Source organism: Eriocheir sinensis, unplaced genomic scaffold (assembly GCF_024679095.1).
Source record: "Eriocheir sinensis breed Jianghai 21 unplaced genomic scaffold, ASM2467909v1 Scaffold792, whole genome shotgun sequence".
Classification (NCBI taxonomy): domain Eukaryota; kingdom Metazoa; phylum Arthropoda; class Malacostraca; order Decapoda; family Varunidae; genus Eriocheir; species Eriocheir sinensis.
In genome coordinates, this window is record NW_026112156.1 from 77,501 (window position 1) to 204,602 (window position 127,102).

The 127,102-nt window shown below is 42.6% G+C and overlaps 1 protein-coding gene across 1 annotated transcript; it reads left to right on the plus strand.

The window, feature by feature from the left end:
• Window positions 1-16,256: 16,256 nt before the first annotated feature.
• On the plus strand, window positions 16,257-117,228 carry LOC126994432 (uncharacterized). Its single transcript, XM_050853752.1, has 9 exons — window positions 16,257-16,329; window positions 30,237-30,339; window positions 36,386-36,499; window positions 61,893-62,197; window positions 70,933-71,050; window positions 89,733-89,769; window positions 89,834-89,934; window positions 116,139-116,317; window positions 117,159-117,228. Exons 1-9 carry the CDS (start codon window positions 16,325-16,327, stop codon window positions 117,226-117,228), a joined length of 1,032 nt encoding a protein of 343 aa, XP_050709709.1. The 5' UTR covers window positions 16,257-16,324.
• The last annotated feature ends 9,874 nt before the right edge of the window (window positions 117,229-127,102 follow it).

Genomic DNA, 127,102 nt, shown 5'->3' on the forward strand with positions numbered 1-127,102 from the left:
TATTTTTTTGTGTGTGAATTGTTACTGATGTAAACTATAGATGTATTGATCGATATTTGGTTTATCTACTTCATGAATCTCTATGACACCAATTCCTCCTTTCTCAGGTACTGCCGCTGCAAGCAGTCATACCCCAGGTCCTTCGGGGTACAGGCCCGCACCTCGCCGACGTCCTGTGCAACCCGACAAGTACATGAGACTGCTGTTTTCTACGGACGGTAACGACAACGACATCTCTGACTCTGAATTTGTTCTGGACAGTGACAGTGACAGTGACAGTGACAGTGACAGTGACTTTGACAGTGACAGTGAAAGTGACAGGGACAATGAACTGCGTGAAGGTGAGGATGACCACCGGAACAGAGAAGTGCCGTTGCCTGAGACCCAGACTTCTCATTTGCTTGGTCAGAAGGGTCAGACTTCGTACCTGACCTGCACGAGTTTTGCTCTGACAGGAGTGGCGTGACGAGAGACTGGCCTTGCAACGACCAGTCAAATGAGAGTGACTTTCCGTGCCTACTTGGATGATGAGTTGATGTCATTTGTTGCCCATCATACCAACGACCATTTTCGTTTGGTGTGTGAGGGAATGAATGGTCTTCCACCCACTTCAGGGCACGGAAATGGGAAGATACAACGGCAAGGGAGTTGATTGTCTTTATCTCCCTGATCCTGCTGATGCCTCTGTGCAAGAAGCATTATGTGCAGGATTACTGGCGTAATGACACTCTTTGCCACCCTCTGTGCAGGAAGTATATGACTCGTGACAGATTTTTTGTTGTTGCTTGGTTTTCTGAACTTTAGTAACAGGGAAAATTCTAACGACAATGGCCTGCTTAGGAAAGTGAATGAAATAATTTCAATGATCGTTGCACGGTATCAAATATTTCCATCCCTTTCAAAAGCTGGTTATTGACGAGTCACTTGTCCTGCACAAGGGTCGCCTCTCCTTCAAGCAGTACATTCCGACAAAAAGACATCGCTTTGGCATTAAACTTTTTGTTCTTTGCGACTGTGATACAGGAATCGTGCTTGACGTGCTTGTGTATGCAGGCGCACAGACTGATATACCAACTGTCAGTAAGAAAGATCCTAGGGAAAGTCTGGTGCCGTCGTCTGTAAGATGATGGCACCATACTTCAAGGAGTCATATTCTTTACACAGACAATTGGTATACCAGCCCTGCTTTGTGTCAGTTCCTGCACGACAACAACACGGGATCTTGTGGAACCGTACGGCGGAACAGAAAGTTTATGCCAAAGTTCGACGTAGTTAAGACCATAGTTGACGACCCCAGCAAACCAGCCAATGATGACACGACTCGCACCCGAGGCAGGAAGAAGGACATGTACACTCAAAAAAAAAAGGCTGGCAAGTTACTGGCCTTGAGATGGAGCGACAAGCGTGACGTCCACCTTCTCTCTACCGTCCACACAGGAGCTATGGCATACACTGGCAAACGCCACTGGGGGACGAGGAAGGAGATTTGGAAGCCAGATGTAGTTCACGACTACACTATGAATATGAGGATGGTGGACAAGTGTGACGGCCAGATTACAGGCATTGAGTGTATGAGAAGGTCTACCAGATGGCAAGTCAAGTTGTTCTTCCATCTGATAGACATGACTATGCTCAATGCCTACAACATGTGGCTTGCCACACATGAGCCAACATCCACCAAGAAGATCATGTTGCGTCAGTTTGTCTATAACACAGCCATGCAGCTCCTCGAGAAGTACGGCGAGCTAACCTCGGCCACTATGGGTCGCCGTCCAGCTCAGCTGCTCTACCGACTGCAACCCTCAAACCGCCACACACCTGTATACACCGAGATAGTTAACGGGAGGAGGGTCAGCAAACAGTGCTATGTATGTAAGCACGACCAGGCGCCCAAAAACGCACAAGGATCACCATCATGTGCAAGGAATGCAACGTTCCCTTGTGCGTGGGAGATTGCTATGAGGCCTTCCACAACCTTGTAAACTTTTAGGATTTATCCTACAATGTGTGTGTGTGTGTGTGTGTGTGTGTGTGTGTGTGTGTGTGTGTGTGTGTGTGTGTGTGTGTGTGTGTGCTCCATATCATCTCTCTCTCTCTCTCTCTCTCTCTCTCTCTCTCTCTCTCTCTCTCTCTCTCTCTCTCTCTCTCTCTCTCTCTCTCTCTCTCTCTCTCTCTCTCTCTCTCTCTCTCTCTCTCTCTCTCTCTCTCTCTCTCTCTCTCTCTCTCTCTCTCTCTCTCTCTCTGTCTCTCTCTCTCTCTCTCTCTCTCTCTCTCTCTCTCTCTCTCTCTCTCTCTCTCTCTCTCTCTCTCTCTCTCTCTCTCTCTCTCTCTCTCTCTCTCTCTCAATCCATCCATCCAATCCATCCCCCTAATAACCTGTTTATTATTATTATTATTATTATTATTATTATTATTATTATTATTATTATTGTTGTTGTTGTTGTTGTTGTTGGTTTTATTATTATTATTACCATTATTATCATTATTATTATTATTATTATTATTATTATTATTATTATTATTATTATTATTATTATTATTATTATTATTATTATTATTATTATTATTATTATTATTATTATTATTATTATTATTATTATTATTATTATTATTATTATTATTATTATTATTATTATTATTATTATTATTATTATTATTATTATTATTATTATTATTATTATGTTATTATTATTATTATTATTATTATTATTATTATTATTATTATTATTATTATTATTATTATAATCGTTATTATTATTATCATTATTATTATTATTATTATGATTATTATTATTTTCATTATTATTATTATTATTATTATTATTATTATTATTATTATTATTATTATCATTATTATTATAATTATTATAATTATTATTATGATTATGATTATTATTATTACTATTATTGTCATTATGATTATGATCATTATTATTATTATTATTATCAGGATTATTATGATTATTATTATTATTATTATTCTTATTATTATTATTATTATCATTATTATTATTATTATCATTATTATTATTATTATTATTATCATTATTATTATTATTATTATTATTATTATTATTATTATTATTATTATTATTATTAATATTATTATTATTATTATCATCATTATTATTATTAATATTATTATTATCATTATTATTATTAATAATATTATTATTATCATTATTATCATTATTATTATTATTATTATTATTATTATTATTATTATTATTATTATTATTATTATTATCATTATTATTATTATTATTATTATTATTATTGTTGTTGTTGCTACGTGTATATGTATATATATATATATATATATATATATATATATATATATATATATATATATATATATATATATATATATATATATATATATATATATATATATATATATATATATATATATATATATATATATATATATATATATATATATATATATATATATATATATATATATATATATATATATATATATATTATACAAAACCACGCTGATCAAACGTGACAAAAGATAAATAAAAGTCAGTATCAAATGTTGTCATTTTATTTAGATACGCCCCTCACATCCTCACATCCCTGGGCTGGGCCTTCCTTGGCTTTCGGGGTTGAAGTGGAGTTGCTGGACAAGTCCGAAATGGTGTACCAAACAATGGAAAAGGTAATAATAAGTAAAATACAAATTTACTATATACTTTATTTTATTTACAACTCCGGAGAGTTTGCCCTATTCCTAGGGTACCAGTGTGGAGTCTGGGTCCCACGTCTCTTGTCTTGGAGTCCTGGGAGAAGCGGGAGTCAGGGTCCCCACGTCTCTTGTCTTGGATTCCTGGGAAGAAACGGGAAAGAAACAAATGAATTTACAAAATATGAGGGGAAACATACAGATAGGAAAAAGGGGTTGATAAATCACACATACACTGATATGGGAGAGAGAGAGAGAGAGAGAGAGAAGAGGGAGGAGGAAGGAGGAGGAGGAGGAGGGAGGGAGGAGGAGGAGGGAGGAGGAAGGAGAATCAGGGAAGGAGGGGAGGAGGGAAGGAGGGGAGGGTAGAGGAGAGAGAGAGAGAGAGAGAGAGAGAGAGAGAGAGAGGAGAGAGAGAGAGAGAGAGAGAGAGAGAGAGAGAGAGAGAGAGAGAGAGAGAGAGAGAGAGAGAGAGAGAGAGAGAGAGAGAGAGAGAGAGAGAGAGAAAGAGGGATAAGGATAGAGAGAGAGAGAGAGAGAGAGAGAGAGAGAGAGAGACAGACATGAATGTACGTGTATTGTGACATGAATTCACTCACGGTCTGGCTACTGCTGCTGGTTTTACCCAGTTATCAGCCAGACGTTAGAATGATGTCTTCTGTGTGTGTGTGTGTGTGTGTGTTTGTTTTGAATGATACTTTACTAAGACCACAAACAATCTTACCATAAAGCAAATGATCTTCGAAGGCGTGGGACATCCTCCGGTGCTGGTGGCTGAGGTGGAAGGGTGGAGTGGCAGCCCTCCTTGGTCGGGCAGCAGCTCTCCTCAGTGGGGCTCGTGGAGGAGGCATGAGCTCTCCGTCAGACTGATGAAATGAAATGAATTTAGCATAAAGATGTAAAATAGATTTGTAATCTTTCCTACAATATTTCGTGGATGACATGGATGAATGTTTGAGAGTATATACATAGTGTTGGCGCGCACGCACGCACCTGCACTTTTTGGTCTGTTTCCCCTCCATGGTTCCTTGAACTTCCTTCCGGGGTCAGTGGTTGTGAGCGACTAATTGCTGGTAAATGGTAATGCGTCATCTCGCAACAGGCGACAACTGGCAACAAAAAACGAGAGAGAGAGAGAGAGAACTTGCTAGGTGTCTGCGGAGGTTTAGGCTATCATACGGATGATAAGCGCTTGTTCAAATTTCCTTCCCCCAACACACACACACACACACACACACACACACACACACATGCGCAGAGAGAGAGAGTTTATTATATATTTCATTTTATTTTGGCCTTTGACAAGTTTTACTCGTCTCACCCCTGGGGGATCTTCGAAGTAGCTGTTTCAATGGAGAGGGGTTTAGTTTTACCAGGGGTGGGCCGCTTCCCTCTCCTCCTCAGCTATACTTCTACCCAGAAATGTACAAGTTAGAATCCTCCAGCTTCATAACTTGTACCTTCCTTCCCCTCAATTTTCTTCTTTCCTTGCGTCTTTTGATTTCTTTCCTCTTCTTTCTTCTTTTGTTTTGTCTTTTTAGGTACTGAGAAGTACTTCTTCTATCATGTTTTCTGCCATTTCCATGCCGACTGCTCCAAGGTGTTCATGGAGGTCCTTGTATATCAAAGTTGAATTTTGTAATTGCCTTTCCAACAAGATAGTTCATTCTTACACTGTGGAAGAATCTGGTCTTCAGTGCCATTGTCCATATGAGTGCATTTAGGCTTTCATTAGCATTTGCGTGAAGCCACTGCACCTTGACAGGAGTTCGTCTGTGATAAATCTTTGTACACCTGCAACAGCTCCTCCTTTATGTCTTCTCTTATGGGGTGGCCAACTTTCTGCTGATGAATACCAGCAGGTATATCTTTATTCATGAATAAGTCTGTTATAAAAGCACCAAGTATCCTCCTTCAGGGCACATGTGATGAGCAGGATTATTATCTGTGCTGGCGCAGTGTTCTAATGTTGCCAGTACTGCCTTCTCTCTCTCTCCATGAGGTACCTCCTTCACCCTCCTCCCATGTAGATATGAGGCATAGGCCTATACACACACACACACACAAACACACACACACCTTTCATGGAACAGGGTTTAATAATAAATCATAGTATATCATCAATATATAGTCACCTATAAACTTTATAATTCAGTGTTACATGAAATGCTTGCACATTCTCAATCAGTAGCCATATGAAAAATATAATTTACAATTTATATATATATATATATATATATATATATATATATATATATATATATATATATATATATATATATATATATATATATATATATATATATATATATATATATATATATATATATATATATATATATATATATATATATATATATATATATATATATATATATATATATATATATATATATATATATATATATATATATATATATATATATATATATATATATATATATATATATATATATATATATATATATATTGTACAGAGGAGGATATATATGTATATATATATATATATATATATATATATATATATATATATATATATTATAGAGAATATATATATATATATATATATATATATATATATATATATATATATATATATATATATATATATATATGATGAAGAGGATATATATATATATATATATATATATATATATATATATATATTTATATAAATATATATATATATATATATATATATATATATTTATATAAATATATATATATATATATATATATATATATATATATATATATATATATATATATATATTTACGTCGTAATATTATGCCGTTAAGTTTTTCACTGGTGGGGGGCCTGATACGTATTCTGTTCGTTGTGTATGCAGACAAGTGTTTATAGTGGCGCTATCTTGTTTGGCTCATACTGCCCCATGAGCCTTATATTTGAGCCCCTTTGGAGAGGGAATGTAGAGTCTCGGGTAGATAGGTGGTCTCAGCTCACATGTGGGTAGTCTCTACCCGTACCTGTCCCTCCTGATCTCTTGAACGGGTGCCGGTAATGCCAACCACTCACCACCGCCTCCTCTAATATCTATCTATCTATCTATCTGTCTATTTATATATATATATATATATATATATATATATATATATATATATATATATATATATATATATATATATATATATATATGTGATCACTGCGAGCCACCATCCCTCTGGGAGCTAATCTTCGAGCTCATTATTTGACCGGTCTATGGATGGAAGGAAGCAATACACACATTCACTCTCCGCTACGAGATCACAAATTCTCGATTTACATCCGGTATCAACTTATTGCCATGTGAAGTGGGTCTACACGAAAGGAAACATGCCCCAAGTTTTTCAGTCCAGCTGGGGAATCGAACCCGCCCTTACGTGTGTGTGTAAATCACCTCCCTCTTGGTTCGCCGGGTGGTCTCTCGAGACAGCCAGCCGTTCCCCACGGAAGAGCACAGCTCAGTGCGTGTGTGTGTGTGTGTGTGTGTGTGTGTGTGTGTGTGAGTTTACAACATAATATAGTATTTGTGTTTCCACTTTTCGGATTACCTAAACTCTGATAATATTATCGTGTTCAGAGAATTTATGTGTCAGCTGTTATTTTTACTTCTTCAACGCCGTGGTAATTTGCAAAAATAATCCAAATGAAGTAAAGTTATAAATATCACAATAACCGCTTTGACCTATTTTATACTAGCCTTATGTTATTTATATTTGTTAATTTGAAATTTATTCATTACAGTTCCAATGCACTACCATCCTAAGTTTATTGATGAAAGAAGAAGAAACTATTACGCGAGATAGGTGAACCAGATAATACTGGAAAACTTGAAGTGCGGAGTCCAGTGGATGGAATAAGAGAAGGGACGCCCAGTTATTCTTCCCAAGGCAAGTACAGAGAAGGTAAGGCACGTCATACAGGCGGGAGGAAATCACTGCTGGCAACTCCTATAGCCTTCTGACAGCATCCCCTGCCCCCATTCTGTTGTTGTCTCACACACCTCACTCACCCTGTTTTCTGATCCCACATCTTCCTGAAAATCAACTCTTGATGGTGGCTGTAATGCCTGGCTGCGTGACGGCTCATCTGCATCGGCTTTGCCACTGCTCAGGCCCGCCGCTCAATTCCCGCCGTGGCCTTTGGGCTGTGCGTGAGCGGCGAGTCTGACTTGAGTAAACAAATGCCAATGCGCATGAACGCTGTCACGGCCCGGCTTTTATGTTCAGGAGGCGATTTTGACCCTATGCATATTTCTTTTACCTCGACGTACCACATATCATCAGAAGCAGAAAAGCATGTAGATTTAGGATCTGTGCTTTAAAAAGATGATGCGACGAAACCAGCTGAGTACTAAGGAGTTGAAGGGAAATGAGTGCAAGAGAATGTTTTACTCCACAGTTCACTAACTCTGATTTTCGTATGTAATTTTACATTATGGTTACAATTTATGCTAGTGTGATGCAGAATTTTCTCAGGAAGATGATGGTGGTCTCAGTTTTCGCAAAAATTACACGTTAGGGCCAGGGAAACAGGGTGGGAGTGAGGTGTGAAGTCAATTTGTTTTGGCAGATAATGAAGATGGGCGGGGCTGAATGAGGCCTTCGAGGAAGGGGAGGAGCTTATCGAGACGCCAGCTAATCATCGTCCAGGATGAGATGCCGTGAACATTTCTATTTATATTTTTATTCACCAACACCGTTGTTTCCATAGGCATATAACAAAAAAATCCACATCTTATTTTATTTTATTGGTAGTAGTTGATAACATAAAACACATCCTAGAGGTCCTAATAAAAAAGCTCTATTTAAAAATTTGGTTCTTCGTTCTATGAGGAGTGATGATACCCCCTCCTTATACTTGCTTTGATCCTTCCACCTCGGAATAGATCAGCAACGTAGTGTGTTGCTGCATAAGAACATAAGATGAAATTGCCGTGCCAGAGCTAGGAGTTCTTGTCAAACACGACATATTGAAGATAGCACAACAAACACATCGACCCCTCAGTGTTGGAGCTATATAGTGAAACATGTCATTGGGATCTGTTATGCAACTTCCCACTAAATAGCTTTCACAAACTTTTCTGGGGTCAATGTGTTTTGCCAGTAGGTATGTAGCATTAAATGTTTGACAGAATAAGCTCATGACACGGCAATTCCATCTCTATGTACGACAACACGTTTGGTAATCTATTTCAAGTTGAAGGAACAACTTACATAGTGTCCCTCTTCTGCCTTCTTTCTTCCGCGAGGTGTCTTTGGGAGAAGTTTTTCAGCTGCGTACGAAGACAATGGATACGATATAAATAAATATATAAATATGTAAATAAATTATGCTGCCTAGTTTATTCTAATTGTTCTAGAATGATAAAATGTGCTTGTTTATAAGATCATCTGACTAAAGGACAAAAGTACATTCCTACTGGAGAGGTAATCTGGTAAATAATGTTATGCCGGACGTGTTACTTGGGTTCAGTGTCGCCGTCAGAGACTCCGTGGAGGGAGATATAAACACTTTGCACAGCTTCTCAGTAGTTTAATGTTCTTCCCAAGTAGTAGCTACACTTCACTCTGACTCCTTCACTTTCTACCACTAGCTTACTATGACTGGGCTGGACTCCTCTCGCCCTCTTCCTCTCCCTATGGCGCATATCCAGAACAATACAGGTCTAGAATGTTACAGTATATTTTAGATCATACCAAGATCATGTAGCAAAAGTATGCGAGCGCACTTGCCTGGGGCCTGGTAACACTTCCCGCTTCCGCTCGGTTACCATGGCCTGGCTATACTCGCGGGCGCGAACGAGGCTTTGCTCCCCGCCCCTGCTCGCTCTTCCCGGAGCCTTCTAGAGCCTTCATGGACGCCGTGGGGAAGCTTCCAGCACAACACTATCCCTCTTCTAATTGTAGGATCGTCCTGATCACACATAACTATATACAAACATAAGAGAATTAATCAAAACATAATAATTGTCGTATCGCTGTGGACGCCTGCGTTGTCTTCTGTCTTCTGCTCGGTGTCTCCTGCGCGTGCCCTATCTCCTGGTGCGCCTCGTTGTCGTCCGCTTCTTGGGGTGTCCCTGGAACATCTGCCGAAGCCGGAGGTTAGATCTCCCCGGCTGAAAGTGTCCAGGAAGGCCTATGTCGTCAAGTCGACTCCTCTCGGTCCTGGACGTCCCTTGCGTTTCTCGTCGGCTGCTGGTTGTCTGTAGTTGTTCCAGGTGTAGTTTCCTGACCGTGGTACCTCCATAGGCGGTTGATGTGGACAACTTTCGGCTTGGTCCTTTCCGTTCTCCGGGATTCGGTAAGTCACGTCGGAGAGGCGTTCTAGCACAGCAGGTTAGGCTATAAGGGCCTTCCCAGGGGCTCTGTGGTAACTTTGGAGACCGTCCTTCTTCCTCTGCGGGTTGTAAAGCCAGGACTTGGTCTCCCTTCCCTGGAAGTCAACGTGGCTTGCTCTCAGCATTGTAACCGCGCTTCATGGCCTCCCGGAGAACTTCCCCCTCAAGGCACCACGGACTTTGATGGTGCACCCTTCCAGCCGTTCCTCTAGTTGACGGGCAAACTGAGGCGTCCCTTGGAAGGCTTTCCCAGGAGGCCTTCCCTTGTTAGTAGGTCCACCGGCAATCGCAGCTCACTGGTCCAAACATCAGCTTTGCCGGTGAATACCCTGTAGTCTCGTGGGCGGCAGACCTTGTAGGCCATGAGGAAGCGCAGGCAGCTTCTGATCCCATGAAGACTTCGGATCATTGTTGCACTGTTTGGCCAACTCCTGGCCCAACGTCCAATTAAATCTCTCCACCATTCCATCTGACTGTGGGTGCAGAGGGGTGGTCCGGGGTCTTCTTGATACCCAGAAGCTTGCAGCACTCAGCAAGTGGCTGTTGACTCAAAATTCCTTCCCTGGTCGGAATGGAGCTCGTTAGGCGGCACACCGAAGCGACAGAAGAACCTCCACCAAAAACCTTTGGCGATGGTAGTGGCTTCCTGGTCAGGGATGGCGTAGGCTTCCGGCCACTTCTGGTGAAGTAATCCAGACGCAGATGTACGGCTATTTCCAGTTCGTCGTCAGAGGCAAGGGTCCTGCTATATCCACTGCCACACCGTTCCATGGGGGCTCCAACCTGGTATATAGGGGTTGCAGTAATGGGGCACGCCGTGACGCTTCTTGGGGCCCTTCTGCACAGGCACCACCACACGCGTGACAAGCATTCTTCCACGTCCTTCCTCATGCCAACCCAGTAGAACCTTTGGCGTAAAGCGACTCAGTGTCTTCTTTACCCCACAGGTGTCCGCTGGTGATGCTGTCGCATTTCTTTCAAGACACCTTTCCTGGGACTTCACAGGTAGCACCGTGGACCAGTAGTGGTTCAGATCATCGGCGAGAGACCCAGCGTCGCTGCAACACCTGTCGTCCATCCGAAGAGTGTCCCACTGAGTCCAGTAATTCTGGGTGGTAGGGCTTTCTCTCGAGATTACTTCCCACCCAGGTCGCGTTGACGACCGACTGCAGCCACCCATAATTGGCTTCAGATCTCGGTCCTCTCTGCTGCAGTTTTCCTGTCTTCCCATGGCACTCCGCTGCCTGTTCCACTTGCAGTGCGGCGGCACATATTCTGGACGGTTTCCCTCTGAGGCAATGTTACACCCTCAGGTAGGCAGGGGCGCCGTGGCTCTCGCCGTCCGCGTTACCGTGTGTCAGCTCAGATCGGTGCACAATAGTGTAGTGATGCTGCTCTACTTTTACCTATCCAACGAGCAAAGCTGGCCTTCAGGGTTTTTCAGTGACTTCAACCACCGCAATGCAGCGTGATCCAGTGCGGATGGTGAAAGTTGCACCGTAAGCAGGTAAGCATGGAAAAGTCAAGGCTCTGACTACTACGCCAGGAGTTCTTTCCGGGTCACGCAATAGTTTTTCTCGGCTGGGTGAGCTTCTTTGCTGAAGTAGGCCACAACCCGTTCCATGTCGGCACATGCCTGGGACAGCACTCCACCAATCCCCTCATCACTGGCATCACAATCCAGTGTAAAGGCTTAGAGGGGTCTGGGTAGGTGAGCACGGGCGAGCTGATGAGGGCCTCCTTGAGCTTCCTCAAAGGCAACCTGAGTTTCCGCTGTCCACTCAAACTTGCGCCCCTTTCTTCTGTCAGGAGGCAGGTGCAGTGGCAGCAATCGTAGCGAAGTTTTCACAAACCTGCAGGTAGTATGAGCACAACCTGAGGAAGCTCCGCAGCTTCTTCACGTTGGTGGGTGTCGGCCAGTCCCTTACTGCAGCCACCTTCTCAGGATCAGTGCGTACTCCAGCCTCGCTCACGATGTGTCCCCAAGTATTGGACCTCCTTTTGAAGAGGCAGCATTTCTTCTGGGCTGAGCTTTCTAAGGTGTGCAGCTCTAAACCGCGAAAACCTCTGATAGCCTTTCCATCTCCTGCTCAGTTGTCTGGGCCAAAGACAATCACGTCGTCGAGGTAGATGAGAGTGCGTCTTCCAGAAGTCCTCCAGCACCCTCTCTCCATCAGCCGCTCGAACGTGGCCGGCGCGTTGCATAGGGGCCAAAGTGGCATGACCTTAAACTGCCATAGGCCTTGACCGTAGGAGAAGGCTGTTTTCTTCTTTGTCCTGCTCCGCCATTTTTGACCCCTGGTGATACCCAGACTTCATATCCAGTGTGTTGAAAACCACTTGAGCTCCACCAAAGCATCGAGCGTCGTCGATCCGTGGGAGGCGGTATAATCCTGATGGTGAGATCGTTGAGGGCTCGGTAGTCCACGCAGCACCTGAGGGAATCTGTCCTTCCTGCCGAGCACTACAGCAGACGCCCACGGGCCAGTTGGACCAGCCGATTAACCCCTGCTGCCGGAGATCATCCATTACCTCATCCATCTCCTTGCGACGGCTGGTGCCATCCTCCGAGGAGCTTGGTTTCACTGGGCGGTGGCTACCTGTGTCGATGTGGTGCTCCACCAGGTCCGTACACCCCAAGTCCAGGTCTCCTGTGGAAAACACATCTGCATTCCTCACGAGAAGCCCTGAGCTGTTCCACTTGGGGCTCCTCTAGATACCTGGAGCCCTGTCAAACAGGGTCGCGCAGGTAGTCGGGCAGGCTCCTCCTGGGGCTTCTGTCAGGGTTCTCCTGCAGACACAGGTTCTCGGTTCCTGGCTCGATCTCTGCACAACCGCACCATGGTCCCTTGTTCTATTTTCTTTGGGCTGAAGGAGACATTGGCCACGACGACAGGCACTTCCTGCTGCAGTAGGGTCACAATCCAAAGTACTACCTACAATCATCCTGTTTTCTACCGGCATCGACTTCCCCACTCTCTACCACACACAGACTCAGCTGGGGGACACCCATAATTTGACGGGGCAACAGCATCTCTGACCTCCGGAGGAATAATGGTGGTGCGCTTGACTGTCACTCGGCAGGCCCTCCACTTGGCAGCCCGTCATGGTGGTTCTCCTGCACATTGATATCTTCAGGGCATGTACAGGACAGACTGGTCGTTGCCGTTGGAACCAGTTCTGCTTCTTCCTCGCCCGAGTGGTGGTCCTCGCTGAGGGCACATTTTCCGACACTCATTCTTCCAGTGCCCTTTCTCCACAGGTCCAGCACTTGGGTCCTTCCCGGCTTCTTCAGCGCCACCTTCATATTCCTTCTTCCTCTTATAGTACCTGTTCTCCTTTTTGTGCCCAACCTTTCCGCAGTACCAGCACGTTCCTTGGAACCTGTCTGTGTCAGCTGACAGCGCCCTTTCGTGCCCTAAAGCCAGAAGCGAAGTCGAGTCGTCCCTGAAGCTTTGGACCAACTAGACCTAACAAAGGACTCAAACCCATGGCACGTGCCAGAGCTTCCTGCATTGATGTTGGCTTAGCTTGCTTCACTTGTAATTCTTCAGCTGAGGGGCTGTTCAGGGCATCGATGAATTGATCACGCAGCAAACCGTCAGCAGGTCAGGGTGGCACCTGGGTATGCCTTGTGCGCCAAGTGCCTTCAAGGTCCTGAGCGAGTTCCTGAAGAGACTCGCCGCGCTCTTCCCTGTTGCGGGTTCTGAACTTAACCCCGAAGAGCCTGTTAATTCTGGGTGCTTATCCCATATCGTACGTTGCTCCAGCGCCTGCGCCAGCCCCCTGTATCTGCCTTTCTTTGTTGTTGCTGTGCTTCCTTTCTTGTTGTTTTTTGAGTTCTTGGAGGTTCTTCTTGTTAGTTGCTGTGCTCTTCTTTGTTGTTCTTGAGTTATTGGAGTGTTCCTTCTTGTTGTTGCTGTGCTCTTTCTTGTTGTTCTTTTGAGTTCTTGAAGGGTTCTTTCTTGTTGTTGCTGTGCTCTTTCTTGTTGTTGCTGTGCTCATTCTTGTTGTTCTTGAGTTCTTGGTGTGCCTTTTCTGTTTCTCCCCTGTAGTCTCAAGGCTTCCAAAAGTTCTAGTCAACACGTCGTCCCTCTGGGCAGCTTGGGAACGAGTCTCCATGGCGAAAAAACAAATGCCTACACTCCTGACGCCAATGTTATGCCGGACGTAAGTTACTTGGTTCGTGTCGCTGTCACAAGACTCCGTGGAGGGAGATATGTAAACACTTTGGCCACAGCTTCTGTAGTTTAATATTCTTCCAAAGTAGTACACTTCACTCTGACTCTTCACTCTCTACCACTAGCTTACTATGGACTGGGGCTGGACTCTCTCGCCCTCTTCTCCTATATATATCCAGAAATAGTACAGTCTAGGAATGTTACAGTATATTTTAGATCATACAAGAAACATGTAGCAAAAGTATAAAAGCGAGTTGGCAACAGTTCCTCCTGCCTGGCGCTCTGCTGCTGGTTTTCTGCACTGGGCGCGGACGAGGCTTTGCTCCCCTGCCCTCCCCTGCTCGCTCTTCCTTCCCGGAGCCTCTTCTAGGAGCCCCATGGACGCCGGAGGAAGCTTCCATACAACAATAATATAATATCCAATAGTGCCTAATGTCGCCTGCAGCAAATCAGACATCATCATAAGTAACTTTATGTATAGTTTATTCTTTTACAGACTATCTCATTACTAATAGCTGCTATTATAAGGTTTCTTGAATGATGAAGTTTCATTGTTGAGGATGGTTACCTATGAAAAAAATATACCGTAATAATTACTATAAATGCACAGTGATGGAACAAAATAAAGGGTGTGTGAAAAGCCCGGGTGCCTGTGGCTCCGGGTACTTATAAAGCAACCGCCATCACTATCCATAGGTCTTCACTTTGTTTTGAGGCTGTCGCTAACTTATGAAATTTTACCATCGGCCCCCCCTTAAAAATTGATTTTCTGGATCCGCCCCTGCTTGATGAGACTGTGAAATATCCATTGTGAGTCTGTAATAACAGTTAGAGCCCTGTGGAGAGATCACATCCAATACCTTGGCCATAAGGGCCACAGCTTCCCTCATATCAGCTTCGATGGCTGGACCTGATGCAAACGATTTGTTTCAATCCTTTTAGCCACAGCTTCTCTCACAATGATTTGACCTTCCATTGGTGGCAGTAAAAGGAGGTTAGTTATGACAGCAAGACACAATGGCAGTGGAGTGTGTGTTTTGCTGTCATAACATGTACTGATGAGTTTCCCTCCTAAGACGACTGGACTGTTAGCACACACCTCTGTCTGTCTTCTCAGCTGCCTTGCAGTTAAATTATACACTTTGTATCCCCTCTTGTAGATAAGTTGCTTCAGCCGAAGGCTAGGCAGGGCAAGGCATTGGTTACATTAAAAGCAGGTGACGAATCCGCTTCCAAAGTAGGTAAAATTATGTTTTATTACCTTCAGTTCAAAGTGGCGCGGTGAAAATCGAAGGGCCAAAAATAAGCCCAGCAGCCTTATACACAGGGGTCGCCTATGTCGGGACCCTGCTCTGATTCTCCTGGAATGACTCTAGAGTAGGCTATACGTGTGCACTGCCAGAAGTAAGTGAGGTTGTGAAGTAAAAGTGTAGAGAAGTGGGCCAAGGAGGACTCTAAGAATTCAAGCGATGGAAGAGCGGAACAGGTCAAAAGAAGAGAAAGAAGATGGAACAGTACGTGACATATAGGGCCATATTTGAAAAAACATTTCTGCGTGCCTGGAGAACACGTAATTTACTAGTCTTTCGTGGAGTTTAGGCATTTCCAGGGTACTTTTTATGACCCTGGTGGTAGTCTGAGCCTTCTTCTGTACCGAACCTAAAAGAACACTCATTAGAACTCTGATTAACCTCCTTCTGACCTTTTTGGAAATAGGGTGGGTGGAGGGGGTGGGGAGCATTTGACAATACCAACCATAGGCTCTTAGTTCCAACAACCACATACCCTTCAAAGAAAACTGCATTGACTGGGTGAATTGCTATTGACAAAGAAGAAGTGAAACGAGTCTCTGTATGAGTTCTGGAAGAAAAGGGAAAATTAAAGAAGCAGACATGCACAACCATCCAATAATAAATAGGAGGAAGATAATTAGGGGAGGCCGTTGCAAAAGCGCTATCTCCCCGACCTTCAACTGAACAGAACTTCAGAGCCCGCGAAACAGTGTGCCAAGCAATTGTCCCCAACACAAAACACACCCAGCGGCAACGGCGGTGGACAGCACGTGAAGGCTTTCAGCGGTAGTGTTGACCGAGCCGCCCCATCCTGGCACGATGAGGTACTCCTGCAAATCGTTGTCTTAGGTTGCATGAGCACCACACAGTATTATTAGGTATAAGGGCTAAGATTGGTTGGTAATTGTTTGTTCAGCTACCAGATGTAAACTTGGCTTTTGTTTACCTTTGGTGATTGCTTTACCTTAGTGATAGAAAAGACAGGGAGCTAACTACTCACAAGGGTGCCTTCCTTCTGTGCATCTCTCTCAAAGTTGCTGTCAAATTGACACAAACAACATCCTTACTGACTCAACACGGCTTTCGACCCAAACGCTCGTGTGAATCGCAACTCATTACTACATATCACGACATGACGAGGTTACTTGACCGATGTGACATTAAATGTTGACACTATTGTTTTATATTTTGCCAAAGTTTTCACAAAGCCCCACAAAGATCAAGACGAATTGAAATACCACGTATTTCAGGACCTATTCTACACTGGATCACTGCATTTCTTACTAACCGACTCATTGTGTTCTTCTTTGACGGATCTTCATCTGACACTGTCCCTGTTTCCTTCAGGTGTCCCACATGCACTGTTCTAGGCCCCTTCTTTTCCCTCCTCTGTACATTAATGAACTTCTACTCGATGCCTAACTCTTCTACTTGACTATTTGCCGGACGCTACTTTGTCGTTTAGAGCAGCAAAGACTACTGATGACTGTAGGTAGACTGCTGCTAAAAGACTTGATGCCTCCAGCGGTGGAGTGCACCTGGCAGATGCATTTCCCGCTTCCTGATAAGTGCAAACTGCTAAGACTACCAGAGCCTCAACCCCATCCATCACACCTACACTTCTCCATAATTCAGACCCAGAATCAGTCCACACACAGCATCTTGGTGTCCACCAATTAACCTAAACTTAACCCGGCTGTTAAAGCGGGATCATGTTTCACGGTCCTGAGAGAAAATAAGAAAAATCATCACCACACACAAAACCATTTCATAATATATATCATCAAAGCATTTGTGATCAGTTTATACCACTGCCTTTAGTTTTTAAATCACATGGCACAAATTTGGCCTGTCATCATACATGGTAGCTTTCACAAAGTTAAGATTCGCTTTTAGGTCCGTGCCAGTATCTCAGCAATCTACTTTATGAAACATCAGTATCTCTTTCATATCTTTCTCTACAAACCAACAGTCATGGAAACGCTTTGAAAATCCAATTCAAGGACTTCTTACTCTTGAAAAATAGGATAATATGAAAGCACGCCGCTTCCTTCTGGCTTATCGTGCAGCCTCCTCTGGCGACGGTGTAGCCGGTGTTAAGTGCAGAAATACCTCGCTGAAATAAATCACATATACATGTGGGGGGTGTCCGGGGCTGCTTCCGGTTAGAAGTAAATGGTGTAAGCAGCCCCCCGTTAGTAGGTCGTAGTTCGTTGAGTAGTTTAAATGTGCTCCCTGACCTCAAACACTCTGCGAAGCTATTTTACGTGCTGCGCAAGGTAAATTGTCGCCGGGCCGCCAGAGGAGGCGGTACGCTTTCATAAATGACATCCCTATTTCAAGAGTAAAAAAAGTCCTTGAATTGGATTTCAAAGCGTTTCCATGACTGAAGAAGGTTTGTGAAAGACATATATGAAGAGATACTGATGTTTCTGGATAAAGTAGATTACAGATACTAATGACCCATTAATGGACTCATCACAATTCTACCCGCCATCATACCGGTTAAACACTACATAGACCATATCAGTGCTACAGCCAACTGAACTCTGGGGTTCCTGAGGAGGAATTTATATAACTGCACACCCTGACATTGTAAACAGATAGTTTATGACACACTCTAGAGACCAACACTTGAATACTGCTCCACGGTGGATCCTTACACAATAAGTAGAAACATTGATAGGTTAGAACAACACCAGCGGCAAGGTTCATTACAAACAATTACACTGAAATCTCAACACGGTGCAAACAACAACAAACATGGAACCCTCTTTCACATGCAGATACACATACTACACTTATGTACAAGATCACAAACACTCACATTGACATTGACCCATTACTAACAAGTATTTTCCTCATAACGCAACAGTCAACGACGCAGGCACATCCATAAATACCAAACATATCACACTAACACTTTGATGGCCATACACCATACTTTCCACACACCATACGTGACTGGAACAGCCTCAAGAGATTTTAGACTGTGGTATAATAGACTCATTCAGAAACAAATACACACACTTATCACCACAACACACCAACACCAATACCAGCATCACTTGATCACTTCCCTCCTTGCACACTCCGGCCTCCCCCCGCCCCCCAACAGCCAAATACAACATAAGTACGTTATGCACCTGATAGGTGCCCTCTGTGCATTAAACCAGATCCGACCAGAAATGTGTTTTTAAAGGTGTTGACGCAAGGGTCAGTTGATTACACACTTTCGGCAGTTTATTACCCTTGGACTTAAGAAATTTCTTCTTTTGGGTTCTATCCCTGGGTTTTGAGTTTGTGACAATGACCTTTGTAGTGATAGTGTTGTTCCATGGAATCAAATCTGAAAGAATTGGGTGTAGTCAACATTTCCAGGCTATGTAAAATTTATAAGTCTGGATCATGTCTCCTTCTCGTCCTTCCTTTTTCTTAAAGGTACTAATGCTTCCAGCCTTTCCTCGTTGGTCCCTCTTTCTCTCTCTTTTCTTTTCCCGTCCCATGTCCTCTACTCATTAATGTCACTATTGCATATAACAAGTTTTCAGCCATAAACTCAACATAATCATCATGTACAGGTAACTCGATTTACGCGAGTTTGTTTCGTGTTTTTAAATAACGCGGTCCAAAATCCAAATAATTGTCACACACAGAAAGGGGAAATGGGAAGGGTGTGGGGAAGGAGGGCAGAAGGAGAGTCAGGCGCAAAAAAAGCCAGAGAAAGGAGAGGTGGAGGTCACAACAGATCTTTCCCCTCTCCCCAACGCACTCTTGCACCCGATAGGGGTGGGCAGGTAACTCCTCCATTTCGCTGGAGGTCGTCCTCTAGCACTGCTCAGTACTGGTACCAATACTAGCCAGGCGCTCATGCTGTCCCTCATTTCTTTCTCAGATAAGTGAGGCTGAGACTGAGTACCGGATTGGATATCTCGGTGATATGGATATTCTCTCTCTCTCTCTCTCTCTCTCTCCACTGAAGGTATAACACGCACCTTTTTCACATCAAAAATGCCTGAAAGTTTAGCCCTGCGCGTTATACGTTGAATGTACAAATTTTTAATGATTTTTTGCTTCTTTGGAGTGTTTTTAATGGTCTGTGTTTCGTCTTATCCAATAACAACTGCAAACTTACCTTTATTATTGTTAATGATCCTTCATAGTCCATAGCTGTCTTATAATATGTTACCATAGAATAAAGGGCGATCAAATAACTACTATACAAAAATTAAATCGGCCACACTTCTTCCCTTCACCCCTGTGACACATTATGATCTTGATCTTGATGTCACAGCTGGCTTACGATTGTATGACTAAGGAGCAGTACAAGCTACATAAAAGAATCATATTGGAAAAAATATCCATGTGTTCATTATTAATTATTAATATTAGTGAGAATAATGGGGTAAATATGATATCAGAAACTGTACATCATGAGTCTTGTACGAGGAGTTATTTCACGCCCATTTGCATTGTTTGCAAACCACACAACCACACCACACAACAAACAGCTGCATGCGCGTGTCACCAGAAAGCGTGAATTGTGTCTTGCCTAGTTGTCTGTCATAACCTATGAGTGATGGTGAGAATAATATGCTTATTATGATCTCAGAAGCTGTGCATCATCAGTATGTTCGAGGATGTGTTCTCACAACACCAGCCCTGCCATTTTCATTGCTTTACTCAAGGACACTTGTCAATTCAAGCAGTAAAGATTACAAAGTATATAAATTTTGAAACTGTACATTGTCAAACTTCATGCTCACACTTCTGCCATTCATGATTCGTCCCAAAGACCCTACCACCCTTCTTCCTTGCAATGCCCTTCTCTTATCTCTCCTCCATACCACCATGCTTACACATAACTGATAGCATTTTAAGAACTTTTTTTTCAAAATTGTTGTCTCACTTCTACTTCGCTCACAAACCATCACTTTACTTTTTTTGTTTATTTTTCAGAAACCTACCTCTTGTTTGATTGACATGACGCACCCTTGTCTTAAGCCACCTGTATTATATATGAAAACGTGCAGAATTAAATGGTGCACAAAGAAACTTACTATTTAATCACGAAACCGAGGTTCCACTGTATGCATATCCTGCATGACGAATCGGGACGGGAAAATTTGTGCACAACAGCGGCTTTGCTATTGAATATAACAAGTTTTCAGCCATAAACTCAAGATAATCATGTATTATATATGAAAACATGCAAAATTAAATGGTGCACATAAAGAAACAAGTTAATTGATAATTTTGAGATGTAAGCGTAAATATAGAGTCCTACAGACAGCCTTCTACCTCTTAAATTCCGCCATGTTGCGTCCTTGGATATGGTATGGGGCATGCAAGGGCACTGCATGCCTCTCCCCTCCCGTGGCCCGCTGCACGACTTTCTATATACGCCTCCTCATGTTGAAGGGGTTAACATGTTAACCACATATTGGGCCACCAGTATACCAAGCAGATGTTTCACTTGTTGTGTATTGGTAAATCTGTGTCCCGAATAGACCTTTCTATAAAATATTAAAAACATGAGAATATAAACAATTAGTGTGTAAATATGTATTTATTATGACTGCAGATGTGTTGCAATGGTACCAGGTAATAAGTTAAACATGATAAGGTAATAAGTACTATATACAGTAAACCCTCAGTTATCCAGGTGCATTGTATCCGACCTCTTATCCGGAGTTTTAAAAATATTTGATTTAAAAAAATAATAAAAATTGTCGCTGCATAAAGTCGCTCAAATTTCCGCGATGCCTCTAACCTCTGTCCGGGCGTGCCTCAACTTTCACATAATGATATTGACGCCCTGGTGCGAAGGTTTGCAGGAAAGCTGTGTGCCGAGTACAACTGGCACGTAACGTCCTTGCCGGCGCTGCATATATGAGAGCAACAGTTAGCAGGCTTTTTTTACATCATCTTTTGTTGCCCTTGAGTTGCTCTGCATTGCAGGCTTAAATGGCGGAGTGTCAAAGGACTGTTTAAATGAAACACACAGTGCGAACCCTACTGCCTAAATCCAGACTGGACTAGGTGAGCAGGGCTCCGTCCCGTGGCCAGTCACCCACGTTACACATCACACCCAGCCAGGAGTGAGGCGGAATAAGACACCACTACACCGCCATCACACTGTCACACCAAACCCAACCACCACACATCACACCATACACACACCCAGTCACTCCACACCCCAGGGCTCACACCCCAACCACATTATACCTCACTCCACATGGATGTTAACCCGTTCGTGGTCAACCACGTCACCTGATGTGTTAATGTTGTTACTCCCTCTGGTCAACCACGTCATATGACGGTTTTTTTTTTTTCCACCTGAATGAAATGCCTCTAGCGGTTTATAATTACGTTTATTGAAGCGTCAGGCATCTTTTCTCAAGTGATTACTTTATGCGCGGCAGATTTATTGGTTCAGAGCATGCTTGTACAGTATGGCACATAGATGTCGACTCGGCGCTCTCACTGATGAGCAAATTCAGCTTCATTTCAATGAAGAGGAGGGTGATACTGACAGTGAATCTACAATAGATGATAGTGATAAATATGAAGATTATGTTTTTCAAGAAAATGAAGAAAGCCAACCAGCAAGTGGATCTGAATATTATCCAGCAGACACAGCAGCATCTGACTACTCCTCAAACATATGCTCTGGACCATCACCTACTCAACTATCTTTTCCACCTCCATCCACCTCTAGGTGCTTATATCCACCATGTGGTCACATCACACCTTACACCACACCCACCCATACCACACCACACAAAGCAAGATGAAAGCAATGCGTCTCGTCCAAGAGTGACTCCCCCACCCGCCTGTGGTCTCACTCCAGTACTGTAGGTTACATGTTATGCCACATTTCCTTTTTATGTTTCCTGTTCAGAATTACTAGCCTATTTTGAGACATTGTGTTCTTATAGTCATACACTATCATAAGAATATAATGTTGTACAACAGGAAACAATTGTTATGCCACATTTCCTTTTTATGTTTCCCATTCATAATTACTATTTTGAGACTAATTGTGTTCTTATAGTGACACAGTATCATAAGAATGTAGTGTTGTGCAAAAGAAAAGCAATTGTTAGAGGAAGAGTTGAAAATAATATCTCATTGGTGTGTACTTAAACACAACCTGATTCTGAGCTCTGAGCAGCCTAGCACAGATTCAGTTCTGAGTGGACACGCACACAAGTAAATTACAGGAATCAGACTCGCCCGGAACAGCACGTGTTGTTGGGTACGTCTTATACAACATCGTGTAGCTCTATTAATTTATTTCATTAATTCGCAGATTAATAATATGCATTTCCATAAAAAAACAAATCCATATTACATGATTTTAAAAAAAAAATTCTCACAAGAGTCACACAAAAACTTGCCTCAAACAAATTTGTGGAAAAATTTCGTATATTGGCAACACTGTTCTAGTAGTGCAGCCAAGTACATTATACGAGAATTGATTATGTTAAAGAGTCGGAGTCAGAGATATTTTTACCAACTCCAACTCTGGCCAAAAGTAGCCGACCCCACCGAGTCCGACTCCGACTCCAACTCCACACCTCTGGTTCAATGCTGTGTCAGTTCAATGCCGGCAGGGCATTTAAGAAAAGGTAAGCAGGAAATTTCCATGTTATTTCCTTTATGTGGAGATATTTTTGGGTTCATTAGGCCAAAAATTTTTTTTCCATTTTTCGTGACCAGGGGGAGTACACACTTCTAGGATGGAGGCACCAGCTAGCTCTATACATGCCATTTACAGACTTCTCTTTAGAAACTGCCACATTTATTCAAATTTATCGCCATGCATCGGCTGACATTGGTAGAGTGTTTCTCTGATGTCTGTGTGATATGTTGGAACTGAAAATTACCCACCATACAGTAGTAAAGAAAAAATTGCATGTTAACATGTTACAAACTTCTTATTAAAAACACATTTATTCATTGTAATCACCATGCATCAGCTGATGAAACTGGATCAGAATCTATAAGCAGCTGAACGGCTGATATCTGTTACAAGGCCGGCATTGTCACTTTAACCTTTAGAGATGCCACTGCCTCCTCCATCCACTCCCTCATCAATCTTGAAAGCAAAGGAAGATCAACTTATCCTACAGATGGCGTAATAGATACAGTCAAACCTCGGTTTTGTATGCCCTAGATTTCCAATTCAGTTTTTCGAGTTTTGTCAAAATTTTTCCCAGTTTTTGTACATCCACTCGGTTTTCATTTTGTTGAAAATGGTCCATACCAAACTCATCCCTGCCCATGTGACTCGGCACTCATTTCCTGAATCGAGCGCCCACACAAAGCATCCCATGTTCGTGACTTACAGCCGTGCTCGTCTCCCAACATCATCTTCGAAGGAAAACTTAGCATTTCCAAGGTATCTCCATACCTCCCTTGAACCTTTTCCTTGGGACATACCGTATTTTGCGGCATATAATGTGCTCCGGCGTCTACCGTGCACCCTAAACGTTAAGACAACAATTTTGGAAAAAAATATTCAGTGCTTAAATATTGTCACATGGCAGTAGGCGGCGATAGTAGGGGCTCATTTACAAGGAGCAAGGAGAGAGGCAAGTCAAGCATGCATGCACATAACTTGGTAAGTTACTTGCCATTTGTAGACTTGCTGCTCTCCTATATACCTCCTTTCTTTCTTCTCCCTCTCCATCCCTATATTTTTCTCCTCATTTCTCTTTTCCTTTCACCTCCCTCCCAGTTTTTCTCTTAATCCCTTTTCCTCTTACTCACACCTTTTCTCTCTCCCTTTTTCCTCACCTTTACTTGACCCTCCCTTCCTCGGCAAACCTGTGTCGCCCTGGACGCGCCCGTCACACCATCCATCCGTTTCCTCCTTTCTCACCCACCCTTATTTATAGCCGTGTCTCTCACTCTAGCAGTCTCTTCCTCCCTTTCTCTTTTCCCATTAGATTATATGAAAACACACACACACCCACACAGATCACGCAAGTATCGTTATATATTTTCAAGAATATCATGCCCTGATGGAAGCCTTGACCTGACTCCCTTCTGCTCCTCCTTCCCCACACTCTTCTCCTTTCTCCTTGTTTTCATACTCTCTCTATCTCTCCCTGTTTCCTCCACTCCTTTTCCTTGTTCTCCCTTCTTACATCCTCTCTCTCCTCCTCCCTTTCCCCTTCCATGTATTTACCATGGTGTTATATAAAGGAATAGACAAAAGAAAGATAGAGTAATTAAGAAGAAAGAACTAAATTGAGGAGACAGAAGAAGATTGAAAGAAAGAAAGGAAGATAGGAAAAAAGTAAGAGAGAGAAAGTTGAAAGATATTAAGTAGAAGATTGAAAGGGAGAAGGAGAAAAGAAGAAAGAAGAAAGAAGGAGAAAAGAAAGAAAAAACAAAGAAACAAAGAAAGGTATTGAGAGAGTAATCACTTATAAGAGAAACAAGGAATACTTTCGTTTGATGATGACGTCATCGCCACGCACCATACCTATTATTTTAAGTAGTGAGACAAGAGAAAATGAGGTGATAGTAGGAAAAGTAGCTGGCGAGAGAGAGAGAGGTGGAGCATTATATGTCTGCCAGCCATTCAGGTCAGGTCATGACCAGGTCGCTGCTATTGGTTGAGCGGTCGGGAGAGAGGGGGGTGTCCGAAACGGCCTAACCTCCTTGCCAAACCTGGAGGTTACACTTTTATCGTATCCGACTGTACTAGTATATTCTTATTGGCATAAAATACGTGAATTTCAGTCCTCCTTGATCCGAATACGAGGAAAAAAATTACAGATACAAACACGTTTATAAGACTTTGGTGTTCAAGCGATAGGGAAATAACCCCAGATGGGGCCTTGATACATGAAGTACTTATGGAGGGGGATTCCCCATCCAAACAATAATCTCTCCTCCTCCCTCTCCCCTCCTCGCCGTCTTCCATACACCAACAAGATCATCATCATCATTTCATCGACGCCTGCTCCTAGGAGCTCCCACCAGGGGATGGCCACGGCAGTGGAGCTTCCAACTTTCTCTATCCAGACACTCCCTCCTTGCCTGCTCAAAGTTTTTCAAAGGTCGGGCGGGTAGGCTAATCGCAGCGTTGCCAAACCTAATCAATAAAACGCATAAAGTAATACCAGTAACTGTCTTCCCTCCCTCTATCTCACTCACATACACCCTTCTGGTCGTCTTACTCTCCTCCATTCGCTCCATGTGGCCAAACCACTTTAAGGTCTGTCGCTTCACTTCTTCCACCACTTATATATATCGCTAAATCTGAACAACGATAACAACTGTTTTGCAAAGATAAGCAAACGACGTGAGCTAAATCCAAAATGCTCGTACACTTTCATTACTCATTCCATCCATTCTACTCACACCATCCTCAAATAACTCATTTCCACTGCCTGCACTCTAGACCTCTGACTTTCATTCCAGGCCCATGTTTCACTTGCAAAAGTGAGGGTTGGTACTTTATTGTATTTCTCAAATCCCCCTTTAGACAACACATGACATTCATGATCGCATTCCAAGGTACTTAAACTCATTGACCTCCTCCATTTCTTCACCATTCAAAATTATTTTGCATTCTTTTTCACATTCAATTCCACTCTATATGGGCATACAAAATCTACAACCTATTTTACCGTGTTTTACATCACAACGTATTATAGATTACTTTCCTATTACAGACACCATCAAAAACACTGACCAAATTTTGTAGGTCACTTTCATTTTCTGCAATGAGCACCGTGTCATCAGCAAACAGTATCGAACTCAGTACCCACTTCCTTCCCTCATCGAACAGTCTTACTCCAGCTTCTCCAACTTTGCCCTTCATTTCTCTAATGACACCATACATATAAATATTTAATAACCATGGACATCACTTCCTTCAAATGCTCCCCTGAAACATTTCACTTTTATCTCAAAATGTTCACTTGTTTCTCCAGTAATTTTGACACATGCAGATGCATCCTCATAGAAAGACTTTATTGCACTAAGCAGTCTTCAATAAAGGTAAAAGGGATGTTAAATGTTCATTTATTCATTTCCTTAGTCATTAATATTTATGTCTCATTGTTTTCTGTATGTAAAACTATAGTTATTCTCTATTAAATGTATTTTTTGTTAATATTTTTGGGTGTCTGGAACGGATTAATTGGATTTACATTTTTTCTGATGGGAAATATCGCTTCAGTTTTCATACATTTGGTTTTCGTCAGACTTTCTTGAATGGAATGTTTTAAAATACTTAATGCAGCCCTATGCAACCTGTGGCCCCTATGCGGCCCTTGAGGGGTGGTGCAGTCTGGGTGTGGTGTGGCTAGGTGCAGTGTGAGGTGTGGTGTGGCTGGGTGTGATGCATGGTATAATGTGATGCATGATAAGGTGTGGCTGGGTGTGATGTGCGAGAAGGCGTCCTCGAGCTTCCTCGAGGTTGGGCGTTCTGTATTGTCTCCGCCAGTTCTTCTCCCCCGCACAGATGCTTTCCATATATAAGGGCCTTGTCCGCCTCATATAGGGGGCTCCAGTCACACAGCTCTCTTGGACAGAGTGGAGTCTAAGGCTCGTCTCATCAGCTCTCCTCCAAAAAGGAAAAATTCATATGTCTTCGTACTCTCTTTCTATCTTCTATTGATATTTTCATGCTGACTGCTCTTTGAACTTGCTATCACTCTCGTCACTATAAAACACTTGCCTGCGCCAAGACGGGTTGGGGCCCTCTAGCTCATCCCTATACTGTCCAAACCCCTTATGTAAGAGTTAACCAGCCTCTCCATTTTTCATCCCTTCACTGGTAAACTCTGGAACAGCCTTCCTTGTCTGTATTTCCTCCTGCCTATGACTTGACCTCTTTCAAGAAGAATGTATCAAGACACTTCTCCATCTGAAATTGACCTCTATTTTGGCCACTCTTTACTTATCACCTCCTTTTTAGAAAACGGGATTAGTGTCTGTGCTGTAAAAAACAAAACAAAAAAATCTAGGAAAATCTCTGCATTATAAGGCCTGTATTGGCGCTTTAAACATGAGAGGTGTCACTGCCTCACGCCAATTGTCGGAAAAATGAATATCGTTTGATACACCAACAAAATTGAACACACCCCATGATACATCACACCTATATTAGAGTCACACCATACCCAACTTCACAAAGCTCGCACGGTAATAACTACCAACTAATCGATGATGCCACAGGTTAGCACGCGATTAACAAAGCTTTAACACGCTCTGTGTCACACCCAGTCACACTACACTTCACACCTTACCCAGCCACACTACACCACATCACATCCAGCCATGCCTTCTATCACACCTTATCATACATCACATTACACCACACATCTTACCCAGCCACACCACACCTCACACTGCTCCCATCCACACCACACCACATATCACACACACACCACATCTCACCATACCCCAACATCACATCACACCTCAGACCCAGCTACATCACACCACACTCAGCAAAACCACACACCATATTACCTAGTCACAGCCACATCACATGTCACACTCATCCACACCAAACAACACACCACCCATCCACAGCATACAACATAACACCCATCACGCCATGCCATGCTGCACATTAGCTACACTCGGTCAGTTCACTCTACACTACAATTCATACTACGATCACAGATTCAGCCTGATCTTTTTGTTTAGCATGAATTGGACATCCAGACCTCATAATGAACATGCATAAGTGTGGGCGGTATGGCAACACCGGCCGGGGATTGCCTCAATGCTGTGTTTACATGTGGGTTGGCAGTCTCAGGCAAAGCTGGACAAATTGTGTTATTATTTCATACAGGGTTGTGGCTGGTTCACCTACTAGGTCAAAAGTTCTCATGCCCTATGGATTAAAGTTGTGTGTGTGTGTGTGTGTGTGATAGTTGTGCCTCTGTTACCAATAGTTGTGAGGGTTGGCTTGGAAGGGTTTTGTGAGGTGGATAAGGTGGGCAAAAGGGGCTAGCACTGGGATGGACTGAGCAGTAATGCACAGTGGCTGCCATGTGCAAGCTCTGGAGGAACCATCATACCAATCACCTCATTAACTCTTTAGGCAAGTTTTACATTGCTCGTGTTGATTGAATTAGAGTTCTTATTATTTCAGTTTAGAACAGTCATTGAAAGGAAGGTTTCAATGAGAAAAATGGTTGGTGAAAGTCTGCAGATATGGCAAGACAGTCTTAACTTTCCCTCGTTCCTTCTGTCCGTCCTTGGTTCCTGTCTGCCTCGATATATGTGCCACATTATTTTTAATTTGCTCTCTTCCTCCCACAATCTCCTCCTTATCTTCTTTTTCTTCCCCTTAAGCATGTTCTTATATAACAAGACATCGAACAGCAGAGTTACCTTGACGTTAATGTGCAGCAAGCACTAAATAATTAAGTTCTAGATTACGATTTAGTACAGTTTGCCTGAAAAGGAAGAAAATGGAAAAGAGAACGGTAGTTTTGAAACGCCAGCTGGAAGGGCTCCCATGATTGGCTGACGGTTTTGTGAACATGCTTGTGGTTAGCTGCCAGGCCAATGGACGTCATCAACCAATCAGCTGCCTCGCTGACTTAGTGCGCCTCTAACTACCATCTAAGGTTTGCTTCGTGAATCTGACGTTAATGTCGGTCGCTAAATCAATAGTGCATAGTTATGTTAGTTCATAATTAGTGAGTATGTTTGTGAATTCCACCCCAGGATCATATGCTAATAATTAAAGACATGGCAGATGCTCCCCTTAAGACCTTCCAGTGCGATCCTTCAAAACTAATTATCATTATGAAATTGACACTGACTCTTCAAAGTTCAGAACTAAATATCGTACAGTACATTTAAATGCCAGCCATCCCACTAGATTAGGTTTTCATTTGTTGTTTAAAGAAGGCAAAGATATGTCTATTAATTCAAGTATATTACATAGGAAATTCCATATTAGATACATATGTGAAAAATCAGGAGCATTTTGCTTTGAGAATCTTGTGCTAATTTGGTTGATAAAAGAGTGTTTATTTTTTGTATAATTTTGTATTATATATTACATTCACATATCCTGTGTTAACGCTTCTTATGCCACACAATGTTTTTCATATGTTCAAAATAAAGGACTAATTTTGCTGTTGTTTTTTACTATAGTGTCATTTAAACAACCCGACATGCGGCCCTCCATTACATACGATTCTTTAATAGTGGCCCTTCAAGTGAAAAGATGGCACACCCCTGACTTGCTGGCTTTATGAATTTGGACAAATCAGAATTGTTTATGACCGATGACATTTTGCGAATGAGGAATAATGGCACAAAACTTAAATGTATAGTACAAGTAAAGTCAGACTGCTCGAAATTTTTCTTCACCAACCTTGTTGTGTGAGAATGAAATAAGCTCTAACCTTCAGTGGTCCAGTGCAGCACGACTGATTTTTTTTTTCTACAGTAGAGGAAAGCAATGTCACTCATATAAGATTTTCATTTATAACTGCATGTCTTAGGCACCAGTGAGACATACTGACAACAACCTACAATAATTATGCAGTTAGCAGAAGCTTAATGATTAAAACAACTTGAATTTTTATGGTTAAATGTATACGGTAAGTTATTGGCTTGTTCAACAATACATGTAAGTCCTCAGAAAAGTACGAGTATCCTCTAAAAGCTAGCATCTCTAGGCTAGGCCATATAAATTTGTATGTAAATTATGATGCTCCTCTTCTTACAGCAGCAGTGATGGTGAACTTTTCAAGTTCGACTCTGTGGAACTGTTGTCCCTGTACACCACCACAGTCCTTCAGCAACTAGTCACAGTTGTCCAACCTATTGAGGTCAGTTATAGTTCAATATCAATGTCAGTTCTGCAGTCCAACACAATGTCATCCTAAGCACCTGAACCAAGCTATGCTGTCCATAATGGTTGTTTTTGTTTACTCAGCAACTCATCAGTTTACATTGTTTCATTCACATAATTTTGTTATATCATTGACAAAATATCTTAAACTAAAAATTTGTAAAGTGTACAACAATCACACAAATTTCCTATACCTAGTATTATTGTTGTTCTTGGCCTCGTCATAAGTGCAAGTGTTTGTAAGTCACATATGTCGTAACTCGAGATTTATCTGCAATAATATGAAATGGATAATAAAATGGCACAAAACTTAAATGTATAGTACAAGTAAAGTCAGACACAAAATTTTCTTCACCAACCTTGTAGTGTGATAAAAATAAATTGACTATGAGTGGTCCAGTGCAGCATGACTGATTTTTTTCTTTCTATTCTGATGCAACTTTGCCACTTTGCCACAGTAGACTATCCAGCAAGCTGGGATTCAGTGCTGCGGATAAGTGGAAATTCAGGACACCTGGGGTATATTCTGAAAGTTCTCCATGTAATTTCATTCAACCAAACAGTTTTTTTTCTTACATTTTTGTTTATGGTGCTTTTAGGCTTTATATGTCGGTCCCAGCCCGTTGGGGTGCAGGCAAGTGTTTATAGTGGCGCCATCTTGCATTGGCTCATGCCCCCAGCTCATCTTTGATCCTAGAATCTAGAGTCTGGGTTGACAGCTGGTCTTCAGGACCCCATGTGGGTAGCCTTAGGCAACTCGGCGGAGACTGAAAATTCCAGCTAATGGCACTGTGGGAGGAGAGGTGTCCTGATACCCTCCTCTTGAAAGAATTCAAGTCGTAGGCAGGAGGAACTCAGCCACCGCCTCCCCAAACACACTCAGATGCATCCCCTGCCTCCTTTGACCTCTGTTCAGGAGCAATGAGTAGTGGGCCTTTTTTTATTTTTTTATTTACGCCCTTCAACTGTCTCCTTAGCTGTAAAAAAAAAAAGTATGCACATATGTCCAGTCGCGATATGAAGTGATGTCGCTGCGTTTATTTTCATGCTGGTTAACTCGTCAATGTAAGATTTGGACAGTAACCATTATTTTCCTGTATCTTCATCATAACTTAACTAAATGTATTTTACAAGCTAGAAAAGAAATAGAAAAGAAATATTCAGTGATGTCTTACGAAGACTTGTCGAAATATTTTGACACAAAGTGTTTTCGTTCACCAAGGAAAGAGTCAAATGAAGTTCAAATATCGACATATTACTCAAACAGAAAGTAAAATTATCTTTTCATGATCATTGTTGACAACAATAAATCTAACATATGCACAATATATAGGATATGCATAATTGGTCGATATCCTAAACTAGGATGGCGTAATTTATTTAATTTAAAGTCGTGTGTGGCGAGGCCGCGGAGGGGGACAGCCCTTACTCACTCTTTGCCTTTCGTGGTCAACATAACGATAACAAAAGCTTTCCGTGGACTTCTAATGCATGATAGTGATCAAGGGAAGATGCCCACAGCCTATAACTACCGAGGGATAGTTGGAGATGGAAAAATAAGAATATATAGCTTCATAACAGTTGTGTTTTGTAACTCGCTCTTTGTCGTCGATCGCAAACATCATTGCCTTTCTTGGTCAATATAACGATGACAAAAGCTTCATGTAGACTTCTAATGCTTGGAGGTGATCAGTGGAACATGTGCACAGCTTATAAGTGCCGTAGAATAATCGAGGAGGGTGGGGAAATAAGAATATATGGCTTTGAAATGGAGGCGGTTTGTGTGAGCAGAGCCCCCACATGATATATTAGGCTATGGTCGAGTGTTCGTAGAGGCGTCCGGAATTTTGATAGTTCAGATATGGCAACCCTACCTATGAAGGCATTCTTCATTCATCATCGTTACTGAGCAATGTTACTATATATTCCAGTGCCCATGCTTATGATAAGAAGCCATCATAGTGAATAAAAGGTGTTTAATGTGAAACCTTATTATATGATCGTTTCTTAGTCAGAGACGATTCAAAACGCCCAACCTCGAGGCATTCCCTTCGTGTCATATGCGTGTGTATTAATAACTGCAGAAGACAGTTCATGGAATGACCCAGAAAAAAAAATATATATATATATATATATATATATATATATATATATATATATATATATATATATATATATATATATATATATATATATATATACAGTGTTGCCACGTTTTTAACCCCACGTTGATTGTCATTTCAAGGTTGTCTTCAGTACTGATTCTACATCGCGGGCTAGGAGACACGCGGCAAGGCTGCTACAAGGGACCCCTATGCTGAACCCCACAACTTTTAAAACAAATGAATGTATAATTGTAATTCAGGTACTACTGTGTTGGATCCTTGGAGTTCTGACGGTCTCGACTTACGACTTTTTTATCATTAAAAGGGAACATTATAACATAATAAATACTTCAACTTCCGACGTTTGCTTCATATATACGAACTTTTGCTGAACTAGTTTGAGAGCGGCGACATCACTTCATATCGCGACTGTACATACTGCAGCACTGAGCACTGAGGGGCTCTGGTAGAGCCAGACCACCACCTAAATGTCCACAAACAGTTGGAGCACGTGGGTTAACTAGGAAACCGATTGGGTACAGCACACTGCCTCCAATCAGCTGATTTGCTTATGCCCTGCCTCCATTCTCTCTCTCTCTCTCTCTCTACCATCATGACTTTCGCGCATTACACGCCACGACTTTCGCGTTGCTTTGACACGTCTGGGTCACGTCTACCTACCGTCAGCATCATGTGTGCTGCCTTAAAAGGCGGTGTCCAACGAGTGTCCGTGGATTTAAAAAAAATGGGGTCGTGGCGGCTGCAAACGGCGAGAAATGATCCCTCGGCTAGCTTGTGACAAAATATAAAGAAATAAGCAAAAATGACAGAGTTATGGCTGAATCCCCCCTCTTCTGCTCGGCTAACCCCGCAGCCGCCACCCGATCGGCCAGTGTCACGTGGAAATACTATAGTGGCGACCGCCGCCATTGGTGACCACCTTCCAGGCCCTCAAGAAGGTTTACTGGCACTAAACAAAGCTATATTCATACACAGGTGCATACGTCATCATGTTTTAGCATAGAAAATGGCTTAAAAGAATATTCATATGGCATCTTGAAGCAAACTAGCATCTGCAATGGCCTTAGAGGCAGCAGAGCTGGCATACATCAGTCACCCCGGAGAAGCCAGAGATAAGTGTTGCACGTCGGCTCGTGACCAGGATTTCCATGAAAAGGACACCATCAGACACACGAAGTCCTTCAAAACAAAGAAAAAACTGGAATTCAGTAAAGAATACCAACCGGGAAGGCATCTAGGTTTAAAGGCGATCTCTTTTAAGTCCACAGACTTTAACTCTCCTGTCCACCACGCAATGCGCCGTGGGAATACACAGTTTTTCTGCAATAATTTTGCTGCTATTTGACCAATTTTAATAAAAATACATCATTGGAAAGAGGAGCTGAAGCGCAAGGTTTTCATCCAGAGTGTTTGTTCAATTGGGGGACGGGTGACCACAGCGACAGCCCTTACTTTAGCAGGAAAATACCATCATATAACAAAAGCAAAATTGAGAACTTTGTCTGGATGAATCTTTTGGATTCTGCTTTAAGTTTCTTTGGTAATTTTTTCAGCAGCGTAGGTCATTAGATGACAGAGATATTGTTTTGAGAACATTGAGACTTTAACTTGGTCCATTTAACCCTTTTGTTACTAAGCGCTTGCAGCGGCGTTAGGTGTTGATGCTAAATATGTTATTAAATTACTGCTGCCTTGAAGGTGTAGTAAACGCTAACAATATTATCATATTTACGTATAAATGCTCATAATTTGCGTTTTTCAACTTGAAATATAACTTTGCAAGTAGAGGAAGCCCATTTCTTTATAAAATGATGAGATATACACACTTTGAGAGGCATATGATAAATGCTGGCTGAGAGCTCCACCCGCACTCAAATCTCCTGCGTGAAAGCGTTCCAACACTAAGACCTACCTCCTCATCCATTCAATCATCCATCCATCTCTACATTTGTCCCTCCGTGGGACCATGGACCTTTTCGGTGACAGCCCATGAGTTGGGCCAGCCCAGCACGACAAATCTACGGACGAGTAACTGTTGATCATCCCGCACGCACCGGCGTAAGTGTTAACATTGAAATAAGCTCTAACCTTCTGATATACAGAGGTTTAATCCCCCATTGGGCTGCCCGACTGCACCTGAGGGATAGTCGTGTCCGCAGCGTGCAAGGAAAGGGTTAAACCCACGCCAGACATTTAAAATTTTCTACGAGGAAACATTGCTCAGGATTATTTCTAGATGGTAGAAGAACATTTTAAGCAGTTTTGCAAAATGCTATATTTTGACCAAAACACCCCCAGGTGTGTGCTTAACCCTTTCACTCCATGGATGTATATTCATTCCTGGTCACCAGCTTTGGCCAACCGCCCCATCCAGTGTGTAGGTTATCTCATTTATCACATTTACTGACATACAAGGGTGCAGGTTATCTCATCACAACATACATCTCATCACATTTACCAACATACTTTTTCTACAGTAGAGGAAATAGTTCAAGGGCAAAAAAAAAAAGGAAACAATAAGGAAAAAAGCCTGCTAGTCACTGCTCCTACAAAAGAGTCAAGAGGAGTGGCGAAAGGTAGGTCAATTTTACTAACATACAAGGTGTAGGTTATCTCATACAGATGAAGGAAGATTGTTCCAGAGTTTACCAGCGTGAGGGATGAAAGAGTGAAATGACATACAAGGGGTGTAGGTTATCTCATTTATCACCTTTACTGACATACAAGGATGAGCTTGAGTAGCTGACATACAAGGGTGTAGGTTAACTCATTTATCACATTTACCGACATACAAGGGGTGTAGGTTATCTGGCATGCAGTTAGCAAGTTCAGAAGAGCAGCCAGCGTGAAAATATCGATAGAAGATGGAAAGAGAGGCAACATGGGGGCGGGATTTAAGAGGTAGAAGACTATCAGTAAGAGGAGGAGAGCTGATGAGACTTAGACTCCACTCTGTCCAACAAAGGACATACAAGGTGCAGGTTATCTCATGCATACTCCATATGAGGGCAGACAATGCCCTGTATATGGATAGCAACTGTGCAGGGAGAAGAACTACATTTACCAACATACAAGGGATGTAGGTTATCTCAAATTCCTTTAAAACAAGCTTGACCAACACTTCCTTCAACTTAATATTAACTAAAGTAGAAATGCAAAGTTTTGGAGCTATCTGATTGATGTAGAATCACTTAAGATTAAGGACAGACCACCTATAGTCTGGCTCAGCTAAATGTATGGTTGTGTCTGTGCCCTGAGAGGAACAAGCAGGAGTATATTGACATACAAAGGGTGTAGGTTATCTCATTTATCGTCTCTCTCTCTCTCTCTCTCGTGGCATTACTGCCACGAGGATTTGAATGTATTTTTTTCTTACTTATGTCATCTTTTTTAACGTACATTCCTTCACGATATAATCTAAATATAATTGTGAAACTACTTACACATCCCAAAACGAAAGGGAAACTCAATAATAAGTATAACATTTTTTAGCAACTGTAAAATATATGCCACGTTTCTTTATTTGCTTATAAATATCTTGTCCATAATAAGTTAACTGTTCTTTCATACATTATAATATTAAGATTAAATGTGTATGCATATTTGCTGATCATGTTTGCCATGGTTTTACTTATATTAGAACATTATTGACATACAAGGGTGTAGGTTATCTCATTTATCACATTTATTGACATACAAGGGTGTAGGTTATCTCGCACATTTAGCCAAGCCAGGCTTTAGTCTGGACCATGGGATCTGTGTGGTCTGAATTTCTCTCTCTCTCTCTCTCTCTCTCTCTCTCTCTCTCTCTCTCTCTCTCTCTCTCTCTCTCTCTCTCTCTCTCTCTCAAAAAAATATCTCCACCCCCACTGTAAGACATGCTATTGTACCTTACAGGATCGTCTTCTTCACCTCATCCAAGTTCTTGAGCATAACCTGAAAAATTTGAAGGTGGAGAGGAAGTGGTTTCTTGGCACACTGAGGGACCATGCACGCCTCTTCAACAAGGAGGTTTTTGCAGCTTGTGTTCTCATGGTTGACATCAAATTTGGACTTCCACTTCCCTCTGGTGGGGTTTAGTATTAAATCTCTACAGGTGCTTACAGGCATTTGTTAAGGCTTTCTCAATTGTTTTATATGTAAAGGAATTTTTATTATGCCTTTGGTGTAATTGATTGCATATTTGACCAGACTGTTTTCTTTGAGGTAGGACATTATCCATTAAACTGCAGCAGGGTTGTGGTGAGAGTACCCTGTGGTGTGGCAGTGTTGAAACTAAAGGACATACAAGGGTGTAGGTTATCTCATTTATCACATTTACTGACATACAAGTGGTTATGACGCGGTCCTCATAAATGATTAAATAATTCTTGTCATTTACTGACATACAAGGGTGTAGGTTATCTCATGTTGAGCGTGGCGGAAGAATACGTCGTCAAGCATTGCACTGAGGCTGGCGTTGTTTACATTCCTTCGTATGCCATTTTGTTTTGTCATTCTTTTGCTCTCTTTGGTTTATGTTCTTTTTTCACTGACTATTGGCCTTCATTATGTCTCCCAAGCATAAGGCAGGCTCTTCTGATGGCAGTGCTTCAAAGAAAAGAAATGAAATCACAATGGAAGTAAAATTAGACATTGTGAAGCGATTGGAAAAGGAGAAACGGTGAGAACATTGGTCATGTGCTCAACTTTTTTTGTTACTGTTTTTCATTTTATTATTTTATATATTTATGGCCAGTACCCTCTTGAGTTTCGCTATCCGAGTTTCGTGATCCTCGAGTTTAGTGCTTAGTCCTAAATTCTTAACAAGGGGTGTAGGTTATCTCATTTATCACATTTACCAACATTACAAGGGGTGTAGGTTATCTCATTTATCACATTTACCAACATTGGGGCTATGAGCAACGCGGTTGCCCGTATGCCAAACCAGGAGCGAGTTGTTGGTTGTCCTTATGAATGGAAAACGGTTGTGAGTACGGCGTGGGTATGTGGGTACTGAACGGCTGCATATAAACAAACAGACGACGGCAGTGACTGAGGAGTGAGGAAGGTGGCCCACCAAGAGACTCGTAAAATGGACTGGCAGAGCTGCATTGCTTACTACTTGATTAACAAGGTAAGAGAACACCCAGTGATGGGGAACCACAGTCCAAAAACCTTTTCTCAAGTCTATGAAAACTATAGATCTCCCAGTGTTGTTTTCCTTTTCTTCTTCTTCTTTTGACCTGTAATGCATGGCAGACGGTGAAAAGTAATAATGAAAAATTGCAAAAGGGCATAGAAAAGCAAAATCAGGGAAAGAAAAAGACAGAAAACACCTAAGTTCAGGGTGAAGTGTATAAGTGCAGACTGTTAAGTAACTAAGGCCGCTTTCACAGTCACTTTGTTTGTTTTGATCGTTACCAATGGTGGCGATCGCTGCTTAGTATTTCACGTGAAACTGGCCGTTATCACATTTACCAACATTACAAGGGTGTGAGGTTATCTCATTTATCACATTTACCAACGTACAAGGGGTGTAGGTTATCTCATTTATCACATTTACCAACGTACAAGGGGTGTAGGTTATCTCATTTATCACATTTACCAACATACAAGGGGTGCAGGTTACATCATTTATCATATATATGAGTGTATGGTAAGTGCGCTAGTTTCAAATTCAAAACATATCGTCAACATTTATAATGATCAAAGCAAACAAAATGACTGTGAAAGCGGCCCTAAGTGCATGTGAAGTATAAAAGTGTGGAGAAGGAGGACCTAGAAGCGATACAAAGCGCTACAGGTTAAAAGAAGAAAAAAGGTCCACTACACTGGCGGTGTTGCGAAATATCTCCCGATGAAATTAATCACTGGTGGGACATATCGCAATAGGCAGTCAACAAAGACACGGTACCATGTCGCAATTCATCCACCCTTTGTTTGTAAACAACTCCCGCGCAGGCGCAAATTGGATAGGATGTCTTAGGATACGATGGCTGATGACACCACACCGAGTAGGACACAGCATTAAAAGTATTAATTTGCCTGGTTTTGTTCTAGTCTGTCTGCTTGTGATCTTTGTGAGCTCTGAGGGAAATATGGAAACAGTAGACAAGTTGAACCTCTCTGCGAGCTATTTTGCGGCGGTGGCAGCAGCGGTTTCGTTCAATAGGCATTGAAAAGTCAATCATGATATTAGTGATTTCATGATTTTTAACAGAAGGAGTTAGCAGATTATTTCATAACACACACTACCAGAAAAATATAGGTTTGTCCAACTGTCCCAGTTCAGGTTCAATAAAGACATAGGCAAGAATTGGTTTACCAACAGTGATGGATCGACACCACCTGGTGTAAAATTGTGTTTTTGTCACTTTTCCTCTTAATACTCCTATCTCCTTTACCCTATCAACAATATATAATCATAAGTCCCCAGCTACTTGTACAATCAACATTCCCTGCACTTTTCACGTAAATTTGATTGATTTTCGATTTTTGCCATTAAAAAAAAAGAAAATTTAACTGGAACAGGCGTAGAAGTCATGTGGTGGCGCCAACACAAATTGCTGGTGGTGTGGGAGGGTATGGGGCCTTAGTTTGGTGCCGTGGTTTGGGCGGCATGTTGCGCTGTCTGAGACCTCCATTCTCACAACACAGGATTGCCAAGTGAGTGGGTTCTTCACTAAATTTGGTGGAAAATCATATTCCTCCTCCTCCTCTCTTGTTGCAGGGGCCGGAGCCCGGCGGGTGGGTGGGGGGTGTCAAGGGAAGGCAGAGCCTCCCCTGGTCAAGAAGAAGGTGAGGGGGTGCTTCTGCTTAGGTCTTGTTGGTTTCGAAAAGAACTGCTGCTGCCGCCATTAGAGGTGGTAACACTGCAACAGAAAATGCATAACTGACATTACTGGAGTGACACCACACTGTCATGGCGGTGGATGTTCTTGCCCAATATAGCATTTTGCATAGCTTCACCTATCACCTGACTGATTCTTTGACCAAATAGTTGTAACTATTGCAGTTGGCAATACTCCCTTGCCAGAATCTGAAGGAGAGATGTCCGCAGTTCCTCAATATGGCTAAATTAACGATCAATAATTATCCCTTAATTTTATAAATAAAAATGCTTATTAAAGTAACTATTTAGTAACGTGTATAAAAATAGTTGTTAGAAATCCAGTCACTTGTTGCCATGACAACGTTGACCACTTTCTTTTCTGTGATCAGTGATCGAAAGTTAGTTTGTGAAGTTCCGATTTCCACAGTCCGATTACCTTTTACAGAGATGATCCAATCTTTGCACTCCGATCGCCAATTGCTGTTCCGATCAGATCGGACGATTGGACTGATGATCGGAAGTGCCCAGCTCTGATATATATTCAACACTCCCTGAACGTGCATGCGTTTGCAGAGAGGCATGCATAACCGACTCCTATAGATCTGGACCTCCTCTTTCCAATGGTGGTTTTGGTTTTAGCTGTAATGAATAGTTTTATATATATATATATATATAACTCGATTCTGTGAGAGTTTGTTTTTACGTTTTTAAATAAGCAGGTCAAAATCCAAATAAATGTATAATTTACACGTTTTCTCACTTATACTGATATTTTATGGAGTAGCCACCAGATGTCTCACACTGGACTCACCACACAGCTGAGCTCAGTTCTTCCCGCATGCCACTTGAACAACAATAAGTGGTGTAGGTTATCTCATTTATCACATTTACTGACATACAAGGTGTAGGTTATCTAATTTATCACCATACAAGGGGTGTAGGTTATCTCATTTATCACATTTACCCAACATACTGTAGGTTATCTCATTCATCACATTTACTGACATACAAGGGTGTAGGTTACCTCATTTATCACATTTACTGACACACAAAGGGTGTAGATTATCTCATTTATCACATTTACTGACATACAAAGGGTGTAGATTATCTCATTTATCACATTTACTGACATACAAAGGGTGTAGATTATCTCATTTAACACATTTACTGACATACAAAGGGTGTAGATTATCTCATTTAACATTTACTGACATACAAAGGGTGTAGGTTATCTCATTTATCATTTACTGACATACAAGGGTTATCTCATTTATCACCTTTGATTGGATATCTCGGTGATATGGATATTCTCTCTCTCTCTATTTATCACCAAGGTATAACACGCACCTTTTCACTTAAAAAATGCCTGAAGGGGTGGGTTATCTCATTTATCACATTTACTGACATACAAGGGGTGTAGGTTATCTCATTTATCACATTTACTGACATACAAGGGGTAGGTTATCTCATTTATCACATTTAAAAGTTTAGCCCTGCGCGTTATCGCCATTTATCACATTTACTGACATACAAGGGTGTAGGTTATCTCATTTATCACATTTACTTGCTTCTTTGGAGTGTTTTAAAGGTCTGTGTTTCGTCTTATCCAATAACAACTGCAAACTTCCCTTTATTATTGTTAATGATTTATCGGAGGATCACCCATGCCTTTGTTGTTATCTCTTTTCGCTTTTCCTGTCGGGCGCCATTTGTATGATCTCGATCTTGATGTCAGCTGGCTTATGATTGTATGACTATGAGCAGTACAAGTTGCTACAAAAGAATCATATTGGAAAAAATATCCATGTTCATTATTAATTATTAATATTAGTGAGAATAATGGGGTAATATGATATCGAAACTGTACGCTGCGAGTCTGGTAATGAGGAGTTATTTCACGCCCAGCCGCCATTTGCATTGTTTACAAACTAATAACCATTAACTTCCACACAACAACAGCTGTATGCCGCGGTCACCAGAACCGCGTGAATTGTGTCTTTGCCTGTTATCTTCGTCATAATCCACGAGTGACTGTGAGAATATGTTAATTATGATCTCTAGCCGCTGCACCGTATGTACGGTAGGAGATATTTCGCAACACCAGCCTGGCCACCATTTGCAATACGTCGGTAAACCACACAACCACACTCCACAACAAACAGCTGCATGCTGCGTGGTCACCAGAACCGTAGAATTGTGTCTATTTCAGTTGTCTGTCATAACCTACGAAAGTGATGGTGGGAATAATATGTTGCATATGATATCGTTAAAAATACCAGGTTACGGGGATGGCTTTCACAACACCAGCCCGGCAAGCATTTTCATTGCTTTACTCAAGGACACATGTCAATTCAAGCAGTAAAGATTACACCAAAGTATATAAATTCAAACTGCCATTGTCAATGTTCTTAACCCGTATATATTTCTGAGCATTTTAAGAACTTTTTCTTTCAAAATTGCTGTCTTTAAAGTTTGGGGTGCGTGTTACACGCCAGTATCACGGCATTTATTTTTTTTGACAAACTCTACCTCTTGTTTGATTTACATTGTTTTGATTTACGCTGGCCTCTTTCAAGGAATTCCATATATATATATATATATATATATATATATATATATATATATATATATATATATATATATATATATATATATATATATATATATATATATATATATATATATATATATATATATATAGTACTACAAATGGAAGCAGCTGGTACTAAACAAAGAAACAACAAAAGCCTGCCAAGCACTTCTCCAACAAAAGAAAACAGAACAATAGGCCAAAAGAAAGGTTTATTTCAGGAGAAGAGGTGTCTGAAACTCTTTCTTGAAAGAGGTCAGGTCAAAGGCAGGAGGAAATACAGACAAAGGAAGGCTGTTCCAGAGTTTATCAGCAGAAGGAAATAAAAGAATGAAGATGCTCGTTAACTTATGCATAAGGGATATGGACAGTATAGGGGTGAAAGAGTAGAAAATTGAGTGCAGTGGGGAGGAGGAGATTGGGGCATATCGCTGATAAGTTATTGCTATACTTTATCGCTGATAACAAAATCGGTTATCGGCCATCCGCTACTTATTTAAATATATATAGGTATCTTCGTTACTTTTGTAACCAAACTAGTGATAATCGATACTTTTTTCCGCTTCTCAGAAAAAAAAAAACACCGTTGTCTCCTCCCTACTGCGCATGTGTGGCCCGGTGTTGTATGAACAACTCAGGTATGAAATATCTTCGTGAAGAGATGTCATACTTAGATCATCAATATTAAACACTAGGTTATTTTTATGTTAGATTAAAAAATCACTATATCAAAGAGAAAATCATTTAACTTTGCCCAAAATGATTTTTCACTGCCTCAAATTTGATATTCCATATTCATTTGTGAGCATGCCATATTGAGCACCTGCGTTGTGTTATTTGGTGTCCCATCATCAAAGCCATTACAACACTGGTTCATGAACTGCCTGTTCAGACCAGTAGCGAGCCCTGTAAGTTCACAAAGTTACAGTTGTTGAAGGCTGAATCAGACAAACGCCATCCTCGTTTCTAGAACGCAACCTGTACATATAAATACAACTCATACAGAATGTCGTTTCTAGAAACAGCGAGGATGGTACTGTATGTCTGATTCAGCCTTCCACCAACTTCTTAATTATGGTTAAAACCTTGTGAGACTGGTACAGGCTCACGCTATGGTCTGAGTACGCGCAGTTCACGAGATCCAGTGTTTGTAAACAAAAGAGCCAGTTTTTGACGGTGGGGATGCCAACAACACAACACCGTTCAGCGCTTCTAGTATTACTGTCCATAGGTACGTGTCAACGTGTGGTTTTCAGGTTTTGTAAGTTTTCTAAAATACAGATGATGAAAATTTGAATTCATCTATGTTTTTCATTTGAAATATCAATATAGTATCGCCTATCGGACTTATTGCTAGCTAGTATCGGAATTGTGGATTTATATCGGGTATCGGTTATCACCTATATTCGTGTCTCCAGTTAACGAAAATTGATTATCACCGATAAGGTTTTTCATTATCAGTTATCGGTTATCGGGAATAAGGTTTTCTGTTATCGTGCCCAGCTATGGGGAGGAGGCATGCAATTAACAAGTTCAGAAGAGCAGTCAGCATGAATAATTGGTAGAAGATATAAAGAATGCAACACTACTGTTGGAGTAGGTAGGAAGACACCTACAGGCGCAAGCCACTCCTGGTGAGGCATATATGGGAAGTGAGGAGGTGCCAGCCCTCCATAGACCCTTCCCAGTACTTCATTAACCATTTCCCTATTGTCTAATCTACACCAGAGAGTAGTTCAGCATGCTCTCTAAAGACAGATCCTCTCTCTATCCACACCACACTACATTCACACAACACTCACACCTTTTCCCGAATTTCAAAATTCAAAATGGCGTTCAACAACAGTGCCTCAGAGTCACTGCCTGGGGGTGACCAAATTCCCCAGGAGGACTTCCTTCTGGCTGCCGACCTGAGAGGTCTCTTGATAACTCCTCGAACCTTTTTCTTATCAATTTCAGCAACATTCGCGGTCTTCGTTCAAATTTTCCTTTTGTGGAACACCATCTCTCCTCTAAACCTCAACTATTCTTCCTCACCGATACACAGGTCTCGGGGGCTAGAGAGAGCACTCTCTACTCTGTTTCCTCTATTATCTCTATCCTAAATTTCATTCCAAAGCTGGATGTTGTGTGTACGTACGCAACGACATCACTTGCTCTCGTGCCCACGACCTTGACTCTTCTGAATTTTCCACCATCTGGCTGCGACTTCATTGTCACTCTATTACTAACACATCTGTTATTTATCTTCACCTAATTCTACTAACTATGTAAAATTCTTTTGACTACCTGAACTCTAAAGTGGAGCACATCTTGACCCACTCTCCTTTGCTGAAATCTCCATCCTAGGAGATTTCAATGTTCACCACCAGCTTGGCTTTCATCCTCTTTCAATGACCAACCAGGTGAACAAGCCTACAAGCTACAACTTTGCTCTCCTCAGTGACCTAGAGCAGTTGGTTTAGCACCCTACACGTATTCCCGACTGTCTTGGAGACCGGCCCAACATACTAGACCTCTTCCTTACCTCTAACCCTTCTGCTTACTCTGTCAAACTGTTCTCTCCGTTGGGCTCCTCCGATCACAACCTTATTTCTGTATCCTGTCCTATCGCTCCTGTACATCCTCTGGACCCACCAAAGAGGCGATGCTTCTGGCATTTTTCTTCAGCTCAGTGGGACGACCTGAGGATGTACTTTTCCAATTTCCGGTGGAATGATTACTGCTTCCAGGATAGAGACCCCTCTGTGTGTGCCCAGTGCTTCACAGAGGTGATTGTCTCTGGAATGGAGGCATACATTCCACGTACTTTATCTACTCATGCTAAAATGCCTTGGTTTAATCACGCTTGTTCTCGTGCTACCAATGATAGAGAGGCAACTCACAAAACGTACCAGAGCCTTCGAACTACCGCTAACCATGATCTTTACATTTCCGCCTGAAATCGTGCCAAATCTATTCTTCGACTTACCTAAAATTCCTTTATCTGTAGCAAATGTCAACACTTATCTTTCTCTAATTCTTCCAGAGACTTCTGGCACTTAGCCAAAAATATCTCCTCCAATTTCAGTTCTTCCTCTTTCCTGCCTCTTTTTAACCCAGACGGCAGCACTGCCATCTCATCTATCTCTAAGGCTGAATTCTTCACTCAAACTTTTTGTAACAACTCCTAATGATGTTTTCTATGCCCTCTGGCCTCAACTCTCAGAAGGCTTATGGACCTGATGGAGTGCCTCCCATTGTCCTTAAAACAAAGCCCGTGCTTCTTCTCTGTCACCCTGCCTGGTCAAACTCTTTTTTCGCTCTGCCTATCAACATCTACCTTCTTCCTTCCTGCTGGAAGTATGCCTTCGCATAGCCCAGCCTAAGAAGGTGACCGTTCCAATCCCTCAAACTACCGCCCTATAGCTTTACTTTCCTGTTCATCTAAAGCTTTTGAATCAATCCTAACTGGAAGATTCAAAAGCACCTTTCCACTTCTAACCTTCTATCTGATCGCCAGTATGGGTTCCATAAGGGTCATTCTACTGGCTATCTTGCTTCAGTTCCTCTAGACATATCGAAAGCCTTAGATAGACTCTGGCACAACTCTTTGCTTTCTCAACTACCCTTCTACGGGTTATATCCCTCTCTCTGTACCTTATTTCCAGTTTCCTTTCCGGCCGATCTGTCTCAGCTGTGGTAGACGGTCATTGTTCTTCCCTTAAATCTATTAACAGTGGTGTCCCACTGGACCCTGTCCTATCACCCACTCTCTTCCTGTTATTCACCAATGATCTTTCCATAACAAACTGTCCTATCCACTCACACGTCGATAGCTCTACTTTGCATTATTCAACTTCTTTCAACAGGAATTACATGACTCTAGACGGGAGGCTGCAGATTGCTTAACCTCTGACCTTGCTATTATTTCCGACTGGAGAAGAAGGGACCTGGTGTCCTTCAATGCCTCAAAAACTCAATTTCTCTACCTATCAACTCGACACAATCTTCCAAACTCCTATCCCCTATTCTTCAACAACACGCAGCTGTCACCTTCTTCAACACTAAACATCCTCGGTCTATTCTTAACTCAAAATCTTAACTGGAAATTTCACATCTCGTCTCTCACTAAATCAGTTTCCTCGAGGTTGGGTGTTCTGTATCGTCTCCGCCAGTTCTTCTCCCCGGCACCGTTGCTATCCATTTACAGGAGCATTGTCCGCCCTCATATGGATTATGCATCTCACGTGTGGGGGGGGGGGGCTCCACTCACACAGCTCTGGTGGACAGAGTGGAGGCTAAGGCTCTTCGTCTCATCAGCTCTCCTCCTCCTACTGATAGTCTTCTGCTTCTTAATTTCCGCCGCCATGTTGCCTCTCTTTCTATCTTCTATCGATATTTTCATGCTGACTGCTCTTCTGAACTTGCTAACTGCATGCCTCCCCCCCTCCCGCGGCCCCGCTGGACGCGACTTTCTACTCATGTTCATCCCTATACTGTCCAAACCCCTTTATGCAACAATTAACCAGCATCTTCACTCTTTCATCGCTCACGCTGGTAAACTCTGGAAAAATCTTCCTTCTTCTGTATTTCTTTCTGCCTACGACTTGAACGCTTTCAAGAGAAGGGTATCTGGACACCTCTCCTCCCGATTCTTTTTGTGAGCAGCGAGTAGCGGGCTTTTTTTATTTTTTTTATTATTGCTTACTTTTTATTGTGCCCTTGAGCTGTCTCCTTTGTTGTAAAAGAAAAAAAAAAAAATTCTGCAGAATTTAAGAGGTAGGAGACTGTAAGTAAGAGGAGGGGAGTTGATGAGACAAAGAGACTTTGATTCCACTCTGTCCAAGAGCTCTCTTGGTTTAACCCTTTCATTGCTAAACGCTCGCAGTGAGCGTTAGGTGTATTTGCTGGTGGTGCTAAACGCTCGCTGCGAGCTCCCCCCGCACTCAAATCTCCCGCGTATGAAAGTGTTCCAACACTAATTCTTACAACACAGGATTGCCAATTGAGTGTGTTCTTCACTAAATTTGGTGGAAAATCATATCAGCCCAGCGCGGCAAATCTACGGATGAGTAACTGGTGGATGTTCTTGCCCAATATAGCGGCATTTTTGCATAGCTTCACCTATCACCTGACTGATTCTTTGACAAAATAGTTGTAACTATTGCAGTTGGCAATACCCCTCAGAATCTGAAGGAGAGATGTCCGCAGTTCCCTCAATATGGCTGATCATCCCACACGCACCGACGTAAGTGATAGCATTCAACACTCCCTGAACGTGCATGTACGTTTGCAGTAGAGGCATACATAACCGACTCCTATAGATCTGGACCTCCTCTTTCCAATGGTGTTTTTTTTTATTTTTAGCTGTGATGAATAGTTTTTGAGATACAGAGATTAAAAGAGACCCCTATTGGCTGCCTGACTGCGCCTGAAGGGATAGTCATGTCCTGTCCTGTGCGCAAGGAAAGGGTTAAATGTGTTTCTATTGAAACACATTTAAACACCCTGATATTCTTCTCATCTTTCCTGATGTAGTGAACCGTTGACTCAGTCATACTGTAGTGGCGGGCTACGGCAACGTAACTCCGTCCTTCCTCTATCATACCGAGAAGTTTCACCTTCTGAATCGTCAGGAACTTTCTCTTCTTCTTTGGCTCACGAGAAGCCTTAGGTGATGGGCGTTTGGGTGTCATCCTTGTTATGTGGAACACCGTACACTTTAGGGAGACACGTGGAACTGAGACAGAACAAGGCGAACAGCTTCTCTCCTGCGAGATGCGAAACAGCGAGATGCTTCTAGAACACAGCCAATCAGTGGCCGAGAAAATAATACTGACGCTCTGATTGGCTGAATCGGTACGTACATCCATTCTGTCGTGATGCGAGATTTTAACTCATAAAAATTGCTGTGAAATGGCAAAAATATACGCGATATCAAAATTAATAGGTCTTATAGAAAAAAGCGCGAAATACCGGGACTGCAAAAACTGAACCGCGATATCACAGGGGTTTACTGCTTGATAGCCCATGCATTCACTATTTATTGACCAATTGCAGTGGTTCTAGTCTTATTTCAATCCTCATTGCTTGCTCTTTAAAATGAAAGTAACAAATTTTATCGTGGTTCTATCTGGTTCATGCATATTTATGCCTCACCTTTAGGAAGCGTTTTCTCAAAAGGGATTTTTTTTAAAGAATAACTGTATTTTGAATGCTATCTACTTTGTTACTAATGATCAGTTTTTGCTGAAAATTTAATTTTGAGCACATAATATCTTCACCCTTTATATATGGTAACGCTGACGTCGGCGTCCTGAAGCGCCCAGTGCAATATACGGCGACACCTATGTTGGCATCTTTATTACATTTAGTTTTATTTGGTGCTGAGTGATCCCGTATTCTGTTCTGACTCTACCTTGAGACTCCGTATATGATACGGTGTCTTATTTGACTCTCAATGTTATTATAGTGTAATGACTTAATTTTGTATTACGTGAATTTGTACTTGACATTAAAGGTAAATTATAACAAAATAACAAAAATAATGAGAAAGAAATGATATATGTGTATGTATGGAGTTGTGGAGTTCCTCTTCCTTTGAGTTGCCAAGTGGCTGGGTTGTGAATGCTTATCTCACCACCCCCTCGCCTCAAGGACACGGCCTCCCCTCCCTGCCTCTCCCTTATTTACATCCATCTCACTGTCTCTGTTCTCTTTCATTCTTCCTACCTTCCTTCTTTCCTTATACTTCCTCCAGTGTGTGTGTGAGAGAGAGAGAGAGAGAGAGAGAGAGAGAGAGAGAGATGCACACTCTCTCTCTCTCTCTCGCTCCCTTCGTATCCCTTCATGTGTGTGTGTGTGTGTATGTGTGAGAGAGAGAGAGAGAGAGAGAGAGAGAGAGAGAGAGAGAGGGGGGTGGGGGGGGGAGGCACCTCTTCAACAAGTTTCAACTTGCTGTTCCTCGACCCTTGCCTTCCTTTCTAACCATCTAATCTGTGTGTGTGTGAGTGAGAGAGAGAGAGAGAGAGAGGGGGTGTGGGGGGGGGGCACCTCTTCAAAAAGTTTCAACTTGCTGTTCCACGACCCTTGCCTTCCTTTCTAACCATCTAATCTGTGTGTGTGTGTGTGTGAGAGAGAGAGAGAGAGAGAGAGAGAGAGAGAGAGAGAGAGAGAGAGAGAGAGATGCTCTCCTCCTCTCTCTCTTCGTATCCCTTTGTGTGTGTGTGTGTGTGTGTGTGTGTGTGTGAGAGAGAGAGAGAGAGAGAGAGAGAGAGAGAGAGAGGGGGGAGGCACCTCTTCAACAAGTTTCAACTTGCTGTTCCTCGACCCTTGCCTTCCTTTCTAACCATCTAATCTGTGTGTGTGTGTGTGTGTGTGTGTGAGAGAGAGAGAGAGAGAGAGAGAGAGGGGGGGTGGGGGGGGGCACCTCTTCAATAAGTTTCAACTTGCTGTTCCTCGACCCTTGCCTTCCTTTCTAACCATCTAATCTGTGTGTGTGTGTGAGAGAGAGAGAGAGAGAGAGAGAGAGAGAGAGAGAGAGAGAGAGAGAGAGAGAGAGAAAATGCTAATCTCTTGCAAGTTTCTCTGTATATTTATGCTTACATCTCAAAATTATCAAATAATTTATGTTTCTCTATGTGCACCATTTAATTTTGCATGTTTTTATATATAACACATGATGATTATGTTGAGATTATGGCTGAAAACTTGTTATAATCAGAAGTGACGTTTGAAATTTGGCGCGCACGGCCAGCCCGGATACGGGGTGGGGCGCCGTTTTCGCCTGGCCGTAGTGAAGGGGTTAAACTAAATAATGGCTGTTGGAATTTGTCCTATCTTTGTTGTAAGCATGCAAAATATTTCCTGAAATTCAATTTTCCATTTCAGAAAGTTAAAAAAATATGTCTGAGAAAATAAGTGCTTGTCAAAAATCAGCTAATTAGTGTAGAATTAATCCCTACAGCCAAATTGTAGGGACAAGACCAAAGAACTTGCCCAAGAAAAATGAAATCAAATTACACGATAGGTACTGAGTACATTGGTTTAAAAAAAAGGCAATTTTAAAAAAACTTTTTATAAAGTCATCATTTTTCAATGTAGAAAGTTGAATATTGGTCAGAAGTACTATATTCATTATTATGCCATTAAGTGAACACAATTTCAAGATGACTGGTTGATTTTGATTGCACCACCAAGAGTAACTCTTGGCTTACGCCCTTAACCCAGTAGCAGCGGGGATCATGTGTCCCCGTCCGCTGCAATTGGCATGGATTTTGCCTTCACTGATAGCCTGTTAACACATACTCCCCGGTCTTTCTCTGCCTCTGTAGTGGATAGTGGAGTGTTTCCCATTTGGTATTGGTATGCTGGATTTCCCCTCCTAATTTGCATGGCTTTACAGTTTTCTTCATTGAATTGTAGCAGCCACTTTTTGTTCCATTCCTGTAGCTTGGTGATGTCTTCTTGTAGGAAATCCGCAGTCAAGGGGTTAATGGTCCCTCCAAGCGAGAAAAATGAGAAAAAATCACCCCTCACACAAACCATTTCATAATAGGGTGAGGTGGACATAACTCGTACACGGTCACGAGACGTACAAAGGCCGTCTTGTCGAAGCAAAGCTTCGTGGAAAGTCTTGCTTCCTACAGAAGAAAGAAAATGGGACACCAATAGCTGACGCAGCCATCTTGTGCCGCAAGCCTTAGGCCTGAAAATGCTAGGCGAGTTTTTAATTATCGAATTGTCTGATGCAATTTTCTTGCCTCACAGTATAGTGTATGGTGATTGTGAATATGTCTTGACTTTGCTGGTGAAGGTTTTCATCGCGAATATGATCATATTGAAAAGATATTTGCATGGAAAGATATTGTTGTTGAGTTTTGTGTTCACGAGAATCCCGTAAACAAACATGTGGGCAGTTCATGAGTCGTACAGCTGGTGGACGCAAAATGTTATTGTAAAGCCTGGTTACATTTGACGAGCATAGAAAACCACCTAAGCCGTGACCCCCTGGTCACGAGCCGTACAGCAATTGAAAAATTAATAAAACCTTCCTATGGAGAAAACATATTCTCTGGGGAAGCTCAACAGATACTCAAAGAGGAATCCCATTTCCTGAGGAGTATTATGCACTCTTTGTATCGCCTGTTAGGCAAATACAGATTTTAATGAATATTTTCCAACTAGTAGTACGGGTTGTGTCCACCTCACCCTATATATTAAAGCATTTGTGATCAGATTATGTATCATCTATTTTGGGGGGGTTATATCATGGCACAAATTTGGCCCGTCGCTGCTACACAGTAAAGCCACAAATTTGGCCCGTCGCTGCCACCTGGTTAAGACTACCCACATGCTGTCCTGAAGACCACCCATTAACCTGGCCTCTAGTGGAAACTGTCCAAGTAAATCAAGAACGAGCTCTGGAGGGCAGCATGAGCCAAGAAAAGATGGCACCACTATAAAACACTTGCCTGTGCTATGACGGGCTGGGGCTGACTACCATCCAGACCCCTCAAGAAAGCCTACCGGCTGGCACGTAAAAAAAAAAAAAAACAAAAAAAAAACGATTGACTCCTTTAAAAACAAGCTCAACCAACACTTCCTTCAACTTGATATTACCTAGAGTAAAAGTGCAAGGTTTTGAAGCTATCTGATTAATGTAGAATCACGTAAGATTAAGGACAGATCATCTAGTCTGGACCATGGGGTCTGTGTGGTCTGATTTCCTATGTAAATCTATGTAAATCTGCAAAACTATAGTCAAACACTTCATATTTCCCCACACTGGGCGGGAAATGAGGTGTTTTCACTACAAAACGGCCTATGGCCTGAGAGAGAATGAGGTAGATAAAGAGAGGTCAAAAATAATGAGAAAGAAACAACATACACATGTGTGTGGAACTCCTCCTCCCTTGAGTTGCCAATCAGCCAGGCAGCACACTATCTCACCACCACCTCTGTGGGACCCAAGGTTGCATGGGAACTGAAACCCCCCCTCCTTGTCCCCACCCCCCACACCCATCCCTCCATCAAGGCAAAGACCCTTTTTCTGTAACCCTCCTCTGTATGAATAAAGATGGAGAGAGGAGACAGCAGAGAGGAGGCAGGAAGGAAGAAAGAGAACAGAGACAGTGAGATGGGTGTGATGGGGAGGCAGCGAAGGGAGGCTGCAGCTCCCATGTGAGCCCGCGTCCTAGAGCCGAGGTGGTGCACTAGCCAGCCACTTGGCAACTCGAGGGAAGAGGAACTCCACACGCATACACGTATATAATTTCTTTTTCATTATTTTTGTTAGTTTCTGATAGAATTGATTGTTACTGTCAAGTACAAATGCGCGCAAAGCACACTTATGTTCTTACACAATAATGACATTGAAAGTCAAATAATATATCATATACGACCTATATCCTAAAAACTATCATACAATATCCAGGAAGAAATAATTCATATGCTGGCTAAAGCAAGCCAGGATGCAGTATATGCATCCTCGGATATGGTACGGGGCACGCAAGGAAGCAGTATACACATCCTCGTGCTGAAGGGGTTAAACGCCATCTCCTTTGAGCTGCCCGCCCTCTTCGTAGTGGTAGGCATCCACCCAACATCTTGGTCACAACAACAACCAGCAGTCAGTTGAGGGCAAAGTGTAATATGCAGGAAGCTGACCCAAACACCTGGCCCTCCTAATGTTCGGGGTGGTCGGATTGTCGAGATGCATCACGCCCTAATGTTCTTTGATAAATTTTTTTGAAGGTGAAACTGATACACCCTCATCAGATATGCAGCAAATATTGTAATATAAATAGATTTTTTAAAAAGTTCAATTTTGCTTGATTTCACAGGGCTTTCATGCAAAAAAGATTTTCAAAGAGGAGAACCTTGCATTGGTCATTTTTTTTTCTCATTTACCAATAAATAAAACAATGAGAATGATCATCTTCATTTTTATTAACAATACAGTCGTCCCTCAAATAGTATGGGGGTTAGGGACCCAGGACCCCCGTTCTATTCGAAAATCCGTATAAAATTAGTGCTCCCCATAAAAACACTGCCTGGGCTGCGTTTGAGAGGGAATCGAGACTCTGGGAACGTCCCGAGTGCTCTCAAATGTGTGACGTGGCAGCACGAGTTGCCAACTCGGCACGTCCACGCGTTTGAGAGAGTGACTTGGGGCGCCCGGGACGTCCCGGGTTCTCTCAAACGCGTGACGCCGCAGCATGGGTTGCCAACTCGGGACGTCCGCTGCAGCCCGGTTTGAGGAGGTGGAGCGCCTCTGTGCTGTGATGACGTCATCAACAAATATAGCGGCCCAAACAAACACATATACAGTAATCCCTCGTTTATCGCGGGGGTCAGGTTCCAGAACCCCCCGCAATAGGCAAAAATCCGCGAAGTAGCGACCTTATATTTATTTTATTATTTATATAATTTATATATTATATTTTATATATATTATTTATATAAGTACGCATGTCTGTGAATCTCGCCACAGCCCGAGTGAACAAGGTCACCCAACCACTAGTTTCTCGAGAGATTCAAAGTTGGCTACCTTTCACGGGAAACTCATTGAAATTCTAGTCAGAAACTCAGTCACCAACATGTCGGTTACTCGTGTGGTCGGTAAGTTGTGGTCACAAGAAGAAGAAGAGTGTATCAGCTGTTCGGTTCAGTAGCTCTCCACGTGTTTATTCCAGTACCGCAAAGACTTCCACGAAACTAGATAAGCTTGGAGTAATCATTTTGAGCAAGTTTAGGACTTTAGTCTTGTTCATCCTGTCTGGGTCCTCACTGCCAAGTTCTCGAGCATTTAACGGCAGCAAGCTGTAACACACTCCCTTTGTCTCCAAGCAAACCACTCACGAACCAACAAATGCTACGGTCGCTGAGCCAATCACCGGCCAGGATACAGAACACAGTGCTATGGATGGTCGCCTCCCATCCATCAGCCAATAGTATGCCGTGTATGATCACACGCGGGCAAACTAGCTCAAGCGTAAGCGGCCGTAGCTGCGTTTTCCATACGTGCGAGTCTTTGTCTACTTATCTGCTGTACACTACGTATTTTATTGAAATTTAATATTCTTTTAATATGTTCTTATTAATACTTAATTTTTTTATATTGTTTACAATTTTTTAGGCTAGAAAATGCTTCTTTTACTGCAAAATAATTAAAATAATAATTATATTAAAATACCTCTATACCGCAAAATCCCGCGATATTGCGAAAAATCCGCGATACAAAACTAAATATTTACAATTTAAAAATTCGCTATACAGCGAGACCGCGATAAGTGAACCGCGATATGGCGAGGGATTACTGTAAGTACTTTCAGTGCATTTCACCTCCCTGTGCTACCATAACCACTGCAGCTTCCTTTTCATCCTCTGTTGCAAGGAGCTCGTCGGCCAGAACAGGTAGTGATGCATGTTTAAACGTCGTCAGGAAGATCAGCGTACACCATTTTGCTGCCAGAACAGCTAGAGAGAGAGCAGCGGACGCCATTCAGCTGCCAGTGAGACGCTGTTACCATAGCAACGACGAGGCTTAACTGAGAGGCTCACAAAAGCATTTGATAGAGGGCTCTGGGTGGTCTGAGCACCTGGGACGTCCCGGGTTCTCTCAAACGCGTCACGCCACAGCACGGGTTGCCAACTCGGGACGTCTGCTGGCTCCCGGCTTTGAGAGGTGGAGCGCCTTCGTGCTGTGATGACATCATCAGCAAACATGATGGCCAAAATAAACACATATAAGCAGTGGTGGGATTCAAATTTTTTAAGAACAGGTTCCCTATATGAGGGGTTTACCAAAATAAGTTATAAGTAAAAGGTGTTCATGGGGGAAAAATTGAGAACCCCTGATTTAAGCTAACAGTAACAACCGGTTCTCGGGATTAAAGAAATTCCAAGAACCGGTGCGAACCGGCTGAATCCCATCACTGCATCATTGCATTTCAACTCTCTGTACAGGTAACTCTTGATTTACACGAGTATTGCGTCCTTGAAGAGGTCGCGTAAATCAAAAACAATGTAAATCAAACAAGAGGTAGGTTTCTGTCAAAAAATAAATACCGTATTTTGCAGCGTATAACACGCACCCCAAACTTTAAGACAACAATTTTGAAAAGAAAAAAGTTCTTAAAATGCTCAGAAATATGTACGGGTTAAAGAACATTGACAATGTACAGTTTCCCGAAATTAATATACTTTTGGTGTAATCTTTACTGCTTGAATTGACATGTGTCCTTGAGTAAAGCAATGAAAATGGCAGCCGGGCTGGTGTTGTGAGAAATACATCCCCGTAAACAAACTGATGATGCACAGCTTGATATCATAATAAGCATATTATTCCCACCATCACTCGTAGGTTATGACAGACAACTAGGCAAGACACAATTCACACGGTTCTGGTGACACGCAGCATGCAGCTGTTTGTTGTGTGGGTGTGGTTGTGTGGTTTGCAAACAATGCAAATGGTGGCCAGGCTGGTGTTGCGAGAAATATCTCCTCGTACATACTGATTATGTACAGCTTCTGAGATCATAATTAACATATTATTCTCACAGTCACTCGTAGGTTATGACAGACAACAAGGCAAGACACAATTCACGCGGTTCTGGTGACACGCAGCATGCAGCTGTTTGTTGTGTGGGTGTGGTTGTGTGGTTTGTAAACAATGCAAATGGCGGCCGGGCGTGAAATAACTCCTCGTACAAGACTCATGATGTACAGTTTCTGATATCATATTTACCCCATTATTCTCACTAATATTAATAACACTGGGTAACAAAAAAATATTTTTTGAAAATCGTCCAGGGTTTTCCAGCTGAATTAGACTAATTTTGATGCTCTGAGTCCGAAAATGACCTTGGTTTTGCTCAATCAGGTCAAGATTTTTTGCTACAGAATTTTTTTTATAATCGATTTTTCGTAAAAAAACAAATTTCTGCGGATCATCAGCTGAGAAACCCTGACGATTTTTTCCGTTTTCCTCAAGAAATAAAAGTCAACGTATCCAAATTCATTCAGTTTTTATTTACTCCATCAAATTTGATAAGCATATAATACTTCTAAATAAACGTTACGTGACACAAAATTTCAGAGTTCACGGCATAAATCGGCGTTTCTTCGATTCCCGTGCGTGAGCAGCTGCTGGGTTGTCTCTTCAGCGACCAGCAGTAGTCCGCCAGCATGACTGCATCCCACCTCCCCTAGTACCTCTCCTCCATTTGGCGCATGTCCTGATGGAACCTTTCTCCCTGCTCGTCGCTCATCGCCCCAAGCTTTTCAGGAAACTTCTCCATGTGTGAGAATAGGAAGTGCATCTTTATACTCATCAAACACCCGAGTTTTTGAAAAGCCTCTATCATGCTGCTGATGAGTCTGGCATGGTTTGCTGCCTTCGTGTTCCCCAGGAAGTTGTTCACCACCTCCACAAACGATTTCCAGGCGGCGCACTCTAGCGTGTTCATGGAGTTTTGGAACTCTGTGTCGTTGATGAGCTGCCGTATCTGTGGGCCATCGAAAATGCCGGCCTTCAGCTTCTCAATGGTCAGTCGAGGAAAGGCTCGGCACAGGTAGTTGAAGCACCTCCCATCCTTGTCCAAAGCGCGCGTGAACTGTTTCATTAACCCAAGCTTCATGTGCAGCGGTGGGATCAATATCTTCTCCCGGTCAACAAGAGGTTCGTTTATGATGTTTCTCGCCCCAGGTACTAACTGCTCTCGCGCCGGCCACTCTTTCTTTACATAGTGCTGGGCTCTGTCTCGACTGTCCCACATACATATAAAGCATGGGTACTTTGTGAACCCGGACTGCTGACCAAGTAGAAAGTTCACCATCTTGAGGTCGACGCAGATGATCCATTGGTGCTGCTCATATTGGATTTTGTCGAGCACGTACTTCACTACTTCATAGTTCTCTTCGAGAGTTGTGGAGTGCGCAAGAGGGATTGAGGCGAACTGGTTCCCGTTGTGGAGGAGCACACTTCAAAGAGCGCTTGCAGCTGCCAATGAAGAGTCGCCAATCTCTCGGATCGTATTGAGAAGCGCCGAGTTTAACAAAAAGACCGGCGATATCTCGGCAGTACACGAGGTCTTCCTCCTGGCAGAAGTAGCCCATGTAGTCCTCATGCCTTCTACGAAAGAAAGTGATACGCGCGTCCTCGCCAAGTAGATTTTTCTCTTTGAGTCTAGAGGCCAACAGCTCGGAGGAAGTCTTCGACAAGCTGAGATCCCGAACCAGATCATTAAGCTCACCTTGTGAAAAGGGCTGCGGACCATACTCCTCTTCTGTATCTCCTCCCTCGTCTGTAGTGGTGGCCTCGTCGTCGCTGTCAGGAAGCTCTCTGAACGCTGGTACAGGAATTTCTTCACAGTGAGCAACTGGACGGCGGGCAGATGGAAGGTCGGGGTACTGGAGGCTGTGCCGATTCTTCCGGTTGATGCCAGTAGTATTGATGGCGCAGAAGTAACAATCCGATGCATGGTCAAACGGCTCCCTCCAAACCATCGGAATCCCAAACTTCAGTGAAGTTTTCGCACCCTTCGTCCACCGCCGGAGGTATTCCACGCACGTCTTGCACACCGTGTGCGGTGCCCAGGACTTATCTTGGTCACCCAGCTTGACTTCAAAGTAAGCCTGGTAGGCGCGCTTCACAAATCCTGTGATGTTCTTCCTGTCCACTGACAGCGTGTATTCTCCGCAGATGTAGCAGAAAACGTCAGGATTATTCCTGCATGACCGTCGCGCCGAAGCCATATCAATGACCTGAAAAATATTAAAAAAAAAATATATGTAATATGTAATAGCAGGATGCAGCTGACTGTCAGCAGGATGACTGACTGACACGTATGCAGCTAATTTAGAGAAGTAAGTTAGTTTTGTAATTCGATATATTCTTCAAGAAAAATATGATTGAACTCAAAACCCCTGATATTAGCATATGTATAGCTCGTCAGGTAGGCCTATGGCTGTATCTCAAAAAGTTGACCTGATAGAGCAAAATCAGTGTGATATTCGGACTCAGAACACCAAAATTAGCCAGAATCAGCTGAGAAACCCCTGACGATTTTTTGGTTGTCACCCTGTGTAATTAATAATGAACACATGGATATTTTTTTCCTATATGATTCTTTTATGCAGCTTGTACTGCTCCTTAGTCATACAATCGTAAGCCAGCTGTGACATCAAGATCAGGATCATACAAATGGCGCCCGACGGGAAAACGAGATAACAGCAAGGCATGGGTGATCCTCCACCGATTTAATTTTTGTATAGTAGTTATTTGATCGCCCTGTATTCTATGGTAACATATTATAAGACAGCCATGGACTATGAAGGATCATTAACAATAATAAAGGTATGTTTGCAGTTGTTATTGGATAAGACGAAACACAGACCATTAAAAACACTCCAAAGAAGCAAAAAAATCATTAAAAATTTGTACATTCAGCGTATAACGCGCAGGGCTAAACTTTCAGGCATTTTTGATGTGAAAAAGGTGTGCGTTATACATTCAGTGGAGAGAGAGAGAGAGAGAGAGAGAGAGAGAGAGAGAGAGAGAGAGAGAGAGAGAGAGAATATCCATATCACCGAGATATCCAATCAGGCACTCAGTCTCAGCCTCACTCGTCTGAGAAAGAAATGAGGGACAGCATGAGCACCTGCCTAGTATTGGTACCGGTACCGTACCATATAGCTGGTACCGATAGGACCGGTACTGGTACCGTTACCTGCCCACCCCTATCGTTGAGTAGCGTGGCAGCGTGGGTACTGTATTGTTGTTCAAGTGGCGCACAGGAAGAACTGAGCTCAGCTGTGTGGCTGCGGCGCCGTGTGAGTCCAGTTGCGTGAGACATATGGTGGCCACTCCGTAAAATATCGCATATAAGTGGAAAAAACATGTAAATTAAACATTTATTTGGATTTTAGACCCTGCGTTATTTAAAAAACGCGTAAAACAAACTCGTGTCAATCGAGAGTTACCTGTACCACCATAACCACTGGAGCTTCCATTTCATCTTCTTTTGTAAGGAGTTTGTCAGCCAGGACAGCTAGTAATGCATGTTAAACACCGCCAAAGGTGGTCTGGGCGCCCGAGACGTCCCGACTCGCTTTCTCAAACGCACTGGCAAGAAGATCAGCGTACGCCATTTTGCTGCGAGTGAGACGCTGTCACCGTAGCAACGACAAGGCTTAGTAAAATGATGGCCCTTATCTCCAGTCTTGCAGCACTCTTGGAGCACTGGCAGTTACTGCAGCAAGAATTTCTTTTACACTGATAGATACAGTAAACACTGCTCTCGTTCACGTGGTATGCTCTCCCTACTGCAACGTAACTCATCTTAAAGCGTAACTTCTAAATCTGAATTCTTCTGTAAGATGAACACCTTTCTCGAATGCTTTGGGGTGCTTTCAGCAGGTATATTGTTAGAACAGTGTTGCCACTCACGCCATGGCTACTTGGTGTGACAAGCAGGAAATTTAAAAATCCTAAAAAAGTTCTTCCATGACAATCCCTATAAAACCAAAACCGTACTATTGGAAACCGTACTATTTGAGGGACGACTGAAGTATCACTTATTGTATTGAAGTGTACTTGTTACAAGTCTCAGAGAAACACAGGTAATTTACGATAATTGAAAGACTAGTTCAAACTTTGTGGGCACAACTCTGAATATACCCCATTCTGATGTGTTGTGGACAGTGGACAGTGCCCGTGCCACTTCACTCAGCCCATTGACCTGAGGGGATAATTCTAGGCCCAGATCCACACCCATGCATCTGGGTTGAGAACCTCACCCAACTAATGAAGTCACACCCCAGCCTTAATATGGTCAGAATTTTGACTCATTGACCTTCCCCTAAACTGAGGTGAGGTGACGACCTCGTCCTCTTTTTCCATCTAGCAACTTGACTGGGTACAGAAATGGTACGAAATAAGTACAAAAAGAATAATCGTACTTTTGTACCGTACTTTTTTTTTTTTTTTTTTTTTTTTTTTACAGCAAAGGAGACAGTTCAAGGGCACACAAAAAGCAAACATTAATGAAAAAAAAAGCCCGCTACTCACTGCTCCTAAAAAGAATCCAAAGAGGTGGCCGAAAGATAGGTCAGTTTTGGGAGGAGAGGTGTCCTGATACCCTCCTCTTGAAAGAGTTTAAGTCGTAGGCAGGAGGAAATACAGATGAAGGAAGATTGTTCCAGAGTTTACCAGCGTGAGGGATGAAAGAGTGAAGATGCTGGTTAACTCTTGCATAAGGGGTTTGGACAGTATAGGGATGAGCATGAGTAGAAAGTCGAGTGCAGCGGGGCCGCGGGAGGGGGGAGGCATGCAGTTAGCAAGTTCAGAAGAGCAGTCAGCGTGGAAATATCGATAGAAGATACAAAGAGAGGCAACATTGTGGCGGAATTTAAGAGGTAGAAGACTATCAGTATGAGGAGGAGAGCTGATGAGACGAAGAGCCTCAGCCTCCACTCTGTCCAGAAGAGCTGTGTGAGTGGAGCCCCCCCACACATGAGATGCATACTCCATACGAGGGCGGACAAGGCCCCTGTATATGGACAGCAACTGTGCAGGGGAGAAGAACTGGCGGAGACGGTACAAAACGCCCAGCCTCGAGGATGCTGATTTAGTAAGAGATGAGATATGAAGTTTCCAGTTGAGATTTTGAGTTAAGGATAGACCGAGAATGTTTAGTGTTGAGGAAGGTGATAGCTGGGTGTTGTCAAAGAATAGGGGATAGTTGTTTGGAAGATTGTGTCGAGTGGATAGGTGGAGAAACTGTGTTTTGAGGCGTTGAAGGACACCAGGTTCTTCTTGCCCCAATCGGAAATAATAGTAAGGTCTGAGGCTAAGCGTTCTGCAGTCTCCAGCCTTGAGTCGTTAAGTTCCTGAAGGGTGGGTCTTCTATTAAAAGAAGTTGAATAATGCAGAGTGGAATCATCGGCGTAGGAATGGATAGGACAGTTCATTTTGGAAAAAAGATCATCAATGAACAACAGAAAAAGAGTGGGAGATAGGACAGAACCCTGTGGGACACCACTGTTAATAGATTTAGGAGAAGAACAGTGACCGTCTACCACGGCAGAAATAGAACGGTCAGAAAGGAAACTGGAGATAAAGGTACAGAGAGAAGGATAGAAACCGTAGGAGGGTAGTTTTGAAAGCAAAGATTTGTGCCAGACCCTATCAAAAGCTTTTGATATGTCCAGCGTAATAGCAAAAGTTTCACCGAAACGGCTAAGAGAGGATGACCAAGAGTCAGTTAAGAAGGCTAGGAGATCACCAGTAGAACGCCCCTTGCGGAACCCATACTCTCGATCAAATAGAAGGTCAGAAGTGGAAAGGTGTTTTTGAATCATCCGGTTAAGGATTGATTCTAAAGCTTTAGATAGACAAGAAAGTAAAGCAATAGGACGGTAGTTTGAGGGATTGGAGCGGTCACCCTTCTTAGGTACAGGCTGTATGAAGGCATACTTCCAGCAAGAAGGAAAGGTAGATGTTGACAGGCAGAGGCGAAAGAGTTTGACCAGGCAGGGTGACAGCACGGAGGCACAGTTTTTAAGGACAATAGGAGGCACTCCATCAGGTCCATAAGCCTTCTGAGGATTGAGGCCAGAGAGGGCATAGAAAACATCATTTTGAAGAATCTTTATAACAGGCATAAAGGAGTCAGAGGGGGGATGAGTAGGAGGAATATGCCCAGAATCGTCCAGAGTGGAGTTTTAGAAAAGTACTGTACCATACATGAAGAAATATGTCGAACCGTGCTTTTTGCCCTAAAATACCCATACCGTACCATAATGTTGTACTGAACCATACCATACTACATGCCCAGGTTATCACCCACCACAGGCTCAAGGGCCAATGGTAAAGAGATGAGCACCACAGCCCTGCACAGCTAATAGAGTATGCTCCCAACATTACCTGTATATAGCAATCATATTTATTTCAGTTTCAATATATTTTAGGAGTCTTCATGTATTATTATTACCACTTTGTTTTCCCTTTCTAGTGGAAAATGGGCAACACAGATGGTCCAGACTTTGGGAAGATAGCCTACAACACACTTCTGCTGGCAGTCGCCCTCAAAATAGGGCTGGAAAAGCTTTGGGTGAATGACGGCAACACCCCAGTCTTCAACGACATGGTAATGGAGCTGACTACTCTTTTACATCCAAAGAAGATTACATTGGCCATCAAACAACTAAACAGAAGTAATCCTCTGTTTGACTTCTTATCCAGTCACTCACCTGACCTTGAAGAAATCAACATGTACTGGAGTGATGTTGCAGCTTTTCAAGATTGCATGAAGTTCAAGTGAGTTCCTTTAAGTATCTCAAGTTGGTTGTACTCTTGGCCTCTGTACCAGTAGAGTTGTGTTGTGCTGACTTGGACTGTGGAGGTGAAATTCACAGATGAAATCCTTTACCCTGTACTGTAGATGGCACAGTCACGGACAGAAGTGATGACACAGATTTCAGAACAGTTCAGTCGGCTGGCGAGAACTGGCAACTGACAACTGGGACAGACACCAGGTAGCTACATTTCGTTCAACCCCGTAAGGTATAGGTAGATGGATAGACAAATATACCTTTTTTTTTTTTACATTAAAGGACACGGCTCAAGGGCAACAAAAAGAGTAACAAGAAAAAAAGCCTGCTACTCGCCGCTCCCATAATAGATAATAGTAAAGAGTAGTCAAAAGAGAGGTCAATTTCGGGTGGAGAGGTGTCTTGATACACTCTTCTTGAAAGAGGTCAAGTCATAGGCAGGAGGAAATAGATGAAGGAAGGCTGTTCCAGAGTTTACCAGTGAAGGGGATGAAAAAATGGAGAGGCTGGTTAACTCTTGCATAAGGGGTTTGGGCAGTTTAGGGATGAGCATGAGTAGAAAGTCGTGTGCAGTGGGGGGCGGGGGGGGGGGGGCATGCAGTTTGCAAGTTCAGAAGAGCAGTCAGCATGAAAATATTGATAGAAGATAGAAAGAGATGCAACATGGCGGCGGAATTTAATACAGTAAACCCTCTGGTATCCGGGTTAATAGAGCCATGGGTGCACCCGGATATGGAAAAAACCCAGATATGGTGTAGGTTAAGTCTACAGACCTGAAAACCCAACTTTCATATACCGCATTTAATATATCATCGGCACAAATGAAGCTACTTAAGATCACGCCCGTAAGCCCAAGCCAGCGCATACGTATATATATGAAACGAGTGCAGGAACAATATGTTATAACCGTAAAAAAGAAAATTATGTTACGGGTTAAGCTACATTTCAGCTGCGGCGCCACCACCCCTCCCCGCTCGCCCTGAGAACATATATCCTTATTATCTCACAAACGGAGCTACTTAAGCTCACGTCCGTACGCCCACGTGAGCCCTTTACGCCTGTGCACACGTGGATATATGAAACGAGTGCAGGAAGGATGTATTATAGCCGTAAAAATGAAAAAATGCTATGGGCTACGTCAAACTGCCCACCTTGCCCCACCGCCCCGAGAATGTTTTACCTTGTTTTCTGCAATATTACATTATCTACTCTAACACTAGTGTAGGCAAACCTTTCCCCATCCACAGTGAATGCGTGGGCGTTGTGGCATCTCTTGCAAACGATAATTAGTGACTTAACCTAAGAAAAATTGTTGGGGAGTTGCAGGGCTGGTCAGCACCCACCATGGCCCCAAGGACGCGGGTGTTCTGTTAAGATTCGCCCCTAACGGAGTAATTAACGCTTGTACACCCTGCTGACCTATATACATATTTATACATCGGTGCCATGGCAAGCGCCCCAAACACCACACACAGGCAAACAATGCCTGGAGAAGGTAGGGCACGCACGCAAAAGCAATTAACTGGGCCATGATGAATGTAAACAATGGCGTGCAGGGCGCTTGTTGTGTTGTGGTGCGCAAGGTAAAGAGAGTCTCTTTACCTTGGTGGTGTGGTACGCTGCCTGGGCAGAGCTTCGAGGCATCGCGTGGGCAATTTGAACGACTTTTTGTGGCGTGCAACAAATTTTTGGAATTTTTTGGAAAAAATCACATTTTTGAAAACTCCCGGATACAGGCAAGGTCGGATACGGTGCACCCGGAGAACTGAGGGTTTACTGTAGGTATAAGACTATCAGTAAGAGGAGGAGAGCTAATGAGACGAAGAGCCTTAGACTCCACTCTGTCCAGGAGAGCTGTGTGAGTGGAGCCCCCCCACACGTGAGATGCATACTCCATGTGAGGGCCAACAAGGCCCCTATAAATGGAAACCATCTGTGTGGAGGAGAAGAACTGGCAGAGACAATACAGAACGCCCAACCTCGAGGAAGCTGATTTAGTAAGAGAGGAGATGTGAAGTTTCCAGTTGATATTTTGAGCTAAGGATGGACCGAGGATATTTAGTGTTGAAGAAGGTGACATCTGAGTGTTGTTGAAGAATAGGGGATACCCAGCAAAAACAATTACATATATATTATGTTGTATAATGGTAGCGGTTTTGTAACTTTTACGTAGCGAAGATACGGAGTAATTACAGGAAATCCCCTATATACGAAAGGGTTAGGGACTGAAAAAACCTTTCGTTTATCGATTTTTCGTATATCGAAGCCATTTCCCCCATAGGATTGTTAATAAATAGGGGGGTTAGGGACCAGCGCCAGCAAAAAAAAAAAAAAAAAGAAAAAAAAAGTTAAATATAACTATGCTTAAAAGCAATTTACTACTCACAATACAATGAAACGCAAGGCTCATAAATAATTAAAAACAATTACCATTTCCTGTTCCTTTACTGTTATAGAAATGCATTACATATGTTAGGACAATCCCCTCTAACTCGTCACTACAACTCATCACTTAACATTGCCAATGTTTACTTCCCAAGCTGTGAAAGGCCAGTTTCGACTCGTGTCTGAAACACGTGCCAAACAGTACACCACCGCACTCAAGCCCCCCAACCCCTCCATCACCCTCACGCTTCCTCACGCTGGCTGGGATGTGTTTCGGATTCGAGTCGAAGCAAGGGTTCACAAACTGGCAACGCTAAGTGATGAGCGTTGAAGTGGAGGGACTGGACATGGACACTTGCTGCCTAATCACTGCAGTGTCGTGAGGCTGTTGACGGCTGGCGACGATATAGACATCGGTACGAAACAGTGGGCGGAAACTGTCATTTTTCAGATATGCGAAGCATGTCTTTCGTGAACCGAAAATTGTCCTATATTTTTCACTTTCGTATATCCGAATTTTCGTACATCGAGCTTTCGTATATCGGGGATTTCCTGTACGAAAATGTGTGGACTCCCAGGTACGTCCTTGTAACGTATTTCATTACGTAACTACTGCTTTTTTACCACGTCCCCATCACCTTTTAACAACACATTTACTACGTACCAATTACGTTTTTGCTACGTTATTGCTACCTTTAGCGTGCATACTGCCATGACCTTCCTGCTATGTACCTTTAGCTTTCTACAACAGTTCTTGCAACAGCTCCTTCCAGTACCTGTAACTTGTGTGTCATAACTCTTATTTTCCTTTACTGCTTCAGTCCCATAACCATATTCTTTACCCCTTTTTTGATGCATATAATCAACAGTGAAAATCAATGGTAGTTCACTTGCAGATTAGCTGAGCCTTAAAATCCAAGTTGGTCTTAACCAGCAAATGACCAGAGATGGAACAAGATGTGGTGAACTAATATTTTATTCATGCTTTTCTCCTTTCTCTTCTGAAAATCAGTATATGCAAATACAATATAACACCTAGCTCATGTCAGAGTGCTAATTATTAACAAGGTGGATTTTTTTTCTTTGCAGAGAACAGACAGAATACCACAGTTCACTAATTAAGGCACTTAACTGTTCTGTCCACACATTAAGAAAGTTATTTTGATGAAGTAAACAATTCAAACTGCAATTTTACCTACATTTTTTTTCTAATCACTAAGCTTCAGGTATCAAATATGGATTCTACTTTCATCAAAATAATTTTCTTAATGAATGGACAGAATAAGTGCCTTAACTAGTGAACTATGTTATTCTAGCTGCTCTCTGAAAAAAAATCAACCTTGTCAATAATTAGCACTCTGACATATCTAAGTAAGTGTTATATTGTAAATGTATATATTGATTTTCTAAAGGGAAAGGAAAATAGCATGAATAAAATATCAGTTCACCACATCTTGGGCTATCTTTGCTCATTTGCTGGTTAAGACCAACTTAGATTTTAAGGCTCAGCTAATCTGCAAGTAAAGTACCATTGATTTTTGCTGTTGATTATATGCATAAAAAAAGAGGTAAAGAATATGATAATGTGACTGGAGCAGTAAAGGAAAATAAGAGTTATGGCACACAGGTTACAGGTACTGGAAGGAGCTGTTGGAAGAACCATTGTTGAGAATGGTACATAGCAGGAAGGTCGTGGCAATATTCATGCTAAAGACTGTCATCCTGCCCACTGCCACAAAGAAGCTGGCAATTTTTCAGTCATCCCCAAGTGGCCTAAGACTACCCACATGCTGTCCTGAGGGCCACCTGTCAGCCTGGACTCTAGATTCTCTCTAAAAGAGGATCAAATATGAGCTCCGTGGGGCAGCATGAGCCAAGGAAGATGGCACCAGTATAAACACTTGCCTGCACCATAACAGGCAGGTAACATTACAACACATGTAATCTTAAAATTTAATCTTTGATACATTAGAAAGCAAATTATACACTTTTGGTATAGAAAATAAATTTACTGAGATTAAACACTTACATACTCATATCCTAGAGCATACTAGGACAATGAAGTGTAAAACTGACATCAAAATTATAAAATCCACTCAATTTTTTTCTACCAAATCGCCAGATCCCAAAATATGAGTCGTGAGGAAACAAAACTAGGTATTGCTTTTCCTCATAAAGGAAGAAATACATACACAAAATCATAGCTTGAATTATTAAAAAATATACTTTCCTCTGAAATCAAAATAATTTCACCAACCAAACTTATTCCAGTAATTGTCCTGTAGTGACATGACTTGCCTGATGGGCGAGCCTCCCATAACCCACTTTTCCAGGGGGGTACCTCTTTAGCCGACTGGTAAAGGAGTGGCTCTCCCGTTACGCTGTTTGCGGGTTCGATTCCCGGTGCCGGCAAAACTTTCCTTGTCTGGATTAATTTCTCGTGTGTTTTGTTACACGCAGTGGTCGTGTGGGAGTGGAGTTAAGAGAAAATTCTGGCATTTCAGTCCTAGTACATTACAGACTAGATTAACAATGCCAAGGGACTATAGTGGATCTCCAAGATCCCATTAGAAAGTTACAGTATGCGCGAAAAGTTTTGTCGCTGCATGAAAAAAACATTGTTTATTGTTAGTAGGGGGAAAGGTTGTAAACACACATGCAATATTGAACTTATCAATATTTACTGGCATTCCCCTTTCTCTTTACAATCTCATTAAGGCGATGCAAGGTTTTGCAGGTAAGATGGTGAAAAGCTGTCCCACAGCTGCTTGACTGCATCCTTAAGTTTAGGCACATGACGTGTCCATGTCACACAGCTGTTTCTGCATGTGTGACCATGAATTTTCAATTGGATTTATTGATATTTGGGCTGTTTCCAGGCCAATCAGGAAAAAAAGGGAACCTCACAACCTGTTAACCACTGTGTAACAGACTTTGCAACACGTGCAGGAGCCGAATCCTGCATGAATACTTTTGCCTTTGTTTTTCCAAAAGAATCACACAACACATCACTCAGAAGCTCTAAATAATTGTTTTGGTTCACCTTTTCATTAGCATGAAGAATCACCAATTCACCAACTCCATGATAGGTAAAGCTGCCCAAAACCATAAGTGATGCTGGGTGCTTGACAAACTTAGAGGTGAGCTTAGGATCCAGTGGGTCGCTGCCTGGCCTGCGGTACACACGTGATGAAGGGGTTCCAGTGACAGTAAAAGTTGCCTCATCACTCCATAGCACAGTTTTCCACTGCTCCTCATTCCATGCTAAGTATTTCTTGCAAAACTTGATTCTTTTGTCCTTCTGTAGTGCATTTAACATCGTGTTTTTGTGGGCACGGTAACTCTTGTATCCCAGGTCATCATGAAGCAGCTGCTGCACACTCCTCAGAGACACATCTCCCAGTAATTGTGGGTTTTTTGCCCTTATTTCCCGTGCTGTCAGCCGTGGATCCTTTAAAACTTGCCAGGAAATAAGTGCACGGGTCCTCAAGGTCATCTTACGAGGCCTCCCAGACTTGGGAAGTGAGGTGAGTGCAGCAGCCTTTCCGGTGTTGTGCGAAATAAGTCGACTGACAAATAATTAGTAACATTGGTATCTGCACATGCGCGGCTAGAACTCATGAGTATTTCGCACGTAGACGGTTACCGTTGTTACTAATTATTTGTCGGTCAAGTTATTTCGCACAACACCGGAAGATACGGGATACACGGGTGAGAGCAGCCTGGCCTGACCTGACGACGCCTGACACCTGGCAGGTTTCCACAACCTTGTGGCCCTAAAAATGGCAGTTCGGTGGATTCACTGAACTGGGCTGATGTCGACTCCACCAGTTCTACCTCCATGGGTAGAATAGTCTTGCCACTCACACCATGGCACTTGGTGCGACGAGAGAGAAATTTAAAAAAATCCTAAAAAAATCTTCTGTAACAATCCGTATAAAACCAAAACCGTACTATTGGAAACTGTACTATTTGAGGGACAACTGTATATATATATATATATATATATATATATATATATATATATATATATATATATATATATATATATATATATATATATATATATATATATATATATATATATATATATATATATATATATATATATATATATATATATATATATATATATATATATATATATATATATATATATATATATATATATATATATATATATATATATATATATATATATATATATATATATATATATATATATATATATATATATATATATATATATATACATATACATATATATATATATATATATATATATATATATGTATATATATATATATATATATATGTATATATATATATATATATATACACATATATATATCTTGCTCATCGCGAGGGTTAGGTTCCAGAACCCCCCGCGATAGGCAAAAATCCGCGAAGTAGCGACCTTATATTTTTTTTTGTTATTTATATATATTTTAAGGCTTTATAAACCCTCCCCACCTCTTACAAACCTTTCCCACACTCCTATTGACCTTTCCCACAAGGGAAATGAGTGGAGGAAATGGACGGGAAAAGAAGAGAGGTAGGGAGGGTCAGGTAAAGGTGAGGAAAGGGGGGGAGAGAAAGGGTGTGAGTGGGAGGGAAAGAGATTAAAAGAGAGAGGTAGGGAGGGTCAGGTAAAGGTGAGGAAAGAGGGGGAGAGAAAAACATGGAAACATGGAAAACATGGACTAGCAGGCAGCAGAAAGCCTGTTGGCTCATTACTAGGCTGCCTGCGTTCAGTGATTCAATCAATCCGTTTGCCATAGGAGTGGCTTGCAGGGAAGGATTGAAGCACTTGTGTATCTACTCTTGGGAACGTTCAGTTCACTCCCGATGCAGCAAAGTGGCGATCAATGCGTTTCTTGAAGGAGTTGATGGTCTCTGCGCTAACCACTTCTGCAGGAAGGCTGTTCCAGTGGCGAACAACTCTATTCGAGAAATAACTCCTGCCGATGTCGGTATTGCATCGCTTTGCTTGAATTGTTTTTCCGTTGTTTCTTGTTCTCAGGTTGGTTTTTAGCGTGAAGAGTTTGGAGTGATCAACGTTGCTGAGCTTGTTCAGGTACTTAAAGACTTGTATCATGTCTCCCCACAGGCGTCTCTTTTCCAACGTGAAGAGGTTGAGTCACTCGAGTCGCTCTTCATAGGGCTTCTTCCTCAGTGATGGTATCATCTTCTTGGCGCGGCGCTGTACTCTCTCAAGTAATTCAATGTCTTTCCTGTAATTAGGAGACCAGAATTGCACGGCATATTCCAGGTGGGGCCTTACCAGCGAATTGTACAAGGATAACATAACTCCCGGCGTCTTGTATTCGAAGTTCCTCGCTATGAACCCAAGCATTGTATTGGCTTTCTTACAGGCGGACTTGCAGTGTTTTATTTGTTTCAAGTCACTGCTGATGGTGACCCCGAGGTCTCTTTCCTCTTGCACAACATGTAGTGGTTCGCCACCCATGTGGTATGTGTGGTTGCTGTTTCTGGATCCGATAATATATATATATATATATATATATATATATATATATATATATATATATATATATATATATATATATATATATATATATATATATATACACTCAACCCTCGATTTGCCGGACTAAAAGGGGGGAAGGCTTGTCCGGGAATGGCAAATGTCCGGCAATGGAAAATGTCCGGGGGTCTACCCCCTTGCCGGACTTTACCCTATATATGTCCGGGAAACACAACCCACCCCCGGACTACACCTCGCATAGCAGACTTGGGCAACACTCATTCCTCCATCTATTTTACGTAAAAGTTCCAGTTTTTGCGACACAGAAAGGTGCACAGGTTTAGCTGTACGCTTGGTTACTTTCTTTGGTGGGTTTTTGGGTGGCATCGTTGTGAAGAAGAGGTGTATCCACGACAAGCACGTAAGCACAACACTCGTGTGGGCCAAGAGACTTGTGTACAGTCCAGTACTAGACGTGTATGTCCGCCCGCGCTGCCATCTAGTGCCCGATTTGCGAACTTTGTCTGGCGCGGTAGTTTGAAATCGACTTGTCCCGGACTTTTTTTTTTTTTTTTTTTTTTTTACCCCACGGACTCTTGTCCGGCAAATCCGAAATCCGGCAAATGGAGGTCCGGCAAATCGAGGGTTGAGGTATATATAAATATATATATATATATATATATATATATATATATATATATATATATATATATATATATATATATATATATATATTATTCCATATGGATTTGGCATAATTATGGCCATGATATTATGCATTTATAGTTAAAGGAGACTATGCTGCTTCTTAGACAGTGACATATTTAGTAAAATATAAAATTTTACAGGAACTTGCGTGTGCTGGAACTTGGGGGACGCATCTCAGACAAGGTGCTGTGCAGCGGTCTGTGGAACATTAACAAAAAAAGTGACAAAGTACTGGAAATGGCCTTAAAGGATAATAAGGTGAGGCTGTTGCTTTCAGTATGGTTGACGATTTTGTATAATGTGTTGATTCTCTCTCTCTCTCTCTCTCTCTCTCTCTCTCTCTCTCTCTCTCTCTCTCTCTCTCTCTCTCTCACACACACACACACACACAAGTCCACTTTACTTGTGAACAGCTGTGTCTACAGTCATTCCAGCCATCCGTCAGCACCTGGTTGCCCACCCATCTAATTCGTCTTTTTCTGCTCGATAGCTGTGTTCTTTTGTGTGTTTTTGTTGTGTTGACGTCCCTTTATTGTTGTGTGGCTGCATGTCATATAACCTTTAGTAGGTGTTGTTGTGTAAAACACTGCTGTCAAATCCTATGTATTGGACAGTGTTACTGTTGTTTTTAAATTTTTGTGTATTGAAAAGCAACCATCCCTGGGCCCATACTTATAAAGAAATGAGGCGTTTGACTTAATTCTCTCCTAAGTGACGAGTTTTCAGCCTAGCTGGGGTTCCAGCCACCATAGGTAGTGGGGAATGTAAAGTTGCCAACAACAAGTTATCTCAAAAGATCAGTTATCTCATATGAAAATTAGTGGATAAGAATACCTTAAAATGGTGAAAGTATTGAATAGAAGTACCATATTTCACGGCGTATAACGCACACCTTTTTCACATAAAAAATGCCTTAAAGTTTATCCTTGCGCACTATACTCCGAAAGTACTAATTTTTATTGATTTTTTTCTTCTTTGGGGTGTTTTATGGGTCTTTTTTTTTTTTTTCGTGTTGTCCGATAACAACTGCAAACTTACCTTTATTATTGTTTATGTTCCTTCGTAGTCCATAGGTATCTTATAATATGTTATCATAGAATACAGTCGTCCCTCAAATAGTTCGGTTTCCAATAATTTGGTTTCGGTTTTATACGGATTGTCATGGATGAATTTTTTTATGATTTTAAAATTTCCTGCTCGTTGCACCAAGTAGCCATAGTGTGAGTGGTAACACTTTTCCACCAAAACACCTGCTGAAAACACCCCAAAGCGTTCGAGAAAGTGTGCACCTTGCAGAAGAATTCAGATTTAGGAGAAGTTTCATTTCGGGATGAGTTACATTGTGGTAGGGAGAGCATACCACGTGAATGAGAGCAGTGTTTGCTGTATCTGTCATAGTGTAAAATAAATTCTTGCCGCAGTAACTGCGAGTGCTCCAAGAGTGCTGCAAGAGTGGAGATAAAGCCCGTCCTTTTCTGTTTGTTCATAAATTAACCCATTATAAACACACAAATGGGCATTTTCTTACCTTAAACAAGAAATTGGAGTGGGCACTCCTATGGAATCCGGGTTTCCCGCCTGGGTCAGTTTCTACTCGCCGGCCAAAGTTGCCAGTTATGCATTTTCTGCTGTAGTGTTACCAAGCTGGACAAGTGAGCCATCCTGGCAGCGCTGCCTTCCACATTGTGTTTGCCAGCCATGTCATACACTCACACTGTCTCCTACTCTCAACCACAATTTCTATTATTGCTCTCTAAATCATACATTAAATAAGATACGAAACGGTTATTGTGGAGATTGACTCCGCGCCTCCAAAATACGACATTACGCCTCCATATTATATAGTTAAGGGACGCATATTTAAACTACTCCAACCGAACTTTAAATAACTTGACCTCTAACGGGGGGCTTCGCCCTCCTCGACCCCCCCCAGCGTGGTAACACTGCACTGTGACTGCAGCAGAAAATGCATTACTGGTAACTTGGGCCTGTGGGTAACAGCTGAGCCCGGCAGGACCCGGATTCCGTACTATTTGAGGGACGACTTTACAGGGTGATCAAATAACTACTATACAAAAATTAAATCAGTGGAGGATCCCCCATGCCTTGTTGTTATCCCTTTTTTCCGTCGGGGCCCGGGCGCCGACATGACCCGGCAGCCATTTGCATTGTTTTGAATGACTAAGGAGCACTGTTGCCAATTCGAGCAGTACAAGCTACATAAAAAATCATATTGGAAAAAAATATCCATGTGTTCATTATTAATTATTAATATTAGTGAGCATAATGGGGTAAATATATATGATATCAGAAACTGTACATCATGAGTCTTGTACAAGGAGTTATTTCACAGAACACCACCCTGGCCACCATTTGCATTGTTTGAAAACCACACAACCACACCCACACAACAAACAGCTGCATGCCGCGTGTCACCAGAACCGTGTGAATTGTGTCTTGTCTAGTTGTCTGTCATAATCTATGAGTGATGGTGAGAATAATATGCTAATTATGATCTCAGAAGCTGTGCATCATCAGTATGTACGGGGATGTATTTCTCACAACACCAGCCCAGCCGCCATTTTCATTGCTTTACTCAGAGACACTTGTCAATTCAAGCTGTACAGGTTACACCAAAAATATATAAAGTTTGGAAAACTGTACATCGTTAATGTTCTTTAACCCGTAGATATTTCTTATGCGTTCCGCGTCATCAAAGGGTAAAAGATCCTGGTGCATGATGATGCGAAACGCATCATAAAATTTTAAAAAATTGATTAAAAATTAAGTTTTCAGTGAAAGTGCGTCAAATTTGGGAGCGTCATTTGTTGGGATAAGGTTTTTAATGGTAACATATGGCAACCTTTCTAAGGAGCATAGATGAGGAGCTTTGAGCGATTTTTATTTGTTAGCCTACTCTGACGGGAGAGGAAAAAAATAGTTTTCTCGGTGTAACTCGGGAACTAAGAGGCATATGAGGATTTTGAGGATACCATTAGAATCCTCACTAAATTCTGCTTTGAAACATATATTCGGCTAAAAAAAAGTTGGTCCACAAAATTTCGAGCTAGCGAGTGGGGAAGAGTTGGTACTTAGGATTTATTGTGTACAATATTCTATACGGAGACTTGAAACAAGTTTGTATTGTTTATATATATATATATATATATATATATATATATATATATATATATATATATATATATATATATATATATATATATACAGGTAACTCGATTTACGCGAGTGTTGCGTTCTTGAAGAGGTCGCGTAATTCAAAAACAATGTAAATCAAACAAGAGGTTGGTTTCTGTCGAAAAATAAATACCGTAGTTTTCGGCGTATAGCGCGCATTTTTTCACATCAAAAATGCCTGAAAGTTTAGCCCTGCGCGTTATACGCTGAATGTACAAATTTTTAATGATTTTCTTCTTCTTTGGGATGTTTTTAAGGGTCTGTTTTTCGTCTTATCCAATAACAGCGGCAAACTTACCTTTATTATTGTTTATAATCCTTCATAGTCCGTAGCTGTCCTATAATATGTTACCATAGAATACAGGGCGATCTAATAACTACTATACAAAGACTAAATCGGTGGAAGATCGTCCATGCCTTGCTGTTATCCCGTTTTTCCGTCGGGTGCCATTTGTATGATCTTGATCTTGATGTCACAGGTGGCTTAAGATTGTATGACTAAGGAGCAGTACAAGCTACATAAAAAATCATATTGGAAAAAAATGTCCATGTGTTCATTATTAATTATTAATATTAGTGAGAATAATGGGGTGAATATGATATCAGAAACTGTACATTATGAGTCTTGTACGAGGAGTTATTTCACGCAATCCCAGCCCGGCCGCCATTTGCATTGTTTACAAACCCACACAACAAACAGCTGCATGCCGCGTGTCACCAGAACCGAGATATCCACTCGGGCACTCATTCTCAGCCTCTCTCGTGTGAGTAAGAAATGAGGGACACCATGAGGGGCTGGCTAGTATTGGTACCGGTACCGTACCGTATTGCTGGTACCGTTAGTACCGGTACTGGTACCGGTACCTGCCCACCCCTATTGTTGAGTAGCGTGGCAGCGTAGGTACTGTATTGTTGTTCAAGTGGCGTGCGGGAAGAACTGAGCTCAGATGTGTGGCCGTGTGAGTCCAGTTGCGTGAGACATCTGGTGGCTACTCCATAAAATGTCGCGTATAAGTGAAAGAAACGCCTAAATTAAACATTTATTTGGATTTTGGACCCCGCGTTATTTAAAAAACGCGTAAAACAAAATCGCGTAAATCGAGTTACCTGTATATATATATATATATATATATATATATATAGATATATATATATATATATATATATATATATATATATATATATATATATATATATATATTTTCCTTTATTTTTATTTGCACCTGTTCTAGTACAAGTTTTTATGAAGCCATTGATACCAAATTTATTGTGGTACGATATATCTGTGAGGGTAAAATACGTCCAGGAATGTAGAGTATCGCCGGTCGGGCCTGCGAAATGTATGATGAGTGGAACAGAAACTTATTGGAAACTTACAGTGCGTGAGAAGGTTAAGAACTATTTTTTTCTTCCAAAATTGTTGTCTTAAAGTTTGGGGTGCGTGTTATAATAATAATAATAATAATAATAATAATAATAATAATAATAATATTATTATACGGTTTATTTAGGGAGAAGCAGCTCGAGAGCTGAAAATATACATATATAAGGAGATCATTAATACTACAAACTTAAAAGTAACTTAGGAGTAAAGTCTGTGTGTTCAGGAATTTCACTATTGTGGGTATTGCACTGTTCTTATACCTGTCAGTACGCGCAGCTTGTCGTGGTGTTGAACATTGTGGCGGGGAGGGGGAGCTACCGGGGGGGAGCAGGTTCCTATGTCATGGGTGGTGAAGGAGTTTGGTGGCGAACTGCTAGAGGAGGTGTTGGTGACGGGCCTGAAGGGTGGTGAGGTGCAGGGCGGAGAGGGCCTCCTATTAGGTGGTGTAGCCGGTCCCCAGGATCAGCCGCACCACCCTTTTCTGCACCCGCTCGAGTTGATGGCGTTGAGGGAAGATGACCAAGCAGGGGATGCGTACGTGAGCCGAGGGAGTATGAAGGTGGAGTACACACTCGCCAGCTCACGCGTGGGTGTCCCCAGCTTCTTCAGTCTTCGGAGGAGGTATAGCTGGTATGTGGCTGACTTTATGAGGGAGCTGATGTGTTGCCCCCACGTCAGTTTGTCGTCAATCGTGAGGCCGAGAAGCTTGGCAGAATGAACCATCTGGAGGGGACGCCCGTCGATGGAAACACAGGGAAGGGGGAGGGTGTCTGAGGAGGTGTGGATGTGCATTATTGTAGTCTTGTTGGTGTTGAGGGTGACTTTGTTGTCGGTGGTCCAAGTGTGGAGGCGGTCAAGGAGGAGCTGGAGGTGGCTGTAATCCGGGTTGTCGTTGTTGATGGTGGTGGCGAGGGTGGTGTCGTACACATATTTCCACTGAGCACTGGCGTCCATCATGGCGTCATTTACAAGCATCAGGAAGCATAATGGACACATCCTGGTCCCCTGGGGGACCCCACAGGTGAGGTGCTGAGGGGGGGAGGTCGCTCCCTGATGCCTTACGACCTGACTCCTGTGGAAGAGGAAGTTAGAGAGCCAGGACACCAGGCTGGGGTGAAGCTGGAGGTTGATGGCCTTGGTGATGACGGTGGTGTGGTGAACGAGGTCGAAGGCTTTCCGGAAGTCTACGAAGGTGAGGGCTACTGATGTTTTGCGTTTTTTGAGGTTTCGGTAGATATAATCGAGAAGGTCAACGAGGCAGTGAGTGGTGGAGGAGGACTTGATGTTCCCGAATTGCTGTTGGTCCATGAGGGGGGCGAGGTGAGTATAGGCCCATCTGAAGATGAAGCCTTCACAAAGCAGGCTGGGGATCGGGGTGATGGCGATGGGCCTGTAGTCACTAAGGGGCTGAGGTGAGCTTGTTTTCGGGACGGGGGTGACGTAGGCTGTCTTCCAGGCTGCGGGACACTGACTTTGATGGAGGGAGGCGTTGATGATGGAGCGCAGAGGGGTGGCTAATTCTGTGGAGAATTCTTGGTAAAGCTTGATAGGGAGGTCAGCTGGAGTAGTGGCAGGCGAGTCACACCCAGGATGGGGGCAGTGGTCTTGTTTAATCCACACAGGTCTCGGATCTTGGAGTACCACCTGCTAATGTTTTCCTGCTTGAGCTTGTGTATCTTGTTAGGGTAGTATGTTAATTTTTCTGCCTTGATTTCCCGTATTACTTTGTTCCGGAGATGCTTGAAGAGGGAGGGGTTGGTGAAGAATGCCGAGTTGCGTTGCTGCATGAGTCGCTTAATCCTGGGTGTGATCCAAGGGGCATCTGATGGGTGGATTCGCAGAGATTTTTCTGGGAAGAAGTGATGGTGTGCTGTGGTGATGGTGTGCTGGTAGTTACTCCACTTGTCTTGAACATCCTCAACAGTAAGCACCTCAGTCCAGGGGTACTGTGTGATCCACTGACCAAACATTGCTGAGTCCGTCATGGGTCTGTAGGTCTTGGCAACAGTGCTTGTGGGGCGTGAGGTGGAAGGTGCTGGCGACCACAGAATGGAGGTGTGGTTGCTGCGTCCCATGGGAGGGAGTGGCTGGGGGGGGAGGTAGTGCTGGGTGAGGTCGAGTGTGTTTCTCCCGTGAGTGGGAAAATCCACTACCTGAGTGAGGTTCAGCTGCTCTTCTATTTCACAGGTGTTGAGTTGGTTCAAATCACCACATATTACTACTTTTGCAGAGCGGAATCTTGAGCGGAGGTCATCCATGGTGTCAATGATGTGAGTGATGAGCTGGTTGGCTGTGGCGGCGCGAGTGGGGTGGTAGACCAGGCAGAGGATGATTGAGGCAGCGAGGCGGGGGTGGGAGGGGGGGGTGAGCCTCGCCCACAGGGCTTCCACACCCTCTGGGGGTTCCACAGGGTGGAGGGTGGGGTGAAGGTTAGAGCGGCAGTACAACACTAATCCTCCACCACGTTTACCTGTCCTGAGGCGGTGAAAGAGTTGATAACCCGTGATGGTGCAGGTTTCAGGGGTTATTTGCCAGGCTTCGGTTATGGCTGCTACATCAACACTGATAGTGTTGACGGTGCTGATGACTTCACCCAGTTTGTTATTGAGGGATGTCACGTTGGATAGTAGTATTGAGGGCAAGTCATACCACAGTCGAGGCACTTCGAGATCTTTGTAAGGCTTGTCTCGTTTGTAGGGTGCTTTCTTCCTTGAGGTGGTGATCACTGGTATTTGTTTGTTGACTGACCTGCCTTGTCTTGTGCGTTATACGCTGCGAAATACGGTACTTCATAGCCATTATAATATGGTTTCATAAGGCTTTAGTGAGCGTTTGACTGTAATACAGTATTGATGAGGCACGCTGGCTGTCTGGCATCACCCGGCAATGTTTACATTTGAAGGTCGATGCCTCAGCTGAAGACCCAGGACTTATGCCTGCCTGGGACTAACTTTAGCTACTCACGCCGAGTCTCAGATTAACACCTGGGATATAGGACTCCACAGGGCTGGTTTGGGCTCTGAAGACGAGCCAGAGACGAAGTGCTAGCTTAATAAGTATGGGCCCTGAACCATGGAATGCCACTCCTTTTAATTCCCCTGAGACTTAAAGCCCTCCTAAGCCCTTCATTCCTTCCCGTCACATCTTACCCTCGCCCCCTAATCCCTGTGTTCCCTTCAGCCACACTTTACCCTTGCCCTCTAATCCCTGTGTTCCCTTCAGCCACACTTTACCCTTGCCCTCTAATCCCTGTGTTCCCTTCAGCCACACTTTACCCTTGCCCTCTAATCCCTGTGTTCCCTTCAGCCACACTTTACCCTTGCCCTCTAATCTTTGTGTTCCCTTCAGCCACACTTTACCCTTGCCCTCTGTAAAGGCTTAGAGATTGCGAGAACTACGTTCGCCTCCAATGCCGAAGGTTCAGGATAGAAAATGATAGGTATCTCAGGAAGTGGGAAGGCAAACACTTGCTAACTTAACATTAGGTTTATTAAATAACAAGTTAATAACACTGATAACCCTAACCGTCTAGCATCCTCTCCACACAAATGATACTACCTAAATAGTAATCACATTACAGGCAGCTAAGAAAAGAGCACGAATAAACATGGGAGAGGAATGATAGAGAAGGTTAGACTTACCTGATGCGGAGTCGTATACACGGAAGTCAATCAGGACAACCGAGGACACTGTGCACACAATCACCACAAAGGTGTAACAAAAATCAACAATGAACTCCCCCAAACACGTAACAGTGATATAACCGTCTATTAAACCTCACCATAGTATTTCAAGTATAACAACAACACAGCCTTTAGGCCAACACTGTCGGGAGGTTAAATTGAACAAGGTTAAAGATCACCTGGTGTGGGGTCGCGACAGTAGCACAGATGTAACGTAGCACAGCTCAAGACGAGACCAGAGGCGGCAGGATAAGAGTTCCGTCCCCTCTCCATACAGCGGCTTGAACAGGCGGAGAGAGAATCACTTCAGCCCACGAAAGTGATGTCTTCTAAATGAGGACCTCAGCCGAGTGGTGTGGATGTATGTTGCCGGCAGAAGGCTGGAGGTCACTGAGGATATTAACAAGACGGAGATCAGTCAACACCACTGATTCTCCTCGCGGGTTCAAAGCGTGCATCAGCAATTCACGTGAAGCATCACGCGTGGACAAGTGGTAGTTACGGTGGCGTGATGTTCCTACGCACACAGAAACACACACACACACACACACACACACACACACACAGTTATGTGAGGGTTGCCGGCGGCCCTTACACAGCCCCCCAAACAAGAATCTGCTGCAAGTAGATGAGAAAGACATTAGATAGGATTATGAGGGTGATCTACTAAGAAAATCAGCACCCACGTTGTCCTTACCAGCAATATGGACAACCCTGAATTTATAAGCTTGCAAGCTAAGTGACCATCTGAGAAGTCTACCATTCTTTCCCTTGAATGTGGCCAAGTACACCAAAGGTCTGTGATCTACCTCTAAAATAAATTCTTTCCCTCCAAGATAATAATCAAACTTTAACACGGCAAATACAATGGCCAAACATTCCTTTCCCGATCCAGCAATTTTCTACTGGCATACGATACGGGATGGGGATGATCGTTGTAATACTGGAGCAACACTGCTCCCAGCCCGTGGTTGGAGGCATCTGTTCCGAGTACAAAGGTCCTTTGATGGTTTGGGAGCCGAAGAACTGGAGCAATGGAGAGGGCAGACTTGAGGTGGGCAAACCGGCTTAGCAGATCTTCGCTCCAATGAAGAGGTTCTTTTACACCCTTCTTCAACAAGTCTGACAAGGGACCAGTATACTCAGATGCCTGTGGGATAAACATTTTGTAAAAAGATATTAACCCCAGGAAGCTGCGCAGGAGCTTCTTAGTGGAAGGGGGAGAGGCAGTGGTCAGAGCCTCGACCTTGTCATGCAGGGGCCAGAGATGACTGCCATCCAGCCGAAAACCAAGATACTGGATGGATTCGACCCCAAAGCGGCACTTTGACGGCTTGACGGTGATGTGATGGTCTCTCAGCTTGCTAAGGACGGAACGAAATGCGGCCAGGTGTCCTTCCCAATTTTTAGAGTGTATAAAGATGTTATCAAAATAAAAGCTCACATCAGGTAAATCGGCCAGGACAATCCTCATCAGCCGAATATACGTGGTACAGGCAGTAACTAAACCAAATGGCATCCTTAGAAACTCCATCAAACCCAGGTGGGTAGGAAAAGATGTTAAGGGTTTGGCTCTGTCAGACAGCGGTACTTGGTAATATGCTTTACACAAGTCCAACTCTGAGAAATACTTAGAGCCTGAAAACTTATACAAGTCCTCTTCCATATTGCAAGTAGGCTCAGCATGAAATACAGTGACAGAGTTTAATTGACGATAATCAACTGCCATTCTGAAGGAGCCATCTGGCTTTCTTACCATCACTACAGGTGAAGAGTGCTGGGATGCGGAGCGTTGAATGATGCCTTGCTGCAGGAGTGTTTCCACCTCTTTCTCAAAATAGGGTTTGAGGTGAACTGGGACCGGATAAACCTTAGCCCAAACTCTGTCTGTGGTTGTGAGCGAAATGTCATGCTCCATGGTATTAGTGCAACCAGGAGTGTTAGAGAATATGCCGAGGAATTCACCTAGAAAGTCTCTTAATCCTTTTTGTTGTAAATCAGCCAGGTGAGAACCAATCTCGGGTTCGGTGTCCTGCTGGTCGTCGGTCACACCATCAAGGGTCAGAGGCAACTGGTTAGAATAATCTTGGCAGTCGTCGACTCTGATGACTGGGGTAGCCTTCTGCCCGTCTGCTTCTGGACTCGAATCCTCGAGTGTAGAGATCTCATCCAGAACAGATGCTTGCATGGACTGTACTCTACGAAAATACTTCTTTAACAAGTTCACATGATAAAGTTTAGGACCTCTAGGAGTGTCAATCAAATAATCAACTCTACCACGTCTCTCTAATACCTCGTATGGGCCTTTCCATGCGATAAGTAACTTGCTTGTTTTGCTCGGCAGCAATACGAGCACTTTATCTCCGGGCCGGAACTGACGGTCTTGTGATCTCACGTCAAAGTAGGCTTTATATCGGCGGGCACTTATATTGGCATTTTGTGCCGCTATCTTGGCACACTCTGACAGCTTATCCCGGAGCTCAATCACATACTGGAAACAGCTTCTCTCCTGCTCTTGGATGTTACGATCCTCCCACAAATCTCGCAGAGCAGTTAAAGGTCCTCTCACGGAACGGCCGTATAATAAATCAAATGCAGAGAAGCCAGTTCTGTCTTGGGGAATTTCTCTGAGGGCAAACAAAGTTGGTATTAAATACCTATGCCATTCCTTAGGTTTGTCTTCACAGAGCTTCCTCAGCGAGGCCTTCAAAGGTCCATGAAGTCGTTCAATGCGGCCGTTGCTGCTGGGGTGGAAGGGTGTAGTAAAGATAGGCTTTACACCAAGTAGCTTATGTAGTTCTGCCATCAAGTTAGAGGTGAACTGAGTACCTCGGTCTGATAACACTTCCCGATGGAAAGAAGGGCTTCAGCCACATATATAGAATCAATATCCTTTAGGGGTACTGCTTCCGGGAAACCCGTAGCAAAATCAATCAGAGTTAGGGTATACCTCTGACCATCTGAAGACGGGGGTGACAAGGGACCCACCAGATCAATGGCAACCCTGTAAAATGGTTCCGTAATTACACCCACCCACGCACCCACTCCATCAGGTCCATAAGCCTTCTGAGAGTTGAGGCCGGAGAGGGCATAGAAAACATCCTTCTTAACCCTCTGAGTACCGCGCTATGGCGAGAAAACTAGTACACCCCATACCGCACTATGTGCAAATTTTTTTTTTTTTTTTTCAAAACACTCGAATCTATCCCAAAACCATAAAAAATGTTGTCATTCCCCTTTCCGTAGCTTAGAAGTGTACCCCCTTCATCTCACCCGCAGCCCCGCCCCACCCGTCCAGCCCCGCTCAGCCGAGAGCGAGTTCATGCGGCTGTGCCCGCCACTCCGTTTCAGCGCGGTTTTGTAGTTCCACACTTTTTACACTCAGTGCATCATATATACATTTTATTTACACTATATACCTGACATACAGTCTCTTCTCGTAAAAAAAAACACAGTAATTCATATATACACTTTATTTACACTATATACATGACATGCAGAGTCTTTTCTCTGAAAAAAAAAAAAACCCACTTGTTGCTTCACATATACACTTTAGGTGCACTTTATACATGACATACAGAGTCTTTTCTCTCTGTTTTTTTAAAGCTAACACACACACACACACACACTTATATATATATATATATATATATATATATATATAGATATATATATATATATATATATATATATATATATATATATATATATATATATATATATATATATATATATATATATATATATATATATATATATATATATATATATATATATATATATATATATATATATATATATATATATATATATATATATATATATATATATATATATATATATATATATATAATTATTGACACAGTTATTTATGTACACAATATTTACAGTTCACACGCAAGTATTTTGCACTTAGAAGTTCAACTTTGTGTGGTAGTCCTCGAAGCAGGGGGTGATGCACAGCCCTACGTCGCAGTGTCTGCAGTAGTAGCGGGTGTCAGAGCGCTTTCTTGGGGCCCGTGTCGTGTGGCTGCAGACGTGGCACCTTCGGTAGGGTTTGGGCTTCAACTTGGTTGGGGGATGAGGCGATGAAGTGTCGCTCATTGAGTCTGGCCCTCGTTGGGTCTTGTATCCTGTCAAGGGCGCTCGTTGAATGGGCTGCCTTTTGAAGTCAATGATGAGCTCCCTTGCCAGCTCAGTACAAAACTCCTCACGATGCTCTACTTTGCCCGTCAGTTCCTTGTACACGATGTTGCTGTTGTACAGAACCAGGTCGAGGAGGTGGAAGAAAAACTTTTTATACCACCTCATGGTCTTTCGTTCACACTCAGCTGATGCAACGACCTGGTCCTTCTTGTCCACAAGCCGCATATTGACGTTGTAGTCATTGATGGCTTGTGGTTTCTGCAGACATATGCCGGTACCACGCTGACGTCGTCGGGCTAGTTCCTGGACAGGTTCATGGACCATGGAGAGGACATTTACCTCCTTGTTGTCCATCCACGACAGGAGGAGCATGCCGTTAGCGTGCTTGTAAATTTTGCTGTCTGCCTCTCTCGCGGATGGCAAGGGCGGCAGGTGCTTCCTGTTCCTCCTGACGGTGCCGCATGAGCCAGTGTTGACGCTGCCAAGGTATGCACACAAGCTGGGGCTCGTGTACCAGTTATCGGTGTACAAGATGCAGCCCTCGTTCAGGTACGGCTTCATCAAAGTGCACACCACAGCACCAGCTATTAGGATGTCGGCAGGGGCAGGCTCGAGCTCTGTCTTGCTGCCCATGTACAACAGCACATCCTGGACATAGCCAGACTTGCAGTCACACATGACGAAAGTTTTCAACCCATAACGGTGACGCTTGCTGGGTATGTATTGGCGGATGCCAATATTGCCCCTCCACAGGCACAGACTCTCATCAATCACCAACTTCTGGTGGGGATTGAAACCTTGCTGGATCTTCTCCCTCAGGTAGTCGCTCACAGGTCTTATTCGTTCCATGGGGTCTTTATCCGCCTTCGGCTTGTCCTGGTTGCAGGTGTGGGAAAGCAGGCTGTCGATGAAGTGCAAGTTGCCGCGGTTTGCCTGTACCATGTTGCGCCCCATGACACGATTGAAGCCTGGGGTGGCGGTGAGAGGGTCTGTGGACCAGTACTTGTGGATGGAGTTTTTTTTTATTGTCCCCATTAGGATGACTATGGCCAGGAAAACGTACAGCTCGTCAGGGGTAACTGGAACGAAGCCGTTGTAGAGAGAGCGTGGGTGGTCAACCTTGCCACCCTTTCGATACCCATTATATCTGTTGGTGGCAGTGCACACGAGCTGGGCAAGAGTATCAGTGAAAAATTGCCGGAAAATATAGCTTCGGCAATTTTCTTGATTCGGTGGCAAGGAAAACGTGGGGCCTGGCTGGTTTGCTGGCGTGAAGTTGTAACGCCGAGGGTGGTACCCAACAACGTCGTCCCAGGTCCAGTTTTCGTTGACCCGAATGGGGCCTGGCAAAGGGTCTGGGGTAGGGTCTTGGGGCGCCGCCCTTGGGTTACGTGGGGCACCACCCGGCCTCGCAGCTATACGCCTAATCAGTCTAGGTGCCTTCACACGTCTATCACAAACGCCGAGGGGGGCTGGATGGCCGGAGCGTGACTGTTTAGCCCCTCGGCTAACATCATGTCTCACCCCTGCATCGTCACCACCGCGGTCATGAACGGTAGTAGGTGCAGGAGGCGCAGCAGAAGAGGTGGGTGGCGGCACATTTTGCGAAGAAGGGGGAGGCGTGGTTGAGGAAAGGCTGGCTGGAGTGGCAGGGGGCTGAGAGGGGCTGAGTGGCGACCTGCTCCTCGACTCCTGCCGAGGCACACCAGAGATCGAAGGGGGCTCGTCCCCAAGTATCACACGACGGCGAGGAGGGAAAATGATGCGTGGTGGGAGGTCATCATCGTCACTGCTGCTGACCCTCCCAGCGTCTTTGTGTGGGGTAGCGTAGAGTCGCCTCCTTGGCAAACGTGGAGCCTTGTATCCACTCTTATTCTCCACATCATCCACGTCAGCTTCCTCGCCTGCATCCACAGTGTCTCCCGTGGGCAAAGGCGTTGAATGCAGCACAGGTACGGGCGTGGTAGCAGGCGAGGGTAACACAGCCTTCGCACGTTTTGGGCGTGACGTGGAACGAGCGGCAGCACGTTTTTGTTTCTTGAACTTGCCGAATGCTTCCACGGCACTCTGCACTCCAGAGGGCTCCCTGCCTCTGTAGCGGTATCGTCAGTAGAGGACTGAGAAAGGTCCCTGAAGAACTCTTCATCTTCGCCTTTCTCAGCTATGAGTATTTCAATCTCGTCAGCACTAGGGAGATACTCTGACTCTAACGAGTCAGTGTCTGTTGATGAAATTTCTTCTTTGTCACTCTCACTATGACTAATATCTCCATCGAGCACAGCTTTGATCTTGCTAGTGGTGTCAAGAATGTCTTTGGGGTTGCGAGCCATGATGTAGAAAATTTGTTTAGGCTCACATAGAGAACAGCGAGACGTATGTGTACGCGAGCTGTGCGGGTCAGGGAAACTGGTGAGTGGCGGTGGGGTGACGAGCAAAACCACAGACAACGACCGTTTTAGGGCAAACTATAATTAGGTTTGCCTACCACTTGTGTATTGAATAAAGCCCATCCTTGCTTGTTGAAAACGTATCCCAGCCCTGATACGCAAATATGGGCCCCATATCTGTCCACACGGGTTCGAATCATGCAGCCGCGACCTTGCCTTTATTCAGCGTGAGCTGCATCTCGCCTGGGGGCATGGTGGTCTGTGAGCAGCTAGAGGAAGTATCTGGTTATCACGTGATACCCTGCTAATCATCCTGGAACAATTATATTTCGAGAAATAAGACCGGTTTTGAAAATTATAAAATGACGATACGGTATCTTCACCCGTATGGGAAGCAACATTTTGTTTTTGGCAGAGGGTGGTAAGCTGTCCTGAACTTTTCCTTTGTTTTCACTATGTGGCGTATCCCATAGGATCACGAGAACCTGGGAGAGGCTAGCCCAACTCTCTAGCTATCACGTGATACCCGGCTGGTCTTCGGGGAACCAAAACTTTTCGCGAAATAAGACCGAGTGTAAGGGTAACTCAGTGACGATGTGGTATCGTCACCCGTACTGGCGGTAACATCCAGTGGTGACGATACCGTATCGTCATCGGTACTCAGAGGGTTAAGAATCTTAATAACAGGCATGAAAGAGTCAAAGGGGGGATGAGTAGGAGGAATATGCCCAAAATCGTCCAGAGTGGAGTTGTTACAGAAAGTTTGAGAGACGAGGTCAGCCTTAGAGATAGCTGAGACAGCAGTGCTGCTGCCAGGGTTAAGGAGAGGAGGGAAAGAGGAAGAAGTGAAATTGGAGGAGATATTTTTGGCTAGATGCCAGAAGTCTCTGGAAGAATTAGAGAAAGCAAGGTGTTGACATTTTCTATGGATGAAGGAGTTTTTGGTAAGTCGGTGAATAGATTTGGCACGATTCTGGGCAGAAATGTACAGATCATGGTTAGTGGAAGTTCAAAGGTTCTGGTACCTTTAGTGAGCTGTCTCTCTATCTTTGATAGCATGAGAACAAGCGTGATTAAACCAAAGCTTTTTAGCATGGGGAGTAGAGAAAGTACGTGAAATGTATGCCTCCATTCCATAGACAATCACCTCTGTGATGCGCTGGGCACACATACAGAGGGGTCTCTCTCCTGGAAGCAGTAATCATTCCACGGGAAATTGGAAAAGTACATCCTCAGGTCGTCCCACCGAGCTGAAGCAAAATGCCAGAAGCATCGCCGCTTCGGTGGGTCCAGAGGATGTACAGGAACTATAGGACAGGATACAGAAATAAGGTTGTGATCGGAGGAGCCCAATGGAGAGAACAGTTTGACAGTAACTAAAAGGGTTATAGGTAAGGAAGAGGTCTAGTATGTTGGGTCTGTCTCCAAGACGGTCAGGAATACGTGTGGGGTGCTGAACCAACTGCACTAGGTCATTGAGGAGAGCAAAGTTGTAGGCTTGTTCACCAGGCTGGTCAGTGAAAGAGGATGAAAGCCAAAGCTGGTGGTGAACATTGAAATCTCCCAAGATGGAGATTTCAGTAAAGGGAGAGTGAATCAAGATGTGCTCCACTTTAACCCTTAGATTACGGCGATCGTATATATAAGTACGCTACCACACGCCCCACCCATATGGCGATCATATATATAATCATCACACTCTACGCTCCCTACGTTTCAAATATACTGCCAGTTCTTGACTGGCAACCGTACACACTCTCATTCATCTCAGCGCGTGCCCTACCGAAGGCCACAGGTCATTTTCCACTTTTGTTTGGAATACATTTGTCATGTCTCGTGATGCGTCAAGCAGTTCCTCTGCTCCGGGCGAAAGTAGAGCGCAGGCGAATCAAGGTGACAGTGACTCTGATGACTGATATGGTACTGACATTGAGAGAGAGAGAGAGAGAGAGAGAGAGAGAGAGAGAGAGAGAGAGAGAGAGTGGGGTGCTTCCATGTGACGCGTCACGGCAACAAGAAAATGCGCAATATTTTTGGTTGTCATACATTTTTTATTATTATTAAAAGAGAAGTTTTATTACACCACCATATTTATACTAGATGAATATACAATTATTGCAAAGACACCATTTCCACCTCTTTTAAATGTCTAAATTTTCCCCGTGCACACCATGCAGAGAAATATACTCTAACCGTACTCTAAGGGTTAAAGTTCAAATAGTCAAAGAATTTTACATAGTTAGTAGAGTTAGGTGAGAGATAAACAGCACAGATGTATTTAGTAAAAGAATGACAATGAAGTCTTAGCCAGATGGTGGAAAATTCTGAAGAGTCAAGGTCGTGGGCACGAGAGCAAGTGATGTCGTTGCGCACGTAGGCGCAACATCCAGCTTTGGATTGAAATTTAGGATAGAGATAGTAGGAGGGAACAGAGTAGAGATTGCTGTCAGTAGCCTCAGAATCCTGTCCCTGGGGGAATTTGTGCCCCCCCCCCCCCCCCCCCAAGGTGGGGACTCCGAGGCTTGGTTGTTGAACGCCATTTTGAACTTTGAATTTTGTGAAAAGGTGTGTGTGTTGTGTGAATGTAGTGCGGTGTTGATAGAAGAGGATCTGTCTTTAGAAAGCATGCTGAACTACTCTCTGGTGTAGATGAGACAAGACAATAGGGAAACGGTTTGTGAGATAATGGGAAGGGTCTTTGGAGGGCTGGAGCACCCTCCTCACTTCCCATATATACCTCACCGGGAGTGGCTTGCGCCTGTTCGGTAGGTGTCTTCCTACCTAATCCAATGGTTGAGGTGAGGCAGCAAGGTAGATGATGATTGTAAACAAAGATATGTATGAGGTGCCCCATGTGCCTTCCACAGTGCCCTTCCAAATGTTATTGATTATTCTACATTTTCAGCACTTGTTTCTGTTTTTAGTTTTGTTTTGTTTGACTGACTGGAGCGTCAACTTGGGTGCGGAATTATATAGTTTGATGCACCGCTTTCATCTATTTTTAAGTATTTCCAATTCTTTCCACCAGTTTACCTTAATTCTACAACTGATTGAAGCTAAAAATGACCCTTGGCTAAAAATTACTCCGAACTATTGGATTCCAGATTATTGGATTTTTACGGTATTACTTGATTAGTATAGAATGAAGCATTCATTAGTAAATAATTTGCATGGTATTGAATGTTTAAGTATCAGAAGTTGGAAATAAAATGTCAAAAATTTTGTGGGGAGTACCCAAGAGTAAATTGGGATTTTAATGACTACTTAGGCTACTTGTAAGAAGTTCTCATTAATTACAGTACAGGTTATAGTATGGATAGCTGATAAATTATGGCATTTATGATAGTTTGTGTTGCTTTCAGTGAACAGAAATATTAATAGTACATGTGTAAAATTTCTCAGTGTTCTTTTGCAGGCCTAGAAGCAAAAAATTTGGGGGGAACAATCCAAACATTCATGGAAATTCACTGTTCGCTGGAGTCCATGCCCCTAACCTTCATGAATAACAAGGGACATGTTTAGTATTTCATAAAACTGAATCAAGTCCTGTTATTAACTTAGCCTCTGAATGCCACCTCTGGCTATATGGGCATGCGGCATGACTCCTGGAGGTCAATCCTGCCTGTAGAGTTGTTTCTGTACAAGACAGCCGTGAATGGAGGAGGCCAAGGGGATGCCCGTGTTACTCATGGCTCGGGCAAGTTGAGCAATCCTAAGAGGGGCTTGGAACTGGAAGCATAGCTGCATTGAAGTTTGCTCAGGGGAACTTTCAGGGGTGGAGGTGGCGAGTGATTCAAGCGATGCACTCCCTGTCATGTGTTCCCTATTACGTAGTTAGTTACCCATAAGAGTTTACCCTGATACAAGCCTAGGCCACAGTTTTCAGAAAGACACATATTGAGAAAATGCATTTTGTGGGGTTATAGCCTACTCAGTGAATGATACCTTTAAAGTCTACCAAGCTGTTGATCTTCACTCATTTATATTTTCATTAATATGTATGTGAAGAAATTTGTAAAAGCTATCGTGACTTGGATTTTAAAGATTACATAAACAATGTTGTTTTACTCACAGGTTCAAAATAACAATATGAATCTTGTGGAAAACACAGCTTAACTTTACAAGAATGTCTTTGTTCTTGACAGGGGCCTGAGAGTTGGCAGCTGTCTCCCCAACCTGGAGGTTTTGCGGAACAATGTCTTTGGTGACCACCACACAAACTCTATGCGAGTATCTCTTGGGGCAGCAGCACTCCTCATACAGCCCAAGATGGAGACAGTGAAGACACTCACCTGGGACACCAACCGAGCCATCATGCACTTATTGGACACAGAAGCAAAGTTGAAGGTATTGACAATAGAGCTGTAGAACTCATACCCAAATAGCTCATGATATTTGATTACCATACATTATTTTGTTTCATGTATTATTCCATAAAACAGAAGAAGTACCTGTTTTCTTTTAAATGTGATGTGTATGTTTAATTTATCTCAAAGTAAAAAATGCTCAGATAAACATTCCCAAAGTAGCCATGTTTCTTTGTAATTGACTTTATACAGTAGGCACTTTTTTTTTTTCTATCTCCGCCTATTGCGCCGGTAGGCTTGCTTGAGGGGCCTGGATGGTATTCGGCCCCAGCCCATCATGGCGCAGGCAAGTGTTTATAGTGGCGCCATCTTGATATATGCGTGGTAAAGTTTTTACCTGCCTTGAACTAAACTCGGTACAATAGAAGGCTGAAGGAACAATGAAAACATTTTTTTTATACTTTGTAGTACTTTATTGGATATCCTTTGGCATTTCTAACAAGCTTCAGATGCTTTGGAAGAGAGTCTGCTAGAGTCTGGGGGTAAGTTTGAGGCATGGAGTCCCACAGTTGCTGGATGGCGTCCTAGAGCTTTGGTATCGAGGAGACATCGTAGTTCTGCAACCTGGACTTGATCTTTCCCCAGAGGTTTTCTATAGGGTTTTTATCAGGGGAGTTGCCAGGCCAGGGGTTGAAGTAGCGAATGCTCCCAAAACCAAAAGCATCAGTCACTAATTTGGCTCCGTGACAAGGTGCCCCATCCTGCATAAAAAAATCTGCCTGGCAAGCCTCCAGCAACAGGTCAAGGTGGTCTATCAGCAGGCCCAGGTAGTTGTGCTGATTCATTCTCAGGTTCTTTGAAAGGAAAACTAAGTGCCCCAGGCCATGGTAGGAGAAGCAACCCCAAACCATAACTGAATCAGGGTGCTTAATGGTGTGGTGTGTGTACCATAGCTTAAGAGGGTCGCTACCACGTTTACGGTACACATAATTCCTGGCACCATCACTCACAGTAAAAGTACTCTCGTCACTCCAAAGTACTTTCCTCCACTGCTCCAAAGTCCAATGTTGGTATTGACGAGCGAAATTGATCCTCATTTGCCTATGGCGCTCTGTTACCCAGGGTTTGGGAACAGCACGACATCTGCGGTACTTGAGCACTTTGTGCAAGTAACCTTGAAGTGTATGTATTGCCACATCACCGAGTATCTTGTTTTTTTTCTGCTTTAATTCTTTTGCTGTAAGGGTCGGGCTGCACTCCACCTGCCTCTTGATGGCATTCAGGGTCCTCTTGGAAAGCAGCTTTTTCTTCCCCGGCCTTTTCTAATGGGTCGGGAGGGGACCGGGTCCTGCATCACGTATTTTCTTAGTCCATAGCTGTGCTCCACGGACTGAAATTCCCGTGTTCTTGGGAGTACACCAATTAGACTTTCCCTCCTTGTAGAGAGCATGTATGACCTCTATCTGAGCCTTTGAGAGTTGTTTTTTCTTCGGCATGGTCAGCAGTAGAGGAGTTGAATGTATAGTGTGCCTCGCAAAAAATTTGTCAGAAGAAATTACCACAGAGCGACAAACATGCTCTCCGTGCAAAGGAATGAGGCACACTGAACCCTCTACGGGAATGGAGACGAAAGGCAAGTCGTCACTCAATTGCTAAGTAAGAGCGTTGCCAGATCTATCTAGAATTAACGAGATGGCAGGGGCATTTTATAAAGTGCGGTTTTCATATCGTTCCACCTGCATACATATATCAACCAGGGCTTACTGTATATATATATATATATATATATATATATAGATATATATATATATATATATATATATATAGATATATATATATATATATATACACATTATATATACAGGTACCTCGATTTACGCGAGTATTGCGTCCTTGAAGAGGTCGCGTAAATCAAAAATCGATGTAAATTAAACAAGAGGTAGGTTTCTGTCGAAAAATAAATATTCACTTCATTTAGTGGAGAGAGAAAGAGAGAGAGAGAGAGAGAGAGAGAGAGAGAGAGAGAGAGAATATGCATATCACCAAGATATCCACTCAGGTACTCAGTCTCAGCCTCACTTGTGTGAGGAAGAAATGAGGGACACCATGAGCGACTGGCTAGTATTGGTACCGTATTGAGCAGTCTGGTACCGGTACCATACTGTATTGCTGGTACCGTTAGTATCGGTACTGGTACCGGTACATGCCCACCCCTATTGTTGAGTAGCGTGGCATCGTGGGCACTGTATTGTTGTTCAAGTGGCGCGCGGGGAGAACTGAGCTCAGCTGTGTGGCCGCAGTGAGACATCGTAATGAAAACGTAAATATATATATATATATATATATATATATATATATATATATATATATATATATATATATATATATATATATATATATATATATATATATATATATATATATATATATATATATATATATATATATATATATATATATATATATATATATATATATATATATATATATATATATATATATATATATATATATATATATATATATATATATATATATATATATATATATATATATATATATATATATATATATATATATATATATATATATATATATATATATATATATATATATATATATATATATATATATATATATATATATATATATATATATATATATATATATATATATATATATATATATATATATATATATATATATATATATATATATATATATATATATATATATATATATACAGTCACCTCTCGATTAACGCAAGGGTTACATTCTTGGAGATGTCGTGTTATTTTAAATCGCGTTATTTAAACTTCCCCATAGGAAACAATGGTAATAGGGGGGGGGGTTACGTTCCTGTACACTGGGAAAGTCTTCCTATTTTGGGGATTTTGTTACTCTAACCTCAAAAAAACCCATTATTAATACATTAGTAGGTCACAGAAACAACAAAAACACACATTCTCAATTTATTTAAATTTGTTCTTCAACTGCCTCGGCCACCATCCCTCCTCGATCTTGATCTTGATCTTGATGTCACAGGTGGCTTGGGATTTATCCCCAGCCAGGCCCTTGTATCGGCAGCTCCTGTGAAAGAAAACAAAAACATGCGGAAAGTCTATGTTCTACTCGGGGCAAGGTATCATTCCCTACATCTTGCACGCCACATGCTCTCCAGGAACTCTTTCACTGCCTCAATCACGCGTCCATTCGTCTCTCCACTCATCCCCAGCAGCAGCACCATCCACTCCCTTCCAGTCCTCCCATTCACCTCATGTCCCATCTCATTCAGAAACACCTGCATCATATTCGCTCTCTCTCTCTTTCATACTTCTTACATTTACCCCGCGCTCCCATCACCAACCACTCCCTTCACCTCCGCCACTCCACCTCACTTGCCTCCTTCCTCTTCCTTTGACTACCCATGCTATTGGCGACAAAGATAACTCCTTTAAGTTAAAGTTTTCTAAAGAAAGAATTGCTACATTACATTTGTAAGTCACTGACAACAAAAACACGTCCTCACACTCACCATCACTTTGTTGATGCGTCACTGGTCATCGTCTGCCGAATCCTCACCCTGCTCTCCCTCCTCCCTCCTTACCCCGTCCTTCCACCTCCTGTGAGGAGGTGAAAGGATGCTTGGGTGCCATAGTTGAGGTCAAAATGCAGTGTACGTATTCCAGAGAAACGTTCCACTTACATTGCCGGCTAGCTTCAGACTGAGACAGCGTCTCTGCGCGGTGACGTCATCGATAAAACTCGTGTTAAATCGAACATATCGCGTTAGTTAAACGTATATCATTAAATATCAACTCATGTTAAATCAAAAACGCGTTATTTAAACTCATGGTAATCGAGAGGTGACTACATATATATATATATATATATATATATATTATATTATATTATATATATATTATATATTATATATATATATATATATATACAGTCACCTCCGATGGTTCATGGTCTCACCCATCGCGTTTCAGATTCGCGTGTCAACTAATAGTGACCCCCGCTTATACGGCCCCAGTTTCACAGATCTGCGGATGCATTGACGCTAAATAGGAAGGCAGAGAGGAGGGAGGGAGGCAGAGAGGAGGGGAAGGAGAGAGGAGGAGGAAGGCCGCGAGGCGGGAGGGAGGGAGGCAGAGAGGAGGGGGGAAGGGAGAGAGGAAGGAGGCGGGGCAATGGACGTTTGGTTGCTCCTGAGTGACGTCACGGTTAGACTGTGACGTCAAGCTTTCCTATTGGCCAGCAGCTCACTCAGGGACGACTGCTATTTATCGAGATTTTCTCATAGCAACATTATCCTAAAAAAAAAAAATTCACGCGCCGCCACACTGCAGTGTTGCCAGATTGGGCTACTTATCGCAAATTGGGCTACTTTTGGGTCTTCTGTGTTGTTGTCTAACAAGGTCTTGTCTCATTTCAGTCATTAAAAAGAACGAAAAAAACATGTTTTATATGACGTGTCAGAGGTGACTTCCCCAAATGCATATTTTCCCATAGGGTTATAGTTCGCCGCGGTTTCGCATCGCGCAAGTCGGGAACGAAATACCTGCAACGGGGATGTATATATATGTGTGTGTGTATAGATATATATCTATCGATATATATATATATATATCTAGATATATATATATATATATATCTATATATATATATATATATATATATATATATACACACACACACACACACACACACACACACACGTGTGTGTAGGTTTATCATACATGCTAAATATCATTAATCGATACATCGCAAAATGAAGGAAGAACTGGATATTTTTTACTTATTTATATATATATATATATATATATATATATATATATATATATATATATATATATATATATATATATATATATATATATATATATATATATACAGTCGTCCCTCAAATAGTATGGGGGTTAGGGACCCAGGACCCCCGTACTATTCGAAAATCCGTATAAAATTAGTGCCCCCCCTAGAAACTCTCCTGGGCACTTACGGAATCTGGCTCCCGCCTGGCTCAGTTGCCAGTTATGCATTTTCTGCTGCAATCACAGTGCAGTGTTACTACACTGGGGGGATCGAGGGGGGCAGGTCAGGTTATTTAAAGTTTGGTTGGAGTAGTTTAAATATGCGTCCCTTAACTACATACATAATAGCGAGGCACAATGCCGTATTTTGGAGACGCGGAGTCAGTCTCCACAATTACCGTTTCGTATCTTATTTCAAATATGATTTAGAAAGCAATAGAGACTATGGTTGAGAGTACGAGAGTGTGAGTGTATGACATGGCCCGGCAGAAAATACATAACTGGCAACTTTGTCCGGCGAGTAGAAGCTGAGCCAGGTGGGACTCGGATTCACGTGGTATGCTCTCTCTACCGCAACTTAACTCATACCAAAATGTAACTTCTCCTAAATCTGATTTCTTCTGCATGGTGAACAGCTTTCTCGAACGCTTTGGGGTGCATAGAGCAAGTGTTTTGGCTTGTCTCTTGAGTCCCATGTTCATGTTATATGGTAATGGCGAAGCGTATCTGAGGTTGTGCACACACACAGACTTAAGGAAAGCACATACGTTTCAGTCTGGCAAAACAGTGTTCCTGATGTGCACACACATTAACTGAGGAGATGCGCATGGGTGGCAGTCTGGTAGAACCATTGAGGTAGAATTGGCGGAGTCAACACGGCCCGGTAATCCCATTCATTGAGGTGAAGCCACTGAACTGTCATTTTTAGGGCTGGAAGATACGGGATACACGGGTGAGAACAGCCTGGCCTGACCTGACGACACCTGACACCTGGCAGGTTTCCACAGACTTGCGGCCCTAAAAATGACAGTTCGGTGGATTCACTGAACTGGGCTGATGTCGACTCCACCAATTCTACCTCCATGGGTAGAACAGTCTTGCCACTCACGCCATGGCACTTGGTGCGACGAGCAGGAAATTTTAAAAATCCTAAAATTTTTTCTTTAACAATCCGTATAAAACCGAAACGTACTATTGGAAACTGTACTATTTGAGGGACGACTGTATATATATATATATATATATATATATATATATATATATATATATATATATATATATATATATATATATATATATATATATATATATATATATATATATATATATATATATACAGCCATTTTAGAACTAATTTTAGAATAAAACATTTGTTTTTAAGCACAAAAATTTTCTGAATACAATGGTTATTTTAGATCTTAGAACAAAGTAGACAAGGTAGGATTTCTAATAAGTATGAACATCAAATGTTATTCTCTGACTTCTTCTCACCCTAATTTTTACATTATGTTACCCTGTTCCGTTCTAAAATCTACATTAGAGTACAGTCACTACGCAGTCCAATGGCATCAACAAAATTCACCTATTTAGTGTATCAGACAAGCAAGGTAAAGATATGAATATTTTTTAAAACTGCTTGATTGTTGGGTGATGGAGATGTCACACGCCCCACCTGCCAACAGCCAATCAGCAGCATCCTTACATACTCGACTAGGGATCCAGCTACTGCTGAGATGGATCCATCCTATGTGAATGAACTATGTACTCATAGTAGTAGTGTAAAAATTTTTTTTTTTTTTTTTACAACAAAGGAGACAGCTCAAGGGCACAAAAAAAAGAAACAATAATAAAAAAAAAAAGCCCGCTACTCGCTGCTCCTAAAAAAGAATCAAAAGAGGTGGCCAAAAGAGACATCAATTTCGGGAGGAGAGGTGTCCTGATACCCTTCTCTTGAAGAGTTCAAGTCATAGGCAGGAGGAAATACAGATGAAGGAAGATTGTTCCAGAGTTTACCAGCGTGAGGGATGAAAGAGTGAAGATGCTGGTTAACTCTTGCATAAGGGGTTTGGACAGTATAGGGATGAGCATGAGTAGAAAGTCGTGTGCAGCGGGGCCGCAGGAGGGGGGGAGGCACGCAGTTAGCAAGTTCAGAAGAGCAGTTGGCGTGGAAATATCGATAGAAGATAGAAAGAGAGGCAACATCGCGACGGAATGTAAGAGGTAGAAGACTATCAGTAGGAGGAGGAGAACTGATGAGATGAAGAGCCCTGACTCCACTCTGTCCAGAAGAGCTGTGTGAGTGGAGCCCCCCACATGTGAGATGCATACTCCACACGAGGGTGGACAAGGCCCCTGTATATGGATAGCAACTGCGCGGGGGAGAAGAACTGACGGAGACGATACAGAACGCCCAACCTCGAGGAAGCTGATTTAGCGAGAGAGGAGATGTGAAGTTTCCAGTTAAAATTTTGAGTTAAGGATAGAACGAGGATATTTAGTGTTGAAGAAGGTGACAGCTGAGTGTTGTTGAAGAATAGGGGATAGGTGTTTGGAAGATTGTGTCGAGTTGATAGGTGGAAAAATTGAGTTTTTGAGGCATTGAAGGACACAAGGTTCCTTCTGCCCCAATTGGAAATGATAGCAAGGTCTGAGGTTAAGCGTTCTGCAGCCTCCAGTCTGGAGTAGTGTACTTCCTGTTGTGATGGTCTTCTATTGAAAGAAGTTGAATAATGCAGAGTGGAGTTGTCGGCGTATGAGTGGACAGGACAGTTCGTTATGGAAAGAAGATCATTGATGAATAACAGGAAGAGAGTGGGTGATAGGACAGAGCCCTGTGGAACACCACTGTTGATAGGTTTAAAGGAAGAACAGTGACCGTCTACCACAGCAGAGATAGAACGGCCGGAAAGGAAACTGGAGATAAAGGAACAGAGAGAGGGATAGAATCCGAAAGAGGGCAGTTTAGAAAGCAAAGACTTGTGCCAGACTCTATCTATTTAGAATTTGAAATAGTAATAGAAACCTTGTCCTTATCCCCATGTTTGCACTGTCTCTAATTCATTTCATCTTTTTGCAGAACTCTTCTAGAATTGATCGAAAATTTCGGCTGACAAAGTTGCTGGTCCGTTACCATGAACACACTGACTTAGAGAAGGTGGAACGGCTCTTCAAGGCGTGTCCATGCATTACTAACCTGACCTTTATCATCACAACAAGCATTAAGAGACAGCTGTCCCTACTGATTGGGGTTTGTATCCTTCATCTTTCAGTATACTCTCCTACCTATATTAATATGTTTTATATAACTGTTTCTCATTCTAATGAAACATACATCTGTCCCACCTTTTTCTCAGATTTGCACATTCGCGAATTTTGCCCTAATTGCTCAAAGGTAACCACAAGAAATTTTCATGGCGCCGCTCCAAACATTCCCAGTCCACCCGTGAACAATTTGTCTGTTCCTAAGGGAAGGGCAATATATACATGTATAAAGCAGCATAAAATATCTTAAATACCATCATTCATCAACTATACATACCATAAACTGTTCTGTAGTGTATGTAAAGTTCTTACAAATACTTAGTCTTTCACATCTCACTTTGCTGTTAGGTACTCACCACAAAGTCTCTGCCATTTTCTTATTCAACTTGAGTGCTTAAGCATTTCATATCATTTGAATGATTTACTAATGAACATTTGTTTGCTATAAAAATTGGGTAATAATATGAAACGGGTAATCAAAACTTAATCATAACTACAAGCAGCTGTTCAGCTGGTAACCGTATACAAACAGGCGATGTGTGACTTGCCACTTACTTAGCCTGTGTGAACACGTACTTGGTTGTATTCCTCTCTAGCTCAGTTGCAGGACAGGCTTTGTGTAGTACAGGGTGTCTTCGGGCTTAGAAGCTTTATAATACACGGAAATGTTTGGAAATAGTGAACTTTAGCTCAAAAAACAAAGTTCATTTTGTGGAGTAAATATTTAGAGAAGAAAAGCATTATAAACAGCAGTAGACAATTCAGGTTTAGATAAGGAAGATCTTGTCACACAGACTTACTAAGCCTCTATTCAAGAATGATAGACATTACCCGGGAAAGAGAGGGATGAGCAGATTCCATCTACCTGGACCTGGGGAAAAAAATGGTTAAGTGCCACAAAATATTGATATAGAAATTAGAAAAGATTAGTGGCCTTCAGGGGAGAATGATTGACTGGATGAAAGGCTATTTGGAGGTAAGAGAAATGAGAACAATGGTAAGAGATAGAAAGTTAAAGAGGGGACAAGTAAGAAGTGGTGTTCTTCAAGGTTCAGTATTGGCACCCATAATGTTTTTAATCTATATAAATATGATGAAGGGTATCAACAGATATATAAGTTTGTTTGCAGGCTAATGAAGAAAATAACAACTCAAGAAGACTGTGCAAACCTACAAAATTATCTAGATAAAATTTACAAATGGAGCAAAGAATGGGAAATGGAATTTAATGTAAAAAAGTGTCACATATTGGATATTGTGAAGAGTGAAATATCCCCACAGGACTATGAATTGGGTGATAAATTATTATTTAAAGAGAGAAAAGAGAAAGACTTTTGAGTTGTCATACAGGAAAACCTTTCACCTGAATGTCACATCAACAAAATATTTGGAAAAACATATGAATTAACGTATTTGTCGGCTTATAAGACGCATGGGCTAATGAGATGCACCCCCAATTCCGGCAGGCAGTCAGGTGAAGATTTTTCGCCTGACATTCGTGGCCCTCCCCACTATCAGGTCATTATTAGCCCCTTCACTCCGGTGACGCCGACGTTGGTGTCCGACGGACGTCCAACGGCGTCACCATATGGATAAGGTTAGTCCTCCTCTAAACCTCTTAATCCTCTTCTATTTCCTCTTAATCCTCTTCTAAACCTCTTAGGAGGAAATGGAAGAGGATGAAGAGAAAATTAGAGGAGGATTGAGAGGTTTAGAAGAAGATTAATCCTCTTCCATTTCCTCTTGACCCTTTCCATACTGTGATGCCGACGTCTGCGTCATGGATGGAAAGGGTTAAAGTTTCACATGTATTCAGATCGTTATCAAATCCCAATACTTTACATTTTAAACCCTTTATATTTGGTGGGACCTGCCAGAATTGGTCCTTCTTATAGACTTGAGGGCACTGCTTTGAGATGTGAACAAACATGGCAGAGACAGCGACATTCAGAGGGGTAACGGGTGTAAAGTTTGTGCATCATATTTCTTTATTATTATTTTACATCATAAGTCTAGTTGTTGAAATATTCTAGTACATTTTTAAAACATAAGAAAGTGTGAAATTTCAAACTTGAATGGAGAAACAGGCACTTGTAAATATCCAATAATAACCTATCTTCTCAGTATCTCGTCAATATTATCCATATATTGTTTGTGTTTATCAATCAAACGAAGTTAAACAGTTTTATGAAGAAGGTCTGTCTTACCTCAATTATCCCAGTCTACTAAGGAAACGTAGTGTGTCTTGCACGTGTTGTCAGGTTTGGTGTACAGCCGTTAACTAGTTTGTTTAGGTACAAGCATTAAGTCACTTAATTTTCTTCCCAAGTGGTGTCATTTTATATGAAGTAGTGTTAAGTACTACTGTTATACATTGTTACTTGAGAAAAGAGTTGCTGTCGTTGCTGTAAATGCTATCGCCACCCTGTTTACGCTATGGAAGGTTTGCAGTTTAATTCAAGAGTGCCGCTGGTTCACTAAAACTTCACTAGCCAGTGACCCAAAGCTAAACCTTGACCTTATAATAACAAATTTTTTGAGGTAAACCCTTAAAACAGATACCTTAAGGAGGTGCCACAGTGGCAGTTTTCCTCCAACCGTTGGGGCTTTCTTCGGGCAGTGCCCTTACACCCAACTGAGAGCGAGTTAAGAACATAATAACATAAGAACACAGGGAGACTGCAAGAGGCTGAGTGGCCTACACATGGCAGCTCCAGAATCCCCCCCATACTCACAATGGGTGAGGTGTAGTTTCAGGGGTTACAGGTAGAGGCTTGATCCTCGTTTACCTTCGCTACGGGCGTTCGCTCCAGTACCCTGTCACCTTACTGCACCCACACCTCACTACCACCTGTCATCCTCGTCCATGAAGCTATCCAGTCTACTCTTAACCCTTTCGATACGATGATGCCTACGTAGGCATCATGAAGCCCCAGTAGCATATACGATGACACCTACGTAGGCGTCATATTTCTATTCTGTTTCTTCTTCTGTTGAGTTGTCCCGTACTTTGTGTTGGTTACTAAGACGCCGTATGCTGTCCTTGAAATCCTATTGCTCCTCCCACCATCCTTGTTCCCACCAATCACAAAAAATGAGCTACAGTATGCACCGCCTTCTTCCCGCCTTGTGTCTAAAATTATGAAGTCTCATTGGCTGTCTCTCTCTCTCTCTCTCTCTCTCTCTCTCTCTCTCTCTCTCTCTCTCTCTCTCTCTCTCTCTCTCTCTCTCTCTCTCTCTCCCCCCCCAGACACCAAGGTGCCAACACCACCACTCCGTGCCTCTCTCTCTCTCTCTCTCTCTCACACACACACACACACACACACACACACACACACACACACACACACACACACACATGTACACACATACATTGTCTGTGATGACAAAGGAGTATCTGGCAGCTCTGACTGATGATAACAGAGTTGTATTTGCTGATAATTTCTCAACATTCTTCCTCCTCTACACAATCATCTGCTTTCTCTATTTCTTTCCCCCTTGCCCCTTTCTCCCCTTTCTTTATTTTGCTTTTTTATTTCGCTTGACGCAATTTATATTATGCATAGCAGGTATGTGTTGACTCGTCGTGTATGCTGCTTTGCAAATACAGGATACATGTAATGAGGGCTTTCAGCTTCCTCTCCCAAGAGTGAGGTCTCTACCTTTCGACGTGACCATGATATGTTGACTGAAAATTAGCAGCATAATATACGGAGGCAACAAGCAGATACATGCCGCTCAGGTTTCCAAGGCCGCTGAGCACGCCATATATCAGCCAGGCAGGCTTTTGAACATCCAGCGAAGGGGTTAAAACAAGCTATCGTCCCTGCACTAACTATGTGATTGCTTAGTCTATTCCATTCCCCACCACCCTATTACTAAACAAATGCTTGCCAATATCTCTCCTAAATCTATACTTTTCCAATTTAAATCCATTACTGCCTGTTCTATCCTGCAGGCTAATTCTCAGAACTTTACTTATATCGCCTTTGTTGTAACCCTTGACCCATTTGAATACTTCTATCAGATCTCCCCGCACTCTTCGTCTTTCTAGTGAATGTAAGTTGAGATGTTTCAGCCTATCTCGATATGGGAGGTTCTTTAGCCCTGAATCATCTTGGTCATCCTCCTCTGAACTGATTCTAGCAAGTTGATGTCCATTCTGTAGTGTGGGCACCAAAACTGGACAGCATAATCTAAGTGTGGCCTAACTAACGCTAAATAGAGTCTGAGGATGACCTCTGCACTTTTGTTGGTTACCGTCCGGTGGCCGAAGTGATAGCGTACTGGACCCACATTCGCCGCGTGATGGACGACGCGGGTTCGAATCCTCACGCTACCACCGGATTTTCAGTCACCGCCGAGTGGCTTAAAACTACCCACATGCTGTCCTGAAGACCACCCATCAACCCGGACTCTAGAGGAAGCCGTTAATCAAGAACGAGTTCCGGGGGGCGGCATGAGCCAATGCAAGATGGCGCCACTATAAACACTCGCCTGCGCTAGAACGGGCTGGGCCGACCATCAGGCCCCACCTGGAAGAAGCCTTGGGCCGACCATCAGGCCCCACCGGGAAGATGCCTACCGGCGCAATAGGCAACAACGTAAAAAAAAAATATAAAAAAAAAACTGTTAGCCCTATTCCTCACACTAATACAGTAGAGCCCCACTTAGTGCGAGATCAATTAGCGCAAGCCACCATCTACCACGTGGATACGGGCAGCTGACCTTGGCCGTGTGTGACGCACACCCGAAAAATTTGGATTTGCCGGTTGTCCAAGCTGCCACTAATGCGGTGGGAAGAAAAGGGCTCAGTGTGACACCAGGTTATGGTGAACCGACAACTCGCTCCCGGATGGGTGCACGGGCGTTGCCAGTAGCCACAACTGTTAGAAGAAAATGTCCAGTGTGATACTGCCTTAAGGCAGCGAGGCCGCTGACCGGGTGAGCGCCGGCGATGACGTCATTGGACTCCCAGCGAATCACAAGCGTGTTTTCAGAGCTCAGCTAATCGTAGTTTTTTTTTAATTTTTTCTTTTTTTTATGTGAGTGATTATTTTGAGTAATTATCAAACCCAAAAGTCAGACCCACGTGTGCACCAATTTTTTTTTTTTCATGTTGGTTACTTTATTCAATTAGCGCGAATTCAGTTAGCGCGACTGCATGGAAAGAAATATCCATGTGTTCAATATTAATTATTAATATTAGTGAGAATAATGGGGTAAATATGATATCAGAAACTGTACATCATGAGTCTTGTACGAGGAGTTATTTCGCGCAATACCAGCCCGGCCACCATTTGCTTTGTTTGAAAACCACAGAATCACACCCACACAACAAACAGCTGCATGCCGCGTGTCACCAGAACCGCGTGAATTGTGTCTTGCCTTGTTGTCTGTCATAACCTACGAGTGACCGTGAGAATAATATGTTAATTATGATCTCAGAAGCTGTACATAATCAGTATGTACGAGGAGATATTTCTCGCAACACCAGCCTGGCCGCCATTTGCATTCTTTGAAAACCACACAACCACACCCAAACAACAAACAGCTGCATGCCTGTGTCACCAGAACTGTGTGAATTATGTCTTGCCTAATTGTCTGTCATAATCTATGAGTGATGGTGGGAATAATATGCTTATTATGATATCAAGCTGTGCATCATCAGTATGTTTACGGGGATGTATTTCTCACACCACCAGCCCAGCCGCCATTTTCATTGCTTTACTCAAGGACACTTGTCAATTCAAGCAGTACAGATTACGCCAAAAATGTATAAATTTCGGGAAACTGTACATCGTCAATGTTCTTTAACCCGTATATATTTCTGAGCATTTTAAGAACTTTTTTATTTTAAATTGTTGTCTTAAAGTTTGGGGTGCGCGTTATACACCGCAAAATACAGTATAGCTGTGTAATGGGATGTGTGTTCCTACACTTAGTACGCTACACTTGGTGATGTTAAAATTCATTCTGCCATTTCTCTGACCAAGCTGACAGTTTGTTGAGATCCTCCTGCAGTGCTCTAGCATCCTCCCTTGTCCTTATAGTGCATCCTATTTTGGTGTCATCTGCAATTTACCTATGTCACTAGTTATCCCATTGTTTATGTCATTGATGTAGATAATGAATAGAAGCGGGCCTAAAAGTGAACCTTGGGGAACCCCACTGGTTACATTACCCCATTCAGATTTTTTACCATTAATGGTAACCCTCTGTTTCCTGTCGCAAATCCATGCCCTAATCCAATCATCTCTGGTGAGGTACCTTATCGAAGGCCTTACTAAAATCAAGATAAACTACATCGTAACTCTCATCATTGTCAGCTGCCTCTTATACTCTATTGTAAAAGGATCAAAAATTAGTAAGGCACGACTTTCCTTTAATAAATCCATGCTGTGAGTCGTGAATTAAATTATGTCTGTTAATATGTTCCCTAATACTATCTGCTATTATTGATTCAAACATTTTACCTATAACTGACTTTTGCATAGAAGATTTGTCTCCCTTCTTAAATATTGGAATAACGTGTGCCTGCCTCCATGAAACAGGCACCACCCCTGTGTCTAGTGACTTCATAAAAACTTCTGTTAGCTGCCCACTGATTTCAGATTTACATTCTTTTAATACCCTGGGAAAATTTTCATCTGGCCCTGGCGCCTTAGTAACTTTGAGTCTATCTGTCTGTTTAATCACGACCTCCCTACTTACGTTGATGTCAGTTAATTCTTCTTCCTCTTCTCCCCTGTAGATCTGTTCTCCCTGAGGTAGCTCATCTAATCTTTCTTCGGTAAATACAGTTAAGAAATATCTGTTTAACGCCTCACTCATTTCCTCATCTGTATTTATCAATGATTCTCCTGACTTAAGCGGCCCTATCTTATCCCTAACCTTGGTCTTATAAAGTTGAAAGAAACCCTTTTGTTCTTTGCTTCCCTGGCAATTCTAATCTCATACTTACATTTTGCTATATGAGTGCTTTTCTTAACTGTTCTGGCTAAATTGTTGTAACTGTCCCTTAGATGAGTTTCCCCCCTCTCTTGATTCTAACATATAATCCTCTTTTCCTTCCTATTTCAGTTTTTAGCCTGTCTGTCATCCATCGTGGGTAATTACCTGTTGACCTGACTTTCCTGTGAGGTATAAACTGTTGCTGACCTAGTTTAATCTCCCTGACCAGACTACTGTACTCATCCTCCAAGCTACTGACCTGACTAGTGACCTCACCAGAGATTAATGCCCTTCCCTGCTCTGGGTCCTGACCTACTTCTGACCCTACTCCCCTAATCCTTTGCAGCTGCTTTCTTAACCCCTCGTAGTCCAGATTCCTGAAGTCAGGTATCAATGTGTTGTTACTGTTAACTCTTTCCTCCCATTTAATATTAAATCTAATTTCCTTATGATCACTGTTACCTATTGAATGCCCAACCTCTATGTTGCTTATTATGTCTTCCCTATTAGTTAACAACAAATCCAAAATTTTTCTTCCCTCGTTGGTGATCTAATTAACTGCTTAACCCTTACATTACGGCGATCGTTTATATAAATGCCACACACGCCCCACCTGCACGGGATCAGAAGAATGGTGGAGGCATCTGGCATCCGACACATACTCATTCGTCTCTCACGCTGCAGCCTACGAAGGCCACAGATCATTTTCTACTTTGTTGAATACATCTGTCATGTCTCGTGATGCGTCAAGCAGTTCCTCTTCCGGGTGGAAGTAGACCCATGAGTGAATCAAAGTGACAGTGACTCTGATGACTGATATGGTAGTGACATTGACAGAGGAGGGAGAAGAGAGGAGAAGAGAAGAGAAGAGAAGAGAAGAGAGAGAAGACGAGAGGCAGACAAGGCGAGAGGAGAGAGAGGAGAGGCAGGGTGAGGTGAGGTGAGACAGGAGGAGGGAGAGAGAGAGAGAGAGAGGGGGAGGGAGGAGAGAGAGAGAGAGAGAGAGAGAAGAGGGAGGAGAGAAGAGAAGAGAAGAGGGAGGAGAAGAGAAGAGAAGAGGGGAGGAGAGGAATGAAGAGGGAAGAGAGAAGAGAAGAGGGGAGGAGAGAAGAGAAGAGGAGGAGAGAAAAGAAGAGAAGAGAGGAGAAGAGGAGAGAAGAGAAGAGGAGAGGAGAGGAGAGGAGAGAGAGAAGAGAAGAGAAGAGAAGAGGGGAGGAGAGGAGAAGGAGGAGAGAAGAGGAGGGAGAGGAGAAGAGGGAGGAGAGAGAGAGAGGGAGGAGAGAGAAGAGAGAGAGAGAGAGAAGAGAGAGAGAAGAGGGAGGAGAGGAGGGGAGGGGAGGAGAGAGAGAAGATAAGAGGGAGAGAGAAGAGAAGAGAGAGAGAGAGAGAGAGAGAGACGGAGGGAGAGAGGAGGAAGGGGAGGGGAGGGAAGGGGAGGGGAAGGGAGGGGAGGGAGAGGAGAGGAGAGGAGAGGAGAGAGAGAGAGAGAGAGAGAGAGAGAGAGAGAGAGAGAGAGAGAGAGAGAGAGAGAGAGAGAGCTGCGCATTATTTTTCAAAGCTGCAATCTTTTTTTATTATTGTTAGAGAGAACTTTTTATTATTGTTAGGAGAGAAGATTAGAGGGCATAGGAGGAGAATAGAGGGGAGAAGAAAGACAATTATCCTTTAAATGTCTAAATTTTCTCCTGTGCATAGCATCCAGAGAATTATCTCGCCAATTCAGAATGGCAAGCATAAACCATCGTGGTATCACATCTAGACAAGAGGTGTAAAGGAGAGGCTAGGCGAGCGGGAGGGGAGAAGTACACCAATGACAGCTTCTTCCTACTCATTGTTTCTACCCAGAGGGATTCTGCATCTTATCATCTTGGATTGAGTTACATCATATTCTAAGATTGTCCTGACTCTAAGAAAGGTAATTCACCCCTTCCTGCCTATTCTGTTTTGGTGAATAACCATAAATTCTTCAAATCCCAATTCAGGAGGAGAAGTGTCTGTCTGCAGTATTTATCCATGACTCCGTGATCGCTATCATATCAAATTTCTCTACGCACGCCTTTCCCCGCAATAAATCTATCTTATTCCTAATGCTTCTACTGTCTAAATGTATAGTATACATTTAGACCTACCCCTTGATTTACCCTGCTACCGCTATCATTACTATTACATTTTATGTTCCCATTAGCTATTGCCACCTCAGGCCCCCTCTTACTTACCCTAAAAACCCTGCAGGGCCCCCAATCCACGTTCAAGGGCATCAGACAAGATCTGAACCCCCTCCTGTGAAAGGTGAACCCCGGGCCTCTGGTATAGGTGGTTCTTGCCATAGAATTGGTCCCAGGTGTCGACAAATGTCCATCCATTGGCTTTGCAATAATCTGCCAACCTGCAGTTTAATGCAATAGCCCTGGACAGCCAAGTGCCACCAACCCGCCGCCTTGGCAGAACCCCACACACCACAGGAACACCGTCCTTGCACGTAACCCTTCGGAGGGCCTCTCTATAGCGACGCAGAAGCTGCTCGCTACCTACCCTGCCTACGTCGCTCCCTCCCACTATCAGGCAGACGATGGGTTTGACTCCCTCGCCAGCCATGCACGCCTCTATCCAATCGATTGCTGACATCCCCAATCCCCGCCCCTGGAAACACACCCTGGTCCTACGCTTCCTATCTCTAGCACAGAAGGTCCTATCTAAAAACCTAACCTGGCTATCCCCAACAACCAAAATGTTACCTCTGGTCAGGGACTGGTCATCTGCCCTCTTCTCCTTCATCTCCTGCACCTCCACTGCTTCCTCCTCCCTCGGCTCAGAGAGAGCCTGAAAAGAGTTGCGGCACTTCACACCCTCAGGAGTGGACTTCTTGAGATTCATGCGACTCCCACGGTTCTCAACCACCTTCCAGCCCCCATACGCAGACTGTGTACTACGTATGTACATCGCCTGACTAGGAACCTGATGAACGAAGGATTCGATTTTCCTCCATCATGGTATCCACAGTCCTCTCCAACACCTCTATTCTCTTCAAGAGAGAATTTACCAGCTCCGCTGAAGCACCGCCGGCCGCACCTCCACACTCCGTCAGCCACCCCTTCACACTCCACTGCTCCTCTACACCCCTCACTCTCGCTCCCACCAGACATAGTTAACCCAGAGCTAGCTAGAGCACGTCTGTACAGCTTGAAGACCTGAGGTCGAGTTGTCGGTTGTCCTGGTGCTGGTGTAACACTGGGCCTTTTTCCTCCAACCTCATTGGCGGTAGGGCAACCGCAACCCAACTTTTCTGGGTGTGCATCACATTATGAGCCGTCTAGTGCTCAAGGGGCGGACAAGCCAATTACAGTCAAACCTCGGTTTAAGAGTTTAATTCATTCCAGAATTTTGCTTGCACACCAAAACACTCGTAACCAAAAAATGATTTTCCCCTTTTAAAATAATGTAAATCCCATTAATGCATCTCATACTTAAAAAATATACAGTACCCTCTCCTAGTTTCGCTATCCGAGTTTCGTGACCCTCGAGTTTCATGGTTACTCCTAAATTCTTACCATCCTGACTTTCGTGCATTATCACCCCGAGTTTCACGCTGCTTTGACATGTAGGGGTCACGTTTACTTACCATTGACGCATACTACCTTAAAAGGTAGTATCACACTGGACGTTTTCCTCCAAACATTGTGGCTATGGCAAAAGAGAGAGAGAGAGAGACAGACAGACAGACAGACAGACAGACAGACTTATTAACACGTTAACCACGTTTGAACTTGCCGCCGCCTCCTCCCTGTCACGTTTTTTTCAACTCGGCACGGTCTCAATACCACGCAAGCCCCCAACTCGAGAGGTGTGTAGCTTCACTCTTGTTATGAATGAGCCCCTCTCGTGAAAGGTGAGATAGAGAGGATGAAAACAAGGAGAAAGGAGAAGGGTGTGGGGACGGAAGGTCAGAAAGAAGAGTCAGGTCAGGGCTTTGGTCAGGACATGACCTCACTCACGTCAGGTCATGTCCATACCTGTCACACACACACAGAAGGTGAAATGAGAAGGATGTGGGAAGGATGGGGCTGAAAGGAGTCAGATCAGGGTTGTGGTCAAAACATGACCTGACTCAGGTCAGGTCATGTCCTGATTTGTCACACACAAAAAAAAAGGGGGGGGGGAATGAGAATGGTGTGGAGAGGGAGGGGCAGAAAGGAGTCAGATCAGGGCTTTGGTCAGGATATGACCTGACTCTAGTTCAAGACATGACCTGACTCACTTCTGCCCCTCCCTCCCCCCACCCTTCTCATTTCCCTTTCTGTGTGTGTGTGTGTCATGACATGACCTGACCTGACCTGACTCTCCCTTCTGCCCCTCCCCCCCACACCTTTCTAATTTCCCCTCGTGTGTGACGCACACCCGGAAAAGTTACCGGTTGCCCAAGCTGCTGCCGTGGTGGAAAGAAAAAGGCCCAGTGTGACACCAGCTTACGGACACCCGACAACTTGCTCCCAGATGTTAGAGGAAAACGGCCAGTGTGACACCGCCTTGAGGCAGTGAGGCCGCTGATTGGGTGAGCGCCGGTGATGACGTCATCGGACTCCCAGAGAATCACAAGCGTGTTTTCAGAGCTCAGCCAATTGTAAGGCTTTAAAACGACCCGTTCTCTCTTCCTGTTTTCTTCCTTTTTCCAAGGTACGTATCTTGAGATAACAAGGGAATAAAGGAGGAAAAAAAAAGTGAGCTCCGCGGGGCAGCATGAGCCAATTATAATGGCGCCACTATAAACAGCTGCCTGCGCCATGATGGGCTCGGGGCCGACCATCAGGCCCAGATGGATAGTCTACCGGCACCATTGGCCACATGTAATAAAAAAAAAAATGGGTCGGAACAAATATACGCTTTTTCAGTGTTTTCAATACTTCAAGTTTCACGATCCTCGAGTTTAGCGCTATGCCTTCGGAACGAAGCGAGTGCGAAACTCGAGAGGGTACTGTATATATAAAAAGCATTTTACATTTTTTTTTTTTTTTACAGAATAAAAGTAATTTCATAAACAAATAGCAATGGTAAATAATATGTAACACAAATTTATGTGTTACGGTTGTTACGGAGAGTCCTGCAACCGCTAACCACATTTGAGGTGTAGGTTTACCGGGTTTAGCAACACAGTTTCCCTATTATAGAGCACCGAATTATACGTTCGACCACCAACATGAAGCTTTCCCGGCGTACGTCTCGAGATGGAGGGTGAACGGGTGTCAGTCACGCTCAGGAGGGCGTACAAGCTGCCGAAGCTTGCCCCCCATTCCTGTTGCGAGCAGAGTATCTACCATTTCTGTTTTTTTCTTAGCAGCACCATCCCTTTTAACTATCTTTCTGGGGGACATTGCTAAAGCACAAAGACTTCTCACTGTAGTGCTGAAAACATGACACGAAAGACAGATGCTATTTCTATGAGTTTACAACGCAGACTGAGACTAGAGCCGTCATCTGGCAGTCAAGAATTACACTAGAGCAAGCAAGAATTAACCCTGCTCTGCGAAATTCTGGCGTTAGATTTCAAAGAATCCCCTATTCTTGGCAAGGATAGGGGCCCTGCCTAAACCACGGAGGGCTGGGCATGGCCACTGTCTTGTTGGCCACACTCCATAGCCTATGGCAATGACCATTTCTGAGCTTCCTATGGGTAACCCTGCCAGGTGGGGGTGGACATAAAGTTCATGAGGTTACTGTTGTATTACTGTTGCACCACAGACCATTTTAAGGCATCACTGTAGGATAAGTAAAAACTTCCTGGTATGAAAACATCGTCATCGTTAGAAATAAGAAAGTGAAAAAGATGCCATTTGTCAATATTTTGTAGAGAAAAGGACTTTTAAGAAACTCAGCATGCAATGACACTAAAAAAGCTACTGATATTTTTTTTTTTTTTTTTTTTTACATTGCTGTCATGCCGTAGGCTTCTTCCGGTGGAACCTGATGGTCGGTCCAAGGCTTCTTTCCGTGGGTCCTGATGGTCGGCCCAGCCCGTTCTGGCAGGCAGTGTTTATAGTGGCGCCATCTTGCATTGGCTCATGCTGCCCTCCCAGAGCTCATTTTGATCCTAGAATCTAGAGTCTGGGTTGATAGGTGGTCTTCTGGACAGCATGTGGGTAGTTTGCCACCTCGGCGGCTGAAAATCCCAGCTTGGTGGCACGGGCGGATTGAACTCGCGTCCTCCTGAACACGAGGTCACATTTGATGACTCAGCCACCACCTCCCCAATATACTCCTAATGAACTGTAGATCCTGTAACTGTGACTAAATCAACGCATGTTGTCCTTGATGAGTGACAAATGAGAAATAGAGTTGGTTCATCCAATCATATGGACAAGATAGCGCTCTGGCGGATTACGGAAGGAGATGAAAACAGTCTCAAGAGTGGGGGTTCAAGAAGGCCATATATCGCCAGATGATGCCTTAGGGTTGCAAACTTGTCACCCTTTCCTTAAAATACAGAACACCATTTGTTCCGTATTTGCTTGTCTGAATGGTTAATTAAGCAGATAAAATTCAGTATTTTAAAACTCCTGCCTTCACCAGCAGCGGGCAGCGGCTGTCAGTCATGGCAGGCCAGATAAATTTTATGGTTGCCATCCGTTCCTAAAAGTATGGATTCGTTCTGTATTGCAGAATGGGGTGTTGCGTTCCTTATTATTTTTAGATCAAGGTGGCAGCCCAAACTGAAATTCTATTCCCATTGTTTTCTGCGTTGAGCACTCTCGTCTTGCAGCGAAAAAGGGAATTCATGCTCACGTTTTTTACTTGTACATTGAGACATGCCAGTCCTCGTCAAAAGACCGACTTGGTCGGCTAGGCTGGTGTAAGCCGATAGAGTCAACCTATCGGCATCCTCCCCTCCCCTTCATGAGCCGTCACCCGGCAAGGGTTTGTGGTCCCTCCTCGAAGGAATGTACACGCTTAACCCCTTCAATACAAGCAGACAAAACATAACCTCCATGCCATATCCTGCCTTTACACGAGAATAGTCCACGACCATGACGTTACATACAGCGCCTCTAGGATATATCTGAGATGAAATGACTCGTATACTGCGTCATGGTACTGAAGAGGTTAACCCTGACAGTCTCCATATAGCCTGTGTCCCCCACCCGGGGGGGGTGACAAATGAAAAATAATAATAAAAAAAAAAGAGGAACAGAGTGCTCGTAAACCAAGGCATTTTTTGTGGTATATTTTTGCTCATAAATCAAATCACTCGTAAACTAAGGCACTCGTAAACCGAGGTTTGACTGTACTTAGTTTTGAGCTACAGGCCTTCTAAGTCAAGCATAGCAAAAACACAATGAAAAACACACATAGCAATATCATCATGCATCAATAGAAAGTTTTCAGCTAGACAAATTCAATAGAATCAGTGTTTGTGTGAAATTGTGTTAATTATTAAATTTTTTAAATTTTAATGCATGTTTCTTATCCGATTTAATCCAAACTCGGAAAATTAAAAGAACACGATGTAACTAACAGTGAGTTTAAATTTCAAAACAAAATTTCCATATTCAGGTGTTTATGAGGCTTACTAGTGCTCTTCACCCTAAGAGCCCTGATACAGCCCCACTTCATACACTCTGCAGACAGGCAAAACACGCTACCTCACCACCCTTCAACAGGGCCATAGAGACCGATTTCCCATTTTCACGCTTCACAGAGGGTTGCACAGTGCTTCCATCTAGCGCAGTGGTTCCCAACTTTTTTTCAGGCTATCCCAATCATGCACCTCAAGACATGACCGCTACCCCACTAGTTTAGTTGTATATATGTTATTATGATATAATTACACCATGTTTGATATTTTAAGGTCTTGGCAACCCCAGGAAAAACGTTTACGACCCCACTTGGGGGTCGTGGACCCCAGGCTGGAATAGGGGATCTAGTGAAACCGCAAAACTCAAAACTGCAATGTTGGCATGTTAGCCCCTCGAGCTCTAGGACGCCTCATATGGTCAAGGTCGGTTGCCCGTATCCACATTGTAAATAAAGCAGTTGCCCTGTTGTGGCTTGTGCTGAGTAGTCAAGTTATGGCCTTGTTCCTGCAGTTAAATGGAAGGAAGAAATAGTTGTGGGCACAATCATGGCCTCAGAGACGGAGGACAGGAGTGTTTCCCAAACTCCATCAGAGAACTGTGCTGTGAAGACTGGAGGCCTCCACAGTTTTCATAGACTGGAGAAAAAAGTTTTTTAGAAACTGTAGTTCCACAGCACAGGGTGTTCTCTTATCTTGTCAATTAAATAGTAAACAAAACAGCTCTGCCAGTCCACTTTACGAGTCTCTTGGTGGGCCATCTTCCACTATTCTACACTCCTCAGCCACTGCCGAGCCGTCGTCTAATTTTTTTTTTTTTTTTTTTTTTTTTTTTACAGCTGAGACAGTTCAAGGGCGGGGAAAAAAAAAAAAAGGCCCGCTACTCACTGCTCCCAAACAGAGGTCAAAGGAGTGTCCAAAAACAGAGGTCAATTTCGGGAGGAGAGGTGTCCTGATACCCTCCTCTTGAAAGAGTTCAAGTCATAGGCAATACAGATGAAGGAAGATTGTTCCAGAGTTTACCAGCGTGAGGGATGAAAGAGTGAAGATGCTGGCTGACTCTTGCATAAGGGGTTTGGACAGTATAGGGATGAGCATGAGTAGAAAAACGTGTGCAGCGGGGTCAAGGGAGGAGGAGGCATGCAGTTAGCAAGTTCAAAAGAGCAGTCAGAATGAAAATATCGATAAAAGACAGAAAAAGAGGCAACATGGCGGCGAAATAGAAGGCTATCAGTAAGAGGAGGAGAGCTGATGAGACGAAGAGCCTTAGACTCAACTCTGTCTAGGAGAGCTGTGTGAATGGAGCCCCCGACACGTGAGATGCTTACTTCATACGAGGGCGGACAAGGCCCATATAAATGGAAAGCATCTTTGCGGGGGAGAAGAACTGGCGGAGACAGTACAGAACGCCCAGCCTCGAGGAAGTTGATTTAGTAAGGGAAGAGATATGATGTTTGCAGTTCAGTTGAGATTTTGAGTTAAGGATAGACCGAGGATGTTTAGTGATGAAGAAGGTGATAACTGAGTGTTGTCAAAGAATAGGGATAGTTGTTTGGAAGATTGTGTCGAGTGGATAGGTGGAGAAACTGTGTTTTGAGGCGTTGAAGGAGACCAGGTTCCTTTTGCCCCAATCGTTTATGCAGCCACGACAGTTGCTCGTACTCACAACCATTTTCCATCTGTATAACAATCAACAACTTGCTCCCAGTTGGGCGACGGGCAATTGCGGGTGCCACTAGCCCCAATGGTTGGAGGAAAACGGCCAGTGGGACATCGCCTTAACTCCTTCACTCCGGCGACGCCGACGTCGGCTTCTGACGGGCATCCGACAGCCTCACCTTTAATCCTCTTTTAAACCTCTTAATCCTCTTCCATTTCCTCTAATCCTCTTCTAAACCTCAAGAGGAAATGGAAGAGGATTCTGAGGAATTTAGAGGAGGATTGAGAGGTTTAGAAGAGGATTAATCCTCTTCCATTTCCTCTTGACCCTTTCCATACTGTGATGCCGACGTCTCGTCATGGATGGAAAAAGATTAAGGAGTCGCGCATGATGCGATGGTAGGTAGACATGACCCGAACATGTCAAAGCAGCGTGATACTGAGGCGATGATGTGCAAAGTTGGGATGGTAAGAATTTTGGACTAGTGTGAAACCTGAGGATTGCAAAACTCAGATAGCACGAAACTCGAGGATCATGAAACTTGGGAGGGTACTGTATTCCCTATGTGTATCTATACACCTGAAAATAAAATTAACCAATGAAGGTTGAAGAGAGACTTAGTTCTGTCACTTGACATATGCTTGTCAGTCCCCTTCCATGTGTTATTGTGTTTATTCAACTTTATCATTGCCTGTTTCTGTTTTATGTTTGACCGACTGGCCACTGCCACATATTTTCAAGACCCTAATTTAATATGTGTTTTATAGAGTGTTAGTATATTATATGGAAAATGTGTCCTAAATTTTGATCATGTGTTATATGGAATCCTAAAAAATGCTATGCGCTAATTTGGGTAGGCGGTGGCTGAGTGGTTAGCGTGCGGGCCCTGCATTCACCGCGTGCTGTTGACCACGCGGGTTTGAATCTGTGCGCTACCACCTGGGATTTTCAGTCACTGCCAAGTGGCCTAAGACTACCATATTCTGTCCTGAAGACCACCCATCAACCTGGACTCTAGAAGAAACTGTCCAAGTGAATCAAGAATGAGTTCTGGGGGGCAGCATGAGCCAAGAATAAATGGTGCCACTATAAAAATTGCCTGCGCCATGATGGGCTTGGCCCGACCACCAAGCCCCTGAAGAAAGCCTACCGGCGCTGTAGGCAAACACGTAAAAAAAAATAAATAAAGGGTCTACTGTATCATGTGGTATCTCGAAATGATTGTGTCAAATTAGCAATTACTCCGTGAGATTTCATCGATGCCTATTACCAACATAGTCTCTGAACACCAGCTTCGGCTACCTGGGTTGCCCTGATGTTGTCCCTGCTTACCAGGTTGTATCTGTAAGAGACATTCTTTTTTGGAGGAAAAAAGAAGCCACCCATAAAGCCTCTAGCTTGAGCAAGTGTATGGATCCTGCCATACTTAGGATGGGAAAGGGACATGCCTGGAGATTTGCTCAGAGATACCCCCAGGCATGGATGATGGTGGATGGCATGATAGGGTGGGTAATGCAATGTTCTCTGTATGGCCCCCATGAATTAATTACATGTTGTTTTTCATAAAGATAGTATCAAGACCTTCAGTTATTTTCTATTTTCCATTTTCTTATTTAGAACTATGTGAACTTTTGTTTTTCAGAAAATTTTGGAATGATATTTACCAAACCTTACTACATATTCATTTAATCATTCATGTCTCCGAACATTTAAACCATTTCCTTTTTTTCTTTTTCCTGTGTTAGTACCCTCACTAAATAATCTTGTTGTGTTTAATTTTCACTCCATCAATGTGCCAATACTGCAACATCTATTTTATCTGCTATGGTTACTGTATTCTCTAAACAGAAAGCATATAAAGGATCTCTTGTAGCATTTGTTCATTATCATTAAAATTTATTATTATAGCATTAGATGTCTGTTTTTTTGTGTGTGTTTTTTTCCGTACAGAGCAAAAATCAGGTTAATGGACTTTTCACCCTTCTTAATAGATGATTCCAGTGAAGCAGCTAACGAGGCTGGTGTTGGATGCAACAGACTTGGACCACATGGAGTTCACAGTGCTGCTGGCAGAGATGCCTAACCTGAATGACCTCTTCCTGCACATCACACCAGATGCTGTTGCAAATTACTATAAGACTTCTAAGTTAACTCCTGATGCCACTGCCTTGTATGATCCATCACATAATGTAAGTTATTTCTTACCTGTCATCTTTACATAGACTTGATAAAGGAAGCTTATTTGCACAGAGGAATAAAGAATTCTTACTCTCAACTGAATTAACTGATTTTATTTATTTTTTTTTTATGTTTATACAATTATATCTTTTTCAGTATCTCCACATCATAGATTCATAGCTATATGCTTTACTGAGAGGAGGTACATAGTATATTTTTCAGCATTTTTTTTTTTTTGGGGGGGGCTCTGATTCATCTTCATGACCAGATAAATTTATGCAGTAGGCAGTAGATTATAAAAGTTGATCCCATCTTGGACCAGAAATCTGGAATTGTGTCATGACACTTTGGATTAGCATACTTCTTATTCACACCACAAAAAAACAACCTGTGGTAGAACATGGAGTCAGAGCTTTGGGCAAAAGGGCAAATAGTAGGTAGGGTTTGTTTGGTTTAGATGTTTTTCAGGTGAAGTCATTAAGACATATTTGACTTGTATGATTTCGACCTCTAGTGAAGAGATGTGTTACGTCAGGTTGCATTTTTTTCATATAATTTTTATTTTCCTCAAACAATCAAATAATTAAAAAATAGAAATGAAGTGGTGACATGCTATCAAAAAGAGGGAGGCTGCTAACAAAAGGTACTCCTGCTAATCATGATCTTTACACTTTTGCCTGGAATCGTGCCAGATCTATTCCCCGACATACCAAAAATTCTTCTATCAATAGAAAGGGTCGCAACCTGTTTTCTCTTTTCACCCAGAGACTTTTGGCACCTGGCCAAATAAAAATCTTTAACAATTTCGCTTAATATTCTCCACCTCTCCTTAGTCCCAATGGCAACACAGGTGTCACGCCTAAGGCTGAACTCTTCAGACCTTCTCTAAAAATTCCACTCTGACGATTCAGGCATATTCTCCGCTCATCCCCCCTCTGACTCAACTCTGCTTGTTATTAAAATTCCTAAGAGCGATGTCTTCAATGCCCTCTCTGGCCTCAACCCTCAGTAGGCTTATGGACCCAATGGAGTGCCTCCCATTGTCCTTAAAAACTGTGCTTCCATCCTTACACCCTGCCTGGTCAATCCCTTTTGTCTCTGCCTTTCAACATCTACTTTTCCTTCCTGCTGGAAGTACACCTACATACAGCCTGTGCCTAATAAGGGTGACTGTTACAACCTCTCAAACTACTGTCTTTTAGCTTTACTTTCCTGTCTTTTTGAAGCTTTTGAATCAATCCTTAATCAAAAAATTCTAAAGTATCTATCCATTTCTGACCTTCTATCTGATTGCCAGTATGAGTTCTGCAAGGGGTGTTTTACTGGTGATCTTGCCTTCCTAACTGATTCCTGGACTCTCTTAGTCGTTTTGATGAAATTTATCTGTTGCCTAAGACATCTTGAAAACGTTCGACATAGTCTGGCACAAATCTTTGCTTTCTAAACTACCCTTCTACAAATTCTATCCTTCTCTTTGTACTTTTATCTCTAGGTTCCTTTCTGGCTGATTTATCTCTGCTGTGATGGATGGTTACTGTTCTTCCCCTAAACCTATCAACAGTGGTGTCCCGCTGGGCTCTGTCCTATCTCCCACTCTCTGTTGTTCATTAATGATCCTCTTTCCAAAACAAACTGTCCTATCCCTTCTAACTCTGCATTACTAAACATCTTTTGACAAAAGACCCTCCCTACAGGAATTACATGTTTCTCAGCTTATTTAGGTGTGTTCCTACTGACGTTGATTTATATTGTTTTCATTTTTTAGGCTAGAAAATGCTTAATTTACTGCAAAATCCCGCGATATAGCGAAAAATCTGCGATACAATACAATTTAAAAATCCGTGATACAGCGAGACCGCGATAAGTGAACCGCGATATGGCGAGGGATTACTGTAGATGTGACCCGTACGTGTCAAAGCAGCGCGAAACTCGGAGTGATGATGCGCGAAAGTCGGGATGGTAAGAATTTAGGACTAACCGCGAAACTCGTGGATCGGGAAACCGGATAGCGTGAAACTTGAGAGTACTGTATATTGATATTTCAAATAGAAAACATAGATGAATTCAAATTTTCATTATATGTATTTTAGAAAACTTACAAAACCTAAAAACCACACGTTGACACGTACTTATGGACGGTAATACTAGAAACGCCTGAACCGGTGTTGTGTTATTTGGCGAGAAGGATTTAGGGGTCTTAGTGAGCTCTGATCTCCGTCCAAGGGCACAATGCATTCAAGCTAGAAATCAAGCTAATAGGATACTGGGATTTATTTCAAGGAGTGTAAGCAATAGAAGCCCAGATGTCTTCCTCAAACTATATTTAGCATTAGTTAGACCTCATATTGACTATGCTGTTCAGTTCTGTTCACCTTACTATAGAATGTATCTCAAAATGTTAGTATCGGTGCAGAGGAGGATGACTAAGATGATTCAGGGTTGAGAAACTGCTACGAGGAAAGACTAAAAAAGTTAAACTTGCATTCTCTAGAAAGGCTAAGGGTGCGTGGAGACATGATCGAGGTTTATAAATGGATGAAGGGCTTTAATAAGGGAGACATTCATAAGGTTTTGTTGGTAAGAGAACCGGGTAGGACACGAAGTAATGGGTTTAAACTGGATAAATTCAGATTCAACAGGGACATAGGCAAAAATTGGTTTACTAACAGGGTGGTGGATGAATGGAATAGGCTTAGCAGTCATGTGGTGAGTGCCAATACAATTGTCACATTCAAAAATAGACTAGATAAATTCATGGACAGCGATATTAGGTGGGGTTAGATACACGGGAGCTTAGGGTCAAAGGAGCTGCCTAGTACAGGCCTACCGGCCTCTTGTAGACTCCTGTGTTCTTATGTTCTTAAAACGACCCGTTCTCTCCATGTTTTCTTCCTTTCTCCAAGGTACGTATTTTGAGATAACTAGGAAGTAAAGGAGGAAAAAAAAGTGAGCTCTGGGGGGCAACATGAGCCAGTTATAATGGCTCCATTATAAACAGTTGCCTGCACCATGACAGGCTCGGGGCCGACCATCAGGCCCAGATAAATAGTCTACCGGTGCCATAGCCCACATGTAAAAAAAAAAAAAAAAAGAAAGAAAAAAAAAAATAATAATCCTCCACGGGTCAGAACAGATAAGTGCTTTTTCAGTGTTTTCAATACCTCGAGTTTCGCGATCCTTGAGTTTAGCGCTACACCTTCAGAATGAAGCGAGCGCGAAACTCGAGAGGGTACTGTCGACTTATTCCACTGTTACTATTACAATCACCTCTGTTCCCTTTCCCTTTGTACAGCGTTACAACAATAGCCTTTCTCCAATCCTCTGGCATCTCACCCTGTTCCCATGCTGAGTTATATATCCATAATATCTATTCCACAACTACACCTCCTCCATACTTCAGCATTACTGCTGTTATTCCCTCAGCCATTTAAATGAATACCAAAATAAAATATATTATAGCTGCTGATCCAGCATTTTGATTACTCCACAGGGCAAATTTATTAAAAGATCCTCTCTGATCATGCTCTTTGCACTTACACAAAGCTATAATACAGGGAGCACATATTTTTGTACTATGTATCACAAAACACATTTGGGAACTTATTAGTGTGTGGAAATACAAGAAGCAAGGAATGCCCATAGCAACACCTATGTCTCACACCACTGCCTATCCTCACTGAAGTGCTAAATATCATCAAAACCAATAATGGTGATATCACTCTGTCTTCAGTGCCAAGAGACTCAAATGAACACTCTAATACTTCTATCTCCCTACTGCACTTTCATTTGTTCATCATCATCATCATCTCATCAATGCCTGCTCCTAAGAGCTCCCACCAGGGAATGGCCACGAAAGAAGAGTTTCCAACTTTCTCTATCCAGACACTCCCTCCTTGCCTGCTCAAAGTTTCTCAAAGATCTTTCCCCCCTCTCCTTAACGTATTCCTGCACCCTGTTGTTGAGGTTGAGGTTAGATGTCGATACCTGATAGAGACCGGCGATCGGTGGTGCATCAGGTGAAGGCACCCATGACATCTATATGCTGTGGCTTTTGGAGGTAAACTGAGCCTTATCAATTGAGGGGGGATGAGGGAGTATGCTTTCATCATATGGTGAGTGGGGACAACAGTGCACAAAATCTAATGGAAAATAAACAAGCATTCCAATTCAGTGTCATTAAAGAGAAAAAAGCAGCCACTTTTTGTACCATTCCTGTAGTTTGGTGATGGCTTCTTGTAGGAAATCCACAGTCAAGGGGTTAAAGCAAAATGTCTTTATGTCAGAGGATGAAAAATTCTATCACCAGACTTGTGCAATGTGTTGTTTTTCTTAATCAACAAGTTTGGCTAGAAATGTTGCCCTAACTTTTTTTCTTTTTTTCAGACTCTACAAGTTCGGCTTGATATGTTACACCACAACCTTGAAACTCTGTCATTGGACTTTATTAGCACTGACATGCATATGGAGCAGAGTCTTGAAAATGAGGAATTTGCTTCATATATGATTAGCTTCCTGCAAAATTTTCCTTCTGTGAAGAGAATGAACTTTTACAACACAGTGTTTCTTCCCCACCCTTCTTGGTAAGTGATCCTTTTCACCCACAACTCCATACATTCTTAAATGAAAGATACCAAACTTAAACTCTTTTGCAATTTGTCATTCCTTTCTGAATAGTGTTCTCTTTTTTCATGTGTGATGATTAATGAAGATATATAGTTATCTGTAGCTCTTTCACCCTGTTTCTCCCAGGAGCTCCCTTAGAATGAGTGCTCCTGGCTGTAAATTCCCAACATTCAATATTCATATAACAGTCCCCGACTATCTTCATGAAAACAATGTGTGAAACAGTCTCAAAGCATAAGGCTGTTTCACATTGGATATAATACTAGCAGCATTGATAACACATTTTTGGTGCTTGATATGTGTTTTTTTAGCATTAGAAGCAATGCTTTGTACACTGGTCATTTTAGTTGCATCACTGCAGACATTATTGAAAGAATTAGATTTTTTGTTGGCTTCCAATCATTTCAATGAGTTGTTCTTCATAAAAGTGTTTGGAAGGCAAACATGTCAGAAGAGGTGAGAGGGAGACAGGAGAGAGTACAGATTGTATTGTATTGATGAAAAGACTGACTAGGGAAAGTAAAGAGAAGAGTATACCTCTGTTTATGAGTTTCATTCGTTTGAAACTTTGCTACACCAACACACTCGTAAACCTAAATTAATTTCCCCATTGAAATTAATGTGAATCACATTAATGTGTCCCATATCTTAAAAAATATTTACCAAAAAAATAAATTTGTCATTTTATACAGAATTAAAGTAATTTTACTAACAAATAGCAATGATAAATAATATAAAACACAAATCAATGTGTTACGGCTGTTACGGCGACTCCTGCGACAAACTATGCTCAAGGTGTAGGCTTTGCACAGGTTTAGCAGTCGCAGTTTCCTATTCTCGAGGAAGCACTGGAACCACGTTCACCACCAACGTGAAGCTAACTCACGATCATCCGAGATGGAGGGTGAACGTCAGTCACATCCAGGAGGGCATACAAGCCACCGAGGCTCGCACCCCGTACATGTTGTGAGCATTGTATCCGCTCCTGTTTTCTTCTTTGCAGCACCATCTCTTTTAACCATCTTTCTGGGGGACATTGTTAAAGCACAAAGAATGTACACTAGTGCTGAAAACATGAAGATTGCACACCAAAGCACAAATGCAATCGGACACAAGCGCATGGAGGCCGTCTCTACGAGTTTACAACGTGGACTGAGACTGGGTTGCCAAATTGCCACCCTTTCCTTAAAATGTGAAATGCCATTTGTTCCATATTTGCCTGTCTGAATGGTTAAACAAATAAAATCCTGTATTTTGAAACTGTAGTGAGCACATTTTTCGGTAAACCACAAAACCAGCCCATAAACTTATGTTTTGTCAAGGGTCATCCTGAAATACGTAAAGTATGCGTCAGAACGTCCTCCCCTTCCTCCTGCCTTCACCAGCAGCAGGCAGTGCCTTCCAGTCAGGGCAGGCTAAAGAAATTTTAAGGTTGCCACCCATTCCTTAAAATATGGATTCATTCTATACTGGAGAATGGGATGTTATGTTCCTTATTTTTTTTTTATCTCAAGTTGGCAACTATTAATGAAACTCTGTTCCCATTGTTATCCACTTTGAGCACTCTCGTATGGCGTAACAAAGAGAACTCACACGCATGTCTTCGATTTGTACAAAGACACGCCAGTCCTCGTCGAAGACTGACTTGGTCAGGTAGGGTGATGTCAGCCGAAGAGTCGGTCCACCGCATCCTCCCCTCCTCTTCATGAGCTGTCACCTGGCAAGGGTCTGTGGTCCCTCCTCGGAGGGACGTACACGCTCAACCCTGACGGCCTCTATATAGCCTGTGTCCCCACCCTTGAGGTGGTGACAAATTAAGAAAAAAGAAAAGATTTGTACAAACAGAATGCTCGTATACCATGTCACCGCTCGTAAACCAAGGCATTTTTTGTGATTAGTTTTTGCTTGTTAATCAAAACACTCATAAACTAAGGCACTCATAAACCGAGGTATGACTGTAGTTCTAGATGACTCCAGAATGAAATATATTGTATTTTGCAGCATACAACACACACTTTTTCACTCAGAATGCCAAAAGTTACCCCTGCACGGTATCGTCAAAAGTACAATTTTTTATTTGAATGAAATTTTGATTGAAATAATGAATAGTGTGATGCAATAGAAAAGGAAAGTGTGAATAAGCAGAAGAGAGGAGGAGGACGTGAAGCGACAAAACAATACAGGTCACAAGAAGAAGATGCATCACACGTGGGAGCCGAGGCGCAGCTTGAACTGCAACACAAAATACAACACTGCCAGTCACTAGTGTGCGGGCACCTTAGTGATGATAGTTAAAGTGACTATTACAGGAACAATATTGGTGGAGCAGGGTGCTGCCTGAAGTGACTGCTCAGCTTAATCAGTGCCTTGGGCAGACTAGTCAGGAGCTATTTCTGCTGTGCAGTGGCCCGGTCAGCTGATGTTTCCTGTGATACATGTTCAAAAGAATTGATATCCATGGATGACTAAAGTATTATTGTAAATGCACTTTGTTTCTCATTGAAAAAATAACTATATTAAAACTTATATGATAGACAGAAATTAATCAAAATCTATTTCTACTTGAAAGTAGGTATAGGGTCCCTAAAAAGTCAAGATCAAGACCAAGCTTGCTCATCAAATGTATCATCCTGTGTGATTAACCTTTCTATACTGGCGACACCGACATCGGCATCCTGAAGCTCCCAGTACAGTATATGGGACGCCGATACGCGTCCCTGACGGTGAAGCTTCATGCTGGCGTCTTTATTACATTTAGACATTTAGTTTTAGTTGGTGCTGAGTGATCCCGTATTCTGTTCTGACTTACCTAGAGACTCTGTATATGATACAGTGTCTTATTTGACTTTCAATGTTATTATAGTGTAATAACGTAAGTGTGTCTTCTGCGCATTTGTACTTGACAGTAGCGATCAATTCTAACAGAAAATAACGAAAATAATGAGAAAGAAATGATATAGGGTAAGGTGGACACAGCCCGTGCTACTAGTGGAAAATATTAAAATCTGTATTTGCCTAGCAGGCAAAACAAAAGTGCATAATACTCCTCAGGAAATGGGCTTCCTCTATGAGTATCTGTTGAGCTTCCCCAGAGAATATTTTATCTCCATAGAAGGTTTATTTTTTCAATTGCACGGCTTGTAACCAGGGGTCACGGCTCGTACACGAGGTGTTCATAGTCTGCATACAATTTTATAAATAAATTTCTTAAAAATCAGGCTTTGCAATAATACTCAAACCCAAATGCCTAAAGTAATCCTTAGGCTGTGGGCTTCCTTTGAGGTATCGGTTTAGTTTGTTTGGACTTCCAATTCTGCAAGTGATGACAGTGTTTAACTTGTAATTTTCAGGTGGTTTTCTATGCAAGTCAAATGTAACCAGGCTTTACAATAACAATTTGTCCACCAGCTGTACGACTCGTGAACTGCCCACATGTTTGTTTATGGGACCCCACGAACACAAAAACTCACAACAATATCTTTCCATGCAAATATCTTTTCAATATGATCATTTTCACCATGAAAACCTTTACCAGCAAAGTCAAGACATATTCACAATCACCATACACTATACTGTGAGGCAAAAAATTGCATCAGACAATTGAAAATTAAAAAACTGGCTTCACATTTTCAGGCGTGAGGCTTGCGGCACAAGATGGCTGCGTGAGCTGTTGGTGTCCCATTTTCTTTCTTCTGTAGGAAGCGAGACTTTCTCGATGTTTTGATTCGACAAGACGGCCTTTGTAATGCCTCGTGACCGTGGTGAAGTTATATCCACCTCACCCTATGTGTATGTGTGGGTTGTTGAGTTCCCTCTTCCTTTGAGTTGCCAAGTGGCTGGATAGTGAGTGCTTATCTCACCAACCCCCTCGGCTCAAGGACGTGGCCTCCCCTCCCTTCCTCCCTTTCATTCTCCCGCTGTCTCTCTTCTCTTTCATTCTTCTTTCCTTCCTTCTTCCCCTCCAGGTATGTGTGTGTGTGTGTGTGTGTGTGTGTGAGAGAGAGAGAGAGATGCTAATCTCTAAATTTCCTGTATATTTATGCTTAATCTCAAAATTATCAAATAATTTGTTTCTCTATGAGCACCATTTAATTTTGCATTTTTTTAGATATAATACATGATGATTATGTAGTGATTATGGCTGAAAAATTGTTATAATCAGAAGTGACGTTTGAAATTTGGCGCGCGCGGCCAGCCTGGATACTGGGCGTTGTGCCGTTTTGGCCCGGTCATAGTGAAGGGGTTAATTCCCTCAGCAACTTTGACGAAAGTTACCGTCTGCAAACTCGGAAGGAATTTAAAAGTACGAATAAGAAAACTTCATTTTTGTTTTTGTGTGGTTAAGTTTCTCTTGACAGAAATTTTGAAACTGTACATCATCAGTCTTGCTTAATCATACATATTTCTGAGTATTTTAAGCACTGAATATTTTTCCCCAAATTGTGGTCTTAAAGCTTAGTGTGCAATATACGCCAGAGTACATTATACACCACAAGATACTATTCGTTTATAAATTATTAGATAACAATTATAAATTAAAATTTGCTAAAATATGAAATTAACATAAAGTCCGTGAGACTGTTGTATTGATGCTGGGGATGTGAGACAGCCATTGTTGGTGTAGATAATAAGATGGTCACTTTTGTTTTAGCACTTATAACCTTTTCTCGTGAGACAAAAGCATGGCATCATTGTAAGCAACAGTAAACAGTAATCCCAGCTCAGTAATAGTTACTGTATTCTGTGAATAAAATCTCTTTGGTAATTTTGTTGAGGTAATGAATACTCTTTACATTGAAAACCATAGCCATTATTTAAATCAAGAAAGTGGCATTAGCTGATAATGCTTTGTGCACTTACCATGAGACACTGCACAGTGAGGTGAGTCTACCAACCAACCCTTTTTGTCTAAATATACCTTTTGTCAAACTGTTATAGGTGCATCTTATATGGTGGGAAGTATGGTATATATGTCATCAGATGGAAGAGGTTAAGAGAAACTTTCCCATTCAAAATAAAATGTAATATTTCCACCGTGCATAGTAGTTTAGTCTAACCCATTTGAATATGTAGTATAGTTTTTGGTTCCTCTCAACATCTTAAGGACATTGCTAAAATAGAAAATATTTAATGTAGGGCAACAAAGATTATCTCCTCTTTGCAATAATAACAAACCTTACGATGAAAGGCTCCCATCTCTTTAAAAGGGTATATGACACCTGGGGGGGGTCAGAAATATAGCATTTTGCAAAACTGGGTTAAAACATTATTATATCATCTAGAAATAATCCCCAGCAATGTTTTCCTCATAGGCGCAAATTTTAAATGTCTGGTGCTGGTTTAATGGACCAGAATTAAAGGTTAAATTTTGTCTTTTTAATTGCAGAAAATCTCAAATCAATCAAATTTACGTGAAAAGTGCAGTGGAATGTTGATTGTAGACGTAAAGCTAGGGGACTTATGATTATATATTGTTGATAGGGTAAAAGGAGATAGGAGTATTAAGAGGAAAAAGTGACAAAAAACACGCATTTCGGGAAACCGCGATGTTAAGCGAACATAAAAGAAAATACCATTATGCCTTGTCGCTGCTTTTTCCGCGCTGCTTTGGGCTATCTCTGAAGAGGCTCTTACGGCCGTCTATGAAAGTCGTGGGTTGGGTGTACTCATACAGGACACAACTGCCTTCAATACTACAGATGATACATCGTAGTGTGTTTAGGTTTGCCCGCCATTCACGCCGGGGTATTCGTGGGCTACTTTGGCGTGGACGGCCGAGGTCGCTTCAACACTGTCTCGGCAAGGGGCACTGCATTACAAGCGAGGAGACTGCGGGACGCGAGCCAGGAATAGACTTTTCTTTGTCTTTTCCTTGTGTTCCTCACGCACCATAGTAACGAAAGGTTGTTGAGGTCAGGAGAGACAGAATACATATTACTGATCTGTGTCACTAAGGCGGAGAAGGAAGAGGAGGAGGAGGAGGAGGAGGAGGAAGAGGAGAAGGAGTTAATAACGAGTGTTGAGATGCTTGGCTTGGATTCTGACGTGTGTGTGTATGTGTGTGTGTGTGTGTGAGTGTGTGTAGGTGAGAGAGAGAGAGAGAATCTTCAAACCCTGCAACCATCAACTAAGCAGCCCTAAGTCCTCTGACCCT

Excerpts from the sequence above, each read along its gene's own strand:
- LOC126994432 (XM_050853752.1), top strand. Across the intron at positions 71,051-89,732 it reads TGGCCTTAAAGGATAATAAG|GGGCCTGAGAGTTGGCAGCT; the intron begins GTGAGGCTGTTG and ends TGTTCTTGACAG. Across the intron at positions 116,318-117,158 it reads ACTCCTGATGCCACTGCCTT|TCCCAATGGCAACACAGGTG; the intron begins GTATGATCCATC and ends ACCTCTCCTTAG.